A 135,076-nucleotide genomic window follows, 5' to 3' on the forward strand; every position below is an offset into this window, starting at 1 on the left:
AGTTGTCACAGGCAAAGACACACGCACCCATGCAGTATGTGCTGCTCTGTTAATTTTCCATGGACGGTATCAAGTATATATGACATCCCCCGTCTCCTCCCTCCTATTTAATTGAGTCACAAGCTGCCAATTGTGTGTCTTCTCTCTGTAAAGCCGGCCATTAAACATTCATGCTCTCCTCTGTTGCTGCATCAAACTTGCTGCATGAGTTCTCACTGCCCCCTGGTTGTTGTCGTTCTGTGAGGCCCGATGGGAATTAACCATGCTCCATCATGCACTTCCTCTCTGACTCTCTCTCTCTCTCTCTCTCCGGCTCGAGCCCATCAAAGGACTGTGAGCGACAACAAGGGGGAAAGCATGCAGCCTCCAGGCACCTCACAGGCAGGAGATTTTCTCACCCTATCTACAGATCTAGATCTGCTTCCATATTTTAAGCCGCATGCTGCTGCAAACAACAAGGACGCCTGTGTAATTACCGCAGTCGAGTGTGTGTGCACAGGGCAAACACCGCCTATAGTTTCACCACATACATGTCATATACTGTATGTCACGCATGCCAGAGTCACACACATTAAGTTAGTGTGTGAGTGCATTTAATATGCACTTTCTGACATTGTTAATGAGCTGTATGGGCAACTTGATAACTGCAGGTGCTCAGGGAGGTCTAGCGTGGGATAGATGGTGAAGATCATTAACATTCAAACACATCAAGTTAATAGAAATGAAGTTAGAAGGTGAACATATACTGCAGCGCCCTTACAGGATGGCCTGGTTCTGTAGGCGTCTGTATGTATTTATGCTTCCAGCGACCGAAGGCTACATCCTGCTCAGCTTAATGGGGTTCGACAGAAGCACTGGGTCGGAGGTCAGAGAGGTCAGCCTCCTTTTAATCAATCCAGAGGACAAACGAGATTGTTTGGATATAAGCTCAGGTCACAGCAGCTCATCTGATCAAATCTGTGCTTCACTTCCTGTCCTTTCAGAGACTGATGTTTGATTGTCACATGCTCTAGCGAGAAGGAACTGATGTGCCTGATGACTTCTCATGGGCCTTAGACGGACGATCTTCAGTCTGGCGCACGCTTCACCCGGGAGCAGACCCACTGCATGAGGTCAAAATGACGTGATCGCCTGAAATGACATCAATTTCATCAGGCAAACGGCTGAGTAAAGATGAACTGAAACCACTGGCCAATTCCTCTTTCGTTGTAATGTGGCTCATTTTCACCACAGTCAACACCACTGATTGCGCGTACGCCATCACATTAAACACAAAGTAAGCATTAAACAGCATTACCTCCCCTGCTCCTGTCAGAATGTTGCTCGCATTAACTTCTCGCACTGCTGGCATACGACAGGTTTTCAGTGCGTGAGAGATAAGGATATGCGACATCTGACATCCATCAAACTCTCATGAATTTTAAATGGGTTTACAAGTCTGACAAAACCAAAATACATATTTTAATTAACACCCAGTAATAGTGCCAATATTGGAAGCCTTAAACTAAATGTCACCCAAAAGAAACTTACAAAATGATTCAAAAACTTTAATGAGAGGGCGTCAATCAGAATCAGAATCAGAATCAGAATCAGAAATACTTTATTGATCCCCGGGGGGAAATTGTACAGTACCGGTGCTCCCATTCCAGAGTAGAAAAATAGCATAATTTAGAACTAAAGGTATGTACAAAATATAAAAATAAGAAATAGAAATAAAAAATATACACATTTACAGTATTTAAGTGAAGTGAGGTAAAAAAAAATAAAAATAAAATATATATATACAGTAACAATGTATATATATGTATGGATGTGTTGCACTGTAGTGTATAACTATATATGTACTGCACTATACATGTATTGCACTTAAACATTCACAATAAATAGTGAGGTAGTGTATGACAGGTGAAGTAGATACAGATACAGATTTCCAGTCTCTTCCTGAGTGTCTGACACTCAGAGGGAGGAGTTAAACAGTCTGATGGCCACAGGCAGGAATGATTTCCTGTGGCGCTCTGTTGTACATTTGGGAGCAATGAGTCTCCCACTGAAGGTGCTCTTGTGTCTGACCAGTACGTCATGGAGAGGATGTGAGACATTGTCCAAGATGCCCCGCAGCTTAGACAGCGTCCTCCTCTCTGACACCACCGTCAAAAGTGTCTAAAGTGAAACCAAAACCCTACCCAAAAGCTGAGGATAAAAAACTTGTTGTTGACCCTTTAGCCCCTTTTTTTAGTTTCAGTGTCAATGCTGATTTGTTAAAACAAGTGTATCTAGACTGAGAAGCGCACATATCCTCACTATTTTATTTTTTTTTTTTTTTACAAATTTTGGTGCCTAAATGACAAATAGTTACCAAACGTTTTGTTATTGGTCCAATATATTGCCTCGGCGAACAGGCTGCAATGGCTGCAAGGATCTTGCTCATTAACAAAATGGTCTCTATCTGGGGGGATCCTTTCCACAATCTGAGCGTCACTGGCAAGAACAAACACTTGTTGTTGACATACTTTTGACAGGCGCAGTTGCCCCCAGGATTATGCAGCCATTGCAGCCCGTATGTGGTTTAGAAATACTGGAATTTCCCAGTAACTTTATGGACGTGCAATACTACATTTGCTGGAGCACCCTTTAATGTGTGTCCCACTGAGCTCTCAGTTTTCTCCATTGAAACAAAAATGTCAAATATGTTACCTGATTAAATAAAGCGTGCATTAGAAAAGTACAATGGCAACCCAGCAACTCTGTCCATCAGGTATCACCATGCCATTTTAAATTGTTAGAGCAGGAAACAGACATCTAGCATCTCCTCCTCTAAAACGGTTGCAGAATCCAAGGTTTTTGTCTTTTGCATTTGACTGCAAACCAATACTTTTCGCTTCCATCCTCTGACTCGTCCTACTCAAGTCCCTGCATGGCGACTCCGGCTGCGTAATTATGGCCGCGCTCTGTGTGCTGGGTGTCTGTGTTCATGTGTTACAGCTGACACTTTGTCTCATCTCCACGCTGATAGCTCCGGTTGGGGCTGCACACACACCAGTTCCCTTCCCCCACACTGATTAAACCGCGCCGCATGACAAAAGGCGCTGCTGGCATCTAAACAGCAATTAAAGTGAAAATGGCCATGTCAAATCCAGCGACCATATTTCCGTTTGTCAAGATAATTATAACCGTCCCGGTGGCCTGGCAATGTTCAGCTGAGGCAGAGGAGACACACAAGTGGGTGGAGGAGGATGATAGAGGAGGAAAATACAGGGGGAGGGGGAGGAAGGACCGTCGTAACATTAGATCACCGACAGCAACAAAAGAAATATCTGTCAGATTAGCCTGTGTAACTGGCCCCTGGGGCCCCTGAGCGTTCACCAGCGGTAAACATTCTGTAACCTTTTTACCCTTGATTCCTTAAATGCAGCTAAATGGGTTTGAAGCACATTGCTACAGAGTGGTTCTGGGGCCCGGTGCTGTGCTTTTAATCGGGCGCTCGACAGCAGTAATCACTGAAAAAGGCAGGTCCTTTGCTGCAGGGTTTAACAGAGCCACAATGACCTCATCACTTCCCCAACAGCTGCGTCTCTTTTAAACTTCAGGTTGGAGTGAGGTAGCTGTTTGCAACACATGGGACCGAGTGGCCTTTTCTTCCTCCAACATGATGGGTACTAATGACTCATTATGCTTTTTACTTTGCACTGAATAAATACACCCATACATCCCATTGAGGGGAGAGTGACACTCTTTGACTTTACCTGTCAATGGACCCTGGGATTCCCACAAGCCAAGCCAACTTCTAGTTACAAACATGCTGATACAGTTTGTTTGATTTTAATTTGATGTTGATTATTATAGAGACAGAGTACATAGCATGGAGCAATGCCACATGCCAAGGCACGTATTGACGAAGACCTGCAGGCAGTAGTGACATGCATTTTTTATTAGACCACTATCATTTGGGAAAGTCCAAAAACTCACTTCATAATAATGTGTTTGCTAGATTGATATAAATATAGATGCAGGAAATAGCATTCACAGTTTTTTTTTTGGGGGGGGGGGGGGGGGGGGGTGAAGAAACTCTTCATTTGGGATTTTTCACAACCTGGCAACCCCAAAGCTGTTCTTATTAATGGCTTATAACTGATTTATAAAGCATTACTAAATGGTTTATAATGTTTTTTATCGGATGAGCTTACACACACACAACAGATACAACTCAACAAGAAAACTCAAAGAAAATTCAAAATATCAGACATAAGCTGCAGCATCAGTATCATTATTGTCCGTCAATCCAAACTTCTAGTAACTTTAAGGCAGTTGGGGCGTTTTCTGCCTCTGATCTTAGATCTCGACTTTCCAGATGGATTGTGTGCAATGAATGACTGTAAATGAATCAAATGAGTGGTTTCTTTTACATTTTACAAAACAAAATGTGTGATTTGAAATTCAGGATTCAGTTCAGTGAAGTTATATTTAAAGTCAGTTTTCAAAGTAAGTACTTGTTTGGTTTCTGGGGATTTTTGTGGACGTTTGAAGGGATCTGCTTCTTAGTTTCACTTCAAAAAACCCTTAATTGCAACAAAAGGAAAACATCTGAATCGTTTGAGATTCACTCTCTTGAGCGCAGACAATGGTCTTGTCGACGGATTCGTTTGCAGACTGTTGTGAATGAGTTGCTAGTCATCACACTCATTGAAAGTCCTACTGTCCTACTGTACGTCTTTTTGTGGGGCTGGGTATAGTAGAAAATGAGTCATAGTGTAATTTCTCCTTTGAGTGAATCAAAGCATTATTTCTCCTTTTCCCCAGCAAGCATCAAACGCAGTGACTCATAAGCCCCCTTGCGTCTATCTGTTTAGCTTTGCCCATGACAAATTGTGGAATTAACAGAAAAAACAATGACCATTGGAATCTGAACAAAGCACAATGTAAAGCACCAGCATGCCGAATGGATAGAAAATAGCTCTGGCTGCTGGATGCAAACATAGGAAGTGCCATTCTTTCCTCGCATTGGAGCCCCTTTGTTTATTGTTTCACCCAGAAGGCAACGCATGCTTACATCATACTCTCATTTTGTTTGCAGTGATCTATCATTGCCTTGCTGCAACAATTGTATTTCTCTTGAGTCAACATAAATGTAATTCCAGTCAGGGCTTTGATAGAGTACCTATGTGCGTGTGCACACTAGGAAGGAGATGGAGGTATACACCTTGACCACTAGATGGGGTGATGACCTAAAGAAACAGATATGAGTTGCATGACCGTGTACAGTACATTGTGTCTCCATTAACAATATGACCCAGCTTACTTCTCTGTTGAAAGCCCCTCATATCTATACATGTAGCCGCTGGTATGTATCCTCACATGTTCATGCAGCACCCAATGTGTGACCAAGCAATACTCAGTGGAGCCAGAGACTGATCTACCACAAATAGAGATTGTATTTGCAACGCATTCAAATGAAAGAGACTTTTCTCCTTTGATTAAATAGCAGCAAGAAGGCTCAATAGAAGGCTTAAAAGGCAGGCCAAAGACAGGGGGATGCATTAAGCAATTACAACAAATAAATAATATAATATATATTATATCTCAGGTGGGACCAGGTGAGCTTGCCTGGGTCCTCGTGCTAGACTTTCTGTTACTTTCCCCTCCACCCCTACGTGCTATGATCATGTGTGCTGGCCACGACACGTTCACATACCATGAAGCTTTCGGCCTTTTGTTGAGTGAATAAAAACCCTTAAAACACTTAATGGACATTCATAGTCATTTCATTCATGGCTGCCAATAGGCCTTTTTCACAGCAGACATTTTGACAATGTGATAAGCTCAGGCGTAATTAATAACCTTAATGAAGGCTGCATTCCATTTAGCCGCTTCAGTTTCAGGGTCCTGGTATTGCAACTGTTCAAAGATCAATTAAATAGTGTCAAAAAAAAAAAGAAAAAGAATTTTATACAAGCTTGGAAAAACTATGTGACCTTCAGCTACTGTAGAAATACTCATGAAAGACAGGATGTGGTTTATATATGTAAGTCATTATATGCACCATATAGCAACTGTATAGGATTGATTTCTGGCAAGCCATGGCTTTTATTATAGATGTATTTCTACATATATTAAGTAATAAAAGCAAGTTGCCGATATTTGGCTGAAATTCGACCCAGACGTTTTCACCTGCTGTGTGATATTTAACTTTAAAAAGGGGCAAGCTCAGTCACTGCAGCGCTAACAATGGGGAGAACACATATTACAATATGTTCCAAATAATTAAATGATTTTCAGAATGATATTAGTAAACCAGTGATACTGTTTTAACACCAGATGGCGCTCTCTGCTTTGCGTCCAAACTGGAGCTGCAGCAGACTTCTCCCTGTTCCCTGAATCCAAATGCCAAATAGTCTCAGTGGGTCGAATCTCACCTTACAGGCCTCACTTACTATGTCGTCATGATGTAAATGATGGTTGGGGAAAATCGTCTTCCAATGATGATATATTTTATTTGGATGTGCATATAAACTGTGTTGTAAGAATATGGGTTTGAAAACGGTGCTGGGAAGATACCAAAAAGGGACTCTGATTCTGATGATAAACACAGCAGGTTGCAGTGATCCAGTCTGTGACCTCTCACCCCGGTCACTCCAGGCGCTAGCTGGATCCTGATCCTGCCATCATAACACAGATCTCTGACACGGAGAACAAACATTACAACGCGGTAATGCAAGTGCACAGAACAAAGGACGCAGGTGTCCCGTTTTGCATGTATAATGGAGAAAGCTGGTTAGAACTGGTTTTCATGGCTCCACGTGGATGCCAGCTGTAATCTCATCCGTCTCATCTCAGTGCCTTACCCGCTCCAGGTAGTAGACAAGCCCCAGTGAGCCAGCAGCCACACAAAGAAGGTCACGCTGATCTCTCTCATTCACTTGCGAACAGCCTCTTTTCTCCTGCCTTTCTCCTTGGCGCTGGCTAACTTACAGTAAATAGATTTGGATAATTACTACTCCAGCCAAACTGATGGTGTGTGAAAGCTCCGGATGGCTTGGTCTTGGCTCAGAGGGGAGAAAGACTCCTGGTACAAAGACTTGCCAAAAACTGTGAATTTGAAAGTAAATGTTAATCCTTGAAAGCAGAATTTGGGCTAAGTAATGCTAAAATCAACTTAATGTCACACTGCAACCTAAGAAGCTTCCCAACGAGCTTTGAAATGCCTCCTGAAAGACGCTGACCTCCAGCGCTGTGACATAACCGGGGCAAATAAATGACTCATAATTGTGGGCAATAATGAGCTTTGTGTTCCTAACTTCTTGCAGCGCCTGTGTGTTCTCAGCGCCCTAAATCTGATTGAAAGTGCGTAACTCCTTCATCATCTGCAGGTTTGGAGCCACTGGTTATTGATCCAAAAAAGCTGAGCGGGATTTGGCTGACGATGATCTCTGGCTGTCCCTCACAAATCTCTTGAGTATTACCACATACGCCAAGAGGGATATGTCCGTCCTTATAAGAGCTTCTGGCTGAACACTGAATAAAGGAACAATGCTCAGAAAATGAAGCTTCCCTAGGCGAGAATCACAGAATTGTGTCACTAAAACCCAAAACTCAGCCTTCTCCGTAGAGGTTACTGTTTTGTGTATGGTGTGGTACGTCTGTCTCTGGCCGGCTGACAGCTGATCTGCTTATAGGCTTTGCTGTGGGTGCCAGGCTGCCTGGATAAAGCAGTGGAGTGGTGTGGTCTGCTATGCTCTCTGCAGCTCCCCCTTGACTTGACCCACAGGGTTAATCTGAACAGGTTTGAAACCGGTTCTGCGGCGGCCAGCCTGGTCCAAGCACATGCAGGCAGATACTCTGTAGGTTTTACTCACTGTTGTTGTTGAGTATGCTGATCCAGCATAAAGCTCCCACTGTGCAGCCTAAAAGCCTCCTGTGTCCTGAACTCACTTTCTTACTACTGGTCGCAGCTTTTATTTTATTATGTTATAATGCATGAAGTCAGCTGATGTGAGTTTGCTGAACTTATTTAAAATGCAGATGATTTCATCTGATTAAATACTGCCAATTTCCGGCAAAAATATTGATAAACTTTTTCCCTTGAGGAGAAAAGTTGAGGTCAAATATAATGGAGCCAACAATACCAACTATTAACCAGTTCATCACCAGATCAAATAGTGATTTTTAACTATATAACTTTCAATAAAAAAACAAAAATATCAACCTCATGGATCTGCAAAGTCAGTAGGATTCATCCTCTGGGAACCCTGGATGTCTGTAGAAAGGTTTGGGCAAAGCCATCCAGTACATGCTGAGATACTTCACTGAATAAACATTTTGACCTGCCAGGGGTGCTAAACGAAACGTCAGAGGATCCCAAGTCGTTACAGTTTACTATATAGATGAAAATAGTTACTATCAGTTAAGAACCATTTCTAAAGTCGAGCCAATTCTGTCTTTACATGACATGGAAAAAAGTAATTCACGCTTTTATTACATCACGACTGGACCATTGGCAGGTGGTCCAAAATGCAGCTGCAAGGAGGCTGACTGGTACTACAAAACGGGAACACATCACCCCGGTCCAAGCCTTTGGCTCCCGGTTCATTTTAGTTTAAGACCTTACTGATTGCTTTCAAGGCTCTTAATGGTTTGGCCCCATCTTATATCACTGACCTTATCTCCATGGGCACTCAGCTCTCTTGCGTTCTCTTGCGTGTCCCACAGTCAAGACTAAAGCTAAGAGGAGACTGAGCCTTTGCAGTCGCTGCTCCACACTTGAGGAGACCAGTTGCCACTGGATATTTGAAGTAGCACTTCCATCTCTGTTTTTAAATCTAAAATATAGACCTATTTGTATTCACTGGCCTTTTTGGCCCACAAATCTTTTCATTTGCCGTCTTGTCTACAGTTTTTTGTTGCTTATTGTTGCCGTTGGGGTGTTTCTCTATGTGTGTATTTTATTGTCCTTCTGTATAGAAGTTTGGTCAGCTTAAGCTGTGTTTAAATGGGCCCTATAAATAAACTTTAATTACTTACTTACTATCTTCTTGGGACCTTGAATATCTGCAGCTAATCTCATGGCAAATCCATCCAATAGTTGTCAAGGTATTTCACTCTGGTCCACAAATGTCAACTTCATGGCAGTGCTAGAGCAAAAAGTCAGAGGATTGCTAAATCCTCTGGGGATGAATGCATGGTGTCTGTACAAAATGTCATAACAATACATAACCAATAGTTGTTGAGATATTTCGGTCTGGACCAAAGTGGTGCACAGTCCGACACACTGGCATTGCCCTCCCGAGATCCACTAGCATGGCTAGAATTATGTATTTTGTTTATCTGGACAGCATACATTAAGATAACCAGTATTTGGAAACTCTTTTGCAGCTGTATCGTTCAAGTTATATAACTTATGTGCAAAATGTGCGTCATGTTTACTATGACGCAGGTCTGCAGAGGTCATATAGTTAAGATTAAGGGACCAGATGCACTTTTAAGAGTGTCGCTATTTCAATCATGTACCATAAATGATTTTGAAATAAACAAATATTTCATTTTAGGAAGACAGATTTCTGTGCCTTTGTTTCTCCAAAGTTTTCATCTTTATTAGAACATAAATGTTTGACGGTTTGTGATTGCAGCAACCCTCCCTAACACCCCCGAGTTAGGGAGTCGGTTTTTCCACTGTTTAAGTTTGGTTGACTTTATTCCAAACTCTTTGAAGGTGTTTTTTTATATCTCATCCTGCATGCACAGCCGCTATCGACACCGACACTGTATGAAAAACGGTCTATACTGTTATATGAACACTTAAATGTAAGTAAAGAGGAATATTATAGAGGCCAATGTCATCTTACTACATGACCATGACTACCTACAATACTGATCCCATAAAGGAGCCTCTCATAACAATTTCCTCTCTGTACCAGTCATACTCTCATCATGTGGGCCCCGCTGGTTTGCCAAAAGCCTTCATCTTCACTGCTGCACACTGAGCCGACATCAGTGGCCAGATTAAGAGCTCTCATGGCCCCCCCCATCACAGCCTAACAACTACCGACTGCCTCCCTCTCACTCCGATGGTCAAAGTGATGTTGATTATAGACCAAGATAAATACAGCCTCTCACATCTTGGCAGCAGCTGCAGAACAGGACAGAGGAGGGAGGACAAAATATATCTTTTAGCAGGGCTCTCAGATCTTATGTTGGTTGAGCAAGGCAGCACAGACCTAATGGTTTTGCCATTTTTCAACGCTCAGCTCCATAAGACAACGAGAAATGTTTTTAATTCCTTCTGCCGCCATGTACAAGCAAGTTATACTGTGAGAGACAGAATGTGCATAACTGGCATTTTGAGTCAAAATTAGATAATATTGGTGCAACTTCACAGAGAGTGTATATTGGTCCAGCCTTGGTCCACGGTCAAATATCTCAACTGTTGCTATATGGATTTTTTATAGACATCATGGTCCCAAGAGGACGAATCCTGATGGCTTTAGAGATCTCTTGACTTTTCACATGGCACCACTAGGTAGGCTACCGCTAAAACTAAAGATGATAACATGCTAACTTTCACATATTAAAATACAACATTTGAGTTTAAAGTAACTATAGTTCATATTTTTATATTAATAATAAATAACATGACTATGTGTATGCTAAAGGTGTCACCTGTTGTGATGAACCCAGAGAGAATTAACGCCCAACTCTGCAGTTTGACCTGCAGTTTGCTCTGTGGAGCGTTTTAGCATCTTTCAGCTCATTGTTTTGGTTTGGTTTTGGTTTTTGGCCCGCAACTTTAATGTTTTGGTTGATTCTCACCGCTCTCATAGCATCCTTTTTGACTGCAAAGAGACAGATATGTCTTGCAGGAGTTAGCGGAGATCAAAACAGAGCAAAAAGGGAGTGAATATAGGACTTACATCCATCAGCTTACCAAAAACACATCTCCAAATGAATGATAATGTACTGTATCTGCTGTGTTCCGGCCATGAGTGGCACAAAAAAATCAGTTTCTGCACAGAATGAAATAGAGTATGATGAATTGCAGTTCAGACAGATGAAGGTTAGGCTGAGTTTGGCAACACTGGTCTGAACGTTGAACCTTGCAAACTGAAAATGACCTGCTTTTCTACTGGCACAATTAAGCAATGAATCAAAACATAAGAGAGGAGGGAGATTTCTATCTACAGATACGTCTCCTGCAATCAAGCGTTGACAGTTTTAATGAGTGTAATAACATCTGGACAAACGTCATTCTGAAACTCAGAAGGTTCAGGCTCAGGCCACTGAGCGAGCCATTGTGTCCGTTAAAGTATCGGTGAGATGTGAGTAATAAAGTGGGAGATTGCAGAGTAGATTTCATTGCAACATACCTGGAGAAAGTGAGTGATGCTCAACATATCACAAGTGAACAAAGCACATTGTCCCTTTGAAAATCACCGGCAAGTCTATTATGTTGAATGTCCTAATGAACTGATCACAACAGCTGTTTAAGACGTTAGCATTAATGTAGAGACGTAAACCAAGCGTGACTGTAGCAGGCGGGCTACATATCCGCTCCCCCAGTGGCGTAATGCCTGACGTTTGCACACTCAGATATGGATCAGCTACAGAGCAATTCAGCCTTTCCTTTTTCTTTATCAAGTTCCTGTCTCAGCTGATGGATGTTGGGCAGGTCTGTGTGTTTGGAGGCAGCTATTGTTATGCGCATTTCACTCTGGAACTGTGAAAATGAACATATGTCAGAGAGGCCCTGGATGTTAACAGACTGTCATTGTTAAGGCGTCGATATGCTTCAAAGTAAGTGCTTGACAGATCATCAAACAGCATCGGAAACCCCCTTCGCCCCAATCTGGGGGTCTGTGCTGGACCACTTCTGTAACTTTCCGAAACTGACAATCCTACGAGCATGCTCGCCTTGTGTATAGGTGATAAAGTCAGCAGGATTTGAACTTTTTTCCCATTTCACACAACTATGTCACTTTTCATGTGAACAACCAAGTGCAACACCACGAACGCCCTCAAGGAGAAACTTGGAGAAACCCCCCCTCCGTATGACAGCATAGAGCCTTCTTACGTTCATTTGGAGCATAATGAACCCTTTAGCCAGGCTGTGTGCTTGTTGAGAGGTTGGTTCATTTCCCCAGTGTTAAACTGCACACTCCTCTCTGCATTGTTTGCCATGTAAAATGTTGCTGTGTTTGTTTTAAGGCGCAAAATCATCAGAGTGGCAAATTCTTTTGCCGGGTTTTTCATGTCAGTCATCACAGAATGTTCTACCATCCACAGTACAGTGTTTTTGCTTTGGTACGTTTGGTTTTTGCTTTTTGCTTTGGTACATTTTAGAGTGCTCCGGTTTCGTAAGACAGGGTTGTGGAGTGCACAGTGCCTGTTTCCTCAATAGCTGTCATGTTGTTTTCCTCCTCTGCTGCATAGTTTCGATAAGCTCACATTTCATTCCGATACTGTACATTTCACTCACATTTTCCCTTGAGGGATTCATCTTTTGCACTATGTGATGTCTTTATCTCATCGTCTTTATCTCTTATCATGCTCCCTCACAATATTTCAAGTGGGTGCACAAAGGACACCCAGATTCATTGTTTTTCAAATTGCACTGCATAGCAGTCTTCTGGCTGCCAAACTCTATAACGACAACAAAAGGTCCTCACCATCTTGTACTGGAAAAATGTTGGTAAGTGTCCGAGGGGTCACTAGCAATGTTTCCATGAATGTGAAGTATTGCATTAGAAAAGCTGTATGGAAACTGCAAAATCCCATAAAACTCCCTCAATTGCACAAAGAGGTTTCTGCGCTTGCTTGAGGTGGTTTTTGCCCGGGATGTCTGGAATGGGATGTGGAAACGCCTTTGCCGAATAAGTGCTGACGTAGCGAACGTTTAACTCACATGATTGATCAGCTGTTTCCGCTGAACCGTTCCACAATGATTTGTCTTCGTCTCCGGGCAGCATGAAACATGGCCAACTCTAGCTGACATGAAAGAACAATTCAAACTTGCCCAATAGAATCTAATTCCTGAGGACCTCTCTCCATTTTTCTCCTGTAGATTTAGGTTTGATGGCGACGTGTTTTGTTTCTGGTCCATAATCTCTACGTCTTCTACTGTTTACTGGCAGATCACAGCCATGTGTAAAACGTAGCCTATACTGCCGACTTCTGACAAAACTACGATTTGCCATGAGCCTAGTTTATTCACATATCTTTTTTGTGACATTTCAGAAGTTTGCTTAAAATTCGCTTTACATTTCAATGGACAGACGGCTACCGACTGGCTGGTGTGTGTACTGTTGTTAGTTGAGGTGTGGATGCACAGCAATAATCTCACTTTCCACTATGAGTGACTCACAGTCCAGAGTCCATTCAGTCTGCCAAAGTCTTCAAAATTCAAAATGGCCGTACTTCACCCAGGGCATGCACTCACTGCCCTGTTACATATTATCTGTCTGCCACATTTTACCAGCCGAGCACTTTGATCTGTATTATAACGCTCGTGATTCACCTGCAGTGTCTCTTCCGCACTCTCTGGGCGCTCATGAGGATGTTATCATCGAGAGATTGCGCTTGACCAGCAGAGATAGTGTCGACCCTTTGTACTGCACCAACGTCCATTCATTACATCATACATTTATCACGCTTACTGTGTCGATGCCTAGTTATGGTGTTTCCCTGCCCTTCATCCAACATGTGCTCCGACAGGCTGCAGCTATTCATTTAATTCTCCCCATCTATGATAAAATGAAGCTACTGAAATATACAATAAGCCCAGAGATAATGATGATTTCCACAGCACATACTAATATGTCAAACGATTAGTCAATTATATAAGTATCATATAAAATTAACTTTACACCCAGGTCGAAGGGGGAATCCCATAACCTAGTTGGCCATCAACAGGCTGAACATGTTTGTATGCTGACACAGGGGGTTTTACAATCCAGTGCGGTTACAAAAGTGCACAAACTGATGTCAAACCCCCAAAATAAGCAGTCAAACATAGATAAAACAAGCAATTGATATATAAATAGGAGCTGAAGTCTGCTATTGTTTCTAGGCCTGCACTTCCTTCTTCTCTGGGCCGTGGATCTGCTGCACCTGCAGGGCAAGAGACAGGAGGAGAGGGTGGAGGTGTGTGTGTGTGTGTGGGGGGGGGGGGGGGGGTAGACTGGACAGGACAAAGGGAGTGAGGGGCAGAACAATGGTAAGGCCTTGTGGTGGAACTGGAGCGAGACAGCATGTCTGCAGGGCCGCCGGCCGCCCAGCCCCAGAAGGAACCTCCAGCGCCACACAGGAAAGGGCTTTCTCCAGACCTAAAACACACACACACACACACACACACACACAAAGACTTACACAACATACAAACACACACTGATACAGACAAATGCGAACAATAGAGGCCCCCATCCTGACCAAGCCCTGGACATTGGCTCTGCTGTAACTCCAGGGACTCATCTCACACAAACTCAAAGAACAGACCGTTCTGTCAGAGAGACAGTTACAAAGGGAGAGGTTACTAAAGGTCACAACATTTCGTAGAGGATTCAGCCCTTGGGCTTACTCACTGTCTGCTTACGCAGCACTAACGCACCAAGGAGGTCAGGATTACCAGATAAGGCCGGTTTCTGTCATTTATCTGAAGTTCAAGTAAAAGAACATCTGAAATATGAAGCTGCACAGCCAAGTACGCCCTGGTGATGATCACAAGACATCACTGTCAGCTGTCAACAGACTGTTTTGTTACAAATCATGCCACTTGATGCTTTGTATCACATCAAATGGATGACAGACGAACAAGATTTAAAGCTGGGGAGCAAATGACCGGGCGCTCTGTACTCAAGGCTTTCTGTCAGTGTAGTCAAAACAAAAATTCATTTGCTGTGTTAATGTTCTGGTTTGCAAACAAAGATGGGTGGTGTGGTCAACAATGTCAGGTCATTGGTTTAGCCTTTTTAGCCAAGGTCCACTACTTTGGTCCAGACGGAAATATCTCAACAGCAACACATTTTGTACATTCGTGGTCCCCAGAGGACGGACCCTAATGGCGTTGGTGATCCAACAGCTCAGGATCAATTGTAATAATTTAAGTAATCTCTTTTAATAATAATAATAACTAATTTTTTCAGCAGTGACCAAGGACATTCCTGTCTGACTCAGCTGCACCTCATGTTTAGTGCTAATTAGCAAAAGTTGTAGGAGGATGGAGCATTTAGCGGCTGAAGAGCCAGATATTTCCCTCAGGAGTTGGTGACGAAAAACAGAGCTAAAATAATATTAAGTGAATATTCATCAGGCGGCCAGAAACACAACTCCAAATGAATGCTAATGTTGCTCCATGACTGCTGGATGTGCAAATAAGCAACTGTTTGCTAAGCTCCGTCTGGCCATTAAACAAGCAGACTCATAGCAGAGTGTTTGACAGCACTTTGAGGAATATGCCAGACGCAGTTTAGTTAAGAGTACATGTATACTGCCAGACCTATAAGCTTTGATTTGTCACTTTGAGATGAAAGCTAATACGATGGGTCTGTTTACATAGAGTCGAATGTAGCTTTAAAGTTGGTTTACAATCAAAGAATGGGAGTACGTAATCAGTTTTCAGGAGGAAAGAATTTAATCTTGCAAACACACTACATGGAAACTCTTCCTTTTCCTTGGAACAACAACACTTCTACCATATATGGTCATATTTTTCCCATGTTTGTCAAATCAACAAGCAGCCGCAGTGACAGGAAGGATCGCTGTCGCAAACCGCAGTGTGATCCTGAGCTGCCATGATGTTTTTCTGCATTTTGCTTGGGATGTGGATGGAGCGTCATTGTATTTGCGTGGTCCCTCTGTGGGTGCCGTCCAGGTGGCAGGGGTCACCTCCGACGCAGGCCACTGACGCAACATGTGCAGCAGTGTTAACGTGAGGCCTGAGCGAACAGCGTACCAGAGTGACTCATCCAAAAACAACAAAGAGGGCCAGGCAGACTGTGCAGCGCTGCTCCCCATCCCAGCTAACCCATCTGCACAAAGACAATCAAAGACCGCAAATGTGCCAAATTCCAGGAATCCCTCTTTGAGGCTGAGGAATGTGTTTCATTTTCAGTCGGTCCCTTTTGTATTCCCATCATGAGCTAATCCGGATGATGCCACTACACACATGGGGCCGCGGTGGGGAAAGCAGTGAGTCAGACAGGACGGCGCTTCAAGGAAAACTCTCGGACAGTCGGTGCCCATTCTTTCTTCTTCTTCTCAGCCATTTGACCCTCTTCCTGTGTGGATCTTACATCACCATAACCCCTTGACCCTTGGCCCGTCCTGATCGGCCAGTCAACCAGCTGCTTTTGACACGTGGTGGAGAAAATAGTGCGATGCTTTGGACTGAACTATCAAACGCACTCTACACTGGAGGAGGCACCTTTGTCAGTCAGAGATAAGGAGACGGGTGCTTGAGGATTGTAAAGGACCTGAATGTGACACGCTAAACAGTCATTCACGGCAGGTTCTGTTGTCAAGCCTAACTGATGATTAAGCAGAATTATCTAAATGAGACAAGTGTTAAGTTGACTGAGTTCTGACCAGAGAACGAAATGACAACTCCTTTTTTGTGTTGGCTTTTATCAGGCGGGGAATCAACAGGCCCCTACATGGCTTTGTACTCTGACAGAAGACAGCGGAGAAGAATCCAAGAAATGAGACCTCATGCCGAATTGTGACTTCAAACAGAGATGATTTTTTTATGATCATCAATTTATGAAGATGCACATAGATTTTTGCTCCTTGTACTGCTGTTACGGCTGCATCCGAGACTGGACTTCCCTGCTGATTTTGATGAATAGTATATTCTGTATGCCTTCAGACTTGACATGCATCAAATAGACTCATCTCATATTGTCTGCGTGTATCATTCAGTCTAGTTTGCCTAATTTTCCAAGCTTTAGAACTAAAACTAGCCCATACTTTGCCACCCAGTCCAACTTCTCCTTTTCATCAAACCAAAATAATTCCGGATGAACATGCACTCGTAGCGCGAGCTGAGACGGTCACGGAGCTTGCCGAAGCATGCACTGCTACATCCTGCAAACCCCCACCCGGGTGAAATGGAAAGATTTAGGGAGCCCCGTAGACCCTCAGTCTTATTTAACTCTAACCCTACCCTTATTCTAACATTAAGCCAACCTACATGAACGCCAAGGCCGCATTCAGGCCGGCATTAGCCCGGGAATAAAAACACGCAGACCCTCATTAAATCAGTGACTCTGTTAACGTAGAGGACTCGGAAATTAAAAAAAAAAACTCAAAAGAAAACGCAGGGTTGTCTGGCACATGAAATAGCAAGTCAAGTATCACCATGATGCTAAATCAATGCGTGAGCCTATTTCTAAAGAAATTTGAGCAGCTAGTGGTGGGTGGCTCAATTTAAAAGCTGGATAAAATGAGTTGTGAGTCTCTGCCATGTCTGATAAATGGGAATATAATCATTTTAGTCACTGGCTCTCCAAGTTTGACGCCTTTTTCAGGAAAGATCCAGCAGCTTGGCTTGATTTCTGATAAAAAAAAACAAAAAAGCAAGCTAAAAATAGAATCAAGAGGAGCCTTTTGTTAGTGTGAGACCGGCCAAGTGTCACAGCCCACACTTTCATCAAACGAGACGCTGGCTTATGTCGAGGGCTGTTGATTTTATGGCAGGATCTTCCAGCGAACGCTGACTAATCCTGAGCCTGTGTACAGCTCAGGCTTGGATCCTCATCACAGACCTTGGTTTGAACCGGTCTGCACTGGAATCGAGTTGACTGCCACTCCCTGCGCTGTAATCACTAACCTAGCGCTTCTCTGTTTTCACCTCCTTCTTTCTCTTTCTTTATCCAACCCCCACTGGCTGCATGTATGAGAAAAAGACTAACGTTTAACCTTTCAAGGAGCAGGCCAGATCTTGCTTTTGCCCAAACAGAGAGAAACCACGCTGTAACCGTTTCTCTTTGTTCAGGCAAAAAGGATGACGCAGATCCTTTTGTAGCCATGTGGCCCCATATTCTGTTATTAATATGCATGTTAATTCTTCGGGGCTCTGAAGAATTATGAATATCCTGGTCCTTTCATCTAAGTCTTAAGCACTCTTCATTATAACTCCTCTAACCTTTTCTGAATATCGCAATATCCCAACAAAGGGACAAAAATAAATATGCATTTCATTTGTATGCATTTTATATGTTCGTATTTTTCAAGCTGACTTATTGATTGACTTATTTATTTTCATGTCAAACAAATTCATGTTTTTTGTGCACCATTGTGATTCCGTGTTACACAGCGTTTCTTCTATTCTCATTCGTGTCATTTTATTGCACCCCTGCCCCACATGCGCACACCTCCACCCAGTATCTTCCCCTCTCTGTGGTTACTGTCCTCCAGGCTCGAGGGCTGTCTGCCACAGTGTCTGTTGACATCAAAGCATTCACCGTTTCTAGGGCTGATGAAAGGCAGGAAGAGGGTGGGACAGGCCCAGGTCCAACGCTGCACACTGCTGCCAACACAGCAAAGGCAGCCAAGACAATTGCCTTGAATATTTCGCCCCCCCCCCCCTTAACAATTGGATAGCCTTAAAAGGAGAAGGGGGCCAATAAAAATAAAAAAAACTACCTGGTGCGAGATACACGAGCCAAACAAAAGGGACAGCTGAGAGATAAAAGGGCCAAAATAGACAGCGTGATTAACAAACTGTGATACAGTGGTGAATTAAAAGGTGACCTCTGTAACCTCGGCTGAAGATTTTTATTTAAAAAAAATTTTTAAATCATGCACATTCTCAAAAAGTGTTTTCCTTTTTAAAAAAAAACTAAACTAAAACTGGTAATGGGGGAAACAGCTCGCCTGGCTCTGTCCTAAAGTAACTAAATCTGCTTGCCAGCACCTCTCTAATTAACTAAGTTGTGGTTTGGCATGCCTAGCAACCTTACGCTGACAACAAGACTCCTAAACTAAGCCACCATCAACTTTACTGATTTAAACAGCCGTGTACATGAAGAAAAACACACCTTACTTCAAATTGATCTCCGTTTTGTGTTGTTACTTTGATTATTCTATACTTCTTCCCTTTTTCTTGCATTCTTAGTTATCCTGTACAGCGAAGCCCTCTCTACGCCACCTTTACAAGTTGTCTCGGAGAAACAGTTCAAAGATTTAAGTTAGATTTGAGTGCGAGTGTCTGGCGTGAGCACTCCTTTTACCAGTCACAGGTGATTATTCACCTGGAAGTTTTGCACCTCAGGGTGACTAATACTCGAGCTTCCCATATCTCTCAGCACATGCGAGGAGCGCCTACAGTCAGATGTCGTCATGCACAACAACAACCCAGGGAACCGGTTTGAGCCGGCAGAGGGACTATCACAGCAAGCAGATTAGCAGGCATCCACTCGAGTGATCTGTGGGTCTGCAGCTGAGCCTATACGCACATGCCCAGCCACCGATGAAACACTGTCAAATATACCAGAAAGGCTTTGAAATGGGGTGTAAATACAATAGATGGCTGCAGTGATGGACGGGTCATTTATGCTTCCCTTAAATGTGAAAAATCAAAAGGTGGGGAAGCAAAGCCGCCATCCGTCTAAACCCCGTAATGCTACTTAGACAGGCTCTTATCTAGAGAGCAGGGATGATAGACTCCAGCACAAACATGCTGCGCGGAGAAAGCCGTCCACCACCCCCACCCTCCCCGCCCAAACTGAGCCAAACTGGTTCACGCTGGTCTGGTGAGGCATACAGCCCTGTGAGGGGAAACCCAATGAAGGTTAACCACATCCTCTCATGAGTAACTCTACTCCCTTCAAATGCCCTCTGCTGCGTCACAATGAAGAACAATATAGGCACAAATGTACTCATTTGTTTCACTGTGAAATAAGCATGAACCTAATCCTAGATTACATGACTCAACACTCCACACATGAGCTGTTACATTCCTGTGTCGTGTCTCCATCCACACCTAATATCACAGGCATGAGGTCAAGACTAACACATCACTTTCCTGTTTCTATGGTGATTCGTATTGTTCAACCTGAGGGGTTCCCCTGTTTATGACCATCACAGAGGTCGCAGCTGTTGGATGGCAGATGGCTGATGTGTTTTGTGTCAAAATGCTAAAAAGAAAAACAAGTGATTTAATCTTGTATCCAGAGTGTAGAGAGATTATTCCATTTTTCTTATGCTAACACTGCTGTCCTTTCTTTTCTTAAAATGCCTGAAGATGGGATTCTCTGTGGGGGATTTTTTTTTTTTTGCAGTCCATCCTCTTGGTTTGACTCCTCACTAATCCTTGATAAAGGTCGACACCACTGTAATGCTTTTTTTAATATCCCCATGTACTTTAATTCAACATAGTAGAACCAGATCTAAGCCCCAGCTAATAGAAATTAATCTGCCTCCTCTAAACAGGATGATATGGCCTGGTGTGATGACCAATAATGGCATTAAAGCCACACAAATAAACAGCATGGGAATGACGTGTGTAATAAGGACAAACAAGGGTTCAACTTTTGTATACAATGAAATAATTTATTTAAAAAATGACGAACAAAGGAACACAGAGATGCAAATCATTGTGCTATAACATTTTCAGACAACAACACATTAGTGGCCACTAATGACGCTGAGAGACAAGGCATGTGTCGGGGACAGGCAGGCAGGTTCTTCGGCACTAGAAAGTCTCGTATTGCAGCTGTGCACCACCATCAACGCAGTGATGGGCACCAGCACAAGGAGCTGCTTCACAGTCAGGCATCCACAGGACCGCAACCATGAATTCAAGTCTCAGGGAAGACGTGTGTTTTTGCCCTTCATATTCCCAGTCAGTTCATCTCGCTCCATCCGCTCCAGGCAGGACTCTCCGCCGTCACCTCCGTCCATGAGGCGACAGCTGCTGCATGCTCTCCTCCGCACCTGGCGCTCCTTTTCCGGGCGGCAGGCGAACCGCACCTGCGGCGGCGGCGGCGACCCAGTCGCATCGGGAGTGTTTTCACGTGTGGCTCACTGGCGAGCCGACAAAGAGACACGGGCAGGCAAAAGGCTGCCTCAAACGCACTCAGCGCATTTTGAGCAGCTGCCGCACCATGCCCGCGATCTGGAGGAACTTGTCCTTCTTTCGCTGCTTGAGAGCCATCAGGGCCCGGGCCGTCTCCTCCGGGTCCTGGGTGTAGGAGAAGATGCTCCTCACCCTCTCCTCCGCCTTCATGTCGCCCGTTTTCTGGAAGAGCCTCATCAGCGAGTCCTGGTTGACGTTCTCGAAGATGTTGGCCACGGCCTTCTTGCGGTGCGCCGTGGCGAACTTGTTGCCGTGGACGGAGGGGCTGACCCGGCGGCACTCGGAGGACGCGTAGGTCGACATCTTGGTCTCTTTGTCTCTCCGCTGGACGTCTTGCGTTCCGCTGCTCCAAGTGTGGCCCTCCAACTCGGTGAGGTGCGCACTGCTTCGCCGGAGCGGCTCCTGGCTGGAGAGACTGAGTGAGCGAGTGAGTGAGTGCAGGACGGGAGCCGAGGCTGCGGGTATTTATAGAGCCGCGGAGGGAGGTTCGCTCTGCCAGAACTCTCCCCAGCGGTGACATCAGCAGTCGTGAAGCAGGCAGAGACGCCGCCTCTCGGAGCGAGAGAGTCAGCTGCACCTCTCCAAACACGCAGGGCAGTCTGATGAAACCCAGCATCACCAACAAACAGCCCACTGAGAGACACTGAGAGTGCTGTGACAATGAAATCCATGCCCTGGCTTATAATTACCAACACTCAATTAATTTCACTGGAAAATACATAGGATGTTTTTTATTATTATTATTTTTAATGAACATATGTCACGTGTCATCCAGCTGGTACAAACAACGCTGAACAGGAAACCAACAGGAAATGTCCACAAACCATCTTTATGTTTGGTGGTCTGTGACATGATGTGTTTAAAAAAAAAACATCATGTCACAGACTTCTACTGTGGAAGAAGAACCCAGATCTTCTACTGAAGTAAAAGCAGAACTGTCACAGTCCCGCATTAAACAATGTCCCCAAACATCATCAAAGCACAGAAGTACCATCGACAAAATGTGCACTTTCAGTAATATGCAATACCAGTACTCCTTTTATTATATACAATGTCACTGGATTATTATTACTGATGCATTCGTGTGTAGGCAGCTTTTTACTGCTGCTGTAAATTCAAGTACTTTATTCACTGTTGGGTGGTCCAATCTAAGCATCTTCACAATAAACTCATCATGCATTTTGTTTGTAAAATCTTCATCTGCAAAGCTGCTAGTAACTGCAGCTGAATGTGTAGTATCAGTAGAGTAAACAGGGCAATACTTGCGCCTGAAACTACAACGTAACACAAAATGGAAACACTCAAGTGAAGTGCCTCGAAAGTGTGCTGAAGTGCAGTACTTAGAAATCAACATGAAGAAAACATGCCACATTAATGCATAATGTATGATGATGTGTGGTATGCCTGTATAATGCATGATATGTTGCTGTTTCCCGGGATGCGACATGTGTAGGACCCGAGGCGTGGCGACTGAGACACGACGCCTCGGCTCATCTGAGTCATTTGTGTCTTTTGATTTGTTGTTCTAGTCGGTTAACGAGGCACGCCATCGGTTTATAAGCCAAGGATAAGATAAATAAAGACTGTTAGTCTGTGCTCTGACAGAGAGATGTGTTTAGTGAATGGCTGTTCTTCTCCTGTTGGGACGTCCATTCACACTGGCTGGAAGCTCTGATGTAAATTTAGTCTTTAGTCCAACTATATTAATGTTATAATATTGTTTTTTTTATACACCTACAGTTCTGTGTTGAGACTATAAACAAACTCTTTATGTGAGTGTTATTTTGTTCATCGACTTGGGTTTTTAGTCATGCGGGAGACTGAAAGTGTGCTCCCAAAATTGCTGCAGAAGATTATATCTCCGTTTTTTCCAGTTAGCAAGTGCTAAAAATATGTGGCTTAGTGAGTTGTGTTTACAACTGGAGTTGCAGCCTGTCTGATCTGTGTTGATAAGGCTGCGAGGCGGTCCCCCTTGAGAGGCAGCTCTCCTCATAAACAACTGCAAGTGTTAATCTCATGCTGGTGTAACTCTCATGCTCCCCCTCTACAACAGTCACCCCAGGCTAGTCCCTTATATGGAAAAAGACAGTCAGGAGCAGTGGCCATAAGTGGCAAAGGAAGTGTATTTTCCTCCAGAGGTCTACAGAATGGAGTTCATGCACAGTATGCCCGGCATGTGGCACTGACAAAGCAGAACTATAAACCAAAGGACCTCGCTGAGTATGAGGTGAAACAATACCCAGATCCTTGCTGACAGCTTTGTTTTCCAGGTCTGTGCGAACAATGCGTCGCCACAGGATACCTGTATGTCTCGAGCTGGCATGGCAGTTACGACTGGAGACAGAGAATGTCACTGCACTTCCACCCCCCCACCCCCACAAACGAGTCGTGGCAGCGTCGGCTAGTGGAAGCGACATATTTATGACCCCAGAGTTGTCCCAGAGGCACGAGAGACGAGCAGTGCACAATGAGGTTTCAGCGGGTAGACGGAAACTGGGGCCTTGAGCTGCCGACTCCATTCTCCGGTCCACACCAAGCAGTCACGCTTTATCATAACAAAAGGGAACACTAAATTTAACCAGGGGGTCAAAGTTCTCTCATATATTTCCCCATTGGGAGGGATTCTCAGGAGACAGTCGGTTTACTCCCTCGTGCATCCCTTAAAGATAAGATTATTCCGTCCACAGATGTTTAACATTTACATAACAACAGTCCCAAAGGTCCCTAAAATAGAGTCCAGGTCACAGATAAGAGGGCTCATGGAAAAGGATGCAGCATGTTGAAACTTGCACCAAGTTTGATTAAGTAACACGGTCAGCGCTCGCCGCTATCTATCTGGACCAGTTTTCGCTGTGCCTGCCCTCCTCCTTGTCTTTGTTTATGGGTGTTCTGTACTTCAAGCCATAAAATGTGATAGCACACGAGAAACCACCTCTGAGCTGCAAGAAGGCGTTAGTCTTCCTCAGTTACACAGGCTTGCAGCCTCAGATCGAGACTGGATTTTGAGATGCTCGCCAACTGATTTCATGTGTTGTGACCCCGCAGCTCAGGACACCACAGGGAGGTTACGTAACGCAGCAGGTAGCCAGACATAAATAGTTTTACTGCCTGCACCGTTTGATATGAAGCCCGACATCAATCATTGAGCCAATATTCTCTATTTAAAATGGAAGTCCTGTGAGACTGGTTGATAAGTAGACGCGTTAATGCGTGACCGTTTATTTCTTTAACCAACTCGGTAGCAGTTAGTTTGCCCTGCACATTTAATGTTTTGGATTTAAACAAGACAGGTAAATGCCCAGATTCTAAAAACCATAGCCCTGTGTCTCATGCATCTCTGTACTTAAAGGAATAGTTTGACATTTCCTACATTGTGTATGGGAGTGCACAATAGTGAGACAAAGTCATGGAGGTCCTGGGTTTCATTTCTTACACTATGTCTTGTAATAGTGTCTCTGAAGGTATTCTTGCTGCCACTCATCAAACGTTTTCTTAAAAAATGAAATCAAAGAAAATATCATGCAACAGTCAGGAGACAGTTAGCCGTGAAATAGTCCAGCACACAGCCCCCTTGTTTTTAACACTACTAACACAAATTACACAAACAAGATATAGTTAGGCTGAGCCAGGCTAGCTTCCCCCCCCTGTTTCTAGTCTGTATGCTAAGCTAAGCTAATCAGGTTTCAATTTGAATCAAGTGCGTCTCCCAAAAGTTTAACTTTTCCTTTAAAGGCGGCAGAATCATCTACATCTTTCTTCCGCCTTTGACCATTTCCACCTTGTTCTTGTACATAAAGTCATGACAACTGCAGATTGTATAGATTTTGGCATTACAACGTGTATTTACTACAATTACAATGTAATCCAAATCTTTGTGCAAAGGTTTCCCTATCAGCTCATTGTGCAATTCTCACACAAACAGTGGTGCTTGTTGATGCAGTGGGTGACGTAAGAAGACAAAATGACAACAAGCGTTCGCTCTAAATCCTCTGTGATTCAGAGATACTGAGAGACAGATCTCAGTTTTTTTTTTGGGGGGGGGGGTTGCAGTGTTTTGGAAATGCCTCAGTTGCTGTTTGCTGTTCTTCTTGTGTAATCTGTCCCAGATATCCGAGGCGACTTCAATGTTCGACACATGAGGTGAGCGGGGGCAGCTTTATCAGAAGGTGGTTCACAGTTTTGGTGAGACTTTGACCTTTGAGTTCACAGTCATATGATTCTGTGTTTAAAGCCCAACAGAAACTCCATGAAGATATAAATACTGATCCAGTTCATGAGAGGGAAATCTATTGGTCCAAGACGCGTAAATATTTCAGTTAAGTACAACAATGAAAAAAAAAAACATCTGTTCCGGAGGTATAACATGAAAACAAACAAACAGCTGTTGGCGGTAAACTGAATTAAATGGCTCATGGCGTCGTAGAGGATGCAGCAGGATAACATGCTAATAATGATGAGTAATAAATCCCTACAGGCTTTGTGGTTACAGTAAGAGACTGCATGTCTTCATTCAGGCCCGTGTTTATATCGAACTGCAGGACCTTACTGGAATCTGTCGCAGGCAGCAAACACCCAGCGCGTCTGTTTAGCAGACGGCCACTTATGTAACATCAGGACAGGAAGGGTAGGACATTTGGGGAGAGAGAGTCTCTAGGGGACTTGTGTTTGTGTGTGTGTGTGTGTGTGTGTGTGTGTGTGTGTGTGTTGGGGGCGTGTTTAAGAACATAAACATTACTCAAATTTAACTGGCACTGTGGGTGTCATGTCTGATTGCCTGATGGTAACACAGGTAAACTCTGACTCACTTAAAAACAGCAATATTACTGGAGAATTTGGGCATAGTGCAGGCAGGGGGTCCAGTTGAGGCAATAAAAACCGGGCCAATTATGGTAAATAAGAGATGGAAATAATTGTTGCAAAATGCTAATCTGTGTCAGATTTCCCAGAAAGGAGCAAAATGGGTCAAATTCTACTTGAAGTACATCGTGACACATTGCGAGCAGACTATAAACGCAGCATGGCTTAGACTTTCTTACAATGCAATCATCAGACAAACTGAAAAAAATACACTTAACTGAAATGAATGCATGACTTACACAGCTGCCTCGTAAAGTATTCAACCCTATTCTTTTGTTTTGCTCATTTCTTACATAGAGTGCACTTAAAGTAAGCACCATCTCGAGCTAATTGTTTTGAAACCTGCACAAAGGCTTCAGAGGAATCACCAGGTTTTCTTTTTAATGAGGCGGGGTGGAGTGGTACATGTTTCACAACCTGCTGGGGTGTGCAGCAGCAGAGGCACAATAGGGCTGAGCGGTAACACTTGCACGCAAAGCGGAGTTCAGGTTTCCTCTTTCCTCTGCTCCTCCCTCTCTCACTTGATCCCCCCCCCCTCCAGGGACCAGCCTGTGCATGCAGATTAAGTGACTGAGCGCTGAGCCCACCAAGGCAAGGCACCATTACACTGAACTGGCTCAATCCGGCTACCGCAGCTCGCTTCACGGCTGGCTGCGCCGCAGGGGCCCAAGGGCAAATCTACTGTACATCTGTCCACACGATGCTCCCCAGTCAGGATCCTGAACTGTGCCTGCACGTCCAGGCTCCACTGGATCAGGTGGATCATATTAAGGTCACTGGTCTACAGGGTGGTTGTTGAAGGATGGGGGGTGGGGGGGGGGGGGGGGCAAGGGGACATTCCATGGGTACGGACCATTGTGGCCTCCTCACAGCTCCAGGTGTTGATAGATAGTTAAAGCTCTGATGCGTCACTTAATGCACCCAGATAAACAAGGTCCCAAGAGGATCAATTCTAATGACTTTATGACAACATCATTGCTAATTGCTATGTTTTTAAGTACTCCTGGCCAACATGTGGAACAGAACAACGTGCAGTGTGTGCTTTAATTCAGAGATATAGATACACATAAAACACTTGATAACAGTCTTTGTTATGCAGGCTCGATCATTAAGGATCAAGTACTATCTACACAACAGGGATACCCTCATCTCAACACAGTTCAAAGCTCAGATCAGCGTGGACACCAAAACAGTTACAAGCACACACACATGCTCGCGTACACTCTTACAGTTTGTGTTTATCGTTAGCTGAGCCCGCACAGTAAAGCGCTCTTCACCCCTGGGTGCGCTGCCGCTGACAGCTTAGCCGGAGCTCAGATACCTTACTGTCTCCATGGCGATACAGTGGAGGGCAACAAGAGAGTCAGTGGGTGGAGGTGGAGAAACAGGGAGGGAGGACACCGCTAGGCTTTGACTGGGTCACCATAACACTGCACCAGCAAACAAGCAAGTGACTCAGTGTGTTTGAGGAACTGCAACGTCCTGTTATACTGGAGGCAGAAACAATCTCTATGGAGCCGGGGTGAGTCTCACGCTCCGCTCTGTGAACTGGAAAAGGTGGCAGTAGAGTTATTCACTTGATTCTTTTACACTTTGGTTTGTAAAATACATTAGAACAGCCTAAACTGTCAGTTTGTGCCCCCCCCCATTAGAACATCAGGAACCCTTCACTTCTACTTTTATGCATCATTTCTTCAGCCAATGTGTTTCAGCCTGCTGATTCACACAGACACTGGGAGCCCCCACCACAACCACTGTCTTGTACAAGTCCATCACTACACAAATGGACGGATGTGAGACGGTCAAATGTGCTGACCCCACATTAAGTTAACAGTACAACAGAGAACCATATGAATTGATGGGGTTTGGTCCGGCACCAGGTAAAAGGAAAGTGCTGGAGCCGCTCGACAGCAGGCCCATTGTTCATCGTGGCGGGAGGGCAAGGTCATATCGGAGGGACCGGAGGGAGGAACACGCAAGTCTGAATTAATGAACAAGTCATCTGTGGCAGGAGTCTTGATAAATCTGAGAGAATACACCCTTTGATAGGAAGTGTCACGCTGAGTGTACTCGCGTGTCTTGTTTGGGGTTTGTGTTGCTTTTTAGTTTGACGCTTGAATGAAGGCGATGTTAACAGAAATTAAGGGGTTGAAAGTGCACAAAATATCCAGTTCAAGCAGACAGCGGGACACAATGATACCAGATGGCACCATTCTTTATTTATTTTGCCGTCAGTTGAAAACTAGTTTTGAATACTTATCTTAAACGTAAAGACCTGTTTGCTTCTCATGGCTTTCTGTTGGCTTATGAGTAATTCTGCAGCCCAACATAACATTTACCTCTCGACGGTTTCACAAGGTAAAAAGTTTGCGAAATAATCATCCTGACGCAGTTCCTGGAGAAGTTCAGCCAGCCGCGTTTGCCTCGGGAGGATGTTAAGAACCCAGACCTGAAGACGTTTCCGACATATTTGGGACTTCCACAACAGACAAAAGGCAGTAAGAATTGTTATTATGTTCATTGCTGATGGCGGAAACAAACGTTGCTATGGTATATGGTACCTATGGAGGCTGTATTATTATTTATTCCAAAAAAACACTCCACCAGCCGTCTGAACACACACATTTTACACACATTGGTGTCAAAATATACAAAAAAAAACTGCCTTTTTGATCCTCGGGCCTTCTGCCATTTCTGTTATTTTAAAAAGTGGTGAAGATGTTAAAAGGGTGTGACTTCAAGTAACTGCCCAAGTTATATGAAACTAGTTGTACTTATTTGCACTTGCCACCACATCTCTCAACCCAAACCAGACACAAGGGAACCATGAAAATGACTCATCGATTTTAAAGAGGCGTGGCAGACAGACTGGGATATGTTCAGTGACACAGTTAGACTGCTGCTGAGACAGAGAGGAAAACACCACTTATGGAAAATAAAGCACTTCTTATTTACCGCCATCAGACATGTATTAGACAGCGATACTGACTGAAAGGTTAGGAGTAGCTTCAAGAGACTCTTCCTGCCGGATGATCCCAGTTTCTGGGAAACAAAGCAAAACCAACAGCTCAAGGGCAGGAGTTGTCGTTGATGTGAATCGTTTTAATAAGACATGTCTGTGAATGAAATGAAGCAATAGAACATGCAATGAAAAAAAGAACCCTGTGTAACATGCATTCGTGTTGAATAATAGTCATGAAACTCGACAGATTAAGAGGAAGTGTATCAGCTGGCCTTTTGGGAAATTCTATGAGCTCAGGGAGGTTTAATGGTGCTTACTGTGGTAGCTTGGATGTGGAACTGAGAGCTCGGCTAGTTTCAGCTTCAGGCTGGTTCAAACTGGTCCGTTGGTAAGACAAATCAGTCTCGTGGATGAGTTCGCTCACCACTAGGGTCTTGCGTATTCAGCTGGCAGAGGAAGCAAATATCAGTGGGTAAAGCTCTTATCTGAGCTTCTCCTCTTGGTCGCACGTGAAACGCATTATAGAATATGTGACAACAACAAAGAGGAGGAGAAAGGCAGAGGGGAGTTAAAGTGGGGGTGAGAGATAAAGAGGGAAAATGCAGAAATTAGGTCAACAGTCATTCCATATCTGCAGCAGTAGAGAAGCGGCATGCACACTGCAATACTGATGGAGCCATAAGGCTCAGAATTTAGCATTAAACTAAAGGGCCGCTGATTGTAAGTCCATGTTTTGCAGTAGAAAGGACAGCAGGGCAGGCATCATCCCCCGTGCTCCACTTTGGGCAGCAGCACGTGGAGTAAATAAATAACAGCCGTGTGTGTGTGTGTGTGTGTGTGTAAGCTAATGCAGCTCGAGCCTTCATCTTCAAGCTGTCAACAACATTTCTCTGGCCAAGATCGAGTACGAAACACGAAGAGAACGTCGCTTCATCTGACACACGTATCATTATGCAGCTATTACACAAAAGACGAGGGACGGATACAAAAACAACCCAAGAATGGCTCAGGGACGTGTCATGAATACACACATTCTTTAAACATTTCGAGAGGCTAATCCCAAAGGGAGAGATCCGTCGCAGAGACGGGGCGGTCTGTGCACCGAGCAAGACTGAACAAAGAGAAAAACTAAAAAAGATGGATCTGTCCGCATGCGGTGGTGCTACATATTTACACCATGATTACAATATCCCCAAGCAACAGAAAATGCTGTTATATACAGGAGAGTTTCGTTTGTGGTACTGTGGAGTGTGTTTTGACTCGCAAAATAGCCTTTCCCCTTCCATTAGTTTTTCTCTTGTTTACATATTTTCTGTTTATGTTTGTGGCTCTGTGTTGCCGTGTGCAAATTGGATGTTGGATGACAAACACTACTCCAGCATTACTCTACTAAAAACCCCCCAGGCTGCGAGACAAAGTCCCTGCTTTTTATGTTATTTGCCGCTTAACCGCCCAGAGCAGCTTTCATCAGCGGAGCGATGACTGATGACATTGCATTATCATCAGCATCAGCATAGAGATTCCTCTATTGATTTGTTTTTATATTACATATAACATAACTACATATAACAGTCCCACACTCCCTGACTCCTACACACACCTTCTCACCTGTTCCTCGCTCCCCAGTTACCTGTATTTATACCCCTTTTTAAGACTGTCAATGTCGTTATGTCGCTCACAGCCTTTGCTTTCCAGCCCTAACCCTAACCCTAACCCCTGTCACCCTGTTCCTGTTTCCACATGGACTCTCAGCTACTTCTGTTTGGACTTTCTACCCCTGCCAGTAATCGTATGTATCTTCACCTTTTCAATAAATCACTCGACTCTTCCTGGATTTCATACATGTGGGTCCGTACCCTGTTGCCTCGTAATCACCCGCCTGACATAACTCAAAACTTGCAATAAGATAATAAATATCATGTTTTGGGTCTGTAATTCAACACTCTGCGTGATTAATACTTGATACGTTGAGAATATTTTGCTGCTAATATTTCTCTACTCTTACTCAAGAAGAATTTTTAATGCAGGAGTATTTTTACATTGTTGTATTGCTACTTTTACATTAAGTTTCTGAGTACTTCTTTCACCACTTCTCCTCGACCAGCTACTGCACAACATTAAAATACTGCTCTCGTGTCAATGCATCAATAAAAACAATCCAATTATACCTTGCAAATAATAATATATAATTCTACCAGCATTCTGCATAATGTGTACTATATCCTCCTATACTACTATATCAATATACTATATATGTGGCTGTACTTTTGAATGCAGGACTTTTGCTCGCAGCAGAGTATTTCTACATTGTCGTTTTGCTACCACAGAAAAGTGCATCGTTTCATTTAATCTCATGTTCAGGCCAAAGTACATCCAGAAACACAGCAGTATTGTCTGTCAACATGTTGTCACATCAGGTCACACCCTATAGACTCCCATGTACATGTGTAACACAATGATGTATGATGCATTTACACTGTATGATATTCACCTATTCCCTTAGACATGACAAGTATGGAAACAGATGGCAGCTGGCAAGCTTCATGTAGAGGCATCTCCAAAACATTTGTATCTCATGTAAGGCCTGATGAGTGGATTCATTCACTACAGTTTGGGTCATTTTCCCCCCAGGTTGAGATGCCAGCAGCTGGGATCTGGTCTGCGTTGTATATGCATGGTGTTGGTACCAATTCACCTTTAAAACTCTCCTGTGAAAGATTTGCGCTTTACTCGTTTTAAATGAACATGCACGTGCTAAAAGATAACGTGGATTCCTCTAGAGTGGGATCTGTGAAGTTAGAAAATGGATTTGAACCTGTTCCACAGCTGTGATGTGATATGGATCTTTGCCTGCAGGGAAATTGGAAAATCCTGCAGCCTGACTCATCACTGATCATCAAGGTCGGGCCGGCAGCGTGGAACAGACTGACTCCATCGGCCTCATCATTTATGTTGTTGTGCTTTCTGTGTCAATAAAGTCACATTTTTCCACAGAGGTCCGCTCATGCAAGCCTCCCACAGCCCAGCTGTCCAACAGCACCATCAACCCCGAGGGTGGGCAGATACAGTACACAAAATCCATCTCTGATAGTCATGTAATGCTCTGTTGAGTTTTTATAAAATGTGATGAATGTGACTTGTTTGGAGAGCAAATAAATCTGTGATAGTGGAGTGATATTAACGCATCAAGAAAATGGCCAAAAGTGTTGTTGTCTCCAGTTTGAAAGCATTTTTTAACATGACTTTAAGGCTCCGTATGGGACCGTATGACTTATTGTGGTGAACCTGATGTTGTGTGAGAGCCCACCACAGGCCGCTCAGGTTCACTGCAGCTGGGCGGTTGTGAAATGAAGAGGTCGCTCTCTGGTGGTGATGTTGTAAAGTGCACGCCAGTGATCGAGAGGAGATTTAACTCCTGGACACATAATTATCAGCGTTTATTAAATGTACTCCCTAAATTCACTTCCTTATTCACAGCCTACACCACCCACTAATAAACAGCAGCCTAATTTCCACACTGACAGTAGCATCCGACCGCGTATGTGTTTGACGGCTGACATTAATAATGATGCGTGTGGAATCCAGTTTCTTTTTTTTTTTTTTATCGACTTTGGAAAATTAAAGCTACAGTGGGCAATATTATTGAATTATAATTTTGGTTGAAGTAATGCATTTTGACCACTGGATGTCACTAACAATATCTAATTGAAGGGCTCTTTGCAATCTATATATGTTAAGTTGTCGGCAATAGCCGGAACCGGAAATGTACGTCGGTACGTTGAGCTCTGTGATTTTTTTTTTCTGGCGTTTGCACCTGTAAATCTTAACATGGCTCCGCCGTCTGAGCGCCCCCGGCTCTGTGACCTCGTGGCTGTGCTTTGTGGGGAGACTTGTTGTGGAGCACAGTCTTGTTGTAAAATTGATTTAGAGTTACTGTATCTTCCTTTAGAATCCATTTCTTCCTGCTTCATGCTTCCTGGTTGCAAGAAAACACCCAAATTGTCAAAAACTTGACAATATAAGCAGCCGCATTTCAAGCTTGGTGGGTGGATTTTCCTTGCAGAATCATGTCAGTATGAAAACAATGGGTCACCACCAAATTAGAGATATAAAGTTGCAACATTTTGCTTTTGTTTTAGTGACAAAGTGAAGTTAAATTTGCCCTGCTGGAAGAAGAAACCCAGTAACACAGTCACAGTAAGAGGCAATCAAGAAGAAAGTGCACCATCAAGACACTTTAGCAGGTCCATACAGACATTTCCATATAAAGATATTAAGTTGATGTTAGCACTGCGTTTTCAACATGGGCTATAAGCCATTTTTTCTTATTTGTGGTTCGCCTGGTCTCCCTGTGTGTTTGTATAACCTTAACCCTGTAATGCACAATCAAGTTACGGACATATTTATATATCAGAATATGAATGCTGCAGCGACGTCACATGAATGTATACGTAGTTATATGACCATAAAGACAAAAGAAAGAAACACAATGGGATCTCACAGAAATGTATTCAAATCACTCGGAGAACAATAATAACCCAGCTTTTCATGTTCTCCCAAGTCTTGGGAATCAGGGGAAAAAGCTAAAAAGTTAGCTCGGCCAGCAGTGAGGCACACAGCATATCACACAGCTCCTCCAGGGAGGCCCCGTGGGCCAGGGGGTCGCTCCCTGTGAAGGAGGAGGCTGTTTGTGGCTGCAATGTCCTTCCTGTTGATGTAAAACAACAAAAAAATATTAGATCATACACTATAAATATTTCAGACATTTTGTTTATGATGTTTTACATGTAGTTTATCTCACTTGTGTACATTGTTACATATTTTGCTCATTATTGTTTTATTGTATGTACAGCCCCTTGAGACATACTTTGTGATATTGGGATATAATAAACTTGACTTGACATACTGTATACAGAGCAGAAGTGTTTTTGTACTTCCCTTCTCACACCATGAACTATGGCTTGAGATTGCTTGTACATAATTTCATTTTTATTGCACACATACTGGGAACTGTTGGGTCTCTGTAATAACATTATAAAGAGTCGGTCTAGACCTGCTCTATTTTGTAAAGTGTCATGAGATGACTTTGTTGTGATTTGGCGCTATATAAATAAAATTGAATTGAATTGAATTGAATTGAACATACTGAAAATAGATATAGGCTACTTCTTCAGCTGGATCAAGCCAGTCTTGGTATAGCTTCAACGTGATGCCTGAGAAGCAGAAATAGCCCTGAGAATTTCTCAGTGCTTCTCCGGTGATCAGTGATCTGGGATTGGAGCTCCCAACACAGCCTCTGATTGGTCGACAGACTCAACCGAAGGCATCATGGCTGGCTTGTACAACAGTTACTGTTTTCAACGCGGAAAAATGGAAAAAATAATCAACAGAAGACATTCAGTGTTGAATTTATCATCACAGATTTATTGTGCAAAGTCTCCAAAAAGCATTGCGAAGCTTCTGAAAGGGATCCGACCGCATCGGAGACCTCGTTAGACAGGCACAGTCTCTGGCATGTGTATCCGATGTAGCTTGATGTTGTATACGTCATCATGAGCCTTAGAGAGTTCATCGACAGTATCTCAGTAGTTGGGAGGCCTCGGACTCAGACACCTGTGAGACAATCCTGAAAAAACCCTGCATGTTATGATGATGAAGAATGTTTGAAATATGCTTTGATTGATAAAAGTGAGTCAGTTGAGAAATGTAACAAGTCTCCCTCAGGAGATGCATCACGTGCAGTGCCTGCCACCTTTTGTAAAACGCCCCACAAATACTGAGTAACAACTTGTGACTGCTGCTTTCAGGTCTTGATGCCTGAATGGTGCTTAAGTCTTGGCTTGTCTAAACAATATCTCTACATATACTGCCACAGCTCCAGTGTCGGAGAGACAAGTGCCGTTCAAAGCCTCTGAGTCCATTGGAGAGATGCGTTTATTTTCACCAAGAGTGCAGTGTGGTGAGCACGCTCACAGAGAGGCAATTGTTCAGTCGGGTCATGTCCTCCACCACAAAACGAATGGAACGGCATCAACAGAAGTTCATGACCAGGATTTGCATGAGAGCCGGACGTGTAACTCATCCAACCGTCCCGTGTTTTACTCTGCGTGTGATACAACAGACTCTCAGCGGGCGGAGAAGCAGTTTTCATGTAACTAGAGATCATTTGTTATTCCAGGGAGGGTTCAGAGATTCTCTCTTTTTTTCCCTCTGTGTGTGCTGCTCTTTTCTTTGTCTGTCCACCCATGGGGGGGGGGGGGGGGGGGTGGGAGGTGGGGGGATCAGTGGGAACTATATTATTCTGATCATTCCCACCAAACTGCAAACGTATAGCGTTTGCAGTTCCTGTGTGCCTCTTCCTTTTACACAGCGAAACCACGAAGACACTGAAAATACAAGAGCTGCATGAACTGATTGTAAGCTGAATCACTATTGTGTTATGCCAACGATAAGGAAGCAAGCCTGACACGTTCTTTATATGAAACTGTCACACTGTGTTACTTTAACTGCACTGTGCTCCACCTACTGAGACACACACTGATCTGTGTCCTGAATTGTCCCGGTCTGCCGCCGAGGGAGCATGCACATTGGCCTTATTGTCCTCTGACACTTTGTCTCCGCTGTGGCTCCAAGCATGTGCTCAGTGGGTGAGGGACAGAGAGGCAGGGGAAGGAGCATCCAAACCGCCGCGGATGGAGCTCAACGTCAGTGTCTTTTTTTTTTTGGCAGAAGTTGTGAAACTTTATGATGAGGTGACGGCAGCGTGACAAGCGACGCGTGTGGAAATTTACCATGTGGCTTAAGTGCTGTGAGTCAGCCCGTCAGCCGCAACAGGGGATGATGTTAAACTGCTGATTTATGGCTTTCATGCAAAGACAAGAAGACGAAGAGGTAGGAATTTCATCCAGCCAAAAGGTAGGAAACGTGTGGGATGTATTTGTCTAAATTACTGCTGATGAATCCCAGGGGGCTGTAAGACATGAGAGTCTGTCCTGAAGCTCAATGTGGGAGACTTCAAGTTCAGCTTTGACCACAGCCCGGTGTCATTCCTGCATTCCATGAGAGAGGCAGGGGCGTGTTCAGACCGGTTGCTGTACATTTGTTGTCAAGGAGGAAGTAGCTGTGACAGGCCCAGGAGGGCGAAGGCGTGGCCTCTCAAGAGCAGCAGCACAGCATGCAGGTAGACAGCATAAAGCCTGATCAGAGCACTGATCTGCTCTGTTACAGTTACTGTAGGTGCTTGGACAATGACGCCAACACTCCTATTGTGGGTCCTCATCCTAAATGCCTCGCTCAAGCCCTCAGGTAAGTCACCGGATACTGTTACCTCCACTCAGCACAGTGGCTAATTAATAACTAAAGCCTCGGTCTATCCTGTCCTATTCATTCACAGCACTTTAACTTGTGGGTTTCTGCTCCTGAGCATAAAGTAAAAAGGGCTCTGAAACACCTGACCAAACCCGATATGTGCTGTATCATAAACTAAATGGATGTGGGTGTTCTTTAAAGACTTAAAGGCAGTATTATCACTGACGCTACGTCAGTGAAAATGGAACTTTTTGCGACAAAATGTACACTAATGATATTTGCTTGTGCAACATATGATAGCAGAGTGACTGTGTGCCTAATTGCTGTCGCTAACACTGCAAGCGCACGCATTGCCATCTAATGAGGCTTCATAAGCCAAGCGAAATGAGTGGGAATTACTTTTCAACGCCTCGCCGATGTTGTGACACGCTGTCGGAGCTGGACTTTGGATCACAACAAAGCCTCCACCCTGTCAGGTGCCACTGCGTACCTCGCCAGCAGGTAACCATGACTCAGAGTGGCTTAGTCATTTCCTTCCTTCCAAAAAGAAGGTTTCTTTACGTTGGTGAGACGACATCCGGTAGCGATGAGGTGTAGAAGATCTCAACAAACGAATTCAGAAAGACACATTTTCTTTTCTATTTCGAAATCAGGAAGTGATGAAACCTACAGAGAACACACAAAAAAAATGAAGTACTTGTTTTGGTTTACGGTTTTATAAACATGGCAAGCAAGGGACAGTTGGCCTCCACCACAAATAGATGTGAAACTGTGAAGTTGCAACTAAGAGACCTCATCTGACAATTCCAGTGAAATAACACTCCACCCCATTATAGCAAACACAATGTAAACTACTATAAAGACTGAGAGGTGAATCCAGGTCCTGGTCATCATACAACCAAAATACAGGGTTTAACTTGACTAGTCTGATGTGAAGACTTTCCTGCTCACAAAGCCTTCTGTGTTCCCGCTGATAAGGTTATCAAAAGTATACTCTGTACACTTTGTATTAATGTGTCACGGGTTGGTAAACAGAGCCAACAGAAAAATCCCATAATTACTGTACAGGTTGGTTGCCCAAGTGTTTGAGCTGCAGCTAGAAACACCAGAGGGCATGCAGGCAGCTCAGCAACAATTTGCACTAACCTGGCATGTTTTTATCTCTAATCTGCTGTGAAGGCTGATATAAATAATAATAATACGTTTCATCCAAATGATCCAGTTTGTAAAGCTGCAATCGAATCTTTGGGAATGCAGCGGGCGTCCTTGTTTTTCAGTCTTTTCTGCATAGGCCTGGGGGTAAAGCAGAGTTTCTCAACCTTAGGGCCCATGCGGGGTCCTTCAGTATGCAGATGGGGCCACCGGAGGTGTGTAAGACTTTGAAAGAAACCCTCTGGTTCTGAGTAAACGCCACACATTTGCTCACCTGATCTTTTTTCAAATGTCAAAGGAATAGTTTGACGTTGAAGGAAATATGCTTATTCGATGATGGGAAGATTGTTACAAATCTCATGTCTGAACATGTCGTTTTCACGCTTTGGTTATTGTATGAATTAGATATACGTGTATAAGATATAACGTGCTGGTAGGTGGATTTTGTTGCCTTTGGCCAGAGACAGGCTTGCTGTTTCGTCCTGTTTCCAGTCTTTATGCCAAGCAGACATTGGAGTGGTATCAAGCTTCACATCTAAATCTGGAATTCTGCTTGTCCAGGCTGCATGTAAGCACGTTTGTTTTATACTCTGGGGCATGGGCGTAATTTATGGTAGGGACGGTGGGGATATGTCCCCTGCCACTTTTCTGATTACCTAAAATTGTCTCCACCACTAATTTGATATTAATTGCATATGCATTTAAATCAAAGTTAGCCCCGTCACGTTCCCTCTGGATGAGAAATAGAGTTTCTGTTGGTGCTTGTTGGCTTTGCCCCCGTCTCCTTCACATGCAGCGATGTGACGGCTGGAGTGCACTTTGAATCAGAAAGAGCTCAGTCAGAGGAGCGAGCTGGAGACGGTCCAGGCTGCGATCATGAGGTCATGGTGCTGATATCAAATGAGACGCGTTGGTTGTTCAGTGATAGGAAACACACAGCTGTCCTGGGCCAGGCCAACTCACTGCAGACCAGGAACTGTAATAGTCCTGCTAAGGTTAGCACTGTACAAACAGTTAGGCATATTAACGTTATACTAGAAGCTAGTACGCTTGGCTAACATTAACTGTCCTTGTCTCATGTCAGCATTATACTAAACAAGAGGAGCATCAGTCATTCTTCCAGGACTGAAATCCCATCTGTGTGGCTACAGGGTTACTGTAGTTTACATTACATTTCCTCTTAATTCAGCAGTCTGGATTAGTGTGATGGACGTCAAGAAAAAGAGACATAAGGTCTTATTTCTTGGTAAATGTAAGTAGCTATGCATGCCTTTTTTCTTTTTAAGTTGAGGTGTATCACTTAGTGGTTGTCAGTACAGTTATCAGAGAGGGACGGCCGTGTGTGCCCTACGTTATCTCAGGGTTAGGGTTTAAAAAACAATTTATCCCATGTGAAAGACCAAAGCTGGACAAATATAGTCATAATATATTGTGTAGGATTCCAGGGAATGCAACAAAAAAATCCCAATTTCTTTTTTGCCAAATATGTCCCCAACACTTTCTAAATCAAGCCTACACCCTTGGGGGTGTATTGTACCTGTCCTCTAAAAAGCAAACAACAATGTCAAGAAAAAGTAGTAGAAATCATGACGCTCAGCAACCTCAGCAACAGTGTAAACAAACAGGGCCAAACTCTGTACTGGACACAAAGTGAAGAAAACGGTGTCTTTCTTTGACTCTGGGTAAAACAGAAAGCGCATTGTCCATTTAGTTACAGATAGACATTTATATCTTTGTTCGCTGGAATTATGCGACTATGGAGATCAGGGCACAGAATGTGTCAGGTCTGACTTAACCGAGCAGTCTTTTTAATCCATTAAAGACTGGAAGATTTGCAAAGCATGGGACAAGTTTAGCTTAAAGATCCCCTCCCCACATGTATTAAAAATATATATACAAATAGTCTGCTTTGAACAATAATGTGTGTCTGATATGTTTTTTCCACAAAACAAGTAGAATTTCCACATTAAAATCTTTAAAAAGGCATCTACTCCTTCTAGCTCATTACATGTGTCAGAATCTATGGAACCTGTAATAGTTACAAGCATGATGTAACAAATCATTATTATAGGCCCCGCCCCTTAAAATCAGATTTTCAATGAGCACAAGGAAACTTTCCGCTTTCAGCAGATGAATGTGAAAACAGCCTTCTAGTGCCAAACTGTGCACACGCATCATTCTGCAGTGAAGCTCAAACATCCGCCTGTAGGAACAGGAAGTGAAACATGTTTTTGAGTGTAGGGGGACTTTAACTTCGTTAGCACAAAGACTGGAAGCAGGGGCTTCACTGCTAGGCTAGTTAAGGTGATTGTTAAAAAAATACACCTTTAAACAAGTAATAAATAACTCCTTTCTATATACCATAAAACACCAAATGAGCATATTATCACTAAGTAGTATGATGAATGTTGTGTCTCCACAGAAAGCCATGGCCATGAGTTCGGAGAGGCGAAGGACTACGAGGTGGTTCGCCCTGTCAGACTTCACACAGTTAGAAAAAGGCATACAGAGGTACGTTTTCTGTTTTAAGTGTCAGTTTCAGAGATACATTTGTGCTGTTCTCGCATACACAATCAAGCTCTGGATGCGATGTTAGTCATGGGAAACGTGAAATAAGAAATAATCACTGAAAGCACAGTTTCACATCTTTCTTTTCCGCAGCATCTCAGGCCAGAGACCATTAAGTATGCAATGATGGTGGGAGGAAGAGACATTGAAATGCAACTAGAAAAAAATAAGTAAGTTCTTACTTCCCTTAAGGCATCTTTGAAGTATCAGGCACAAAAAGACAAATGCTTACTGGTAATGTAACCAACTTTCAAGGTAATCCAGTGTTAAAGATTTTCACAGCCTCAGAATCTGATTTCCAATATTACTCGTGTAAATAAATGTTGACTTCTCAAAAAGTCTCAAAAATAAGTGAGAGAAATCATAGACCATAAGAAATGTATTAGAATGCCAGCATTATGTAACTTAATATGGCATGATGGCCATTTATTTTTATATCTTTTCATCATCAGTGAATTACTCACCAAAGACTACACTGAGACTTACTACCAAGATGATGGGACTCAAGTCACCACAGCTCCAGACGACATCGTAAGTGTTTGCATTTGCAGGCAAGTTTCAGTTTCCCATACCTAAGATGTGACTCACTCATAGACTGTATAAAACAGGTGGACGTAGCCACTGTGACATCACCCATTGGTTTGTGTACTATCGTTTTGAACCGTTGAGTTTGGTGTTTTGGCCGTTGCCGTGGTGGTTTTTTGGAATTAGACGTGACCATATTTGGACGAGAGGTTGGAGATGAACAGCCGAATGCCGCTATCCTGATTGACAGGTCGCAGTGGAAGTGACTTGTCAATCACCAAGTAGCCACCCCCCTTTATCGTCTATTTTACTCTAAATGGGACCATAATTTACAAAATGAACATCATGTTGTATTGATGAAGACTTGAAACTAGAACTCATGAGGAAAATGTTTACTGAGGTAATAAATCAAGTGAGAAGTAGGGGCATTTTCTCATAGACTTTTACACAATCTGACTTCTTTTTGCAACCAGTGGAGTCGCCCCCTGCTGGCCATTAGAAAGAATGCAGGTTTAAGGCACTTCCGCAATGGCTTCACTTTTCAGACCCGCAGGGTTGGTGCTTGGAATCACCACGAATTACATGCAGCTGTGCTTTCAAAACTACATGTTTCAATTCTTCTAAGAACAGATTCCATTTCATTCTTTGACCGTTCAACAATTGCCTGAGAATAAATGCTAGAAAAAAAACGATTCAAAGGACAGTTTGGATTTTCTTATTTGATAACCCAGGCATCATCCTCATGTCTTTACCAGGATCACTGCTACTATCATGGGAGAATTGTGAATGACAGCGAATCATCTGTCAGCATCAGCACTTGTGACGGACTCAGGTAAGCCCTCAAACCATTCTTTCCTTTTGACCCAGTTTCTCAGTTTGTATTGAGGATTAACCTCATTTATTTAAGCTAAATTGTTAAACATTACTGTTACAAGGTTCAATAAGCTTGCTAACAAACCTGCCTCAGACCAAGGACAAGTGTACTTCGAAAAGAAGAACCCTTTGTATTCCTATGTTAAGCCATGTATTGTATGTACTGAGGTGTGACTCAACCAATGGATTTACTTCTGCCTCGAAGCAATGTCTGTTGAACTAAAAGACTAACTGGCATGATCTTGGAATTAGGGGTTACTTCAGAACGTCTGCCCAGAAGTACCTGATTGAGCCCCTGTCTGGTGGCGATGAGGGCGATCATGCAGTGATGACTTTTAACGACAAGAACTCCACGCCTGCAGTGTGTGGCGTCACCAACACTAGCTGGAGTACGGACTTTGAACCACCAACAAGCCGCAGCCGCTCCAGATCAGCGGTAACACCATTGCTGTCAAAACACCCAGCACCTTTTAGTCTTATCAGGCTATCTGAGGTTAAATGTGGCACAAAATGAACAAAAAAAAAAAAAACATCATTCAGTCTAGTAGCATGGTCTATAAAGACATATTTGGCAATTTTACAGCTTAAAGAAGACATTAACAAAAAATTCTTCTTCTGTCCTCCAGGGTTTATCTTTTGTCTATCAACAGAAATACATTGAGCTCTTCCTTGTTGCTGATAACCGTGTGGTAAGATATACACATGGAACATTGACACACATGAAAATCATTCTCTGGCTAATTTGGTATACTTTGTGGGGCGACATGACCAGACTTGTCCCGCTGGTGTTGGTAAGTCTTACCTGTGTGATTCAGCAAGCAGACAATCTTTGGGACAATTTGACCTGGTTTTGATGAGGACCACATACACTATATTGCCAAAAGTATTCACTCACCCATCCAAATAATTGAAATCAGGTGTTCCAATCACTTCCATGGCCACAGGTGTATAACATCATGCACCAAGGCATGCAGACTGTTTCTACAAACATTTGAGAAAGAATGGGTCGCTCTCAGGAGCTCAGTGAATTCCAGCGTGGTACTGTGACAGGATGCCACCTGTGCAACAAGTCCAGTCGTGAAATTTCCTCACTCCTAAATATTCCACAGTCAACTGTCAGTGGTATTATAAGAAAGTGGAAGCAATTGGGAACGACAGCAACTCAGCCACGAAGTGGTAGGCAACGTAAAATGACGGAGCGGGGTCAGTGGATGCTGGGGCGCATAGTGCGCAGAGGTCGCCAACTTTCTGCAGAGTCAATCGCTACAGACCTCCAAACTTCATGTGGCCTTCAGATTAGCTCAAGAACAGTGCGTAGAGAGCTTCATGGAATGGGTTTCCATGGCCGAGCAGCTGCATCCAAGCCATACATCACCAAGTGCGATGCAAAGCGTCGTATGCAGTGGTGTAAAGCACGCCGCCACTGGACTCTAGAGCAGTGGAGACGCGTTCTCTGTAGTGACGAATCGCACTTCACCATCTGGCGATCTGATGGACGAGTCTGGGTTTGGCGGTTGCCAGGAGAGTGTAAAGTTTGGTGGAGGGGGGATTATGGTGTGGGGTTGTTTTTCAGGAGCTGGGCTTGGCCCCTTAGTTCCAGTGAAAGGAACTCTGAATGCTTCAGCATACCAAGAGATTTTGGACAATTCCACGCTCCCAACTTTGTGGGAACAGTTTGGGGATGGCCCCTTCCTGTTCCAACATGACTGTGCACCAGTGCACAAAGCAAGGTCCATAAAGACATGGATGAGAGAGTTTGGTGTGGATTAACTTGACTGGCCTGCACAGTCCTGACCTCAACCCGATAGAACACCTTTGGGATGAATTAGAGCGGAAACTGAGAGCCAGGCCTCCTCGTCCAACATCAGTGTGTGACCTCACAAATGCGCTTCTGGAAGAATGATCAAAAATTCCCATAAACACACTCCTAAACCTTGTGGAAAGCCTTCCCAGAAGAGTTGAAGCTGTTATAGCTGCAAAGGGTGGACCGACATCATATTAAACCCTATGGATTAAGAATGGGATGTCACTTAAGTTCATATGCGAGTCAAGGCAGGTGAGCCAATACTTTTGGCAATATAGTGGTCAAAGTCAGCGCATCATCATAAGTCATGTGGGTAGTTTATAATGAATCAATGGCTGAGAAATAGGATGTGACCTTCCTCTAACGTGGCATTCGCTTTCAGTACGTGAAGATGAAGCGGGATCAGACACAGCTGAGAAAGAGGATATTTGAAATTGTCAACTTTGTCAACATGGTGAGTCAGTGCTTTTGCTATTTCTGGGCAAATTCCAAGGCACAAATGACACATAAAAACTGTCCACTGGTCAGCAATTTGTGAGTGCTGTGATGATATCTAGTCTCTTAGTTCCCTTTCTTGCAGCTGCCCTAAACGTTTCCAGATCATTCAGTCTCCTTTCCTGTACAAAATGAACAATGTAGACGTTGCCTTTCTCATGCTTTGTTTCTGGTGACCTCCTGCTGGTACTGCTTGCAGGCATATAAGCCCCTGAGGACCTTCATCGCTCTGGTGGGGCTTGAGATCTGGTCCAATGGTGACTTGATCTCTGTGACCCCCCCGGCCGGGGCCAATCTGGACGCTTTCATGAAGTGGAGAAACTCTGAGCTGGTTAAGAGGAAAAAGCATGACAACGCACAACTCATCAGGTCTGAACAGTCTCTATGAGTAGAAACAGAGTACAATTTCCCCCCGGGGATCAATAAAGTTTTTCTGATTCTGATTCTGATTCTGAACCAAATGGTCTCAAATTATGGAAAGCCAGTCAAATAATTTATCAAAATGTCTTTTAAAATGTTTGGGGTTTGTTTGGCTTTTGTTGCTTACATACGGACTCCCACTTACCGTTGTTGCTCTGGGGATAGTTGGCATGGGGTCAGGCTTCACAATTAACCTGTCGACGAAGGTCATTCTCTATCTTTCTTGTTAAATAGAAGGACGTTGCGAGCTCTGGTTTGTGTCTTAAAACGGCCACATTTTGTTTCTTTCACATGAACTGTACATGCACCGAAGTTGCTTGTGTAACTTGCGTGTATTGCATATTGTACCGCGATTGACGTAAATTTCGTTGCACAACCTTGTGTTGTAACATCATTAAACTAAGCCTGGAATTGGCTTCAATACTAGATTTGATGTCACAAATAATGTTTTTAGGTGTATGCGTCAAATTCAAATCGACACATTGACAATCACACAAGGGAAGAGATCAGCCAGACTTGTCAGACTTTGCCTTTCAAATCGCCTTTAAATGTCAGTTCCAGGTAGCATTAAACACTGGCCTGTATCACTCCTATCATGAGGTGGAGGTGTGTCAGCTATGTTCGAAAACTTTTGATGCCACAGGAAACTCCTCCACAAAACAAACAGCCGAACAAAACATTTTGGAACAGAAGCTTTAAAATGTGGTATAGATGGTTTATTTGTCACACTAAACAAAACCTCTGATGCCAGTTTAGTTCATGTTGACCTTGGCCAGTCATTTGACAACCAAAGCATGCCTCTGTGAAACTGGTCGAGGTGCCACAGAACTGCTGAAGCCAGCCATCCAGCCATGTTTCCTGTGAATAGAGAAATGCTTTTTATTCAGAAAGTGTATATCTATATTTAGAGTATGAACAGATGGATGCGGTTGGATTGATGAACAGCAGATATGGTTTCGTCACAATGTGTGGATAACAGCTTTTCATATTGCCATTCCTTGTCTTTCAGTGGTATTGACTTTGAAGGAGCCACTGTGGGACTGGCTTACATTGGGACTCTTTGCTCCGGTCACTCTGTTGGAGTAGTACAGGTAAGGTGTTCCTGCGAGACAGGAGGACTGCTTCCATCTGTTATTTGGTTGCTATATATTGTACACCATACTCCTGGATGGGTGTAATTTTAGCCACCAAGGAATTTATATGTAGCCGTGTAAATGTGGCAATGCCAGTCTCTCAGTGGGTCCTCCACTTTGGTACAGAGTGAAATGTCTCAACAACAATATATCCATCCAAATATCCATGGTCCCCAGAGGATGAATCCTACTGACTCTGATGATCCCCCGACTTCTCCTCTAGTGCCACCATGAGGTCGACATTTTTGGTTTTAAATGGAATATCTCAACTATTGGATGAATTGCCATGATATTATTCATAGACATTCATGGTCTCGAGAGGATGTATCCTACTGACTTTGGTGACCCCCTCAGTTTTTCTCTAGCGGCACCATGACGTTGACTTTTATGGCTTGGATGGATTGCCACTTAATAACGTACATGTCCCCCTCAGGATGAACTGTGATAACTTTGGTGATCCCTTAACTTTTCCTCTAGCAGCATCATCATGTCAAATCTTCAATTTGTCCAGTACTATTGGACATCCAAACCAGCTGTGCTTTGTGTTTATTGCTAAATGTACTGCTGCTCAAAGCAACACTGTGCCTAAGTACAGCCTCACAGAGCTGCTAGCATTGCTGCACTCTTGTTATTCTATGAGCAATGGCAAGAGGCAGCCAACATCTCAATAAGTGCAAAAGATGAAGCAGATGCGTGTCTCTGTAGTCAGTGTATGTTCCTCTCGCTGCCCTGCTATCATCAATAAGAAACAAACATTCGGAACCTTTTTTTATCTAATATTTTAAAGAGGAAGTGTAACTTTTTTTACCACATGACGATTTTGAAACCCGTCCACTGTAGTGCAGCACACGTCTAGACTCTGCCATGGGAATAGAGGAACTATCTCAGTAAAGAATGAGCATTGCAGCGGTTAGAAAATTAAGAAACATGCAGCAGATTGAGGAAACAGATATTTTTATCATGAGTTAGCAGGCGAACCTTGCCGTGCATGCTTGCTTTAAATGAATGTAAAATGCAGATAAAAGTGACTACATGTTAATTGAGTTCCACTCATATAATATATATATATATATATATATATATATATATATATATATATATATGTATATATGTGCTTGTTATCTCTCAGGATCACAATGACCAGGCCATTGCAATAGGAGCGACGCTGGCTCATGAGATGGGCCATAACCTTGGCATGGACCATGATGACTCGAGTGGCTGTGCTTGTTCTGGGGATAGCTGCATCATGGCTGCAGCACTCAGGTAAGAAAAGCTGTCAATCAAAAGGTGTATTGATAAAAGTAGGTCAGATTGTGTCAGTAGAAGATTCTTAATCTCTCGGCGTTGGTTGGGGCTGAAGACTACGAGTTTGAAAATTTAGAAGCGTTAGAAAGAAGTGAGCTTACCAGACGTATGTAGCCCAAGGCCACATTAGCCGCTACTACCATGACCCACCCAAATTGCAGACCGAACTGCCGGCAGGGTGCATCGTGTGCATTGCATTGTGGGTGATGTAGGCACCAGGGTTTGACTAGGAAGTAAAATGTGTAGAATAAAATAGATGATATTTGTGGCTCTGCTGCATCGATTTTGATCCTTTTTTTTTTTTTTTTTAACTGTCCAGTGTGAGTCTGACAATGTAATACGACTGCAGTGCTAACAGAGGACATTCTGACATGTCGCAGTAGGAAAAGCACAGGTGTAAATAATAACATAATAAAAGCATTTCGCTGCTTTGGTGAGCAGTGCCTGCTGTGAACAAAAAGCTGGATTTCCTGGGAGGACTTGAAGAATGGCACTTTAGAGTTAACAAGGAAAATGTGCTGTCGTTCTTTTTCCTCAGCTGGAATGTTCCTCGGACTTTCAGCAGCTGCAGCAGCAGCAACTACGAGAGGTACCAGACGAGCCGCAGCCCCAGCTGCCTGCTGGACAAACCGGACTACAGCAGCCTGGTGGCTCCCTCGTTTTGCGGGAACGGTTTTGTGGAGAAAGGAGAGCAGTGTGACTGCGGCGCCGTGGAGGTAGGCGAACCAAAACGAGCCCTTGTCCGAGACTGATTTGACTTTGCAACATTCCACTGATTCCTCTGGAGGAAATGTCTTCCCTAACTTCACCGTCCTCTTTGAGGTCAAAGTGCAGAGGAGCACCTCAGGGCCCAGATTCACTGACATGCGTAGTGAAAGGTCATATTGAATAAGGAGCGTAAGAAAAATAGGTGGAAGTGGTGTTGCAAAGCCTCATTGAATTTAGTCAGCCTGTATGGACTTGCCTACAAATCAGCTCTTCACTCTCTAGCAACAATAACATCTTATTTTTGGTGAGACGGAGCTTTTCTACTCACAAACCTTTATTCTCCCTTACGCTTCTCAGTTACCAGCAAGCCTTGCTGCTGCCCCACAGTATTATTACGGTAGAAAATACGGAGGCTCTGCAAATTATACAGAAGATCTAACATTGCGGCATTCCCTGTACTGGTTTGTGTCCGTGTGTGCTCGCGTCTGACGGAGGATCTGCCTCAAGGCCATTGTTTTCTTCTGTCTGATCTTGACTCTTTTAGCTTGTTTCTTTGCCCAGAGGTATTATGACAATGAGGCTGTTCAACACGCAGCGACACATTTATTTCTCGAACCATTTGAGCCCATCTTACCTAACTATGTGAACTCTTTAAGATTTTAGAAGTTATTTTTCCTCTTGGAAGTGTTGTTGCACTATTACTATGTCAGGACAGAACAGAACAGAACAGTGGGCACTTTTAATTATCCTGCTAGTTGCAAGTTGCGCCATCTTGAAATGACAAGACTGTGTTTCGTGGTACTCAGGTACAATGAATTGACAGACCCTCACAGACTGTGTAGATTGCTGGTGCCTTTTGTACCTTAACGTCAATGTAGCGCGTCAGTAAAACAACTTGTAATTTGCACTGAGAAGTTCATTACACTGAGAGTCATGCAGAGCTGCAACTATGCTCAGACCTGTTTGTGCCTCTGCTGGTATTCAGCAGGGACACAAAAAAAAGCCTGCTGTTACGTCGAGAGCAAAAGAAAAAAAAACAGATTTTTCTAAAAACACAGGGACATTCCTGAGTGGAACATGAGATGAGGACGTTGAACGCAACATAACTAAGAGAAGCACTAACAACAGCCTAATGACTTCTGTGTTGTCCTTATAGGAGTGCACCAACCCATGCTGCAATGCCACCACCTGCACCCTGAGGGAGGGTGCGCAGTGTGCCGATGGCGAGTGCTGTGAGAGCTGCAAGGTGGGCAGATGTGATTCTATAAATGCTGCGGTATCTGCTTTTTTTTTTTTTTTTAGCTTTGTGCAAAATGTTGAGTACATCCCATGAAATCTTCCTTCACCCGCTCCAATTGTTTGATCTGCTGCAGCCCTCTAGTGGGCACGTAAGGTATTACAAGCGTTTAAACCTGCTCCAGAAAAAATTATGGAGATCAATTTGAAGTCAGGTGTGTGTAATTTTCTTCATATTTTCTTCACGGCTGTTTAAATCAGTGCATGTGATGGTTTAATTACGAATGAGGTGTACTTTGAAGCTGACTTTACGACGCTGAGTGAAATTCACTCGTAAAATGTGTTACTGACAGGGCTTAAGGCGGCACTAAACTGCCCTTAAAGCAGCTGTTATCTATATTTTTATAATAACAATAACAACAAACGACAAGGGGTATAGTTTTCGGCTTTTAGTTTAGCTGTCCGGCCCACAACTTTACTGTTTTGGTTCACTCTCACAGCTCTCACAGCAACGTTTTCGGCCCGCAGCAGGCAGCTGTTGTCAGCAGAAAAGCTCTAAAAAACCCACTGTACGCTACCTGCTCAGCAGCAAACGACAGACTGTTAGAGACTTTAGCAGCTAAAGAGTCAGATATTATCCCTCAGGAGGTGGTGAGGCCAAAGCTAAGCGAGAGCTAAGAGACTTACATTCACCTGGTGAAAATAAAATGGTGGCTAAAAGAGTGCAGGTGCATTTACCCTCCACCACCACAACCTAGGCAAAGCAAGCAAGGCGTGGTTATTTATATGGCACAGTTCAAACACTGATATGTGATCTGACGCAACGTGCCGTGACTCCCACCTCCACACAGATCTCGCCTCGGTCCAGGGAGTGCCGCAGGAAGCAGGATGATTGTGATCTGGCGGAGCACTGCGATGGGAAGAGCGACAAATGCCCCGAGGATGTCTTCGCCGTGAACGGCCTCCCGTGTGACGGAGACCTGGGATACTGCTACAACGGCCAGTGTCCACAGAGGCCGAACCAGTGTGTCAAGCTGTATGGATCAAGTGAGTGTCCGTGTGTTTCATCGCTCTGTGTTACACCACGTTGTGAAGGAGAAGAGATAACATTTAAATAGGATCCTGCTGTCCCAGCAGACCCTAAATACACCTGAAAGTCTATATTCTCATGTCATCAGGTGCTGTAGACGCCCCCTCGTCCTGCTATGATCAGAACACCAGAGGAATCTACTACGCCTTCTGCAAACGCCCCTCAAAGGACCGGTACATCCCCTGCCAGCGAGAGTGAGTCTCAGCACCACATACAGTTACCCTGTCCTCTCTCTCTCTCTCTCTCCCCTTAACAGTATTCTTTGTAGTTTCAAGTCGAGATGAAACGGCATTTTGAGATCTAATGTGTTGCCATGTGAAACAGGACGGGCGGGCGGGACGTGGCGTTGGGAGGAATTTGATTTGAACGTTGAAAAGTGGGCGTGTCATAACCAACGTATCACACTGTCGCTAGCTAGCTAACTACCGAATGTTAGCTGAAGATTGATTGATGGGTGGATGTCACGATATTGTTGGTTGAAATTGGTTGGTTCAAGCTTATGTAAGCGCACAACATATTTTGTTTTGCAGGAAGAAATATATATATATTGGAATAACAATATAAAGGAAGAGATTTTTTTTTTATGTTTTTGGCATAGATTATACCAGACAGAAGCACAATGTGGAAGTGATCGAAAAGGGTTTAAAGGGAATTTTTTCATTTCATCTCGACTTTAATATGCAGACTCATCAAAGTAAAGTGTCCGTGTGAGAATAAATGCTGACTTGAAGTTAATAAGTGTAGTGAATGTTATTAACCTGGGCCCCTCTTCCACTGCAGAGACGTGTTTTGTGGCAAGCTCTTCTGCAACAACGGCAACGCTAACCCAAACTACGGCCGCATGGTCAGGTTCGGCAACTGCAAGGCAGCTTTCTTTGAAGACTACACCAAGGACTACGGCCAGGTGGACGCTGGGACCAAATGTGGGGACAGTAAGGTAAGGCTTTTGTTTTTTTTTGTAAATCTACATGTGTAAGCAATGTGTTTGTCACTTACTTGTTTTTTGTTTGTTTTTTTTCTCCGAAGGTGTGCAGCGAGAATGAGTGTGTGGATCTTGAGACAGCTTACAGAGACACAAACTGCTCAGCGAAATGCCCCGGCCATGCCGTAAGAACACGCCGACACTGCTCAGAGTTCACTTTAGTTTATGTCATCTATTAAAGTCATTCATTCATGGATTAAAAGTACTGAAAAAGGGACCACAAATATGTGATTTTATCAATAAAGGAAAAAAAACACTAGAATTATGAAACACGTGAGCATAACAAACAGAAGACAATAGAAAAAAAGATACAAATAAGAAATATGTCTGGCGTTATATGTGAGGATTATTGAATTACTGCCCCTTCAGATAAAAAACTATATGTTGAATATATACAGTGTATATATATATTGGAATTATATATATATATGACTACTAAATGTCTGGCAAGTGCTTTCTTCACAGAAGGGATCTTAATAAGGCTGGTGGGGGAAAATGGCTGCTCAAACAATGTCGCAATATGTAAAACTATGTGCAAACTAAACTGTAGTGAAGAATGAATAAACAACAACAAAAACAATTCCCTTTGGGCGCATCAGGTGTGCAACCACAGGAGTGAGTGTCAGTGTGAGCCTGGTTGGATGCCTCCTTACTGCGATTCGGAGGATAGAAGCCATCTTTCTACTGGTAAGCCCCACCTGCACTTTCTGCACAACTAATATCGAATTTGAATCACTGATGTTGCACCACTGCATCCAAACCAAGCTGATCTCCACTCCGTTCCTGCAGGAGCAACCGTTGCCATCGTGATGACAGTTATACTAGTGGTTTTAGGTGTCATTGCTGGCGCGGTAGGGTTCATCTGGAAAAAACGGCAGAGTCCCATGTTGCCAACGTAAGTGATCATCACCCGATTGCAGGTCTTGGTCTGGCTATGTTACTGTAAACTCACCTCAGCCAGCAGATTAAGTCTCCCTTTTCTTTTTTTTTATAACAGCGCACACACCCAGAGGAAGAAGCCAGCAGTGGACAGCTCCGCTCACAAACGGCCCGTTCCTAGTCAACCCATGCCCGTGTCACAGGTGATGTGCTGGCTATATACAGTGCTACAGGTGTTGAGCCGAGATATATCACATCATGTCAACTAGTCAATGCATTTCCTGACAACTCTTAAAATTTTAGGCAGGACGGCGAAAGCCCAAAGGACCTCCACCTCCACCACCTCCAGCAGGGAACAGACCTAAACCCCCGAGCCAGAACTATATGGTTGCACGCCAGGTAATGAAGCCTCCCTCAAAGCCACACAGCAGAAGACACAAATAGATCATAACTTTTATTATGTTTTTTCTCCTGTCGCCAAAATCTCAAGACGGTGTCCATAATTAGGTGTCCTAAATTAATCAATCATAAACATCAAAAATTCACTTTTGCACTTATTTTTGCGGGGGGGAAAAAAGGTAATTTGTACTTGTGACTGTACACAAACTGGGTGTAAAACATGTGAGCTGCAGCTTTCAGGACACCTGACAAGCTGAAAAGGTTAAAGCAATTGTTAGACATTTTGGGAAACATAATGTGTGATAGATATGAAGCTACAGGTAGCAGCTGGTTAGCTTAGCTTAGCTTAGCATCAAGACTGGGCACAGGGGGGGAAACCACCACACATTTTGCGCAGACTAAACAAACAAGATATACTGTGTTAATTCGTGAGCTTCAGACAGAGCCAGGCTGGCTGTTTCCCCCTACTTCCAATCTTTATGCTAAGCTAAGCCAACCGGCTGCTAGCTGTAGCACATGACAGAGGTGTCAATCTTCTCGTCTAACTCTCGGCAAGAAAGCAAGTGAGTGCGTGTCAGAAAATGCCGAACTATTCCTCAAAATGTTCGTCAACGAATGCATCTTTTCGGTTTGTCCTCCAGGCTCTGAGGCCAGTACCCCCACCGAAGGTCTGATGTCCGCCACAGCGCCGCACAGAGTCTCACCTTCGTCCACTGTCCCCCAACGAGAGGCTGCTGGCAATCCAAGAGAAGCAGAGAGGTTTTTTTTTTAAATTTATTATTAAAGCCACAACTGTTCAACTGGCGTTTGTACCGGTGACGTGCCGCGAGCAGGAGGGACAAACTGGACTTTACATTGTTACTTGCATGCCACGCACTGAGGACTTGTTATTACAGGGATGAACCTTTTGTTTTTTAAGGCACTTTTTATTTTTATTCTATAGGGTTAGGGTTACTGCAGCTACAAGCAGCTCCAGCCCTGGACGTGAGCCATATCATTTTATACAGATTTGTTGTCACAATAGTGGTACAGAATATTTGTTTGTTTTTGTTTACTCCTGAACTGCTTTAATTAACTTTGATGCGACGGCCTAAAATGTCCAACAGTCCGGCACTGTAGTACACGCTACATGTCAGCAGTTTTTTTTCCCTCAATCTAAAGCAAACGTTGAAGAGTGGAATAGATGAATGCTGCCGATGTTCAGTTACGTGTTTGTAAGATACAGTCGGGCTGTCGGATCCCGTTTGAAAGCATGAACGGCGGCACTTTGAGATACTTTCAGAGGAGTGTCATAAATGAACGCTTTATTAGCAGCAAGTGCAGTGGAGAGGCCGGCCAAGTTACGTTTCTACACAGCTTGTTACACACATGTAGACAGAATCCAGTGTCGAGACAAATACACACGTGGTCTGCTGCAGGTCCGAGATCATTCCCAATCAAACAGAACACACTGCACGCTGCCTGAGATTGAACCAAAACCTTTGACAGCGCGTACCTTTATTATGACTGCTGATTTGGTTTGTTGTAAATAGACGACTGCAAAGCACACTTGTCCTATAGCTGCTTGAGTTCCCTGCGTGAACGTCATGTATAAAACATATTGTGAGCTCAACACCCAGGTTTCACATTCAGTACTGACAAGAAGGTGTTTGTTTTTGTTTTTGTTTTTTTTAAATGCTGCATGGCTTTAAACAGCAGCCTAAATGTTGCAACATTACTGACCAAAACCTCGTAACCAGCGAACAGCGAGGTTAGCGTTCGTGAGTTCAGTGGCCGCAGCGATCACCGCCTGCATGTTACAGTTTAGCCGCCATCTGAACAGACTCAACAACATGTTCCTGTCCTGTGTTAAAGGAGGCCCGCGGGCCAGATGGTAATGATCTTGATGTTAGGAAGCCTTCGACTGAATTTTACCCCTCTTTGCTTCAACATGTTGCCCTTGAGCAAGGCATTAACCCCAGACTCTCCTCGTGAAGAGGGGAGGGGGGGTTGCACTAGGCAGCTCTAAGCGAGAATGTCTCTGATGTATCATTGAAAAAAATGTTGAAAACAAATCGGCTTAATATAAATGAATGATGGGAAATAAACTTGTTTTTTTGTACAAATGCATTGTGTGCAAACTAAATGTTAAAGCTGAACTAACTCAAAGCTTGGGGGGCAGCGGAACAAGCTGTAAGCTCAACACTGACATACAGTATTATCAGCTTCTAAAGAAGCCGTCGAAACTCAGAGACCTTTATTTGGAGGTGTTCAAGTTCTTTAAGGGAAATAACAACATCCAAGACGAGTCAAATAAAACACTGTATTTGAATTTTATTCTTTTCAAGTGATACATCTACGTAAAAGATTTCATGGCCTCGCATGACAAGTACAGGTACAGGTTGTTGTTTTTTTTCTCCACCCCTTTTTACAGCTATTATAAGATTCTTGAGGAACAATAAATTTTTTTTCTTACATTCTGCTAGATATGTATAGGACCTAACAGGAGGTCAGCATACAGTATGGCTCACCCAATAAAGCCTTACCTTTTAAAACAAATTTTAAACATCACAGTTATGAATGTAAACCGAAAATACTGAATCTGTAGGAAGCTTCCCCAGAAGTCTACTGAGCGGAACGGCAAACTACGATATTTTGGAAATCTGTCTGAAGGATATCAAGATTAATATTACTGACATTGAATCTTTTAATCGCGTGCGAATGAAAGTCTCCTGGCTTGACTCGCCATCCCCACACACGCGCACACACGCACGCACACACATACATACATACAGATCTTGGCATGGCACATGAGCACAAACGCCTAATTTAAAAAGAAAAAAAAAAGGGTAAATTCACAAGAGAATAGCAAATCTTAAAGCTTATTTCTCCCTCCTTTCTTGAGTGACAAAAAGACAACAGGATTACAGTCGGGTGTGTCGAAGCACCAGTTGAGTTGGTCGTGTGACATAGTAAAAGCGGTTAAAGGGCTGGGAGTGCCTGCAAGGAGGAGTGGACGTGTTGAGAGCATAAAAACACACACGCGCACAACGGCAATCAGGGCAAGTGTTAATGGTCTCCATCGTGGTACGACCACCAAGTTGTAAAAAATAACATACTGTGTATGAGTCAGCCATGGTTGAGATGGTTACAGTACTGTTAGGCCTTGATGGACAGCTAGTGTGGCGTCGGTACCTTTTATAGTATCACCCAGCCGAGGGGGGATGACTCAGTCCATTGTGTCTGGGCACAGCATCGTCAGAGCGCTGTCATTTCACTGAATGCCGAATGTTTCCCTCATTTGATACGCACGGTTATCACAATTCAACAAAAACAAAAAAAACATCTGCGTCGTGTATAATCAGCAGTAGATGGAGACACTAATACAGAAAGCCCCAAAAGCACAGCCCCATATTTTTTTGTTTTTTTTTTGTTTGACAATAAAAACATCAAATCAAACCTGCCTGGATTCTGTTAAATACACTGACATTTCCTAAGCAATGATGAACATCAGTCTGTCTCTATGTCAAAGCAGTTCCTCTGCTCTCTGAGCAAACATGTCCTTATTTGTCCAAAACGACAACTGAAGAGAAAAACATATCCATTTTTTTTTGGGTGTGTGGTTTCTCCCCGTGCCGTCATCTTCAACCCCAGAGAGGCCGGCTTAACTTCAGTGCTTGAGGAGTAGAAAAGAAGAAGAAGAAGAAGTGTGGTTGTTGTGACGGACCAAGTCACGCTGCGCTGTATGTCCCTTTTTTTTTTGTTTTGTCTGTTTTTTGGTTTAGCAGAGCGAGGACATCCTAGTTGCCATCAAGTGAACACAAGTCATAACCAGCACACAACAACCAGCGACAGCAGCTATCATTGCACACAGAGCGTTAATCCTTCACGTCAACGGTTTCATTCACAAATAATAATAATACAGGAAGAAATTGTCGTTGCTGTGGAAGTGAGCAAAAAATACTGAACAGCTCTGGGGATTCATCAAAGTTTAGTGGAAAATTTATGAATGAGACTACAAGTCTTCATTAACGTATAAAATAGTCATTTGTAATAATTGTTCTGACGTAACTGACTTCCCTTTATCTTTTTTTCACCCTTCAATACATAAATAATTTACCGTTCAACACATATAAGCAAACACTGCGCTGTACGTAGGGCCTCAAGTGCCTAAAATGTCTCGATCCAAACGGGGCTGTTGAGGCTACAGTATCTGTACTTTGAATTTCCCCGTACCAAACACATGGAGAACAACAATACAAAAAAAAAATACTTAAAAGTGACTAAAACTCCTGGATAACAAGGGCTTCACCTATCTGTATCAACTCAAATTTAGAAAATGTATAAGTCAGGACTTCAGTGTACAGTATACATTTCAACAACTGCAAAATGTCTTCATTCAATGATTTGTTGCTATTACACAATATATCTAATATTTCAGCTTTAATAAATAAGATTCCGTTTTTTCCCCCCAGAAAACACATCACGTGTTTGTCGCAGCGCTGTGGCCATCTTTTGTTTTTATATACTGATGTGTCTGCTTCTTTTCCCTGCCTCGACTGTGGGCGGGCAGAAGATGAGACAGGCAGTTTCAGTAGGGGGGAGAGAGAGAGAGAGAGCGAGCAAGAGAGAGCGAGCGAGAGAGAGAGAGAGGCTGGGGGCTATGAGTGGGTTGTGTGAAGATGGGAGGGTGGTGTTTCTGTTGCCTATCCATCGGTGCCGTTCTTGTTGGGGGCGTTGGTGTTGATGGTGGTGCCGTCTGGCTGCTGGCCGTCTTTGCGAGGCGGCATCCTCTCGTTTATCCGGTCCAGGCCGCGTGCCTCCTCAAAGTTACGGATCTTCCTCGTGGGAGAGAAACCTTGGATGGCTGAAGGGCACAAGAGACACCGAAGAGGAAATGATCAGGAGTTGTTCCCCTACTCCTGTCGCTGCAAATGTTTGCTATAAAGCGTATTCTTTAGCTTTTCCTTGTGGAATTTCAATAAAGACAGTATCGGCCTAGCACAGCACAGACGATCAGTGAATACAACACACACAAGCTACAACAATACAACACCTCACACTTTGTAGACTTACGGTAGCGTCCCGAACACAGCCAAGGGAACCAGGCGGAAAACGTGTGCAAATGAAAAGCAAACTTGTAAGGGACTGTTCAGACACACTCGTCAGTCATTTATCAAGTCAAACAGAGAAAGGGACACTCTGAGGTGAAGGTTTTATACGTGGATTCACAGCCGTAGGAACTAGGTCCTCAGGGTTAACTCCTGCAAAACCAGATATCTGCGACAATGGAGCACTTTAAATCAGTGGTTCCCAACCAGGGGCAACTCCGTTTTTAAAAGACAGAAATATTATTAGTTGTGTTTAGGAGAAAAATAGTGTGATGCTGACCTTTAGTAAATTTACTGTCACAATAACCAGTAAGCTACCAGCTATGCTGTCTGCACAGTACATACATCCCAGTGTCAGTTGTAATCCCTTAAAGCCATGTGTTGCCATTGAGAAACTATGACATATGGTTTCAATAGCTAGATAGAAGGATTAAAGCATAAGTGGCTGAAATAGTTACAAGTAAAGAATTAAAAGTAGCGAAAAGTAATGGATTAACACTTGAAATAATTACCTGAAGTTAAACAGTTGAAGTGGTTCAACTATTTACATAAAAGTATTAGCTAAAATAAATGAAATAATTGAGATAGATGCTGCAGCTATGTAATGGATAAATGGTTGAAAGGTCTAGTTTCTAGTGGCAGAAGTATGAATGCAAACTTGATAAAAACCAACCTAATCAAAATACTGTAACAATACCACTTTTAAATCAATTGAAATGCACACAATTGGAGCATGACAGGTGGGGTCTATGAAGGGGCATCTGAGCTCAGCTGACAGTTATGTGGGGGTACATCAGAAGGTTGAGAACCACTGCTTTAAGTTACACTAGGCCCTTTGCTCTGGCTGTGAGCTTATACTCTCCTATCAGTCGATGTGTTCGGCATCGAAGCCACCAGGACTCAATCTTTTACATTCTATGCGTTTGATCAAATAGGATAATTCTCATGGCTGACGCCTGTTGGACCACTAACTGCCACTATCAACCAGAAGGCGCAGACAGCGTAGCAGCAGCCAAATGGTGTAACGGGATTAGCTTCTGAAAATATCCCAGGCAGGGATGTCACCAGTCTTATCTTAGCCAGGTCTTAGGAGGCTTTTCTCCGTGTGGGGAGCCACGCTTGGCAAGGAAAGTCAATGTGACTACAGTTGGGAAAGTCTAGTCAACAAGGGACAAGCCAGGTCCTAAACCTGGGACATATAACTGGCCCCTTTTGTAGCATGGGCTTTACTTTTAATTGTTTGTTGTACTGGTTTTACTCTCATGTCACGTTCATCTTCTCATCTTATCTGTGATTCTTTTCTTCCTCGACTGCCGCCCTGTGATTTGCTACATGCACTACTTTTACACGGCTGGAGCCAGTGTGATCCAACAGACTCTGCTAAAGCAAGAGCAACCAGTAATACAGTGACACACAGCAATACAATAATCAGTGGGATCAAAACAGTGGGGACACTAACTGAACACGTGGGGCTGTGTTTAAAGGGTGAACAACACACACACACACACACACACACACACACACACACACACACACACACACACACAACAAAGAGGTGAGAGTTGAGGCACACAGCCATGCGTACCTTTTGCTTTAGCTGCCTCAACCGTAGCTATGTTAAAGGGAGTAAGGGGGGGGAAAAAAGGGAGTCAGCAAGAGACAGCAAATACAACAGTAATATCAAACTGTAAACCCTGGTGTGGTAACCCGGGAAACCAGATGGCAGAATATGGGCCAGCACCCATGGCACGGTCATTATGGATGCAAAATTCACAGCGGCTGTATCAAAACACATTAGTTGGATGGTGGGTGGGAGGGTGGGTTAGAGAGAAGAAGCCTGTTGCAGATTTAAAGGTTAAAGGTTCATGAGGACTTAGGTTTGGAGAGCTGAGGAAAGGGGGGGGGGCTGAGCACTAACAGTCTAAGACTGAGGAGATGACCAGGCACGACGACGCGTTTTTACCATAGAAGTGGACGTAGCCACCGTTTGGAAGCCTTGGCATTTTGGCCGTTGCCATCTTGTTTTTTTGGACCCAGAAGTGAGGGCAATATGCACGCTTACCTATACCGGCAACCTGACAGCACCTGACTCCTGGCTACACCATGCGAGGTAACTACCAACAATGTTAGCTTGTTGTGATGTACTTACCGGAAAAAAGGAACAGCCGAGTGTCTTTTAGTGCAACCCAACGCCTCTATTCTGATTGACAGGTCGCCTTGGTAGCGTCTTGTCAATCACAAGGTAGCCACGCCCTGAATACCCTGCTTTATCGTCTATTTGACTCTAAATGGGACCATAATTTACCAAATGAACATCATGTTGTACTGAAGAAGAATTAAAACTAGCGATTGAGACCATAAACTCATGAGGAAAATGTTACTGCGGTAATAAATCAAGTGAGAAGTCGGGTCATTTTCAGACCCAGAGGTTGGTGCTTGGTTTGTGGCCATACACAAGGGCAATGATGTTTTTACAGACGCACACACTCATTCATAAAAAGTCAGTCAGTCACATGTACAAACAGCTTCAATCCAAAATGAGAAAAAAGATATTCATAATGGAGTAGGATTTAGAACTCTACATGATTAATGTTTCTCCTTTAAAATGGATGTTTGGCTTTTTGGAATGCTTCATATTTGATTCCACAAACAGCTTCTTACTGGATGAGCAGGTGTACAGAATATTTGGAGCATCTAATTTAATCTCTAGATGGAGACAACCATCTGAGTGCATGAAATACATTTCTCAGAGAACTGGTTTTGCATTCAAGACGAATGAGAGCTGTGTTGAGTAGCACTGGGAGCGGGTGTTTCCTCTCAGTTTGGAGAGTCTCTCAGATGAAACCAGCATTCCAAGATCAGTGAGCAGTGATTTCCCCCCCACCCACCCCTCCCACAAAATGTCAGCAGTAGTATAGTAGCTTCAAAAACTACAGGCGGGGCTGGGGAAAACAAAGTGAGGAGCCAAGAGGGACGGACAAAAATACACAATCACTTTGCCCTCCCTTTGTTCAAACCGGCCCATCTGATCTGAAAGCTGCGGCTCGGAGAGCGGACATGGACAATGACATTCTCCAAAAGGTCACCAACATGCGGTTTCTCCTTCGATTGCGCCGCAACTTCTGTAAGCCTCCAGCGCGGCAAAGCGTGACTCCTCAGGGGCCGACCTTTAGATCAGAGGGTCAGCAGCCACTTCCAGGTGACAGGCTGACCTCCCGGACCAGCCGGCCCACGGCTGAGGCCCAAAACTTTCTGCTGCATAGAGGGGGGGTGGGGTGCTCAAAGTCTAGCCAGTGCTTCCTGTGGTGGGCATGCCGTCATTGATCTGGAACCCTTCAAAGGGACTAGCTGGACAGGGAAGCTAAAGAGCAGCACAAGGACAGATCCACAAATACAGAAGCTGGGGCTGTGTTGCATCGGGAACTATAACAAACAGGAATTACGGTCTTACTTCTAAACACTGTGAAGGAGCCCCTTGCTGATTGATCATTTCACTGACACTCATTTCTCAAAGATATGAACACTTTCTGCTATCAAACTCTACCTTAGCTGGAAATAATAAATATAACAATAAATAGTTTTTAATCTACTTTTCGGCAAGAAACTTAATTTCTATATTTGGTTTCATATATATTATATATATATATATATATATATATATATATATGCTCATTTGCTTTATTACAGGGAATTAGATGAGAGAATCGACACCACTGACTGTTCAACAGGCAACCTGTTGTTTTTACACGTTTGTAAGGATTTTATAAGCGAGATATAATTAGTGAGCTTTAGAGGTGCTGGTAGGCGGATTTTGGACAGAGTCAGGCTCGCTGTTTCCCCATGTTGCCAGTCTTTAAGCTAAGCTAAGCTAACCAGGTGCAGACATGAGAGCGGCATTAATCTCATCTAACCCACCCCCATACACCATGCCATGAAGAAAAAAGGTTGGTGAGGACATTTCCCGAGGAGTGTGGGTCGTGCTAAATGGCAGCTAGCAAGAAAAGGGTTATCGAGTATAAAACACACACACTTACCAGTCTGTAAGGTCTGCTTTCCCCCTGACAACACTCCCAGAGGAAGAGTTCCAGTTGGAGTCAGGCCTTTGAGCGTCAACACATTCTCGCTTTCCTCCCTAGTCCACAAACAAAACAGGACACACAGGATACACACATAGATTACATTTCAGCAAGCGGGGCGGCAGCACGCACACCCGGCGGTTTACAAGTCTTGTAACCAAGAGGTCAGAAGTTCCCATGCCCACCCACTGTCTTGATAGTCATAGACTGTCAGCTCTAAACGCCTCCAGCCAAACTGCCAACATGTGTCCTGGTTCTGCAAGTGGGTCAGTGACAACCTGCGTCAATTTTAACAGCTACAGCAGTATTTTCTAAGCATTGCTTACAAGTGTTAAGATTTGTATTATCCATCTTTTTCTCCTCTACTGAGTCAAAAGACACTGGGGTTAACAACTGCAATGAGACTTTGGCAGAGTTTTTAAAATGTATCTTAAAATGACATTATATTCATCCAGCAAAGCAATGTGTTCGTCGTGAAAATTCAACAAATAAGAAATTATGAAAACGCACGTCTGGCCAGGTGATCAGGATTTTTCGTTCTTCTTTAATTTTATTTCAATATCCCCTTAAAGCCACTGACCCATATGCACTGCACTCAACGACAGGCTGCTCTGCATCTTGCCCACTTGCAGCAGCAGCAGCAGCAGCATTAATATGGAATAATGTCTAATGTCATTATACAGTCTAGGTGCATTGTGACTCATCTCGTGCCAGCTCATTAATCCCAGCGGGGCAACGTTGTGTTTTCAAACACAACTTCATTGTGCACACCACTGACTCCCATACACTCCCGCGTCTTCCTGGCCCCATGGTGACCTGGGGTTATATTTGGTCATTTTGACCCCCCACACCCACACCCACCTGACTGATCTCATTGTGATCCATATATACATGTACAGAAGCCTTTTGCAGTTTGAGTGTTATCATGAGAAAGGAGGAGGTACATCAAAGGAAGAGTATTAATGACAGGGTCAGACCTGAGGACTGAGAAGACTCGGGCCATTTTCCCCACAGCGCGGATCTTGTTCCGGATGACCTCCTTACGCATCGCTGAGGTTCCACCTGGAACAAGTCCAGAATGCCAGGTTAAGACGCAGCGTAGCACCTGGAATTTTGCTACTTATTCTCGTAGGCCTTACTTGAAATGAACAACATGTTGTCTAAAAGCCTTGTGGGAGGAGGACAAAGGATGAACAGATGATACATTTGAGAGATGAACTGAGGGTTTAATGGTGTGTTTCAAAGCATAGCGGCTGTACTCCAGGGAGCAGAACTCCCTCATCAACATGAGACATAGGCTGAATTATGATGAAGTGCTGCGTATAAAATCACCTTGCGTGAAAAGCACAGCTCCCAGCATTCTATGTCGATTAAGTGTGTGCCAAGACTCATTTCCAATTCATTCAAATTAAAAAGCAAACACATGCAATTCACATATTTTTAGACTGAAGCAACAAGTTACCGACATCTTTACATTTCAAAATGATCACACAAACAAAGTGTGAAATACCCTGCCCCCCCCCCCAGATGTTTATTTTCTTGCCAAGATGGTAATATCCAAGAAGCAGTATGTTTACTGAGAAGCTAGAACTCATCAAAGGAATCTCAATGACAGAAGAGGAACAGAGCTGGTCAGCAAGCCAAATGTATCAAGCAGTCTGCGTCATGATCACAGCAACAATTTGTGTTTGCAATCTTACCTTCGTATAAGTCATCTCCCTCTGACATGAGCTCATCGTCAGAGCAGATGTTCAGTACATTCACCAGCATCTCCGTCACTGTTGGGGAGGAGGTGGGGGGTTAGAACTTGAGACTGGTACCAACGCTGTGTACATTCAAATGTTTGTGATTAGGTGGAAACTGACTTTTCAGTACAGAAAAGGATACTTTTATGTAATGTACAGTCTGTCTGAATGTCCTCCTCAAGTTCAACAGGCAGATATAGAACCAAGGCCTTTATACAATAAAGTGCCTTTAGCTGGACAGTCCCCAAAATGCTATAGGGGCAAAACCATGCAAATGTTCTGCTTGATAATGTAAATGTCTAGCTTTTGGTTTACAAAGGCTCCCATTTAGCTGACACATTTTCAGTTTCAGATGTAAAAAAAAAACAAACAAAAAAAACAAGAGCTACAAAACAAATTTAGTAAATGGGCTAACACGTGCAAAAACAGAGACACAATCTATGATTTGTTTCCAAACTGAACTTGTGAGTGATTTCTAAATGAAAAGCTACATTTTATGATTTAATATTTCATTGTTCACCCCTCTTAGTCTGTTAAAATTCTACCAGCTGTGTTCTGAATGTGCTATAGCTGCACAATGTATTGTAAACTGGCCCATTTTAAAATTCACTCCTATTCCATGACTTCATGGAGAGAACAAATCTCAGAGTTTCTGGGTCAGTCTGGGTCTGTATATTCCACAAAGTCAATGAACCATAGACAACTCAATAAAGGGTTTATTTTGGGCTTTCCATCCACATTTTCCCAGTTAAACAACAAAACGCACCTTTCTCTCCAACAAAAGGCAAAGACCACGTGAAGACGTCCATAAAGTTGGGCAACCAGTAAGGGTGGGGGGAGCAGTTGAACTGTCGGATGTTCATCACGTTGTTCTCATATTTCAATACAGCAGCTAGGATTGACAGAGGGAAAGACATGGGAGGAGAGATTCAAGGACTGAAGAAAAAAAAAAATACGAGTGATGAGAGTGAGAAAAAGACAGAAACCTTTGTTGTTGTAGACATCTAGGTAATTTGGAGCTGAAAAGATTGTGATTAATGAAGGGAAGCCTGTGGTCTGGCTCTTTCTGTACATCCGATACCTGTTAGGCCGCAAACAAAGACACTCAAACATATTCTAGATTTCAATATGCTGGAAATGAATCAATAACTTGTAACCCTACTTACCCTGCATCCTGGGCTTCATGGGCTCTTATTACTGACAGCAAGTTATTATTTACCAAAAAGTCACAGACTGCTGAGTAACTGCAAAGGAAAAGAAAAGCAGAGAGAGAGAGAGACCTGAGTGGAGGTCAACGCTTATTACGAACTTAAACCATTACAGGAACAGCATGCGGCCACTTCTGACTTTACTGACTGTTGTTGGCCTAAGGAAATGCTTTTATATTTATTTTCAGTATGCCATGTCCTCTGGCCTGTAGAGCAACACGGTTTAAAGACGCTGAGCATCCAGGGCCAGGACAGGTATTTATGGGCTCTGCTGGCCTCCTCGGGAGCAGGGGACTACAGCCAGAGCAGACGGAAAAAGGCAAGAGAGCAGGCGGGCTCAGCTGGATTAGGGTACTTGAGGGTTTTTACTGCCTTTCCTTCTTTAACTGTCCCACTAATCCATTAGCAATGGTCAGGAAAAATGAGTGGGCGATCAGCATTTCATAGATCAACATCAGGCCAAGATGAATGGTCTCTGACATTTACCACTTCAGTTGATTTCAGGCCAGGTCAGAGTTTGGTTGAACCAGCTATTTGTAAATCCATTACAAAGTGTGTGTTTCAAGTCCTTAGATTTGAAGGGTTGAAGGAATGTCTTGATGCGTAAATCAGGTGCGAGGAAACCTCTGTAGCACTGCCCAATGAAAAGTCAACCACCTATCAATGGGAAGTCACTGTGGCATCACAAGCTGTAACCAGGAGGCCAAACAATATATGAAACTTTATGAATGTCGGTCGGACTTTGTTTTAGTTATATTTGCATGCGCCAAGTGATTTGGTCGTTCAACCAACATAACACAACGTTTTGTCATTTGAGGTATCTTGTGTAATTTTTTTGAAATGTATATTAAAAACTTCCAAATTTACATTGTTGTTAAACAGCATTTTCATTCAGTGTCTATCATTTTACTCTTTGTTCTAAATGGGGAGCTAATATATTAGCAAGCTGACGTTAGCTTTGTTAGTTAGTTCAGTCAGCTATGCAACAGTTAAACTAGCAAGCTTCTGCATACAACAAAAGTAAGAGTCTACAGCACACTAGCAGCACTGCTTGGGCACAGTGGTGCTTTGGGCTAAATGCTAACATCAGCATGCTAACATGCTTCCAGGGACAACGCTAATGTACTGATGTTTAGTAAGTATAATGTTTACTATTTGCCATTTTAGTTAAGTGTGTTAACAGGCTTTCTAATTAGCTACACTGAGGCTGATGGGAATATCATCAGTTTTGCAGATGTTTGGTCAGAAAGTAGCTGACCAACAAAGCTGATGATCGCCGAAGTTATGATAATTTATTCTGAGGGGAACATGAACATCTCATTTCATGGCAATCCATCCAATAACTGTTGAGATATTTCAGTCTGGCAAACATGGTGCACCGACCAACATTACCACATACTCTACAGCCAAGATGCTAGCATGGCTAAAAATAATGAACAGCTAATCTCTACATAACAACTAGTGTGTGTGTGTGGTGCAACCTGTTTTAATTTGGTGATGGGTAAATCTCCACTATGTAAAACTCATGTTATAACTAGGATTCAGGACTGGTGCTAGTCCAGCTCCAAAGCACTCAAATCAAGAAAATGAAGCTGTTCTCTTAACAATGCCTGAATCACACGCAACTTTGACACCACACAGTGTTTAATTTTCATAAAGAAAGGAGTAAATTATTATCATTATTATTATTATTATTATTATTATTACTACTACACGTAACTACCCGACTGTTCTTTCCCATTTGGAATAAGCTGTTTGTAGCTGTCAACCTGCAGAGTTCCAAATAAGCCATTTTATGTGCCATTAAGATGTGTGCCTGTTGGCCATATCCGATCCTACTTCCATTTAAAATATTCTGAACAAGCTGTTAACTGCTGTTGACCTGTTTTGAGAGGGCCATTTTTCAAATAAGCTGTTTGACCTACATCCTCTGACCTGTGTGAAGCAGCCTATTTTCTAGTTGATTATTTGTTTGAGATTGGTCTACAAAAAGCAGTCCATTTGATTTGAATTTGATAAAATCAACTGTTTATATTGTAATAATAATTGTAAGAGCTGTATTTGTATCTATTCTGAGGGTTTGGTGTTAGTGCGCCTGTAGAGTTAAGTGAAGCCGCAGCAGGAGTGATGAAGGCAGCAGTTTTCGCCAATACCTGAAAAAGTAAGAGCAGCCTCTGACAGAGTTATGGTTGAAGTGTTCAGACGTCTTTTCACTGCCATAGTCCTCACCGGGGTCAGCCCAAATCAGGTCACACATTGGCCCAAATGCTGGAGGCTCTTTAAACCTGTCTAACTGTTGAGCACAAAACACAGAAACACAGTAGTAGAGATCATGTATGGTTTAGCCTGACTTCTTACATACAGGAAATAAAGGTCATAAAGGGGAAATGGACCTGCAACCGCCATTTCAAACCAAAAGTACTTGAGGTCCATTCAATTTCAGTATCCAAAAAAAGCGTTTTAAATAAATAAAATCATGCAATGGGGAATTTATAGATCTTCACTTTTGGCAGAAATATGCCATTTTCATGTGTCAGTGGTTGATTACTCACTTTCCTTATGTCGTCGAGGCAGTTGATTTCTGGTGAGAGTCCGCCATGTACACAAAGGAACTGTTGGTTGAGCAGGGCAGCGAGGGGCAGGCAGTCAAAGGCCTCCATACAGGCGTCATAGACCCGTTCAGAGTATTTAATTTTACCTGCAACACACAATATGGTTCATTTTTGCAGCTCATCCCACATAAAAATAATCTGTGATTCTTTCACAAAATATAGCCACAAATGGCAGAAACTCTATTGTAGCTGCTCGTTCAGGCAGTATCAAGGTTTGATGATATCCAGTCCTGCTAGAGGGATCCTTCCTCTGTAGCTCTTCCTGAGGTTTCTTCCCTGTTTTCCCTGTTACAGGGTTTTTTGGGGGGAGTTTTCCTTATCCGAATCAAGTGTGCTGTATACTGTACAGACTGTAAAGCCCCTTGAGGCAAATTTGTGATATTGGTCTGTATAAATAAGAATTGACTTGACTTGACTTTACTTGATTTGACTTGTCAGAGGTGTTGTGAAGAAGCAGCACAGCTCCTCTGCCAACAGGAGGACTGATGATTGTTTCCAGGCAGTTTCTGCAGTGTCACTTGCACAACTCTGCAGGTCAGATTAGGGCAGGAGGAAGTCGGCTCCTTATAGGGTAGGAGCAGCCAGAACACAGCCAGGAGAGTAAATGTGGGTGGTAAAGGCTGAACAAGTCAATACTCGAGTACCAAGTGAGTGCTGCATTAAGGTCATACAGAAAAGTCTGTAGATTCAAGCTTGCGTTTGTACTTGAAATGAGCACCCTTTTATCATTTAGCCTGCGGAAAGTTTGAGTTTAGAGAATTGAACTTTCTCAATCCACATGCATGTATAGAGGGATGCCGAAAAGAAATTAAATAAAAACACAATCATCATACTTGAAACAATTCATCTTAAAATGAGTTTTGCCAAATCCTTCTCAGGCACAAAGACAAAACCCACCTATACTCACTGGACCGAGATCTAATGCAGCGTTGGCAGTTAGAGAAAGTTCGATTCACTCTTAGGGAGTGTGCTGTTTTATAAGCCCTGGCAGCCATTCATCATCACCCATGTCGGGAGCGGCAAGTTGGATAACACACTTCGAGTGTGAGATTGTCTGGATGTGAATGTAGCTGGAGACGTGCAGCAAAACTGACTACAAGCCGTCTGTTGCAAGCAGTCGCCATGGTTAAGGTGTGATGTGTCGTGACAACACAGAACCACTGTTTTATTTTTCACTTTTTAAACATTTTCTTTGACCATTATTATCAGGTTACTTTTTTCTTAGATTGCTTTTATTTATTTATTTATTTACCTAATTAGTCATTTAGTCTTAATACATTTAGTCAGCCCAAGTATGAAAGTATGATGGAAAACGAGTAGGAACAATATGGCCTACAATTCTCTATTAGTATATTGCATTTTTTTCAGTGCTTCCCAGCAGTATATAAACAATAGTTCCTAAATAAATCATTAAATAAGTTTATATATAAACAGTTATTACATTTCTCTTTGTGTTTAAACAATATCAAGGAACAGCGGTTGGTTCATCACATTCAGTCTAGACGCACGTTAGATTCTTCTAGAATTCTTCACTACCTGTGATGTTGCAGACAGAGGCAACCTGTCCAGCAGGCACTGATGGGGAAGCCCTACAAACTCAACTGTATCTGCTCATGTAGTTTACACACATACCCCTGACTGCTTTCATTAAGACCAAAATAGATGTCATCCTGAAAGTATGGCACCCCACCCCCAACGACCACCACCTAAACCACTGAAAGGTGGTACAGTATGTAATGATACAGTTTGTGCGTGTGTGCAGCAGATGAGGTGGTATGTGGGTGGAAAGGGGGGGGGTTGCAGTGAGTGAATTCTATTTGCAGCTGGCAACGTTGTCTTTGCTGTCTGCCAAAGTGTCTTTGTTTCTGAGTTTGCATACTAATGTCTCCACACCTGCATCACACACACAGATTCACACACTCAACTGTCACAGATTGAAATCAGTGTGTGTGTGTGTGTGTGTGTGTGTGTGTGTGTGTGTGTGTGTGCGCGCGCACGCAACAGTCTGAAAAGCATCAGCAGCATGCCTGGCTGCTCTCCATGCTCCAGCAGTTCATCGTGTGCAACATGAAAAGGAAAAGACTTCATCTCCTCTGCAGAGTCTGTAACGCTGATGAACTGCCACATCTTGTGAAGGGACTTTCTGATCCCACGCTTTCTGACAAACACATCCTACTTAAGGGAAGCAGGTCTTTTTATTACGGGGAGTCACAGACACCACACGCTTCGTCGCGTGGAAATAGCAATATTTCTCAGAGTTATGTGTTTTTAATTCCTCATTTGTACCTGTTGTGTGTGGAAATAAAAAGATTGATCAATTAACCTGCAATAGTGACTGTAAGAGCAATCCTGCACTCACACTGCGAGTACCATGCCATACCCTTTTACCCAGGCTTTGTCTGAAATCTGAAACCTGATTGATACAGGCCACTCTGAAATGGTACAGAGAGTGTAGGTGCACAGTAGACTGGCCTTCAAACAGCTGAGAGGAGCACTGCACTTACATTCCTGTTTGAAGGTGAAGTACTCTGTGAGGTGCCGGCACTCGTGGTTCCCACGCAGGAGGAAGAGTGTGGTGGGGTGGTTGATCTTGAGCGACCAGAGGTAGAGAACACACTGAGAGGACAGACAGTGAGAGAGCAAATGTGGGATGAGGGGAGGAGAAGGAAAAGTCAAAGATGTGCACCGGCAATTATGCGCAGCCCTTGAAGGTCTACGCTCTGAAAGAGCTTGTATGATTGGTTTTCAGGATGAAATCAGCTGTTGACAAGGTTCCAACACTCTCTACCACATCTCGGCATCTACCAGAATCAATCTTTAAATGTCTGGTTTTGTCCGACCAACAGTCCAAAACCCAAAGATATTCAGTTTACAAAGCAGCAAACACTCACATTAGAGATGTTGGAACCAGAGTTTTTGCTCGGAAAATAACTGAAATTATTAATTTATTACTAACAACAACGATTTCTGTCAATCAACTAATCTATTGATCAACACACGCTAACCTCAAGTTTGTCTAATGGTCACCTGTCACCACACAACTCGTCACATCGACTCATGAGTCGTGCCACCTGCAGCAGAACTACAGAAGAGGCTTATTTGAAGGTGTTGCTGGACTCAGGTAGACTGGCCCACCAAGAAACTCTGCTACCCATGCAAGTAGTTCTAGGGCTGCGCTGGTCATATTATAGCAAAGGACTGTTGGTGATTTAAAATGACTGCAGTTACATGATCTTGTCCTGTCACACACTCAACAGACATTGATCAAGGCACGTTAGCTGAGCTGCCAGTTATGCTCTGTGTTGCAGTTTTCCTTCACAAATTCATCTCATCTGAGAAGCAGTAGGGTGTTTTCTTCTGATCATATTAGAGCTCTAATTAAAAAAAAATTAAAAACACTGAGAAAAGCAGAACGGCATTTACAATCCAAATGATCTTGCTTTCTCAATAGCTGCCACTTGCCACTCTCCGCCCACTCTTTTAACATGCACCAACCATGGCCTGCTATGAAGTCGCTGGAACAAGATGCCAAGGTAACCAGAGTCAGCAGGTGCGTATGGAGTACGTGGGGAAGCCAGGACCGCCTGGTCTGGAATAGTGAGGTGTAGGTAAATGTGTAGAGGGGGCTGTCGGTGCGACTCGATCTCTCGTATGCCGAGGCGGAGAGAGGGACATGGCTTGGAGTGGCTGGAAGCTGACATGGGTTTTAATGAGAGCCCTCTGCTCTCTTTTAGCCAGCCGCTCTGTGTTCGAGCCTGGAGTGGGGGAGGCAGCCAGTGTTCATGTCTGCCACACAAAGCTGTGTGCCATTTCCTTTGACTACCTTCACCTCAAACCCTAGGCACACACACACACACACACACACACACACACACACACACACACAAACACACACACACACAAACACACACACACACACACACACACACACACACACACACACACACACACACACACACGCACACACACACACTTCCGCCTGTGCCTGGTGTGTGTACAGAGTCTAGGCTGGGGCTAGGAGAGTTAGCCCAGAGACTCTTGGATCAAAGAGAATTTACCAAGTAGATAAAGAAGAGCTTAGAGAATGAAATGGATTGCTCACATGCACTGAATTTAGACTTGGCATGCAAGGGTAATACACCATTTCAAGAGGCTACAGTGACTCTTTTATGTTACCAAGGTAACCACATCCTGATATCCATTTTCCTATATCTGTCTTATGTGTTACTGAAGAGAGCTCTGCGGCCTTCCTTTAAAATATAGAGACTTTTCAGCCCTGCTAGCGAGAGATTGTTTTGTCTTGTGGTGACTTTGCCTCAGATATGCAGAAAGAATTACCCACTCATTTCTGTTGGATATTGTAGCTGATTGACTAGAATCATTACTTATGCCTGAGCACTATTTGGATCAATCAAGGGCTGCAACTAATGATTATTTTCATTATCAATTAATCTGCAGATTATTTTCTCCATTTCTCCATTTTTGCTTAAAAAGAAAGTAACAATGCGATTAATCAAAATAGTTGCTGATTTACTTTCTGTCAACAGACTATGTTAAATTTTAAGCTACAGTACAGTAGGTAAGCAACAAAAGGGTCATCCAGTGACCAGATAGTCTCTTCACAGGCTTTGCTCCAGGACGCCATGTTTTTATTAGAATAAATCCTTGACTGCATATCATGTAAACATACAGAATGTGCTCCATTACCTTTAATTAGCTGCCTCATGTTAGTTCTGACACAGTGTTGACAGCAGGATGTACTCTCTGATCACACCCATGCTTCAACCCAGGTGGGTGGAGGAGCTCTAGGGTGACACTGATAAGCGCTGTGGCTGTTTTTTGGTCATACACCTCTTTTGGTTTGGGAGTACTTCAAGTGTCACTTTTCTATACAAACACATGGGGGAAATAATCCCAGTGCCACCAGCCTATCATTCCCTATGCTGTTTCAGTCCACTCCTTTCATCTGTGACATTTCACCTACCTCAATGTACTACCCAGTGCGCATCAAAAGCCCCCACAGGGGGGTCAAAACGTTAGCATACAGCCTAGTTGACTCTTACAGCCCACTCTGCACCATCCTTGTGAAATATCCTTTGTTATCTGCTCCTCCTTTAAAAAAGAGGTGCAAAATCAGTGGAGTTCCCCTTTAAAACACTAATCCTGTACTGCACCATAGTGTACACTACAAGGACTTATGCTAAAATCAGATCAAGTCCTTCGAAGTATTCACAGGAACAATCTGAGTTCCATGTATGTTGAGTCTTGAGGTTCACACTACTCCCACAAGATCCCCTATCATTTTTATTAATCTAGATCTAAGATGATTTCATACGATCTGGCACCATTTCTGACAGTTGTCCACCTTCAACAACTTACAGAACATTTGCATTTTATTTTTATATATATGTATTTCATTTTGACGAGCTGACTTCAAAGATCTGTCTCTCCCGCTGATTGAAGTGGCTTACCTAACGTACACAAACCAATATGTGAGTATGATTGTTAGGAATATACCAATACAGGTGCACAGCAGAGTTGAGGATTACACAGCAGCAGTGTTTGCTGTGGACGTGTTTATTTTTTGGGAACACCAGTGTAACTGTCATGAATCTGAGCTTACCACAGCCGTCACCCTCCTGCTCTCAGATCTCGGTAAGGGTACTGCAGTCTCACTTTGTGCAGCCAGACTGCAGCTCCGTCTTATTTTTAACCGCTCTAATAAGCGCGTATGAACTGTGCCCTTTGAAATTGTCATTGAAATAGAACTTCAGACAGCAAAAAAAAACATTTGGTCACGAAGTGCTGACGGAAGATCTTCAAAGCAGCACAGCAGTAAACCTTACATTCTGAGCATAGGTCACCATCTGAACCATCCTGACAATCACACCACCATCCAGTTCAGTCTACCTTGATCTTATTTCATTAACTCTTTTTAATCTGAATTGCAAGCACTGGCCCTAATTCACATGCACTACACTGGGATACAAGCAGCCAGCAGCACACCCAGAGGTCACGTTCTGACCCGACTTTATGACAGAAGGACAGTTTAAACCTGGAGCTGAGGTCAAGAGCAAGAGCTTAAGATAAATACATCTTATTAACCCATCACACACCAATACTGAAGGGCTGTAACAATACACTGACACGTCTGTGAACCAAAGTTACACACCTAGTTGGTAATTTTGTGTCTTTGCTGCTGTCTTGACAATACAACCCAAATAGGTTTTATTTAACTGTGAAATAAATCATTACAAATAAATAAACTGTGAAGATGGAACAACTTACCTCAATACTGAAGTATCCTCGATCTACGTAGTCACCGAGGAAGAGATACCGCGTGTTGCAGGGTGATCCCCCCACTTCAAACAACTTCATAAGGTCAAAGAATTGGCCATGGACATCACCACATACTGCCAGAAGACAAACACACTGCGGTTAACTGCTCGTGCAACAAGTACAAGGCACACAGATACTTAAAAGAATTGTTTTCTTAGCCTGGATATACAATATGTTGCTCTTTCTTTATTCTAAAACCAGCCCTGCTTGCAACAAAACAAAAGGAAACATTTATTAAACTCGCCGCTTCAAAGCATTCTGTACATGACCAGGTTTTCCATTCCACTCTAGGCCACGATCAGGATTTGATTCAGTAATGATTCCCCAAAACTATACATATCCATTATATCCATCTCCTACAAGGTGAAATATAGACAACACAGTTATGTTACAAACATCATTCTAAAATGTATGCTGCTTTTTATGACCATTTTAACGTCTTTGGGTACCCGGAAAGGTACTAGTATTATTATCATTCAAATAAGAGACACAAAATAGTGCGTCTATTACTTCAATAAATATTGTGATATGATACCAAACACTGCAGAAGCGTCTCTATTAAACAGTTTTGTCCAACTGGAGGACAGTTTTTTAACAAAGACATATTCTATTGAATATCCTCGTCATAGTGTTTAATGACGTGCGACATTAGCAATAATATAATAGCAATGATATTAAACATACTGACAGTGGCAGCAGGAGTAATAGTGTCAGTACCCGTTTAATCATGACAGAGGAGGGACTGAAGTGTTTCATATTGATTATTGCTGAAGCTAGAGCAATTTCATTTGACTGTTTCAAACGGATAGTAGTATTCACAGAGAAACTGCAGAGCAACACCAGCACACAACATTGGTGTCAGATACTGTATTTGCAGATGGGAGCATTTAAGAGAAGGATGTGTGACTGCGTAGAATGTGCAAACAATATTGCATTGTTGCTAGGAAAGTTCATTCAAAATAGTTAGCATCCTCAAGTTATCTCTGCTAACGAGCAACTGTCAGCTGGAAAGATTGTACAGGCTACTGTAATCAACCATATAACCATGTAAAGACACACTACCACACTGGCTCTAGTCTGGGTTTAGCACTACAAAAAAAACACAAAATAATGGCTGCACTTCAAGTGCCAGAGAGAGATGGTGGTGGCATGTTCTCACACTACAGAATACATGTGTTGAGGGAAAGTGAACAGTAACAAAACTGGGGGAGCGGAGTAAATCAAATGCAAGGAAAAACCCAGAAATGAAAGATCATATTATCTGAAGAGCTGGTTGGATCTGAGCGTTGCACTGAGGCCATGCAAAGGTCAGTGAACAGGGAGCAGATATTTTTGATTATTTCGAGAACTGGCTGATGACTGAGTTGACTCCGACAGGCTGCGAGGCCCTCGGATCTGGCACAGAGCTGGGTATACACCAGCTGCCGGCATACAGGAACAGTGTTGCAATGGAATAATGCCTAGGTTGGTGCCGTGTTTACTCTTTGTTCACAACACTATCTGTGCGGTCTTGGAATGACTAATGTATTCTGCATCCAATGGTTCCTCTTCCAAACTACTAAACAGGGTAGCACTGCAAGAATCTCTACTGAACCATCCTGGACTGGGGGATCTCATGCAGTACGTGTACATGCTTTTTAAGACATGTATGTTTCCAAGGCGGTTGGAGGTCAGGGTCCGCTACAAAACAGCACTGACAGGGTTTCCGTAGCACAGTTAGATGGCCAATATTAGAGGGGACTTTGAACCCTGGACTTCCAGTTGAAGGATGGTCTCCCTCGTTGTCATCCTGAAAACCCAGACCTGAAACGTCTTAAACACCACAGGGTCCCATTCTCTCTGAGCTCTTTGTGAGTGTCAGCCCACCTACCTGTTATAGGCGCATCAACTTCCAGCATGCACTTCTCTTGGCGCAGGATGTTGGCCCCATCATTGATGATCTTTAGAGCCGCGTCCTCCTCCACCCTGCCCTCTTTGACGAGGTGGTTGCGGAGCAGCTCAGCATTGGGCTTGCTGTCTTCATAAAGCTCTTTTACAGTCAGCTTATGTTGTGGAGGGTATGGCACAGCTGTTGAAGGGGGGGGGGGGGCAACATCATCTATTAGGATAAATATGTTTCTGAAATTGTGACAGATTTGTTTTTTGTTAGCATTTACAGAGGTTCAGCTTGTAAATAGCTTGTTCAAACTGAAAAAGTATTCAAGAGACAATTAGATGAAGTGCATCTAGGCAAGAAAAGATAATGTATAGGAGGTTATGACCCCTGAAAGAAATGTGGAGCAGAAGAAATGCTCTGCATGCCGGACTGCATTTGCTTGAGTTGTAATCATGAGAGATGACATTTGCATTGACTGAGCCGAGATGAAGTTGCTGGCACAGGAGGAGGAACTCATACACCTTCATAATAATTTCATGCAAGAGAAGCGTAAGACGGACAGCAAGAAGCCCCGCACCTCACCTAACCCACCCCCCCTCAGTAATCCGCTCCATGCCACCTACACAATCCTTTTACTGTCATCACAAAAGGTCAATGCTTTCGAGGCTGAGGCTCGAGAGCTCCATGATCATCTTACACAGCAGAATGTATCACTGTCAAATAGAGGATCAAGCAATAGACATTAAACATAGACGGCTAAAAAGGAAAACAGTGCCTTTTAATACAAACCAATATGTCATTAAGAAAGCATCATTAAATCCAGTTCTCTGAAATAAATGCAGTGAATCATATCAAGCGTTAATGTAAAAGGTGTGTAACTAGCGCCAACTATTAAAAATCTCAAATTCAACTGCGTACCAAGCTCTGCAGATTAGTGCTGCAACACTGGCAGCAGCTTCATCAGTTCATAAAACTCCAGGAGCAGATAGCTGCCGACTAAGCCGCACTTGTTCAAAACAATAGTAGAGTGCGATCCAAGCCCTCTCACTTCCAGGGCTCGCGAGGTAAAAGGGATTACAGCCGGTATGCCGAATAACAGGCCGGGCACACACCAAATACATCATGGCGCCAATGAAGTATGGTGGGAAGCTGTGAAGCTAGTCAGGTCGTTTTTTCAACGCTGCAGAGACAATACATAGAAATGTACAAAAATAATATGAGTGTTATGAGCGACTGCCTTTGTACAGCAAAAAAAAACAACAAAAAAAAACACATAGAAACCTTGCCACACTACACACTCGTACTGATGATTTCATCCTGGACTCCTGATATCATCAAATCCATCCACAGGTCAGTGCACAGGACCCCCCACCCCCCTCCCTCCCTCCCTCCCTGTGCCATCCATTGTGACATAAATACCAACATCAGCTTGTGGAAATTAGCACTACTTGTGCGATAAGCTGTGCCAGGGGCAATGAACGAGGAGAGGCGTTCTGAGAATGTTGTCACACCCACACAGAGCAAATCAAACAGCAATATGTAGAAAGCGTTAATGGGTTTTTTAGTGTGGGTGCATTGCTAATCAGTGATGCAGAGCCTGAGTGCAGAGGTAGACTTAATGTATTTCTCGCTCAGGATTGTGTCTCAGTCTGGACTTGAGGGCCACGTTTAGTTTAGAAGCTGATCCACTTTATAGCTTGGTAAGGAAAACATTTGACACACACTGTTTATTACTGGTGCAATAGAGCAAAGGCTGCGTATATGAGACTGCATGTGGTGTTTGACTCAGGAGATACAGGTAGCTGATAATTAGTTAGGCCACAGACTATAGCCTGGCCTGCAATGGAAAAGTTAGAGCATATATTTCCACCTTGGCTAGCCTGCTGCCGGGGACAAGCTGTCATGCGTTGACCAGTGTGGTATAAATAAACAGTAAGTGCTCCCAGGCCTGCGAGGCACGGCCGCGAAGAGAGCTGTAAGCTGAGGTACGAGCCTTAAGAACAGATTAGGTAAAGCCTCTATTAGCAAGGGCTTCCAGATTCAGGGGCTGTTTACTTAAAAGCCTCGTCACACTTGGAGGAAGGCTCCTGCATGAACAAAGCGGGACTCGGCGAAAACACGATGACACAGAATAGGATACATAATGGGCATGAGATAACCACATCGGGAAACGTTTCAGGCAACGGCCACGCTGACCAAATTTACGAGCATGTGCCTGGAGGCTGGCGGTAATTACCCACACTGGACAATAATAGCTGGTCTCAGTGCCAAAGAGCTGAACACTCCTTCCAACTCAGCAGGAATGATCCCCCTGCCCCAAATGATAATAGTAACAATAATAATAAATTTTGGGTCTGGTTGGCCTGTGCAACCAAGGCTGGAACCCGTCTGTTCAAACACAGATACAAATGAGTCTGTGGCTGCCAGTAAAGAGCTTCACTCAATCCAAACAGTCTGCACTGTGAGGTGAGAGAAACCAGCGGTGGAGACGGGGTGAAGTGAGCCACTCGTTTCTCCGATGAAGAAAAATGTTTTGTTAAAACAATAAGCCGACACCGGCTTCTTATTAGAAACTGCCTGGCCTAATTAGCATTAATGTTTGATGAACTCTTCAAAACCACACACACACACACACACACACAACACACAACACACATTTGGGCCACTGTTGCACTGCATCAACACCCACACTGTCTGGCATGACAACAAACGACTCAAGAAACAAAAGACACTACTATCTACCGTCCTGCCCGCCGAGGATAATGTTTTGGACAGTGATATGAGCCAGCATCTAGAACATGTTCGCTATTGTTTCAAAATCAACACAATAGAGGAGGATTGAATTACAAAGATGCGGCTGGGTAGAGATGAATGGGGCAGACTGTGGCTGGATGAATCATGAAGTCCACTTCAGATTGCCCTAATTATCAGTGAATGCATTACCCTTGCAAACTAAATAGCCAGGCCTTGGGTTTACTCTCTATATATGTGTCTTATATCTCTTTGATTTCATTTCGGGCACAGAGGAACAACCACCCAGTTCAAATTGTGTCAAAGTTGACATGAATCTTTGTCACACCATTTTTTGCTTGGCTACAAAAAATGTAGCCAAGCAAAGTCTTGTCTTGAATAAGTACAGGCGGCACCTCACACCTATGAGTCTACAGTATATATATTCACGCCCAGCCTGGGGAGAGAGCGTCAGATCAAATGACCAAGTAATTGAGCTACCAGGTCGACTGCAATGCTCAGCGGTGAATGAGCTTATCTGTTGACTTACACAACCAGGGCAGCATTAGTCTTAGGTAGTCTACCAGTTAAGCCCTCTTACAGCCACCAGTTACACTGGAAACACCACTGCGACTACCTGCCAGCAAGTACCAGGATCAACTAATGCGGATTTTGAAGAGTCCACATTTTTCAACCTGAACATATAGTGATATTTTACGTTGCAAATATGTACTAAAAAAAAAAACGGAGCAATGCATGACGTAGATAACAACAACTAATGTCTGACTTGTTAATACAGGGCCGATATTGGTTTGGGGTCTGACATCTTTACATTGCATTTAGAGTCTATATTTCTTCTTTCTTCCCTGTGCTGTTCCTATTCTGTCTTTCCGCCCATGTGGCTGGCCGTGTTGGTGGCATCACTGGGGAGATTCTTTCCACAATTAACTCACCACCCTTTCCCTACTGGCTCACACATCAGCATTCCAGTCCCTCTGGCAGGACACTCTCCCAGTGCCCTTGTAGACAGACGGGGATGTGGGCTGCGTTGGCATTAAGTAGTAGTGGCGGCAGAAGCAGCAGGGGTGGGTCAGAGCCAGACTTGGCTCTGCCTGTCCGGTCTTGGGCAGACACAACAAATGGTGTCCTGTCTGTGAAATGAGCCGAGACAACCTCAGTGTGAAGGAATCCATCTCGTCAAGCTCTGCCGGTAACCCGAGCAGACCTTGGGTATTCCCGTGAGTGAGCAACGGCCTCATGAATTAAGATTTCATCTGTCGTAAATGTCAAGGAGATTGGGCACCAATATAGGACGGCTCCTCGCCTTTGATTTCTACTATGCGATGGTGTATTACATATACCAGTTGACAACTCTGGAGATGATTTATGAAGTACCATCCTAAGCAATCATGGGGAAAAAAGATGCCCTGATTCACGCTCATCCACAGATATCTGAGCATCTCCTGGTAAAAGGATCCCCTGTGGATGTGACTATGATGGAACATACAAAAGAATGAATAATCACTCTATATACAACTTTTGTCTCATATCACTATATGCCCACGGGCCTCTGGCTGCTATGATAACATTATACACTTCGCCACACGCCTTATTGACAGGAAGGGGTTTAGACAAAGTTATTCCAAAAGCTACAGGTGGTTTTCCATTCATGCGTTAGCAACCAACAAAAGGATTTATGATGAGTACAGCACGCATGTAACACTGAAGACAACACTCACCTTTTATCAGCCGCTCCGTTGTGGACTGCTTCTCCTGTTTGTCTTTGTCTTTATCCTTTCCTGACATCTTTGATTCGTCTGAAGGCTAATTTTCGGGGATACAATCTTGTGCAGGTCTCTCGCCAGCTAGCCCGAGGACAAGCTAGCACACCAGCCTGGCTGTCAGCTCCGTCTTGACTTTCGCTTGTGGTCAGAGGCACTAATTTTTACGTTTGCCCCTTCCAACAAACGCTAAAGATTAGCTAGCGAAGCAGCTCTTATTGTGGTTTGATTGGCTAATAACCTAGCTAGCTTGCAGCGACATGAACGCTAGCGAATAATTACAGCGCAAAGTAGTAATATTGACACAAATGTAGAACTGTAATAAACATCAAAAAACAGAAGCAACCATTTGCTGTGTAATAGTTGTCAAGTACAGCAAATAATACCAGGATATTACCTAGAGGGAGGCTGCCGTTAGCAGCTAATCCGATTTAACGTTAGTTACTCTTTTTCAGCTAGTTAGCCAGCTAACATCTTAACGTATTGGCAAGTCGGCGGGCAGGCAAATACAGCAACGGAAGACTGGCGTTTCATCTTCTAAATCCAGGCCGTTTATTGTAGAAAAAAGGACAGTAACGCGAAGTCTTGTTTCGTTAGAATGCATAAACACCGAGAGTCCTTCCAAGATGCTGACATCGTCTTGACGGTGTATCTTCCTCCTCGGATTAAACTCTAATCTGACAGTGAGTGAAGAGGAGTGGTGGATTTCCTACAACATGGTGGAGCCGATGTGACGTGACTATGGAAACGTAACACGTGGTTTGGGGGTGCGTTAAAAACACAAACATTTCTATTGAAGTGACCAGCTTTCTCTGCCGCTGCCCGCACACGAGTTAACATAAAAGGTAAATGCTGCCGCACTGGTGTAAAAGCTTCTAAAGCAGATGTTGTGTTAAATATGTCAACAATCCCAGCAAATCTCTATAATGTTTCTAGTTTGAGCTATTGTAGTTCTTTGCAGGGTCTTTTTCCTTAATGTGTTTGAACGCTTCATGAGTTTTCTCCATTTAAACCAAGTCAGTTCACCTGAAAGTTTTAATAAATAAGCACACAAAGTAATTATATTGAACTCTATTAGATTCTATTTGACCAATTCAATTTTTAAAAAATGATAGCTGAAAAACAAAGAAACAAGTGACTCTCTACCTGAAGCTTGTTTACTCCCCACAAAACAGCCACTGCAAGGCACGCCCATTCTAAAACAAGGCCCTAGCTGAGGTGGGCGTGCCTCTGAAGTGTCTTTCAGGTCTCTGCCCTGCAAATGATGATGACTGTGACTTGGGAATGACTTTAGATGATGCACATTGATGTATATATTTTGACTTAATATATAATTCAGTGGATTTACCGGTGACACCAGCTTTCAGAAGGGTTACTGGTAGGTTTTTTCAATAACAAAATCCCAATATTCTGTTGTTGTATGTTAATGCAATATTACAGGAGCAGGGGTGCATTCAAAACCATAAACCGTTTCACACATTGTTAATGCACTGTTAATGATGTAGTGTATTCAAATAAGTCACATTCCAGTATTCCAGACAACCAGTCTGCAACACAGTGGGTGACAGAACACATAGATTACAAATGATATCTAAAATATCATTTGGAGACTGTGAGATATAATTGATAGAGATATAAATAGAGTAGAGAAATATTCAAATAAATATAGATTTTTTTATGAAGCATTGTAAGAGATGGCCGGCAACATTTATTAACATGGCACCATGAAACTGGATTTTCAAGTTGTGTTATGGAAAATTTTCAGTCATTATCAACCCAGGAACACTAGGTGGCTGTCTTGTTTCATTTTCAAAAATATGTTGCTCAGTGTAGAACTGCAGCCTATACTTATGAGACGTCGCTGCATACGCCAACCGGAAGACTTGTGAGACAGTGAGAGGTCCGATGTGTTCAGTGTGTAATAATAAAGCAACTGAATAAAAACATGTACAAAAATTTGAGGTTTATTGAACTTGAAAATAGCATTAAATTCCACTTAAACATTCATTATAAGTCAATACCTACAACATTACACTGAAAATATCACCAACCACATATAAAACAATGGATACAGAGGATCAGTTCAAACGTAAAAAGCAGCTCAATAGCTAAAAAAAAAAAAAAAGGATTAAAGAGGAATCTTCAGACTGAACACAGAGCAAAGGCCATGCACAAAAGAATAATCCATTGTTAGTTGTTAGAAATGCTGGTTCATCAAGACACTGACACTTTAGCTTCTGTTATTTCTGTAGTTCTGCCTGCTGACAAGTATGCTTTGTCCATTCTGTGGTCCACTTCTTTGCCTTGAGGTGAAGTATTATCACCAAGATATGACACAAAACATTTCAAGAGCCCTGTTATTTCACCAATTTATAAAAAAAACAAAAAAAAAACAGCAATAACAACACATGCTAAAATCTCTCAAATTTATCCCAGGCAAACCACAATGCAATGGAAGAGAAGAACAAGCACAAGCACCACTAGGCACACAGCCTGAGGGCGTCTCTTGTCTCTCTGGCACACGTTCAGTGTCGCTCTATTCTGGCGTGCTTCCAGTGGGAAAGCAAAGCCTGACGGAGACAGGCAGACACTGCCTTTTTCTACCTTCTGGTGGAATATGAAATCAGTAGCAGGAGGAGAAGTCCAAATGCTTGGCCAGGTTTTTCTTTGAAGGGTTTGGGAGAAGGGGGGGGGTTCTAACCTCTACAGCTGGGCATAGAGAAATATGGAGTTGTCAGCAGGACGTGTTCAAACGTCACTTCAAGTGTAGGCACTCGTGGCTCTTCAACAGTGCACAGCGACAGCAGTCGGGAGGAAAAAAGTGATTTTCTAAATCGCACCAGAAAAAAGTTTCCTCCCAAAGCCAGGTTGACCTTGCAAGTTCCTCTGAAATCTGGCTTGCATGTTTTACAAAAAGAGTGTTTCAGCTCAACGTCACAAACAGATATGTTGGGAACAATGGTGGATTACCTCACTAAATGTTTCACTTACATAAAAAAATTTTAAAAAATCTTAGCAAAAACGTTTGAACAGAGTGATGTGGGAAGTCTTTGGTGCTCAGTGTGACGGAAAACTGAACAGGACCATGTAGATCCAAAGAACTGTTGGCATCATCTCCAAATCCCAAGTGAGGGTGTTAAAGACAATGGACATCATAAAGGAGTGTTGCATTACAACAGGAACCCACAGAAAACAACACATGTCCGAAGTGTACTGTATGGCTATACATGAATCCTTCATTTCAGGCAAGGCTCTACAGGCCTAGTCATTTGTTACAATAGCTCAGCCACCTAATCCTCTCCTTCCAACTCCCTTTTGACCTCTGCCCTGAGATGGACCAAGCACAAACGTCAGCCATCTTGGACCAGGCAGGTCTCTGGACTCTCTCGAGAGACACACCCACACATTGAAGAAGAGATACACCAACCAAAGCCCTCCTTTACACATGTTAATCTGTCTATCCTGGCTATTATTAACATAACTCCATTAGTACTATATCATGAAAAGATGTTGAAATTCAAATATTTTTATGTACCTTGTGAATTTTTATATATATATATATATTTAAAAAAAAATCACAGCATAGATGCAGTTTCGCCTGAATATATTCTGGGATATGATATTTTCATCAAAACTGCACAGTAATTAGGGTCTCTTTGCTTGCATATACATTACCAGTAAATTAGTATGCTGCAGATGGAGATGACTAATCAAACCCTTTTTTGAATGACTAAAGTGTCCCGCAGGAGCTTGAGGAACGTGTTTGAAGGGAGGCAAGAGACTCAAAACTAATGGGCAATCAGAGCTGAGGGCACTGCCAGGAGACAGAAAGTGCTGATAAAGTATCCAGGTCAGTGACCCATAGACGTTTCAATACAGCCTGCATTGGGTCCTTCCACGGGACTCAGGCTAGCGAGGGTCAAGGCCGACCTCGTCGCGTCTTTTTTTTTTTTTGTTGGTGTTGGGAGTGTTGATGGGAGTGAGAGGTGAGCGCGAAACCACAGAGATTATTGAAGATCGGCTTCAGCTGAACGTGACCAGACCAGCCAGCGCGGGTCGGCCTTCTTTTGGGATGTGATTGGTCGTATTCCAAGAAGGCCGACGACCTAGAAAAAGTAGTTCTCAGACGAGTTCCAGTAGTGAAAAGTCCACGACACACACTGTGTCCTGTGAGTGGCATCTGCTTCTATTTACTGCATGATGAAGCCAGGCTGCGGGGCCATACGAGGTGAGGGCCTCTGAGGCAAAGCTGGGGGGTACTGAGATAGGAAGTGGTTGGGGTAGCCAGAGGGGACGTTGGGGAAGGGTTGGCCTGTTCTGGGAGGGATTGGCGGGTACGGCGAGGCTGAGTAGAAGACAGGAGGCTGGGGGGCAGCGGTTGGAGCTGGAGCTGGATTTAGAATTGGGGCCGGCTGGGATGGAGGAGGTGGGGGTTTCCTCCTCGGCTGGGCGACAGGGGAAGCATTGATGTTGGCCTCGTTGAGGAGGGAGGAGGATGAGGGTCTGGCTGCTGCCGACACATCCTGAGATCGGGAGGTGGGGACCGACGCCTGGGGGAGTCGCTGGCCATTTAGCACCATTTCTTGCAGCTTCTCGATCTTCACCCTTCTCAAGTGGGCCAGCTTCCTGTTGCTCTGGTAGGCATCAATGAAGGAATCCAGGGTCATGTCGCCATCCAGGAACGAATCGGCCATATTCTGTTGACAGAAGTAAGGACATTTGGGACCGTTTTAGAGAGAGAATAGAGAAGTCCCTTCTGAGTCTTATTCAACACCAAGTTGAGAGCCAACGTGAGTCATGAAGATGGAAATAGCATCCGAGGAAAATCACAAAGAACCAAAGCCAGACACTCATGAACTGCTGTGGGATTTAACATTTTAAAAAGATCATCTAATGATCCTTTTTTTGAACGATTTATTCAGTAAAAATGAAAAAATAATCACAAACGCCTGTCAGAAGAGACTTTTAAAATGATCAGAAATCGAATCATTTCTGCATTACACAAGAGTGATGTTTATGTTGTTAGATTTGAACTTTTATGCTGCATTCACACCATACGTCAATAGCTGTCAACAGCGACCACATAGCCCTTTGGCTAAAATGTTGTCAGGGCCAATTTGACACCTCAACAAGTGGCGGAGGATCCGAGGATAAATAAATGAAGATATAGTATGGGAAGAGGTAAAAAAATGATTTGCCGCTGGCTGTTTGTGTTACAAACCAACTGCAAGACAAACACAGACACAAGCAGAACTACACATAATACAGCCTCTATGCTTGACTAAAACTGTTAACTCAGTTCACAGAGCGGTTTCTGTCCGGTGTCAATGTTCTGGTAATGTGTTTTGTTAGCGAGACAAGTAATTGCCAGGGCAACCTTAGACAAGTCGCTGATTCAAATCAGCGGAGTCTTGTGGTTGGTTCGCTCGCTCCATGTGAAAGCGTCGTGAGATGACATGACCCTTTACGTGCTTGTCCCTGCAATGTTACTGCTTTCATTCACAACGCAGCCGTACCGGCACTTTCCCTGATGTGTTACCAGGTCTTGAGGTGGGAAACTGGCTGCACAGATTTCCCTGAATATCGATCCCTGCTCCCATTCACACATGACTCCGAGCAGGAAATGTTCTTGAACATTTCAGGAATAGACCGTGTGTGTGTGTGTGTGTGTGAAAGGGGCTTTTGACTTGAACAATGAAGCCTCTGTAGGGGAGGACATCAACAACTGGTACGGCAGGTATTTGAATTACTGTCTGGTGTCACTGAGGGATACATGAAGTCATCCATGGAGTGAGCAGTATAATGCTTACCTCTGTCTCCTCTTCTATTTTGGCTCCCTCCGCCTGCAGTAGGGCCAGCAAAGTGTCCAGGGAGGTGTTTCCTGACGTGTGGTCTGTTAAATAACAAGACAGAGAAACAGCACAAACGTTATTATTCTGCTGGACCTGAACTGAGCGAAGGCATGTCCAGTCTTTATAGTGGTGAGACTTAACATTGTGTAAAGAGATTGTTAGCGGATCAGGGAGAACTGTTTATTCGGTATTTCAAAGTATAGTATAGTCAAAGCAAAGCCAGCCCATACCACCCACCATACATGTCAATGAAGCCTCAGCACGCAACATCACACACTAAACACATATTGGACTGATTGCACTGAACACTACACTTAAATGTGAAGATCTGTTAATACCGCAGGCACGCTAAGGTGTAATAAAGACGTTGCATGGCCTAATTTTTTGTTATAAAGGACTTAATTGTAATAATGCGTATACACACTAAACCTTGTGTTATTTTACTCCATTTTGTATGTGAACCAGAGCGACGACAACATTTGTAGTAACAGAATACTACAGTTCACCACCTCCTTGACACAATCTTTTCAACACACTTGGTGTACCGTTTACACAGCACACAGTGCTTGCACGAAGCAACACAGATGCATTGTGGATTAAGAGTGATCCATGCCTAAATTAACCAAGGAGCTCATTCGAGAAAAAACAAACAAACAAAAAAAGCTATTCCCTCTGCTGAAATGGACGTGTTGGTAATAACAGATTTTAATGAGCCTGTCACACAAAGCTGAGGCAGAATATGTGAAATCTGCCAGTATTGGTCCTGTGAATGGCACATCCAAACAGCCATAACGCCTCTGTGTTTGCTTCGAGCTCGCAGTGCCCCACTGAGTCAACTGAAACTGACTTGGGTGTCTCTAAGGAGGGAGCCTGTTCTGTTTGTGTTCCTAAGCAGGACTGAAAGTCAACACCAACTGGAGCTGGGATTGCATACACGCATGGCGGCACTCTGGCAATAAGAACAATGACACATCAGTAGTTACTGATCTCCGCTATAGCACCGTCAACTCCCCGTCATTGCCCAACCCTAGACACAATATCGTGGATCTCTAATTACAGGAGCGACTCCAGTCTAACCTGATATGCTATTCTACTGTAGGCCTCCCTCTATGCATGGCCACCAAGGGAACAAAGATCGAGGCCGATTCATTTATGCACTGGACATTGACTGCAGTATACATCAGCCCAGGTATTAACAATATTTCTGCACTCAAATCTCCATAACTGATGTTGAATATCTTTTTTTCCATGAGGCTGTACCAGCAGCATGCCAACATGCTCTCACAATAACAATACTGACATGTTGTTGATATTTAGCTGTTACGTCTTCCATGTTCACTACACTAGTTTGCCAATTGCCGCAAACTGTTTTTGACCTGACGATGACGAAAAGTTTAAAGGATCTGGGGAGAACTGAGGGGGGGACCAGGATGTCTGTACCAAATGTCAAATAATTATTATTTCAATCACCAAACTCATTACGTCCAACCTCTGGGAAACATTCATGTCTGTACAGAGCTTTGGCCAAGCCATCTAGTGGATGTTTCTGCATATTGCAGTCAGGACCAAAGCGGTGGACTGACCAACAGACAGACAGACAGACCCACAGCTTCATCCCTAAAGCCAAGGCTAAAACCCACGATGCAACATCATGACTCTCCACTGAAAGCCATACTGATTAGCAGCTTTCCCGGTTTAAGTCACCTCACAGCAAAGACTTGTATGGCTTAATACTTAACACTAACAACACAAATACAATCACTAGTCCTGATCAAAAGGAGAACCTCCAGCTAGCAATATTCAGTTTGAAATCATGTAACCTCTATTGTCATGGGTATGCCCTTAAGCCAGGCCCTTAACTTCCCTCCACACTGTCACTAGTGAATTTCAAACATGCTCCACGGGTTAATTAAGGGATAAAACGGGTGAATGAGAGATGGTGATTAAGTGTGTGAAAGGCAAAAGAAAATAAGAACGCAGTGTGTAAGTCTGCTTTCTGCTATTGAGCACACAAATAATGCCCTTCCATGAGGTAGGAACACAGTTAAAATGTCACACAACCTCATCACATTGGTATATCACTTCTCAATTTGGCAATAAAAACAGCTTGGCAATAAACAACGCTATCTGCCTGGGAGATGTGGCGAGTGACACATCTTGTGGATAGCCTTGACAACAGGAGTGGAAGGGCCAGGTCCATTTCCTGTTCTAACATTTACTGCATTTGACAGTGAGTATTAGCTCTCTCTGATAAAAAGACCAGACAGTAAAAACATGACTAAAGTTCAAGCTGCTTCACTCAGTTGTGCCAGCATCATAATCAACAACCTTACAGTTAGATCACTAGGTGCGTGCCTGACTGTTGTGACCACTGTGCATCATACAGAATAGCAGCGTTAATGATCAACATTACATAAAGAGCAGCCGAGCCACTTTTCTTGTTAAATATGTCAGCAAGCTGACCTGTGGGGGACAAACATAAAAAAAAACAAAAAAAAAACATGTGCAACTTGTTGTGTAATTTCTGCTCTGGCTGGCTTTGACAAATAATAAGCAAAGAAAAATGGTTTTGAGGGATTCCAGAAACAACAACAACTGGTTATCAAACATTTTTATCTCTGAATTGTTGGCACTAGATCCCAAAACCTCATGTTGGCTTTGCCAAATTTTACTGGCAGAGTTTAAAATGAATAGAGAACGCGTTCAAAAGACACAGGCTTCATTCTTGACACAGCCTTTTTTCCAGGGTGAACTCCCATTCCTTTCTGTCTCCCACAACAAGGCGGACTCTTAGGCATATCAGCAGCACTCCTCCGCACAAAGCTGCGATTCTCTGGCTGAGCGGAGAGCCTGCCGAGTGCCCAACGCAGTCTGGGCCTGCAGATCATGAGACAGCCATTTAGTAAATGAATCCACATCAACCTCTGCTGTGAATCTGAGAAAAGGGGGGGGGAATTTGGACTGCCTCACTGCCTCTCTCTCTCACCCCGCCTGCCGGTCCCATCATCCACCACTCCCTCCCACCCACTCTGGCTGTTTTACACCAGCTTGCCTGGCAGCACAATGGCCCACTGTGGGCTGCCGTGGATGATGGTGGTGGTGGTGATGGGGCTGCCCTGCCATTTTGGCCTCCAGAGCCTAATGGAGAGCGAAGGGCGATGCAGAGGCCGCACATTTCCTGGAGAACAGGTTGGGGAGGGCGGTGCCGTGAGCAAACGCCGACACGGCGAGCCACTGCACGCTGGATATTTCATCTGGGTCAAACGGCTGCGTTTCTCTCAGCTCTGAGCATCGCTGTCCTTCCCCAGCTGCTCTACAGCAAATCCACAACTAGGCCGGCCAGTGCATGCAAGACGGAGGGTGGGGGGCCGAGTAACCTACATTTGACAAAAGCCATCGCATGCTGCCAACAGACAAAGCCACAGACCTGCAGCGCTGCATCAGCGTACTGACTCCTGTATGAGAAATGCCGCCCATCAAGACAGAGGCCTGGAATGTTCTGCTGCTTCATGTTGTAAAGCAAAAGGTTGTCATTGAAACCTTAAATGAAACAGTCAACAAGCAAAACAACTAATATATTTAGTAGAGCCCCTTTTTTTCTGTAAACAGAGCAGTAACCCTGTTTAGATAAGACTCAACTTCAATTCTGTCCTTAAAGCAATAAAAACTACAACGTTTGGAAGCTCATGAAGACTGTGACAACCTTTGTGTGTGTTATATAACATGATAGCACCAGGCTTTCAGTCTGCATGCCTCGCAGGAAAGAAGGCAAAGACAAACTTTTATCAGTGTAGCAGAGCAGTGAATGGCTAGCATGCTATTTTGAGAGGGCTGCTTGGCAACCGCTGCGTCAACAAGGTCACAAGTATCGTCACTCCGTCTTCTTCACACACTGGGAAGTACTGTGAAGGTGTGTCAGTAAGGTATATATTATGGCCCCTCTATAAGCCTCCGCACTGTAAAGATCCCACAGTGGAGATGGAACTTGCTCAACCCCGACGGAGTTCAGTGACGTGACAACAGGGCTTGTAGTAAAAAGGGAGCTTCTACAGCGTCTGACGGGAAACATGTGAACTGGTGAAACAGGTCTCTTCAGCTCATGTTCATGCAGAATAAGAACAAACACAAGTGGGGAAAAAAAAACATTACATAACACCTCAGCTTCCTCTGATGATGACTTAAACTGAAAGCGGAAAGTGGCAACCACTCTTACACTGGGTTTGTTTTAACATGTTTTAACGTAGAGCTGAAGTGAGAAATAAACCTGTTACGAGTGCAGACACACTGCGCTGTGGAAAAGGTATTGCATGCCCTGATGTCTTTTCTGTGGGAAGAAGACGTGTGTGGACTTTATGTTAATAACATACACAAACTAAAACTAGTGCTATTTTACTCAGTTTGGTATCAAAAGAGATCGACAGGAAATGTGTTGCTTTTCCAATTAATCGATTCGTAGTAAAAACGGCGTTCCCAATTTCCCATCTGTCTCCATCTTAGCTTTCTTCTGTCTGTCTAACAGCCTCAAACCTTAAGATATTCAGTGTACTGTCATACATGAGAACCTGACGCCAGATCATGTTTGGCATGTTTTCTCGAAAAATTTATAATATTAAAAAAACTGCAGACGCCATATGCTCTGTTTGAAGCTTGTCCCGCGTGTTTAAATCTTCTAAGGGCCGGGTAACATTAAACATCCGAGACACTGGGACTAACTCATCAATAAAAGGCGCTTTTCTTCCTTGCGATAGCCGTGCTGCTGCTGTACCTAGGGTGGATTTGCGCAGGTGATAGGACTCAAAGTTCTCCTGAAGGCAGCTGTAACGCTTGGTGAGCTGCTCCTTCTTGTGCTCCAGTCGGGGCTGCAGGGCGAGGTTCTGCTCTGCCAGGGTCCGGTTGTTGACCAGCGTCATCTCCTTGCTCTGCTGGACTTCCTGCATCTACAAAAAGAAAAAAAAAACACGTGAGAACTGTCTTTATGGCATTACCTTTGCACTTCCCTCAATGCAGAATCTTAAGTCTTACGTGACCAGACTCAAGGTTAACCTCGTGAAGGAAGTCATTCTCTACAATTCACAAAGAAGCACCTAAGAAACAAAAAAGAAAGAAAACGTGATTGTAGGGAATATTAACGATGACTTATCACACCTGCAAGTTTTCACACAACTCCCACAAGCCTCTTCACATGTTTAGAAAAAGACAAAGAAAAGAAGAAAACTTTATCTACTTTCAGCAGTGTGATGTCTCATTTCAAAAATTCAAAACACATAAAACTGAAATATGTTTGAAAAACTATAGAGGCTGCAAAACACCTGCAAGGCCATTACTGAAGGTAGCTATTTGTTATTTTGTTGTACCTGTCTGGCTATACTAGATGATAAGTTGTAATGGCTACCGTGTCACTAAACCACAGGACAAAATGCTCTGACGTGTCATTGCAGGAAAGCCACAGGTGTACCTGATAACATGAATCATGGCTGCATTTCATTCAGGTGTGCCAGTACCTGGACCCTGCTGTGGTGTACTGCTGTGTCCAGAATCCCTCCCTCCTTCACCCGTTCACTCTTCCCTATGTGACGCTCAGCAGTAGACTCTATAGTGAGCAGTGCATGTAGTATTATCACTTTGCGTAACTCTGACAGGCGTAGTGTAGTTTTGGGAACACTCTGTCTATATAGTGCCCTATGTAGTGAATAGGGATTTCCTGGGACGCCTAAATGGAGATGGCCATCATCAGTGTTTTTAGTTAGGTCGCATTCACGTGTAATTACGATGCGATTAATCCGCTAATAATTATTTCGATGAATCACTTGTTTAAACTGACCAAAAAGTCCAAGACCCAAAAAAGGTCTTCACTTCAGTATTACATATGACAGAGAGAAGCAGCAAACCCTGCCATTTGAGAAGCAGCAACCTCAGAATGGGTAGCATTTTTTTTCACTACTTTTTGCTCGTAAAACAACGATTAAACCATTACCATTAATGGATGCATTTTATCCTCCTGTCGATCAACTAAGCGATTAATCGTTCCAGCTCTAAATGATCGGTACAGCTGAAAAGGAGGTACACACAGTACGTTTGTATCTGGTTTCACTACTTTTGGCTATTTTAACGATGTGACTACAAGGCTAGCAGTGGAAGTAGCCATCTTGGAAGAATAGCTGCAGGAACACTGCGTCCTACATGTCCCATAATGCAACTCCATAGCATCTTTCTTTTCGACTTCCCCTGCCTCCTGAATGACCAGGCCTTTCAAACCAAACACCTCCCATTTGTAATGCAAGCCCCTTTACTGCAGGTTCGAACTGAAACGATGATGACAGGTGGGACGAACAACATGCTACAGAGTGAACAGTGGAGGATTAAATAAAAATTACAAAAAAAAAAGGTCTCCTACTGCTTCTCAAATGACTAATTTCACACATCCAACCAACACGTTGTATGTGCAGATAGAACCAGGATTGGGTGGGAACATGTAGGAAAACTCTAAATATACACCGTAGCGTAGGTCATGATTATGGAATAGTTGACTGAGGTGACTGAGGAAGGCTTTGTTTGGCAGTTGGAGCGAATGGGGAAAAACACTATTACACACAGGAAAAGCAGCTAAATATGTCTATCATCACCGCTGCACTTTGCACCATCCCATCCTGAGGTGACCAACTTCCCTTTAGCAAAAGCCAATTTTTATCATTCATAGTGGCCCACTGAAGAAGCAGACCTTTAAATAGCATCCATAACTGCAGGCTCGTTCTGTCAAACCAAACACATAATTGTTTGCTGGGGTGGGGGGGTACTCCACTCTCTCCCAAAAGGCTTGAAATGATCACAGGAAATGTAGGTTAGGAGCTTGTCTGGATGGACCACAGACCTGAATGCTGGAGAGCTAGTGTAATAACCCACAATTAGATGCAGGTCGCTGTAATACACCACTGACAAATAAGTAATTCCTCCAAAATTGGAAGCTCAGCATGCTCAAATGGCAGATGCATTTCCTTCTTCCTTTGTTCGGTGTAACCACAATAAGGCCACATAAAAAATGTCTCACAGGAACTGTGTGTCGCTACAAAAGAGGTAGACGTGCCGAGTTTTGAAACCCAACTTTGGCTAGAGAACTCTGAACCAGAGAAGTGAACAGGTGGTGTTCCCCCGAGCCCCCTGACTCTCCCACCCAAAACCAAAATGTCTATTAGAGAAGTATAGAAGTAATATAAGCAAGTGTAGAAGTGATACAAGCAGACAGTGCCAGGCTGGATCTTGGTCATAAACAATCTAAGGGATCCATATGAAGATTGATTGTTCATACTTTATACAGTACAGCTGATATACGGTTATGAGAAATGAAATTTCTAAATATCGATATTAGTATCGGACTCAAAAATCCAGTATCAGTAGGGCTATAATTAGTATAATTAGAAAAAGCATGTAAATGCCTGAATCTATCCAAATTCAAAAACAGCCCTTGAGCAAGGCACTTGTGCACCGAGACGTTAAAATATCTTTTCCGTGGTAAATTGATAGAACTGGACTTGAACTTCTGCATGCATGCGCTGTCAAACCCGTTCGAGGATTAGTGAGGGCCTCGAAAAGATAAGAAGCCCGGGGCGGGAGAGATGGTACTGAGCTTAATCTCGACTCACTTCAAAATGTTAAGTATAATAAGAAAGCTTAAATGTGCCTCGACATTATGTGGGGACATTAGGAAAAAAAAAAGAAAAGAAAAAGAAAAGTGGGTCACCTTCAAATTGAGGTCAGGCTGGCTTTAGCTCAGTGGACGCTCAAAATGTTGCTGAAAAGATGCTACAATGTATGTATGCATGTTGTGACCTGAGCTTGCCACAAACAGCCTACTATTACACACATACATACAAGTTGCATTTAGAGTAGCACAATATTAGTGACACACAGTATTCACAGGTAGATTTGTGCATTCACGTGAAAGCACAGGATGCACTGAATCTAAACAACACATGTGCTGCCTTCAGTGTGCGTTTTGCGAAGTGAGAAGCCTGCAGCAAAGCATGTGTCTACATCTCAGGCAATGGGGCAAGGGTTTGTGTCTACATACTACAGCTGTATGCTTCTCAGCACTCTCGGGTTTCAGTCAACGCCTCATGACACCCACTGCCTTTGTTCCCGTCCCGTGAATTATAAAGAAAGAATTTCCCCGACAGTTCCACCTTTGGCTCAGGCATGTCTTTACTTGGCTGCTTCTCTTCCATCTCTCCCGTGATCTTACGACTGATTTAAGTCAACAACTGCAGTGACATTGCAGTAAACAAGTCCCTCCCTCTGTGTAACCAACGGGAAAAGGACAATGAAACCATGGAGACAATCAGACAGGGTGTGTATCAAAACCAGAACTGACAACACAGAAGGCCGGCTCACAGCACAACATTCATCCTGATAGCTAATAACACCATACTGTGCTGTGCTTGCTTTTGCAAGATGAAATGGCTTCAGCTGACAAATAGTAGCTTATATAGTTTCTCATGTCTGAGAAGCGGGGGCTTTGATCACAGTTTAGGCAATGGGTCCTCACTCTTACGCAAAATGAGCTTAAATGAGACTGCCAGAGTGAAAGCCACAGCACCATGACAACAAGAAAACCCCCTGCGTCCTGGAAATGTTTAACATTTGTAATTACTGACCAGGTCCAAGTTGTAGGGTAAGAAACAGAGGAAGAGTACAGTGGGAAAATTCTTCCGACACCAGGGATGTGGCGGGGCTGATTCAGCAGGAGGACATGAGGGTGGATTAAAGCCCACACTGGAAGTGACTATTTTGGAAGGAGCAGCAGCATGGGAAATAATCAGAAGCACAAATCCTAAAAAATCTGTCTAATCTCTTCGCACTCCCTCTTGATATGGCAAATTTCTGTCAGCGGTAAAACCTTTCTAGGGACTATGGCCTGTAATCGCTGCAAATATGGAAAAACTGAGGCTTATCAGCTGCTTATCATGACAAGGGCAGACTTATGATAGAGTGCAAAGCAGGTACACATTAATTGGAAATTGCTGAGTCCTTGTGCTACTGGAGCAGGGCCACTGAGTCCAGATGTATGTAGAAGCAATGGAGAAGCAACTCTGAAAGTGTCAACCAATGTTTTAGTTAGTGTTAGACCAATTCTGACTGTATAAAATAGTCTCATGTAAATAGTCTGAATCTACAGCAACTGATGCGAATTACATCCATGTTGTTATAATGCTGTAAGTATTATGTATGGTACTGGGTGTCCATAGAGCTGGTTAATCATTCAGATTCTAGATAAGGGGATTAAGTTTTGTTTCCCTCGGTAATTATTGGTCTACCTGTGACTGCAGAAAAGTCAGCCATAAATTGCCAGATCTGTGAACGGAGTTTGGCATGACGACCTGTCTGAAAAGAGTGACGGAAGCTAGGCCATTGCTTATATTTGAATGTTTTCTGAAAATGACTCAGCATTAGTATGGCCATTAAAACGTATTATTGTTCCTACGTACAACGGAATATAGGCGTGCTTCTGCTGTCTAGAGAAGTACAATTTTTTTTTTTAGCAACAACGTCGCAAACTGGGAATCCTCGTGTGTTTAAACTTGAGACAATGCTCGCCCCTGCTCCGTCCCAAGGTTAACGATATGTAACCCTATTTTAGGTTTCGGGACATTGAAGTTCGGTTGACAACACATATTTATGGTCAAATCCTAAATGTGATTCGAAGCAACCATTTCCGTAACTGTACCGAGCGTATGTTGGGAAAGCACAACAAAGGGTAGAGGGGAGGGGGGGGGGAACACAGTGACCGAGAAAAGGGAGTCAGTAGCTAACGTTGGACTACAAAAGCGAGGAGCTCAACATACCTCATCCATCTCCTGCACCATTTTCGTGAGTTTTTCGTCGTCCTCCAGAATTTCGTTCAGTTGAGTCATCGTGTAGCCGCTAAACTTGTTGGAAAAACTAGACATTTTAGCTCTTGTTGTGCGTTTCTCCTCGCCTGTGGTCCCTCTACTCGCCTTTCAGATTGTGACAGCTGACTGAGCTTCCCTTACAGGAAGTAGTCAGAGAGGATACAGGCCCAGTGATGCCTTTACGTGCTGTCAGAAATATTGCAATTACCGGCAAGCCCCACACTGGGCGTCAATTGAGCAATAATGAAGATGTGGCGCTGGCTGAATCTTTTACTAAATTCGACTCAGTCAGCCACTTCTTAACACTATAATATCAGACAGAATTTTACTTTGGCGGCAAAATATCTTATCTATAAATGAAAGTCCTCACCACACACCTAGCTTCTGGCAGGAGTGAGACAGACAACATTGGGACTGGCACTAGCTTTGTTCCTGACAGGGGTTCAAGAGTGGTTGCTGCCGAATAATATTTAAACAACGCGATAAAATATGAATAGGGTGGTCATAATATTCTATGATACTTGAGAAAACACCCTTCAAAATACCACCAATGTTTCACAATCCACGTTTACATCCAATAAAACCTGAAAATGTAGGAGGGGTTTACGAGGACACATTAAATGCAGCATTTGGCTTTAATCCAACATGTTTGTTTCCATCAACGCCGACATGCAGTGTATTTTTTAGTGTTAATTTCATGTTTTTTTTATTGTAGTGATTTACATTATGTATGTAGTGTCATAAATACATTTATCCTCGCCACAGACAGACAACCATAGATCTCTATAGTGCATTCAGTTCAACAGACAAAGGCACCCGTCTTTTCTTTGCAGTCATTACAGAACTTACTTGTGGAATTACAAATGATAATAATAAATAATAATATATAATAATAATAATAATAATAATAACAATAAATGATAATAACAATTGACAAGCCTTGAGAAGACAACACTAAAATATTTCCACACCTGCCACAGTAAAATCAATATAAAAAGGAAAAACAAATCCTGAGGAAGTAATTTGTCATTTATTTGTCTGCAGTGTGACAATGAGGTATTTAAAAACACACACACACACTTTATACAGTACATCAGCAGCCTATTCTTAAGGCTATTGTCAGTGAGTGATAATATAGGCGTTTCATTCAAGTTTTATTTTCCATACATTCAACTCTTTATTTTTAACTTATTGATGCTACTCAGTTAGTCTACAAGTGGATCTTAACCCAAACTGATTTGAAATTCCACATTAAAATACATCACGGAGTGTTTTGTTGTCTAAATTCTGCTTGAGGACATTTTCTGCTCTTTTCATGAAAATGGTTGGACTTTAAGCTACTGAATATTTACACACAATATCTTCTACAATACATATGGTTTGAATCCCAAAATATCCTCCAAAAAACACCCAGCAGTCCAATCCCATTTCCACACACTGCAGTTCACTCTCAGTAGCGCACATTGCACTCAGACTCACTGGCACTGCTGCTGCTGCTGCTTCGTCTCCTCCGCTGCCTTCCACCGTCATGCTTCCAGCTCAGTCTTTCAGATGGGTTCAGGACCTCCGCCCCGGTCTCGATGCCCAGGACCTGCCTCTGCACCAGCTTGTAGTAGAGCCCCCCGCTGGCCATCAGATGATTGTGGGACCCCTGTTCGGCCACGCGGCCCCTGTCGATCACGATGATGTTGTTGGCCTTCTCCACTGTGCTGAGCCGATGGGCGATCACCAACACAGTGTGCTCCTGCATGACGTTGTTCAGGGCCTGCTGCACCTGCGGGAGACACCGCAGAGATTAAAAAGTTCACAGATGTAGTATTTATCACAGGGCTATGCGACTGGATTATTGGGTTAGTAAATGGAGCTCTTCACTCACGATGTGTTCACTCTCTGCATCCAGGGCGCTCGTCGCCTCGTCCAGGATAAGAACACGAGGGTGGCGGATGAGAGCTCTTGCAATGGCCACCCTCTGTTTCTGCCCCCCTGACAACTGGGTGCCTTTCTCTCCAACACCTGGGGAACAATCAGGAGCGATAATTCAGCTGCATGACTTCATCTTTATGAAGCACAGATGACAGTTAGCTTCATTTCCTTTTTATATTTACGGGGCCATGTTTGACTGGAAATAAGCATAGAGAGAGGGCAGATCTCATGCCATAGAGGTCCCTGGCCAAACTGGAATTGCACTCCAATACAATTCAGTGTCAACAATAAATACTGTATCTATTCCAACATAATTTACATAGTACGTACTTTTAAAAACAAAGTAATAAATAAGATGTAACTTGGGACAAGATCCCATCAACCAAAAAACAGCTAGCAGGAGAGCAGCGCAGGGAAGCTATTTTGAGGGTAATACATTACAATCTAACAATAACACTGACAATTGTCTCAACTGACTTATAAATGAACACATATAATAATTACTTGTCTCATAGCCTTTAGGGAGGGTGGTGATGAAATCGTGAGCATTAGCCTTGCTGGCAGCCTGCTTCACGGCCTCCGTGGAGATGTCGGTCAGGCCATAGGTGATGTTCTCCTCGACCGTCCGGGCAAACAAGACAGGCTCTTGGCCCACAAGGGCTACCTGCAGAAACAAAATAACAAGTGGGTGGCTTTATATGTGAAAGCCGTTAACCAACAATGAATTGATCGTAACAAGAAGTATTGTGTGTAGCAAGTCTGATGTATCTCATTCCTTAGAGCTCCACTGTCGTCCAAAAACTATTAAACACATCGGTGAGCTACACTGTCACATGTTCCTTCATTACAAGTAACATGGGCACTGTTTATTTTGAGTCCACCTCTAATACACTAGAGCAGCCACAGTGTGTTCATCCACAGCTGAAAATAGTCCCCAATAAATGAGCAACGTTTCAGGGCCGCAAACAGAGTAGGAAAGTTTGGAAAGTACTGAGAGACAACATATTGTTTTGGTCTTTACATGAGACTGGTTGACAATAAGACAAATAAAGAATAACCCCTGTCTTTTAAAAAGGACATGTTCTAGCCTGTCCTAAATGCTGAACTCAATCAGTTACACTGACGTAGACCGACCTTGGAGTGGAGGTAGTCGTGCTGGAAGGTGTGAACTGGCTTCCCATCCAACAGCACTTGGCCTTGCTGAGGAGGGTAGAAGTTTTCCAGTAGACTCACACAGGAGCTCTTTCCACTGCCTGAAGGTCCCACGAGGGCGGTCACCTCCCCAGGCCGCAGAGTGAACGACACTCCCTGAAAAAACACAACAATTCAGGGGGGGATTTCTTTTTTTCAAACATCCAGAACTAGAGAAAATTGTAATGCTGCTTGATCCCCCCAGAACTGTATTCCTGAAAGGGCACAAAACCTTGTAAAGTAACCTTTAGACAAAGACCCAGATTTTAAAGAAAAGGCTTTTACTGGCCTCATATTTTAGCAAACATACACAATATATCAGTCTAACCCTGGTATCAATGGTATCTGAGTGAATGAGACGTGACCCCCTGACTAAAGCCAAACTGATCAGTCTTGAATAGTGTGAACCGTTCATCAACACACTGTGGCAGTAAGATCCCTCAGAACAAACCTTTAGAATATCTATCTCAGGGCGTGTCGGGTAGGAAAACGTGATGTCTTTAAATTCAACCAGACCGGTGCATGTGTCTGGAGCCTCTGTGCCGTCAGCTGGGTGTTTGGGTTTCCGGTCCAGGTACTCGAAAACCTTCTCAGCGGCTCCAACACCCTGCATGAGGCCTGTGTACACCGATGCTATACTCTGTAAGATAAACCACACATAACATCAGTTAAGGGGCATTAGTGTCTTGGAAGTGTTTTTGCAAACATGTAACGGAAGAAATGAACAGAACATGTACCTCAAGACACTCTCCCAGCTCGAGCATGTATATGAAGAACGATATCAAGGCGCCACTGCTCATCTGACCAGTTACTACAAGGTGGCCGCCATAGTAGAGGATAGCAATCTCTAAAGCAAGCTCTGAGATCTGAAAAAATACACACAAAATCTATTGATGGCCACACCGTAACATACAGGTGTCAATTAATAAATCATATTGGGGCAACTGGTGATACCTACACAACTGGACCACATGTAGCAAGCATAGGCCAGGGCTTGTTTTTTGTTGAGCTGGAACATGGACAAAAGCTTGGCGTAGTAGGAGTCGGCCTCCCCGCCCTCGTTGGCAAAGCTCCGTACTGTCCTCATGGCTGAAATGGTTTCTTCCGCGACTTTATTGGCCTCTGCGAGGATGGTTTGCACCTCTTTGGTCAATTTCTGGAAAGAAAAACACAAAGACGATGATTTAATACTATCTGCAAGTTAAGTGACCACCACAGACGCAGAACCACTTCACCTTGTAGTATTCGCCGTAAAGGTTAGAGACGAGGGCGATAAAGGGGAACCCCATGATGGTCACCAGCGTGAGCTTCCAGGACATCCCAAACATGAAGATAAAGAAGCCAATGCCCTTGATGGTGCTCCGCAGGAAGACGTTGACATTCTGGGAGATGAGGTCACTCACCTGGGTGGTGTCAGCTGACAGACGCGAAATGATGTCACCTACAGGGGGATATCGGCATAAATACATTAGAGGGACTGCTCTTTTGCTGAAGAAGACCCACATACAGAGGGACGTGCCGTGGTCCTACATCACCTGTGTGGTTTTCATCAAAAAAGGCAATTTCCTGCCTCATCAGAGTTCTGAAGAGATGGTTCCTGAGCCGAAGGTTTAATCTTGCAAATGTCAGGGTGAAGACTCCTCCACGTACTCCCATTGCAAGTGAACTGAAGAGAGGGTGAAGGTGTCAGGAGGCATTTCAGTCTCTTTAAGTTTGGCACATGCAACACATGTGAAGTCCTGACTTCACAACCAGTCTAGCAGCTTTGTCATGCGTCATTACATCATCACACTCTCTTTCCTGATCCCTCCCATCTCTGTGTACTGTCCAATAATGGATTCATGTCAACAAAATCATAATTACTGTCACAGTAAATAAATAAATTAAATGTCTGTGTCACCTTATACTGATCTGTAATTACAGTGTCTCTCTGAAGGCCAGGTATTTTATTTGGAAAATGCACACAGTGACACACATCTCTACCACCACCATCAGAAGACAACCTGTAGATACTCACCTGGCAAAGGCCAGTGCTGACAGTGTGATCACAGGCTTAGCGAAGTACTCCATGCTCTGGTGAACCACAATGCTGTCTATTGCTTTTCCATAGTAGTAAGGAATGAAGGCCTCGCCTGGAGGTTCAAGAAAGACACCAGAATATAATGTAAGGGCTATCCATATACTTTTGGGTCATTGTGAAACTGATTAGATTTCCTAGATGTCGTCAATAACCAAGATGCTTAGTGAAAAGACATTTGTTTCCAAAATAGCTTTTGAAATGAGTTAAGAGTAGAGCCGAAACAATAAGTCAATCAATCAATTAGTTGTCAGCTGTTTCGATCAATTAATCATTTAAGTAATTGTGAGATTCTCTGGTTCTAGCTCCTCAGTTGTGTTATATAATCTAGAATGAGTAAAACAGTCATAACCTACAGACTCTGTACATAAACACAATAACCATAGAAAGACTCTGTTGAGCTATTGCACATGAGTGTTGCAATCCTTTGTAACAGACCAGTGTAAACACTGTGATTGGACTGGTTTATATTACTATGTCATGGACACTCACACACAGCAGAGATGAGGAGGAAGAGGACGGCTACAGATAGTAGCCCACCATCCTTTCTGCAGTAGTTCAGCAGACGTCCCAGGGTAGCGCCAGAGCTGGTCTTCTCCTTCTCCTGGCTTCCCTCCTCCTCCTTCTTCTTCCTCTCACACCCCACCTCCTGCTCCTCTTGACCAGCTGTCTCCACCAGCTTTTCAGTGTCCTCAGAGCCCCTTCCTCCTCCGTCGCTGCTGCTGCTGTTGCTGTTGCTGCTGCTGCTGCTGCTGCTCGCCGAGTTGGACTCGTTCCCCAGCAGCCTCCAGAGAAGCATGACACCCAGAGAGGAGGCACAATTCCAACATATCAGGCTAAGCAACCAGGGCTGCTGGGCCAGAGACTCCAGCTCAGTCAGCATCAGCATCTTCGCCAGGGTGTAGGTGATGACAATCAGGCAGATGAGGAGAATGAGTGTGGTGAGTTTAGTGACCCTCAGTGGGCCGTCTTCTCGATTCCACGTCACCCCTATGGAGGCTCCCAGCAGCAGGGAGGCTCTGAGCAGTGCAGTCCCCCAGAGGTCCAACGCTGACTGGAGGATGTTAAAGTCCAGGGCATCCTTTTTGAATGTGGTCAAGGGTGATCCGTGTGTGTATAGGACAGTGGTGACAACCACATCCAGTAGGACGCACAACACAGTGCAGCTCACAGCTACTTTGATGCCCATGCTGACTATCAGGATAGAGTTGTACAGAGAGTTACAAGTATTACCACTGTTAAACTAACCCAGGTAATAACAAAAAATGGCTACAGCTAGATTAAAATGTAGGTACTCTTCTGGGATATCTTAAGATCACTTTAATGGCAACATGTTTTCTGTTATATTTTTATACACTTACTTTTATTTTGAAGGAATTTACTTCCGGTCTTCCGCAGCTCGTGGATATGGGGGGGGGGGGGGGGGGGGTACGAGGTGGTCCTGTAATAACAAATGAAATGTATGCTACGTCACTACGCTGTAAATTATTGTCCCGTAAGGTTGCAACAGTCTTGCGCCATACAGTATTAGCTAGCTACGTAAGTTAGCTATTAGCTGTGTTCGTGTTGCGTCAGGTTTCAAACGCTTCCATGTTTTTAAATCCTTTAATGTCCAGCCATGGACACCTGGCTGGACATTAAATAATTCACTATAGTCTCTCTCTAGTCACATTAAAACACACAGGAGCGTATAAATGGTACTTACTAAGCGCCCACGTCTGAAACTGAGTTAAGTTAGGTTTAAGAGAAGCATGACAGAATTCAATGGACACCGGTATCAAAGATCGTCTATGTTGGAGCGGATTCAGACTTTGCAGGTATCTGACAACTACAGACAAAAACAGGTAACGTTACCGGACTAATAATTAATCTGATGTTTCAGTGATGAAATGGTCAGTCTAGCTGCCTGGAAATGACTCACCTTTCTTACTCTTTACTGGGACAGTTTAGGAGTCACTGAAAAATATGTCAGACAGTAGCTGTATGTAAATACAAAGTTGTACAATGCATTCCATGAAATTAAAAAGAGAAGCCACCTCACCTCACAATTTTCACATAATCAAACCAGCAATCCGAGCGTCCTGATATTTTCAAACTTAGACTTTACATTGTCCAATTATTCTTGAAATGTGTAATTCCATGTGTCCACTCGGTGGGTTCGTAACTGTAGTAAGTGGTCGTATTAAAAGTCAGCGAGCTCTTGTCACTCTCTGAGGCCCCGAACTCGCTCAACCCGCCAAACATGCCGACCTCCCATAAATTTAAGAGACGTACTCCGAAGTGATTTAAATGCGCGGAATAGGAGGCAGAATGACACCTCTTGCTTTTTACATCTCTGACCCTCAGCTGTTGCGGAAGTGAACGATGCGTGGCTCCTCCCACCAGGTTCTCTGGCGAGTGTTGAGGAGCTGCGGCTCAAAAACAGTAATCTTCCCCAATCTAATTAGAGGATTATTGTTTTCGGTGAAAGTGATGTTTTGATGAACCCCAGTAAAATAGAAGAACTGTGACCTTTTTATAATATTGGGTCAAACTGAGTCGTATGAGTTTACTTACGTCCTGCGTGTTCGCGTGGGCGAATTATGGGAGACGGATGCTGGTTTGGAGAGTGTACGAGGTTCGGATGGGGAGATATGAGCCAAAGTGTGTTTTGACATTCATTGTGAATGGGCGAGTGTTTTTGTTGAATAACTTTTGAAGGGAAGGTGCTAGAGACTTGGAAGCATGATTCGTCTAGCATATATCGAGTACGGGCTTTCCAACGGTACCAGGCACGTACGAGTTTGCCTTGCGGAGATACGAGTTGCACAAATTCCCCATCCTCAATGAATGGGGTGATTTTCCTTCGAAAATTCACTAAGTGTGGAGTGAGGTGAAAAAGGGTTAGGGTTAGGGAAGGGCAACTGAGCCCGTCCACGAAGTGGGACGGGAGGTGCTCGGTCCATCCCCCGACTTCCCCCGTACCCCCGGTCCCAATCAGCCTGGCCAAAGTGCTGGCGCCTCCGGCCATAACGCACTTGGCTCCAGGCTCCGCCAAAATTGTCCATATCCGTTTTTGTGTCTGTCTTTTGTTGTTAATGTGGTATATGATTTCGCCTTTGTTATATATGCGATAAATAAAAATGTTTTATGTAATGAAAATGAAATGTATCTATGTAATAACTAAAAATAATCAAATCAAATGTCTGTTTTTAGAAAATAAACAAAAAACAATTTGTTTTGCAAAATTAAAACAAAAACAATGTGTGCCACCGACAACGTTTCGACCCCGTGGGTCTTCCTCAGGTCAGGCACACTAAAAATGAAATAAAAATGTCAAAAAGGAACTTGGGTCTTGCAGTGTCTCTGTTCGATGTTCACTCTTCAAAGATCAGAGCAAGAATGAGCTCTCTAGCTGCGCCTCGTTTTATACCCGCCCCTTTTTTCCAATTTAGGTTTCACTCTGTCTTTTTTGTTTCCCACATTAGTTTTTCTGTTTTAACCCCTTAATACCCCTATGAAATGAATTGACAACCCCATGAAGTGAATTTTTTAACCCTTTAACCCCCATGTATCTATTTATAACCTCGTGATTAATAAATTTATTTATTTATTTTAAAGGGGAATGTTTAGGGTTTACAAAAAAGAGAACCCCGGCGCCGCAAAGCGGCGTCGGAGTTCGAGGCACTGGCCCTCGACAGATTCCAGTCGGGAACGGCCTACTTCCTGTTCAGGCCTTTGGGAAAGATGGTGTCCAGTTTCTGAATCCAGATTCTGTCAGCCTGGACCCGCTGGCGGGTCGTCCATGTTGGATTGTGTTGGATGACCGTCGCCCGGAGCGAAAATGGCGGACCAGAGGGGTTTGTGTTTCCCTCTGCCGCAGAATGTTGTATCTGTGTTGGGTGAAACGCAGGAGAAGTGTGTTTTTCGTTTCCCCAACATACTGTGCTCCACATTTTGTGCACGTGATCAGATAAACACAATTTTTGATGCGGGGGTCCCCCCGAGGTTCCCCCTTAAAAACATAGTTATTAGTTTTGCTGCGAAGCCAAACTTGGTGTGCATAAAATTTGCCCTGACCCCTGGGTTTTCGGGTTATCAGAGGCCTGAGCTTGGCCTGAACTAGAAGATCTTGCAGGTTCTTATTTTTTCTAAGTGCTGCAATGACCTTGTGGTTCTGGAAGGAGGATAGATGCCCAAGGAACCGATGAAAGTTATGGCGAAGAGTTTTGATCAATTTCATCTATGGAAGAGAGAGAGTGGTGACAAGGGGGACAATTTCAGACAACATGATGGGTTTGGGTTGGAGAAAATTTTGGAGGGCAGACCATCTGAAAGAGCGGCTGTAGCCTCTACTTGCTAGGGCCCTGAATAATGTTTTTGTGGCCAACATGAAATCCTGTTTGTGTGTACATATTCTGTGGAACCTGATTAACTGTGATTTTAAAAGGCCGACGTATGTGTGTTTAGGGTGGAAGCTGGTTTTATGTAATAGTGCGTGTGTGTCTGTGTCTTTGAAGTAGACTTTTATGTCCAATGTGTTCTGTGTTCTAAAGAGATCCCCTTTGTAGGTCGTGGTGTCAAGAAAGTCCACGGAAGAGAAGCTGGAAGAAGATTTAAGGTGGATAGAAGGGTTGAAATGGTTCAACGTGTTCAAGAACTCCTCAAAGTCCTCCCTCGAGTGATGCCAGACACCCCAGATATCGTCAAGATATCTGAAGTAATGGAGGGGCTGTTTCCTGCAGGTGGCTAAGGCAGAGGTCTCCCATTGAGCCATAAAAATATTGGCGAACGAGGGTGCGAACCTCTTGCCCATGGCCGTTCCTTTGGTTTGCAGATAAAACTCCCCATCAAACTCAAAGTCATTTCTCCTCAAATTGATCTCCAGAAGTTGCAGGAGCTCTTTTTCTGGCCTCCTTTTATCTGGGTACTTTGAGAAGATGTTTTTAACGGCTTGAATGTCCTCATCAATGTTTATATTAGTGTATAGACTATCGATGTCCATAGTGAACAACATGGCGTCTGACGGAATTTTAATGTTTTTAATTTTTTCAATGAAATGGTAAGTATCTTGAATGTACGAGGGGTGTCTGATCGAAAGAGGATTTAAAAAGTGTTCCAAATATTTCGCTGTGTAGTACGTTTCACTATCACAATCCGAGACAATGGGGCGGCCCGGGGGGATGACGTGGGGTTTGCTCCATTTCTCGGGGTCCTTGTGTATCTTGGGCAAAAGATAAAACAGTCTGGCCCTGGGTTCAGGGTTGCCAATCAAATATTTGCGTTGTTTTTTGTTAATAAATTTCTTTTCAAGTAATTTGTCTACAATTTGCGTCACTAATTTTGCCGTTTCTGGGAATAGAGGTGTGTCCAATTTCGTGTAATAATTTGTATCTTGCAACTGTCTGTTTCCTTCCCATAGATATTGTTCCCGATCCATCATGACGACGGCGCTGCCCTTATCAGCTGGTTTGATGACCACCTCCCGGTTTCTCCTAAGCTCTTGCAGGGCGCGGGCCTTGTTTTTAGTGAGGTTGGGCCTCACCCTGCAGGGCTGGAAATGATCATCAAAATGTTAGAGGTCAGCTCTGATAAGGTCAGGCACTTCCTGTGGGAGTCCATCGAGGGATGGGGTCCAGCTTGACTTGGGAGTAAAAGGTGGGGGGTCAGTTGTTTTGTCTTTTTTGTGAAAATGTGCAATTAAAAGAATTCTCTGGTGGTATTGTTGTAGATCCCAGTGGCACTGTTCCACCAGATTTTTATTGCTGCCCTTTGTCGGGATAAAGGTTAGTCCCCTGTTCAAAAGGGTCAGTTGTGGTCGAGTCAATTTAAATGTCTTTGCCAAGACTAGGACATTACTTGGCCCCTCCTGAACAGGCAGGCTTATGGGGCCCTGCAGTTTATATGGTCATGCCAATGCTGCAGCATGTTTTTAGCCGTAGCTCTTGTCCAGTGGACGTGATCAGAGAGCGTGGAAAATAGGCATGAGGACAGGACAGGAATGGATAGACAGTGTTTTTTAATCTGACTGTTAAAATAGTTCAGATTTTGTTGTTCCTTGGTTGGCAGGAGTTTAGAAAAGTTGAGGAGAGGAACCCAGACCGCAGCCTGTGGGAACATCTCGTCTGCCGCCTCCACCGCCGCTAGGAGTTGTTGGAGAGAGGTTTTCCTCTCCTTTTGAGAGCAATTATTGAGGCCAAAAGCTAACACCACTTGCTCAACATCAGTGGCTATGGCAGCCTTCCTGATGATGTGTTCGGCGTGCTTGAAGCTGGCCCCGGGGTAACTCTCCACCTGGAGATGGTCGTGGGAGAATGGTGGGATCTTGGCCAGGTTGGAATCCCCCAGCAGCAGCCACTTGTGGCTCACACTGAGACCCCAATCGTCCAATTTGTTTGTTGTGTGGACGTGTTTTCTGACCCTACGTATGGGCGGTTCCGGTGAGGGGGTGGGTTTCTGTGGGGGCAGTCGTGGTCGCAAGGTTAAGTGGCTCTGCACTGCCGTCCTCAGCTTTTGTTTTTTCATCGGAGTGGAAAAGGTGATTTTTTCCTGTGATGTTTCTATTCCACCAGGTGGCGTGGGTGAGATTACCTGAGGCCCCAAATCAATGAGGTCCTCCATCGACATATCTATGATTGAGTCACTCCCCGTCGCACAACATGGGTTGGGCGGGGGGAGTATGGTGGCAGGAGTAGTTTGAGAGGAGCGTTGGGGCCTTTGTGGGAGAGGAGATAAAAAAGGAGGGGGGGCTTTAACTGGGGGGAGGAGGAGGGAGGCAGAGGAGAGTTGGGAGGCTGCATCACACAGGTCCTCTTGTCTGTAGGGTGACCAGCCTGCTGTTATCTCAGTCATGGTGCATGCTGACACCAAGTGGGCAGTTTTAGGTACTGCAGCAGGTGTATGGGTTTCAGCTGATATGGGGTCCGGGGGACTCTGATGTTGTGGGGAGTCCCTCCTTTCCGTTCCCACCATTCTGTTTTGTGGTTGTGCGTGTATTTGGGCTGTGTGTGTGCGTGTGTGTAGTGCTTGTGTAGTTGTGTTTGATGGCGGGGGAGGTGGAGGGGGGATTGTTGGGGGGCTGCCCCCTCTGACTCCCTCACATCCATGTCTCCCTGTTTCGCGATGATGACAGCCTGAGCCTGTTCCAGTGTCTCATCCTTGAGGCGTCTAGCCAGGTTTCTCCTCCACCCGAAACGGCTCCTCCCAATCATGTGGAGACAGTTGAGACAACGCCTCAAGCTCCTCCTCCATCACGTCCATGTAGTGATCACGGAGGATGATCATCGTGGTGCACTCCCAATTCTTTGCATTTCCCTCTATCGTCATTTGTGGCTTTTTTTTTGGGAATTGCAGGTTTGATAGTTGTGGCCAAATTGGCTGAAAGTTTTTTATTGTGGGGGGAGTTTGAGATGATGTGGCGTTTTTCAAGTGGTGTGCTATTTTAATTATTTTATGCATCTGGTGTACCTTTTTCCCAAAATCCGGGTCCCCAGATTGTGGTCTCTCCTCTCTCCGTGTGTGTGGTGCCGTGTGTTGTGCGCGGTGTCCCGCGGTATGTGGCGTGTCTGTGAATGAAATGAATGGTAAATGATCTCACTTATATAGCGCTTTTCAACCTTCACGGTTCCCAAAGCGCTTTACAGCTAAGTCTCATTCACCCATTCACTCACACACCAATGGCGACCGAGCTGCCATGCAAGGTGCTGGTCTCCATCGGGAGCAACTTAGGGTTCAGTGTCTTGCTCAAGGACACTTCGACATGACGGGGGCAGCCGGGGATCGAACCCCCAACCCGCTCTAACCAGCTTTACCTCCCGTGCGACAGTGCTAACCAGTGCGCCACCATGCCGCCCTGTGTATTGTCTTAAGTTTCGTTTTTGATTTTGCGGAGGCGCTGGGCGCCTCCTCCGATCAAAAAAATGCGGCTGAAAGGCTGTGATGTGTATTATTTGATACTAATCATAAAAGTAGTCTTTTCATAATATGGTATGTAGTACAAAGTTGTCACGTATGCAATGTTCCAGGTAAATAACTAGCAGATGTTGGGGCCCCATACTGATAAGATTCATTATTGTTTGGGTGTCTCCCTTGGAATGTGGGAGTTATGCGATAGAGGTCTCTTTTCCTTGACCCCTAGACTGTTGTCCAAATAACTTGTATATCATCGGTTTTGGGGTACTGAGGGACCCTAGGGAAATATAAGTTTATAGATTCATGAGTTATAGTAGGACCCTATGTATGTCTAAATGTATAAAGGACGAGGTTGAACAGTGTTCGAGGCAGCAGTACTGATTCGGCTACGGGTGCTGTACAGGTCAAGATGCGCATGCCTGTTGATCCTGATCTTTGATGCAAATAAAGAATATTATGTGAAAAGTCAGTATCAGCGGAGTTTCCTTCCATCATCGAATCATCGCCTACATCTAGGGAATGAAGAAGAAATTAACAACACCTGGCTGTCGATAGCGGCGTTGGGGATAATAATCCCAGTCTTGTCTCCCACCCGTCCTGGTAGGGACGTTCGCAGCTGTCACGGAAGCGATAGCGGGGGGAGCAGTCCGGCGGCTCGGCTCGCTCGCGGCGGCTATTGCGGCCACGGCGTCACGTCACCACCGTCCACTCGCCCTCGTCTTGGCGTCGCTCCATGTCGTAGCGTTGCTTGTGAAAGTGTGTGAACAAGCTCAAAGAAACAACGTTTCGGTTCGGTTCGAACCTTCTTCAGGTAAAAGCTTGTTCGTTAGCGAGAGTTGAAAGAAAGTTGTGTCGCGGAGGTGCTCTTGCTTCGATGTGTGAAGGGCAGAGTGAGAGCTGCAGAGTGAGAGCTGCAGAGTGGCTCTGGGCTTTTATATGTGAGGGGCGTGGCTAACTCTGCAGGCAGAGTTGTACAAGGAAAATTGGGTTTAAAATAGCAGTTGTCAGGAATTAGGTGTTTAACCATGTATTTAACCCCAAATATATTTATATTAATTTAATAAATGAGTATTTTGTAGATTTAATCCAATCAATTGAAATTTGACGAGTTCTTTTGGTTTTTTAATTTTAATTTTTCCTTTTTTCCTTTTTTGGTATATGATGTCATGTAATTATACCCATATGACAAGATCCTTCCATGACATATTACCAATTATTATTGTGGATCATTTGTACACCCATGTGTTATGTAAATAAATGAAATTGGAATTTGTATATGTGTGTTTGTGGTGTCATTTATTTATAAATATATTTAAATTAATAAATTCACTAATTTATTATTTATCTGTGAATTTATTTATTTATTTATTCGTCCCAAATCTTCCAGGATGGGGGTCAATGAATTTCCAATATGTGAGGAAAAGGGGTAAAAAGGAATAGGGGTAAAAAGAAAAAGAGGGAATAGGGGTAAAAACCACGATAGGGTTAGGATGGGGGAACTGAGCCCGTCCCATGAATGGGGCGGGAGGTGCACGGTCCATCCCCCAGTCAGCAGCATAATCCCAGCCCCAGGTTGGCTGACGGAAGCGCTGGCGTCTCCTGCTGTAGGGTTAGGGTTAGGGTTAGGGGGTTAGGGTTAGGACGTGGGTTAGGACCCCACCCCCTATTGGGGGCAGGTGGTGCTCGGGCCCTCCCCCAGTTGGCTCCCCAGTGTTGTGGCACCGTAGGTTGGCCACGGCGATTGCCGTAGCGAACCTCGGTCCACTCATTCCCCCATCCACCCATGATGGCAGTGGTGAAGGGGTTAATGAAATGTTTTTTGTATTTGTTTTTATAAACCTTAAATGAAATAAAATGAAATAAAACTTGTTGTTGAATGTAAATAACTTATTTAGTTTTGAAAAAACAAAAAAATCAAAAAATCAAAATCAAAAAATCAAAAAATCAAAAAAAATCAAACAAATAAATGTATCAAATGTATAAAATCAAATTAGTGTGCCCGTCTGGCGACGTTTCGACCTAATGTAGGTCTTCTTCAGGCCAAAGCACACTAAAACTCAAGAAAATATGAACCAGCGGCTGTAATGCAGTCTAGGTGTTGCTTGTTCTGTGTTCGAAGCGAGAGTGAGAGACTTTCCCCTGCTCCTCTATTTATAACCTCTGTTTCAAGTTCCCCTTTTGCCTTTGATACCAAACTAAGTTTCGTTTTCCCCTTCAGTTAACCCCTTGTATTCCAGTTGTTTTTTAATTCCCTATCTATTTAATACTGTTTTTAATTTGTACATCCCTCCTAATACTAAATTATGTTCCCAATTTGTGTCCGAAGTTTGTATGTAATTATGAAATAAATTATGAATTTTTGTTAACCCTTTGTATGCCGATTATTACCTAATTTCCTATATTTTAGTACTATATTTAGTGTCGCATCCTACCCAACAATAAATTATGTTCCCAATTTGTGTCTGAAGTTTGTATTTAATTATGAAATAAATTATGAATTTTTATTAACCCTTTGTATGCCGATTGTTTTATAATTCCCTATCTTTTTAGTACTATACTTAGTTTTGCATCCCACCCAACAATAAATTATGTTCCCATTGTGTGTCCTACATTATATTAAATTATCCAAATATTTTTAACCCTTTGTCTACTGATTGTTTTACAATTCCCTATCTGTCAATATTGTTTTTAGCTTTCAACCCCTATTGGTGCTACCTATAAAAGATGTTTTTATGAATTACCCCATGTATTAACCCCTTAATTAAGTTCTAATCAATTCCTTTAACCCTTTGTTTCCCGCTACTAATTAATTAAATAATTAAAGCCCTATGTATACAATATCATTTCTAATCTTTCACCTCTTCCGTTAGTGTGGGATTTAGGTTGGGATAAGGTTAGGTTTAGGGCTTGGGCTGGGTTAAGGCTAGGTTTAGGGCTTGGGTTGGGATTGGGTTAGGTTTAGGGCTTGGGTTGGGATTGGATTAGGTTTAGGGCTTGGTTTGGGATTGGTTAGGTTTAGGGCTTGGGTTGGGTTAGGGGTTAGGATTAGGGGGTTTTACCCAAAGTGGGTTAGGATTAGGGGGTTTTACCCAAAGTGAGCCTGGGCTCACTTACTTTTTGGTGAATAACTTTTGAACGGAAGGTCGTAGAGACTTGAAACCAAGGTCCTTGAATTGAAATAGTGGGCCGGCCTTTCCAACGGTAGCACCCCCGAGTCTGTACGAGCTTCCGTTGCGGAGATACGTCACTTCCTTTGGTCATGATTTTGTGTATCTCAGCTTGGGAAGGTCGTAGAGAGCTGGGGACACTTCCTACGTGTTCAGCGTGGTGTAATTAGTGTATACGGAAGGTGGTTTGGAGAGTGTACGAGGTTCGGTTCGGGAGATATTGGCCAAAGTGTGTTTTGTGATTGATTGTGATTGGCCGAGTGGTTTTTGTTGAATAACTTTTGAAGGGAAGGTGCTAGAGACTTGCAACCCTCATTCGTCTAGCATATATGGACTATTGCCGTTCCAACGGTAGCAGCCACGAGTCTGTAGGACGTTCCTGTCCGGAGATACAAGTGTGTGATATTTCCCATCCGGAATGAATGGGGTGATTTTGAAGCGAAAAATGCATAAGTGTGGAGGGAGGTGAAAAATGCCTAACTAAATGGTGTTCCCAGAAAGTGGTTAGGAGGGTTAGGGGGGGTTAGGGTTAGGGTTAGGGTTAGGGTTAGGGTTAGGGTTAGGGTTAGGATTAGGGGGTTTTACCCAAAGTGAGCCTGGGCTCACTTACTTTTTGGTGAATAACTTTTGAACGGAAGGTCGTAGAGACTTGAAACCAAGGTCCTTGAATTGAAATAGTGGGCCGGCCTTTCCAACGGTAGCACCCCCGAGTCTGTACGAGCTTCCGTTGCGGAGATACGTGGGTTAGGGGTTAGGGTTAGGGTTAGGGTTAGGAATAGGGCTAAAAACCACGATGACATATTTGAGGATGACATATTCTTGAATAACTTGTGATAGGAAGGTCGTAGACACTTGAAACCAAGATACGTCCCCCCTATATCGACTACGGCCGTTCCAACGGTAGCACCCCCGAGTCTGTACGAGCTTCCGGTGCGGAGCTACGTCATTTTTTGGCCGGAAATTGTGTGTATCACGGGAACGGTAGGTCGTAGAGAGCTGGGGACACTTCCTACGTGTTCAGCGTGGTGGAATTATGGCAGACGAATGCTGGTTCTGAGACTGTACGAGGTTCGGTTCGGGAGATATTGGCCAAAGTGTGTTTTGTCATTGATTGTGATTGGCCGAGTGGTTTTTGTTGAATAACTTTTGAAGGGAAGGTGCTAGAGACTTGCAACCCTCATTCGTCTAGCATATATGGACTATTGCCGTTCCAACGGTAGCAGCCACGAGTCTGTAGGACGTTCCTGTCCGGAGATACAAGTGTGTGCTATTCTCCATAGAGAATGAATGGAGTGAATTTTTATCGAAAAATGCCTAAGTGTGGAGGGAGGTGAAAAATGCCTAACTAAATGGTGTTCCCAGAAAGTGGTTAGGAGCACGTTTCAGGCAATTTGGAGTGGATTTGATTTGACTGTACTTTTGAGCATTTTGGTGGATTGGTAGGTGACGACGCACTAGCCTGGCCCCTTTCCCTGACCTTAACCAGTGTGAGATGTGTTGCCTAAGCCCAACCTTGAGCTTGCCTCCCCCTGTGTTGGTTAGGGTAAGGATAGAGGAGAGGTGAGGGTTAGTGTTTGGGTTGGTGTTTGGGTTGGTGGTTGGTTGTTAGGGTTAGGGTTAGGGTTAGGGGTTAGGGTTAGGGTTAGGGTTAGGGTTAGGGTTAGGGGGTTAGGGTTAGGGTTAGGGTTAGGGTTAGGGTTAGGGTTAGGGTTAGGGGTTAGGGTTAGGGTTAGGGTTAGGGTTAGGGTTAGGGTTAGGGGTTAGGGTTAGGGTTAGGGTTAGGGTTAGGGTTAGGGTTAGGAATAGGGGTAAAAACCACGATCAGCTATTTGAGGATCAGCTATTCTTGAATAACTTGTGATAGGAAGGTCGTAGACACTTGAAACCAAGATACGTCCCCCCTATATCGACTACGGCCGTTCCAACGGTAGCACCCCCGAGTCTGTACGAGCTTCCGGTGCGGAGCTACGTCATTTTTTGGCCGGAAATTGTGTGTATCTCGGGAACGGTAGGTCGTAGAGAGCTGGGGACACTTCCTACGTGTTCAGCGTGGTGTAATTAGTGTATACGGAAGGTGGTTTGGAGACTGTACGAGGTTCGGTTCGGGAGATATTCGCCAAAGTGTGTTTTGTCATTGATTGTGATTGGCCGAGTGGTTTTTGTGTTCATAACTTTTGAAGGGAAGGTGCTAGAGACTTGCAACCCTCATTCGTCTAGCATATATGGACTATTGCCGTTCCAACGGTAGCAGCCACGAGTCTGTAGGACGTTCCTGTCCGTAGATACAAGTGTGTGCTATTCTCCATAGAGAATGAATGGAGTGAAAGTCAAGCGAAAATTGTCTAAGTGTGGAGGGAGGTGAAAAATGCCTAACTAAATGGTGTTCCCAGAAAGTGGTTAGGAGCACGTTTCAGGCAATTTGGAGTGGATTTGATTTGACTGTACTTTTGAGCATTTTGGTGGATTGGTAGGTGACGACGCACTAGCCTGGCCCCTTTCCCTGACCTTAACCAGTGTGAGATGTGTTGCCTAAGCCCAACCTTGAGCTTGCCTCCCCCTGTGTTGGTTAGGGTAAGGATAGAGGAGAGGTGAGGGTTAGTGTTTGGGTTGGTGGGTTAGGGTTAGGGTTAGGATTAGGGGGTTAGGGTTAGGGTTAGGGTTAGGATTAGGGGGTTTTACCCAAAGTGAGGGTTAGGGTTAGGGTTAGGGTTAGGATTAGGGGTTAGGGTTAGGGTTAGGGTTAGGGTTAGGGTTAGGGGGTTAGGGTTAGGGTTAGGGTTAGGGGTTAGGGTTAGGGTTAGGGTTAGGGTTAGGGTTAGGGTTAGGGTTAGGGTTAGGGTTAGGATTAGGGGGTTTTACCCAAAGTGAGCCTGGGCTCACTTACTTTTTGGTGAATAACTTTTGAACGGAAGGTCGTAGAGACTTGAAACCAAGGTCCTTGAATTGAAATAGTGGGCCGGCCTTTCCAACGGTAGCACCCCCGAGTCTGTACGAGCTTCCGTTGCGGAGATACGTCACTTCCTTTGGTCATGGGTTAGGGGTTAGGGTTAGGATTAGGGGGTTTTACCCAAAGTGAGCCTGGGCTCACTTACTTTTTGGTGAATAACTTTTGAACGGAAGGTCGTAGAGACTTGAAACCAAGGTCCTTGAATTGAAATAGTGGGCCGGCCTTTCCAACGGTAGCACCCCCGAGTCTGTACGAGCTTCCGTTGCGGAGATACGTCACTTCCTTTGGTCATGATTTTGTGTATCTCAGCTTGGGAAGGTCGTAGAGAGCTGGGGACACTTCCTACGTGTTCAGCGTGGTGTAATTAGTGTATACGGAAGGTGGTTTGGAGAGTGTACGAGGTTCGGTTCGGGAGATATTCGCCAAAGTGTGTTTTGTGATTGATTGTGATTGGCCGAGTGGTTTTTGTTTGCTAACTTTTGAAGGGAAGGTGCTAGAGACTTGCAACCCTCATTCGTCTAGCATATATGGACTATTGCCGTTCCAACGGTAGCAGCCACGAGTCTGTAGGACGTTCCTGTCCGGAGATACAAGTGTGTGCTATTCTCCATAGAGAATGAATGGAGGTAATTTTTATGGAAAAATGCCTAAGTGTGGAGGGAGGTGAAAAATGCCTAACTAAATGGTGTTCCCAGAAAGTGGTTAGGAGCACGTTTCAGGCAATTTGGAGTGGATTTGATTTGACTGTACTTTTGAGCATTTTGGTGGATTGGTAGGTGACGACGCACTAGCCTGGCCCCTTTCCCTGACCTTAACCAGTCTGAGATGTGTTGCCTAAGCCCAACCTTGAGCTTGCCTCCCCCTGTGTTGGTTAGGGTAAGGATAGAGGAGAGGTGAGGGTTAGTGTTTGGGTTGGTGTTTGGGTTGGTGGTTGGTTGTTGGTTGGGTTAGGGTTAGGGTTAGGGTTAGGGTTAGGGTTAGGGGGTTAGGGTTAGGGTTAGGGTTAGGGTTAGGGTTAGGGGGTTAGGGTTAGGGTTAGGATTAGGGGGTTTTACCCAAAGTGAGCCTGGGCTCACTTACTTTTTGGTGAATAACTTTTGAACGGAAGGTCGTAGAGACTTGAAACCAAGGTCCTTGAATTGAAATAGTGGGCCGGCCTTTCCAACGGTAGCACCCCCGAGTCTGTACGAGCTTCCGTTGCGGAGATACGTCACTTCCTTTGGTCATGGGTTAGGGGTTAGGGTTAGGATTAGGGGGTTTTACCCAAAGTGAGCCTGGGCTCACTTACTTTTTGGTGAATAACTTTTGAACGGAAGGTCGTAGAGACTTGAAACCAAGGTCTTTGAATTGAAATAGTGGGCCGGCCTTTCCAACGGTAGCACCCCCGAGTCTGTACGAGCTTCCGTTGCGGAGATACGTCACTTCCTTTGGTCATGATTTTGTGTATCTCAGCTTGGGAAGGTCGTAGAGAGCTGGGGACACTTGCTACGTGTTCAGCGTGGTGTAATTAGTGTATACGGAAGGTGGTTTGGAGACTGTACGAGGTTCGGTTCGGGAGATATTGGCCAAAGTGTGTTTTGTGATTGATTGTGATTGGCCGAGTGGTTTTTGTTGAATAACTTTTGAAGGGAAGGTGCTAGAGACTTGCAACCCTCATTCGTCTAGCATATATGGACTATTGCCGTTCCAACGGTAGCAGCCACGAGTCTGTAGGACGTTCCTGTCCGGAGATACAAGTGTGTGCTATTCTCCATAGAGAATGAATGGAGTGAAAGTCAAGCGAAAATTCTAAGTGTGGAGGGAGGTGAAAAATGCCTAACTAAATGGTGTTCCCAGAAAGTGGTTAGGAGCACGTTTCAGGCAATTTGGAGTGGATTTGATTTGACTGTACTTTTGAGCATTTTGGTGGATTGGTAGGTGACGACGCACTAGCCTGGCCCCTTTCCCTGACCTTAACCAGTGTGAGATGTGTTGCCTAAGCCCAACCTTGAGCTTGCCTCCCCCTGTGTTGGTTAGGGTAAGGATAGAGGAGAGGTGAGGGTTAGTGTTTGGGTTGGTGTTTGGGTTGGTGGTTGGTTGGGTTAGGGTTAGGGGTTAGGGTTAGGGTTAGGGTTAGGATTAGGGGTTAGGAATAGGGGTAAAAACCACGATGATATATTTGAGGATGATATATTCTTGAATAACTTGTGATAGGAAGGTCGTAGACACTTGAAACCAAGATACGTCCCCCCTATATCGACTACGGCCGTTCCAACGGTAGCACCCCCGAGTCTGTACGAGCTTCCGTTGCGGAGATACGTCACTTTTTGACCGGAAATTGTCTGTATCTCGGGAACGGTATGTCGTAGAGAGCTGGGGACACTTCCTACGTGTTCAGCGTGGTGTAATTAGTGTATACGGAAGGTGGTTTGGAGACTGTACGAGGTTCGATTCGGGAGATATTAGCCAAAGTGTGAATTCGTATTGACATGAATGGACAAGTGTTTTTGTTGAATAACTTTTGAAGGGAAGGTGCTAGAGACTTGCAACCCTCATTCGTCTAGCATATATGGACTATTGCCGTTCCAACGGTAGCAGCCACGAGTCTGTAGGACGTTCCTGTCCGGAGATACAAGTGTGTGCTATTCTCCATAGAGAATGAATGGAGGTAATTTTTATGGAAAAATGCCTAAGTGTGGAGGGAGGTGAAAAATGCCTAACTAAATGGTGTTCCCAGAAAGTGGTTAGGAGCACGTTTCAGGCAATTTGGAGTGGATTTGATTTGACTGTACTTTTGAGCATTTTGGTGGATTGGTAGGTGACGACGCACTAGCCTGGCCCCTTTCCCTGACCTTAACCAGTGTGAGATGTGTTGCCTAAGCCCAACCTTGAGCTTGCCTCCCCCTGTGTTGGTTAGGGTAAGGATAGAGGAGAGGTGAGGGTTAGTGTTTGGGTTGGTGTTTGGGTTGGTGGTTGGTTGTTGGTTGGGTTAGGGTTAGGGTTAGGGTTAGGGTTAGGGGGTTAGGGTTAGGGTTAGGGTTAGGGTTAGGGTTAGGGTTAGGATTAGGGGGTTTTACCCAAAGTGAGCCTGGGCTCACTTACTTTTTGGTGAATAACTTTTGAACGGAAGGTCGTAGAGACTTGAAACCAAGGTCCTTGAATTGAAATAGTGGGCCGGCCTTTCCAACGGTAGCACCCCCGAGTCTGTACGAGCTTCCGTTGCGGAGATACGTCACTTCCTTTGGTCATGGGTTAGGGGTTAGGGTTAGGATTAGGGGGTTTTACCCAAAGTGAGCCTGGGCTCACTTACTTTTTGGTGAATAACTTTTGAACGGAAGGTCGTAGAGACTTGAAACCAAGGTCTTTGAATTGAAATAGTGGGCCGGCCTTTCCAACGGTAGCACCCCCGAGTCTGTACGAGCTTCCGTTGCGGAGATACGTCACTTCCTTTGGTCATGATTTTGTGTATCTCAGCTTGGGAAGGTCGTAGAGAGCTGGGGACACTTGCTACGTGTTCAGCGTGGTGTAATTAGTGTATACGGAAGGTGGTTTGGAGACTGTACGAGGTTCGGTTCGGGAGATATTGGCCAAAGTGTGTTTTGTGATTGATTGTGATTGGCCGAGTGGTTTTTGTTGAATAACTTTTGAAGGGAAGGTGCTAGAGACTTGCAACCCTCATTCGTCTAGCATATATGGACTATTGCCGTTCCAACGGTAGCAGCCACGAGTCTGTAGGACGTTCCTGTCCGGAGATACAAGTGTGTGCTATTCTCCATAGAGAATGAATGGAGTGAAAGTCAAGCGAAAATTCTAAGTGTGGAGGGAGGTGAAAAATGCCTAACTAAATGGTGTTCCCAGAAAGTGGTTAGGAGCACGTTTCAGGCAATTTGGAGTGGATTTGATTTGACTGTACTTTTGAGCATTTTGGTGGATTGGTAGGTGACGACGCACTAGCCTGGCCCCTTTCCCTGACCTTAACCAGTGTGAGATGTGTTGCCTAAGCCCAACCTTGAGCTTGCCTCCCCCTGTGTTGGTTAGGGTAAGGATAGAGGAGAGGTGAGGGTTAGTGTTTGGGTTGGTGTTTGGGTTGGTGGTTGGTTGGGTTAGGGTTAGGGGTTAGGGTTAGGGTTAGGGTTAGGATTAGGGGTTAGGGTTAGGGGTTAGGGTTAGGGGTTAGGAATAGGGGTAAAAACCACGATGATATATTTGAGGATGATATATTCTTGAATAACTTGTGATAGGAAGGTCGTAGACACTTGAAACCAAGATACGTCCCCCCTATATCGACTACGGCCGTTCCAACGGTAGCACCCCCGAGTCTGTACGAGCTTCCGTTGCGGAGATACGTCACTTTTTGACCGGAAATTGTCTGTATCTCGGGAACGGTATGTCGTAGAGAGCTGGGGACACTTCCTACGTGTTCAGCGTGGTGTAATTAGTGTATACGGAAGGTGGTTTGGAGACTGTACGAGGTTCGATTCGGGAGATATTAGCCAAAGTGTGAATTCGTATTGACATGAATGGACAAGTGTTTTTGTTGAATAACTTTTGAAGGGAAGGTGCTAGAGACTTGCAACCCTCATTCGTCTAGCATATATGGACTATTGCCGTTCCAACGGTAGCAGCCACGAGTCTGTAGGACGTTCCTGTCCGGAGATACAAGTGTGTGCTATTCTCCATAGAGAATGAATGGAGTGAAATGTCAGCGAAAATTCTCTAAGTGTGGAGGGAGGTGAAAAATGCCTAACTAAATGGTGTTCCCAGAAAGTGGTTAGGAGCACGTTTCAGGCAATTTGGAGTGGATTTGAATGAAAACTTGACATTCAGGCCGCTTTCACTGAAAACTTGTCCTTTCCTCCTGTTTTGAATGAAAGCTTCACTTTGGGCCCTCGTTCAGTCTCAAACTGCATATTTGACCTGTTTTGAGTCAAACCGTGAGTTTGGAGCGGATTTGAATGAAAAGTTCACGTTCAGGCCTATTTCAGTCAAAACTTGACCTTTTCAACTGTTTTGAGTGAAAACTTGACATTCAGGCCGCTTTCACTGAAAACTTGTCCTTTCCTCCTGTTTTGAATGAAAGCTTCACTTTGGGCCCTCGTTCAGTCTCAAACTGCATATTTGACCTGTTTTGAGTCAAACCGTGAGTTTGGAGCTGTTTTGAGTGAAAACTTGACATTCAGGCCGCTTTCACTGAAAACTTGTCCTTTCCTCCTGTTTTGAATGAAAGCTTCACTTTGGGCCCTCGTTCAGTCTCAAACTGCATATTTGACCTGTTTTGAGTCAAACCGTGAGTTTGGAGCTGTTTTGAGTGAAAACTTGACATTCAGGCCGCTTTCACTGAAAACTTGTCCTTTCCTCCTGTTTTGAATGAAAGCTTCACTTTGGGCCCTCGTTCAGTCTCAAACTGCATATTTGACCTGTTTTGAGTCAAACCGTGAGTTTGGAGCGGATTTGAATGAAAACTTGACATTCAGGCCGCTTTCACTGAAAACTTGTCCTTTCCTCCTGTTTTGAATGAAAGCTTCACTTTGGGCCCTCGTTCAGTCTCAAACTGCATATTTGACCTGTTTTGAGTCAAACCGTGAGTTTGGAGCGGATTTGAATGAAAAGTTCACGTTCAGGCCTATTTCAGTCAAAACTTGACCTTTTCAACTGTTTTGAGTGAAAACTTGACATTCAGGCCGCTTTCACTGAAAACTTGTCCTTTCCTCCTGTTTTGAATGAAAGCTTCACTTTGGGCCCTCGTTCAGTCTCAAACTGCATATTTGACCTGTTTTGAGTCAAACTGTGAGTTTGGAGCTGTTTTGAGTGAAAACTTGACATTCAGGCCGCTTTCACTGAAAACTTGTCCTTTCCTCCTGTTTTGAATGAAAGCTTCACTTTCGGCCCTCGTTCAGTCTCAAACTGCATATTTGACCTGTTTTGAGTCAAACCGTGAGTTTGGAGCGGATTTGAATGAAAAGTTCACGTTCAGGCCTATTTCAGTAAAAACTTGACCTTTTCAACTGTTTTGAGTGATGACTTGACATTCAGGACGCTTTCACTGAAAACTTGTCCTTTCCTCCTGTTTTGAATGAAAGCTTCACTTTGGGCCCTCGTTCAGTCTCAAACTGCATATTTGACCTGTTTTGAGTCAAACCGTGAGTTTGGAGCGGATTTGAATGAAAAGTTCACGTTCAGGCCTATTTCAGTCAAAACTTGACCTTTTCAACTGTTTTGAGTGAAAACTTGACATTCAGGCCGCTTTCACTGAAAACTTGTCCTTTCCTCCTGTTTTGAATGAAAGCTTCACTTTGGGCCCTCGTTCAGTCTCAAACTGCATATTTGACCTGTTTTGAGTCAAACCGTGAGTTTGGAGCTGTTTTGAGTGAAAACTTGACATTCAGGCCGCTTTCACTGAAAACTTGTCCTTTCCTCCTGTTTTGAATGAAAGCTTCACTTTCGGCCCTCGTTCAGTCTCAAACTGCATATTTGACCTGTTTTGAGTCAAACCGTGAGTTTGGAGCTGTTTTGAGTGAAAACTTGACATTCAGGCCGCTTTCACTGAAAACTTGTCCTTTCCTCCTGTTTTGAATGAAAGCTTCACTTTGGGCCCTCGTTCAGTCTCAAACTGCATATTTGACCTGTTTTGAGTCAAACTGTGAGTTTGGAGCTGTTTTGAGTGAAAACTTGACATTCAGGCCGCTTTCACTGAAAACTTGTCCTTTCCTCCTGTTTTGAATGAAAGCTTCACTTTCGGCCCTCGTTCAGTCTCAAACTGCATATTTGACCTGTTTTGAGTCAAACCGTGAGTTTGGAGCGGATTTGAATGAAAAGTTCACGTTCAGGCCTATTTCAGTCAAAACTTGACCTTTTCAACTGTTTTGAGTGAAAACTTGACATTCAGGCCGCTTTCACTGAAAACTTGTCCTTTCCTCCTGTTTTGAATGAAAGCTTCACTTTGGGCCCTCGTTCAGTCTCAAACTGCATATTTGACCTGTTTTGAGTCAAACCGTGAGTTTGGAGCGGATTTGAATGAAAAGTTCACGTTCAGGCCTATTTCAGTCAAAACTTGACCTTTTCAACTGTTTTGAGTGAAAACTTGACATTCAGGCCGCTTTCACTGAAAACTTGTCCTTTCCTCCTGTTTTGAATGAAAGCTTCACTTTGGGCCCTCGTTCAGTCTCAAACTGCATATTTGACCTGTTTTGAGTCAAACCGTGAGTTTGGAGCTGTTTTGAGTGAAAACTTGACATTCAGGCCGCTTTCACTGAAAACTTGTCCTTTCCTCCTGTTTTGAATGAAAGCTTCACTTTCGGCCCTCGTTCAGTCTCAAACTGCATATTTGACCTGTTTTGAGTCAAACCGTGAGTTTGGAGCTGTTTTGAGTGAAAACTTGACATTCAGGCCGCTTTCACTGAAAACTTGTCCTTTCCTCCTGTTTTGAATGAAAGCTTCACTTTCGGCCCTCGTTCAGTCTCAAACTGCATATTTGACCTGTTTTGAGTCAAACCGTGAGTTTGGAGCGGATTTGAATGAAAAGTTCACGTTCAGGCCTATTTCAGTCAAAACTTGACCTTTTCAACTGTTTTGAGTGAAAACTTGACATTCAGGCCGCTTTCACTGAAAACTTGTCCTTTCCTCCTGTTTTGAATGAAAGCTTCACTTTCGGCCCTCGTTCAGTCTCAAACTGCATATTTGACCTGTTTTGAGTCAAACCGTGAGTTTGGAGCGGATTTGAATGAAAAGTTCACGTTCAGGCCTATTTCAGTCAAAACTTGACCTTTTCAACTGTTTTGAGTGAAAACTTGACATTCAGGCCGCTTTCACTGAAAACTTGTCCTTTCCTCCTGTTTTGAATGAAAGCTTCACTTTCGGCCCTCGTTCAGTCTCAAACTGCATATTTGACCTGTTTTGAGTCAAACCGTGAGTTTGGAGCTGTTTTGAGTGAAAACTTGACATTCAGGCCGCTTTCACTGAAAACTTGTCCTTTCCTCCTGTTTTGAATGAAAGCTTCACTTTCGGCCCTCGTTCAGTCTCAAACTGCATATTTGACCTGTTTTGAGTCAAACCGTGAGTTTGGAGCGGATTTGAATGAAAAGTTCACGTTCAGGCCTATTTCAGTCAAAACTTGACCTTTTCAACTGTTTTGAGTGAAAACTTGACATTCAGGCCGCTTTCACTGAAAACTTGTCCTTTCCTCCTGTTTTGAATGAAAGCTTCACTTTGGGCCCTCGTTCAGTCTCAAACTGCATATTTGACCTGTTTTGAGTCAAACCGTGAGTTTGGAGCGGATTTGAATGAAAAGTTCACGTTCAGGCCTATTTCAGTCAAAACTTGACCTTTTCAACTGTTTTGAGTGAAAACTTGACATTCAGGCCGCTTTCACTGAAAACTTGTCCTTTCCTCCTGTTTTGAATGAAAGCTTCACTTTCGGCCCTCGTTCAGTCTCAAACTGCATATTTGACCTGTTTTGAGTCAAACCGTGAGTTTGGAGCTGTTTTGAGTGAAAACTTGACATTCAGGCCGCTTTCACTGAAAACTTGTCCTTTCCTCCTGTTTTGAATGAAAGCTTCACTTTGGGCCCTCGTTCAGTCTCAAACTGCATATTTGACCTGTTTTGAGTCAAACCGTGAGTTTGGAGCGGATTTGAATGAAAAGTTCACGTTCAGGCCTATTTCAGTCAAAACTTGACCTTTTCAACTGTTTTGAGTGAAAACTTGACATTCAGGCCGCTTTCACTGAAAACTTGTCCTTTCCTCCTGTTTTGAATGAAAGCTTCACTTTCGGCCCTCGTTCAGTCTCAAACTGCATATTTGACCTGTTTTGAGTCAAACCGTGAGTTTGGAGCTGTTTTGAGTGAAAACTTGACATTCAGGCCGCTTTCACTGAAAACTTGTCCTTTCCTCCTGTTTTGAATGAAAGCTTCACTTTCGGCCCTCGTTCAGTCTCAAACTGCATATTTGACCTGTTTTGAGTCAAACCGTGAGTTTGGAGCTGTTTTGAGTGAAAACTTGACATTCAGGCCGCTTTCACTGAAAACTTGTCCTTTCCTCCTGTTTTGAATGAAAGCTTCACTTTCGGCCCTCGTTCAGTCTCAAACTGCATATTTGACCTGTTTTGAGTCAAACCGTGAGTTTGGAGCGGATTTGAATGAAAAGTTCACGTTCAGGCCTATTTCAGTCAAAACTTGACCTTTTCAACTGTTTTGAGTGAAAACTTGACATTCAGGCCGCTTTCACTGAAAACTTGTCCTTTCCTCCTGTTTTGAATGAAAGCTTCACTTTCGGCCCTCGTTCAGTCTCAAACTGCATATTTAACCTGTTTTGAGTCAAACCGTGAGTTTGGAGCTGTTTTGAGTGAAAACTTGACATTCAGGCCGCTTTCACTGAAAACTTGTCCTTTCCTCCTGTTTTGAATGAAAGCTTCACTTTCGGCCCTCGTTCAGTCTCAAACTGCATATTTGACCTGTTTTGAGTCAAACCGTGAGTTTGGAGCTGTTTTGAGTGAAAACTTGACATTCAGGCCGCTTTCACTGAAAACTTGTCCTTTCCTCCTGTTTTGAATGAAAGCTTCACTTTGGGCCCTCGTTCAGTCTCAAACTGCATATTTGACCTGTTTTGAGTCAAACCGTGAGTTTGGAGCGGATTTGAATGAAAAGTTCACGTTCAGGCCTATTTCAGTCAAAACTTGACCTTTTCAACTGTTTTGAGTGAAAACTTGACATTCAGGCCGCTTTCACTGAAAACTTGTCCTTTCCTCCTGTTTTGAATGAAAGCTTCACTTTGGGCCCTCGTTCAGTCTCAAACTGCATATTTGACCTGTTTTGAGTCAAACCGTGAGTTTGGAGCGGATTTGAATGAAAAGTTCACGTTCAGGCCTATTTCAGTCAAAACTTGACCTTTTCAACTGTTTTGAGTGAAAACTTGACATTCAGGCCGCTTTCACTGAAAACTTGTCCTTTCCTCCTGTTTTGAATGAAAGCTTCACTTTGGGCCCTCGTTCAGTCTCAAACTGCATATTTGACCTGTTTTGAGTCAAACCGTGAGTTTGGAGCGGATTTGAATGAAAAGTTCACATTCAGGCCTATTTCAGTCAAAACTTGACCTTTTCAACTGTTTTGAGTGAAAACTTGACATTCAGGCCGCTTTCACTGAAAACTTGTCCTTTCCTCCTGTTTTGAATGAAAGCTTCACTTTCGGCCCTCGTTCAGTCTCAAACTGCATATTTAACCTGTTTTGAGTCAAACCGTGAGTTTGGAGCTGTTTTGAGTGAAAACTTGACATTCAGGCCGCTTTCACTGAAAACTTGTCCTTTCCTCCTGTTTTGAATGAAAGCTTCACTTTCGGCCCTCGTTCAGTCTCAAACTGCATAATTGACCTGTTTTGAGTCAAACCGTGAGTTTGGAGCTGTTTTGAGTGAAAACTTGACATTCAGGCCGCTTTCACTGAAAACTTGTCCTTTCCTCCTGTTTTGAATGAAAGCTTCACTTTCGGCCCTCGTTCAGTCTCAAACTGCATATTTGACCTGTTTTGAGTCAAACCGTGAGTTTGGAGCGGATTTGAATGAAAAGTTCACGTTCAGGCCTATTTCAGTCAAAACTTGACCTTTTCAACTGTTTTGAGTGAAAACTTGACATTCAGGCCGCTTTCACTGAAAACTTGTCCTTTCCTCCTGTTTTGAATGAAAGCTTCACTTTCGGCCCTCGTTCAGTCTCAAACTGCATATTTGACCTGTTTTGAGTCAAACCGTGAGTTTGGAGCGGATTTGAATGAAAAGTTCACGTTCAGGCCTATTTCAGTCAAAACTTGACCTTTTCAACTGTTTTGAGTGAAAACTTGACATTCAGGCCGCTTTCACTGAAAACTTGTCCTTTCCTCCTGTTTTGAATGAAAGCTTCACTTTGGGCCCTCGTTCAGTCTCAAACTGCATATTTGACCTGTTTTGAGTCAAACCGTGAGTTTGGAGCGGATTTGAATGAAAAGTTCACGTTCAGGCCTATTTCAGTCAAAACTTGACCTTTTCAACTGTTTTGAGTGAAAACTTGACATTCAGGCCGCTTTCACTGAAAACTTGTCCTTTCCTCCTGTTTTGAATGAAAGCTTCACTTTCGGCCCTCGTTCAGTCTCAAACTGCATATTTGACCTGTTTTGAGTCAAACCGTGAGTTTGGAGCTGTTTTGAGTGAAAACTTGACATTCAGGCCGCTTTCACTGAAAACTTGTCCTTTCCTCCTGTTTTGAATGAAAGCTTCACTTTGGGCCCTCGTTCAGTCTCAAACTGCATATTTGACCTGTTTTGAGTCAAACCGTGAGTTTGGAGCGGATTTGAATGAAAAGTTCACGTTCAGGCCTATTTCAGTCAAAACTTGACCTTTTCAACTGTTTTGAGTGAAAACTTGACATTCAGGCCGCTTTCACTGAAAACTTGTCCTTTCCTCCTGTTTTGAATGAAAGCTTCACTTTCGGCCCTCGTTCAGTCTCAAACTGCATATTTGACCTGTTTTGAGTCAAACCGTGAGTTTGGAGCTGTTTTGAGTGAAAACTTGACATTCAGGCCGCTTTCACTGAAAACTTGTCCTTTCCTCCTGTTTTGAATGAAAGCTTCACTTTCGGCCCTCGTTCAGTCTCAAACTGCATATTTGACCTGTTTTGAGTCAAACCGTGAGTTTGGAGCGGATTTGAATGAAAAGTTCACGTTCAGGCCTATTTCAGTCAAAACTTGACCTTTTCAACTGTTTTGAGTGAAAACTTGACATTCAGGCCGCTTTCACTGAAAACTTGTCCTTTCCTCCTGTTTTGAATGAAAGCTTCACTTTCGGCCCTCGTTCAGTCTCAAACTGCATATTTAACCTGTTTTGAGTCAAACCGTGAGTTTGGAGCTGTTTTGAGTGAAAACTTGACATTCAGGCCGCTTTCACTGAAAACTTGTCCTTTCCTCCTGTTTTGAATGAAAGCTTCACTTTCGGCCCTCGTTCAGTCTCAAACTGCATATTTGACCTGTTTTGAGTCAAACCGTGAGTTTGGAGCTGTTTTGAGTGAAAACTTGACATTCAGGCCGCTTTCACTGAAAACTTGTCCTTTCCTCCTGTTTTGAATGAAAGCTTCACTTTGGGCCCTCGTTCAGTCTCAAACTGCATATTTGACCTGTTTTGAGTCAAACCGTGAGTTTGGAGCGGATTTGAATGAAAAGTTCACGTTCAGGCCTATTTCAGTCAAAACTTGACCTTTTCAACTGTTTTGAGTGAAAACTTGACATTCAGGCCGCTTTCACTGAAAACTTGTCCTTTCCTCCTGTTTTGAATGAAAGCTTCACTTTGGGCCCTCGTTCAGTCTCAAACTGCATATTTGACCTGTTTTGAGTCAAACCGTGAGTTTGGAGCGGATTTGAATGAAAAGTTCACGTTCAGGCCTATTTCAGTCAAAACTTGACCTTTTCAACTGTTTTGAGTGAAAACTTGACATTCAGGCCGCTTTCACTGAAAACTTGTCCTTTCCTCCTGTTTTGAATGAAAGCTTCACTTTGGGCCCTCGTTCAGTCTCAAACTGCATATTTGACCTGTTTTGAGTCAAACCGTGAGTTTGGAGCGGATTTGAATGAAAAGTTCACATTCAGGCCTATTTCAGTCAAAACTTGACCTTTTCAACTGTTTTGAGTGAAAACTTGACATTCAGGCCGCTTTCACTGAAAACTTGTCCTTTCCTCCTGTTTTGAATGAAAGCTTCACTTTCGGCCCTCGTTCAGTCTCAAACTGCATATTTAACCTGTTTTGAGTCAAACCGTGAGTTTGGAGCTGTTTTGAGTGAAAACTTGACATTCAGGCCGCTTTCACTGAAAACTTGTCCTTTCCTCCTGTTTTGAATGAAAGCTTCACTTTCGGCCCTCGTTCAGTCTCAAACTGCATAATTGACCTGTTTTGAGTCAAACCGTGAGTTTGGAGCTGTTTTGAGTGAAAACTTGACATTCAGGCCGCTTTCACTGAAAACTTGTCCTTTCCTCCTGTTTTGAATGAAAGCTTCACTTTCGGCCCTCGTTCAGTCTCAAACTGCATATTTGACCTGTTTTGAGTCAAACCGTGAGTTTGGAGCGGATTTGAATGAAAAGTTCACGTTCAGGCCTATTTCAGTCAAAACTTGACCTTTTCAACTGTTTTGAGTGAAAACTTGACATTCAGGCCGCTTTCACTGAAAACTTGTCCTTTCCTCCTGTTTTGAATGAAAGCTTCACTTTCGGCCCTCGTTCAGTCTCAAACTGCATATTTGACCTGTTTTGAGTCAAACCGTGAGTTTGGAGCGGATTTGAATGAAAAGTTCACGTTCAGGCCTATTTCAGTCAAAACTTGACCTTTTCAACTGTTTTGAGTGAAAACTTGACATTCAGGCCGCTTTCACTGAAAACTTGTCCTTTCCTCCTGTTTTGAATGAAAGCTTCACTTTCGGCCCTCGTTCAGTCTCAAACTGCATATTTAACCTGTTTTGAGTCAAACCGTGAGTTTGGAGCTGTTTTGAGTGAAAACTTGACATTCAGGCCGCTTTCACTGAAAACTTGTCCTTTCCTCCTGTTTTGAATGAAAGCTTCACTTTCGGCCCTCGTTCAGTCTCAAACTGCATATTTGACCTGTTTTGAGTCAAACCGTGAGTTTGGAGCTGTTTTGAGTGAAAACTTGACATTCAGGCCGCTTTCACTGAAAACTTGTCCTTTCCTCCTGTTTTGAATGAAAGCTTCACTTTGGGCCCTCGTTCAGTCTCAAACTGCATATTTGACCTGTTTTGAGTCAAACCGTGAGTTTGGAGCGGATTTGAATGAAAAGTTCACGTTCAGGCCTATTTCAGTCAAAACTTGACCTTTTCAACTGTTTTGAGTGAAAACTTGACATTCAGGCCGCTTTCACTGAAAACTTGTCCTTTCCTCCTGTTTTGAATGAAAGCTTCACTTTGGGCCCTCGTTCAGTCTCAAACTGCATATTTGACCTGTTTTGAGTCAAACCGTGAGTTTGGAGCGGATTTGAATGAAAAGTTCACGTTCAGGCCTATTTCAGTCAAAACTTGACCTTTTCAACTGTTTTGAGTGAAAACTTGACATTCAGGCCGCTTTCACTGAAAACTTGTCCTTTCCTCCTGTTTTGAATGAAAGCTTCACTTTGGGCCCTCGTTCAGTCTCAAACTGCATATTTGACCTGTTTTGAGTCAAACCGTGAGTTTGGAGCGGATTTGAATGAAAAGTTCACATTCAGGCCTATTTCAGTCAAAACTTGACCTTTTCAACTGTTTTGAGTGAAAACTTGACATTCAGGCCGCTTTCACTGAAAACTTGTCCTTTCCTCCTGTTTTGAATGAAAGCTTCACTTTCGGCCCTCGTTCAGTCTCAAACTGCATATTTAACCTGTTTTGAGTCAAACCGTGAGTTTGGAGCTGTTTTGAGTGAAAACTTGACATTCAGGCCGCTTTCACTGAAAACTTGTCCTTTCCTCCTGTTTTGAATGAAAGCTTCACTTTCGGCCCTCGTTCAGTCTCAAACTGCATAATTGACCTGTTTTGAGTCAAACCGTGAGTTTGGAGCTGTTTTGAGTGAAAACTTGACATTCAGGCCGCTTTCACTGAAAACTTGTCCTTTCCTCCTGTTTTGAATGAAAGCTTCACTTTCGGCCCTCGTTCAGTCTCAAACTGCATATTTGACCTGTTTTGAGTCAAACCGTGAGTTTGGAGCGGATTTGAATGAAAAGTTCACGTTCAGGCCTATTTCAGTCAAAACTTGACCTTTTCAACTGTTTTGAGTGAAAACTTGACATTCAGGCCGCTTTCACTGAAAACTTGTCCTTTCCTCCTGTTTTGAATGAAAGCTTCACTTTCGGCCCTCGTTCAGTCTCAAACTGCATATTTGACCTGTTTTGAGTCAAACCGTGAGTTTGGAGCGGATTTGAATGAAAAGTTCACGTTCAGGCCTATTTCAGTCAAAACTTGACCTTTTCAACTGTTTTGAGTGAAAACTTGACATTCAGGCCGCTTTCACTGAAAACTTGTCCTTTCCTCCTGTTTTGAATGAAAGCTTCACTTTGGGCCCTCGTTCAGTCTCAAACTGCATATTTGACCTGTTTTGAGTCAAACCGTGAGTTTGGAGCGGATTTGAATGAAAAGTTCACGTTCAGGCCTATTTCAGTCAAAACTTGACCTTTTCAACTGTTTTGAGTGAAAACTTGACATTCAGGCCGCTTTCACTGAAAACTTGTCCTTTCCTCCTGTTTTGAATGAAAGCTTCACTTTCGGCCCTCGTTCAGTCTCAAACTGCATATTTGACCTGTTTTGAGTCAAACCGTGAGTTTGGAGCTGTTTTGAGTGAAAACTTGACATTCAGGCCGCTTTCACTGAAAACTTGTCCTTTCCTCCTGTTTTGAATGAAAGCTTCACTTTGGGCCCTCGTTCAGTCTCAAACTGCATATTTGACCTGTTTTGAGTCAAACCGTGAGTTTGGAGCGGATTTGAATGAAAAGTTCACGTTCAGGCCTATTTCAGTCAAAACTTGACCTTTTCAACTGTTTTGAGTGAAAACTTGACATTCAGGCCGCTTTCACTGAAAACTTGTCCTTTCCTCCTGTTTTGAATGAAAGCTTCACTTTGGGCCCTCGTTCAGTCTCAAACTGCATATTTGACCTGTTTTGAGTCAAACCGTGAGTTTGGAGCGGATTTGAATGAAAAGTTCACATTCAGGCCTATTTCAGTCAAAACTTGACCTTTTCAACTGTTTTGAGTGAAAACTTGACATTCAGGCCGCTTTCACTGAAAACTTGTCCTTTCCTCCTGTTTTGAATGAAAGCTTCACTTTCGGCCCTCGTTCAGTCTCAAACTGCATATTTACCTGTTTTGAGTCAAACCGTGAGTTTGGAGCTGTTTTGAGTGAAAACTTGACATTCAGGCCGCTTTCACTGAAAACTTGTCCTTTCCTCCTGTTTTGAATGAAAGCTTCACTTTCGGCCCTCGTTCAGTCTCAAACTGCATAATTGACCTGTTTTGAGTCAAACCGTGAGTTTGGAGCTGTTTTGAGTGAAAACTTGACATTCAGGCCGCTTTCACTGAAAACTTGTCCTTTCCTCCTGTTTTGAATGAAAGCTTCACTTTCGGCCCTCGTTCAGTCTCAAACTGCATATTTGACCTGTTTTGAGTCAAACCGTGAGTTTGGAGCGGATTTGAATGAAAAGTTCACGTTCAGGCCTATTTCAGTCAAAACTTGACCTTTTCAACTGTTTTGAGTGAAAACTTGACATTCAGGCCGCTTTCACTGAAAACTTGTCCTTTCCTCCTGTTTTGAATGAAAGCTTCACTTTCGGCCCTCGTTCAGTCTCAAACTGCATATTTGACCTGTTTTGAGTCAAACCGTGAGTTTGGAGCGGATTTGAATGAAAAGTTCACGTTCAGGCCTATTTCAGTCAAAACTTGACCTTTTCAACTGTTTTGAGTGAAAACTTGACATTCAGGCCGCTTTCACTGAAAACTTGTCCTTTCCTCCTGTTTTGAATGAAAGCTTCACTTTGGGCCCTCGTTCAGTCTCAAACTGCATATTTGACCTGTTTTGAGTCAAACCGTGAGTTTGGAGCGGATTTGAATGAAAAGTTCACGTTCAGGCCTATTTCAGTCAAAACTTGACCTTTTCAACTGTTTTGAGTGAAAACTTGACATTCAGGCCGCTTTCACTGAAAACTTGTCCTTTCCTCCTGTTTTGAATGAAAGCTTCACTTTCGGCCCTCGTTCAGTCTCAAACTGCATATTTGACCTGTTTTGAGTCAAACCGTGAGTTTGGAGCTGTTTGAGTGAAAACTTGACATTCAGGCCGCTTTCACTGAAAACTTGTCCTTTCCTCCTGTTTTGAATGAAAGCTTCACTTTGGGCCCTCGTTCAGTCTCAAACTGCATATTTGACCTGTTTTGAGTCAAACCGTGAGTTTGGAGCGGATTTGAATGAAAAGTTCACGTTCAGGCCTATTTCAGTCAAAACTTGACCTTTTCAACTGTTTTGAGTGAAAACTTGACATTCAGGCCGCTTTCACTGAAAACTTGTCCTTTCCTCCTGTTTTGAATGAAAGCTTCACTTTCGGCCCTCGTTCAGTCTCAAACTGCATATTTGACCTGTTTTGAGTCAAACCGTGAGTTTGGAGCTGTTTTGAGTGAAAACTTGACATTCAGGCCGCTTTCACTGAAAACTTGTCCTTTCCTCCTGTTTTGAATGAAAGCTTCACTTTCGGCCCTCGTTCAGTCTCAAACTGCATATTTGACCTGTTTTGAGTCAAACCGTGAGTTTGGAGCGGATTTGAATGAAAAGTTCACGTTCAGGCCTATTTCAGTCAAAACTTGACCTTTTCAACTGTTTTGAGTGAAAACTTGACATTCAGGCCGCTTTCACTGAAAACTTGTCCTTTCCTCCTGTTTTGAATGAAAGCTTCACTTTCGGCCCTCGTTCAGTCTCAAACTGCATATTTAACCTGTTTTGAGTCAAACCGTGAGTTTGGAGCTGTTTTGAGTGAAAACTTGACATTCAGGCCGCTTTCACTGAAAACTTGTCCTTTCCTCCTGTTTTGAATGAAAGCTTCACTTTCGGCCCTCGTTCAGTCTCAAACTGCATATTTGACCTGTTTTGAGTCAAACCGTGAGTTTGGAGCTGTTTTGAGTGAAAACTTGACATTCAGGCCGCTTTCACTGAAAACTTGTCCTTTCCTCCTGTTTTGAATGAAAGCTTCACTTTGGGCCCTCGTTCAGTCTCAAACTGCATATTTGACCTGTTTTGAGTCAAACCGTGAGTTTGGAGCGGATTTGAATGAAAAGTTCACGTTCAGGCCTATTTCAGTCAAAACTTGACCTTTTCAACTGTTTTGAGTGAAAACTTGACATTCAGGCCGCTTTCACTGAAAACTTGTCCTTTCCTCCTGTTTTGAATGAAAGCTTCACTTTGGGCCCTCGTTCAGTCTCAAACTGCATATTTGACCTGTTTTGAGTCAAACCGTGAGTTTGGAGCGGATTTGAATGAAAAGTTCACGTTCAGGCCTATTTCAGTCAAAACTTGACCTTTTCAACTGTTTTGAGTGAAAACTTGACATTCAGGCCGCTTTCACTGAAAAACTTGTCCTTTCCTCCTGTTTTGAATGAAAGCTTCACTTTGGGCCCTCGTTCAGTCTCAAACTGCATATTTGACCTGTTTTGAGTCAAACCGTGAGTTTGGAGCGGATTTGAATGAAAAGTTCACATTCAGGCCTATTTCAGTCAAAACTTGACCTTTTCAACTGTTTTGAGTGAAAACTTGACATTCAGGCCGCTTTCACTGAAAACTTGTCCTTTCCTCCTGTTTTGAATGAAAGCTTCACTTTCGGCGCCTCGTTCAGTCTCAAACTGCATATTTAACCTGTTTTGAGTCAAACCGTGAGTTTGGAGCTGTTTTGAGTGAAAACTTGACATTCAGGCCGCTTTCACTGAAAACTTGTCCTTTCCTCCTGTTTTGAATGAAAGCTTCACTTTCGGCCCTCGTTCAGTCTCAAACTGCATAATTGACCTGTTTTGAGTCAAACCGTGAGTTTGGAGCTGTTTTGAGTGAAAACTTGACATTCAGGCCGCTTTCACTGAAAACTTGTCCTTTCCTCCTGTTTTGAATGAAAGCTTCACTTTCGGCCCTCGTTCAGTCTCAAACTGCATATTTGACCTGTTTTGAGTCAAACCGTGAGTTTGGAGCGGATTTGAATGAAAAGTTCACGTTCAGGCCTATTTCAGTCAAAACTTGACCTTTTCAACTGTTTTGAGTGAAAACTTGACATTCAGGCCGCTTTCACTGAAAACTTGTCCTTTCCTCCTGTTTTGAATGAAAGCTTCACTTTCGGCCCTCGTTCAGTCTCAAACTGCATATTTGACCTGTTTTGAGTCAAACCGTGAGTTTGGAGCGGATTTGAATGAAAAGTTCACGTTCAGGCCTATTTCAGTCAAAACTTGACCTTTTCAACTGTTTTGAGTGAAAACTTGACATTCAGGCCGCTTTCACTGAAAACTTGTCCTTTCCTCCTGTTTTGAATGAAAGCTTCACTTTCGGCCCTCGTTCAGTCTCAAACTGCATATTTGACCTGTTTTGAGTCAAACCGTGAGTTTGGAGCTGTTTTGAGTGAAAACTTGACATTCAGGCCGCTTTCACTGAAAACTTGTCCTTTCCTCCTGTTTTGAATGAAAGCTTCACTTTCGGCCCTCGTTCAGTCTCAAACTGCATATTTGACCTGTTTTGAGTCAAACCGTGAGTTTGGAGCTGTTTTGAGTGAAAACTTGACATTCAGGGCCGCTTTCACTGAAAACTTGTCCTTTCCTCCTGTTTTGAATGAAAGCTTCACTTTCGGCCCTCGTTCAGTCTCAAACTGCATATTTGACCTGTTTTGAGTCAAACCGTGAGTTTGGAGCGGATTTGAATGAAAAGTTCACGTTCAGGCCTATTTCAGTCAAAACTTGACCTTTTCAACTGTTTTGAGTGAAAACTTGACATTCAGGCCGCTTTCACTGAAAACTTGTCCTTTCCTCCTGTTTTGAATGAAAGCTTCACTTTCGGCCCTCGTTCAGTCTCAAACTGCATATTTGACCTGTTTTGAGTCAAACCGTGAGTTTGGAGCTGTTTTGAGTGAAAACTTGACATTCAGGCCGCTTTCACTGAAAACTTGTCCTTTCCTCCTGTTTTGAATGAAAGCTTCACTTTCGGCCCTCGTTCAGTCTCAAACTGCATATTTGACCTGTTTTGAGTCAAACCGTGAGTTTGGAGCTGTTTTGAGTGAAAACTTGACATTCAGGCCGCTTTCACTGAAAACTTGTCCTTTCCTCCTGTTTTGAATGAAAGCTTCACTTTCGGCCCTCGTTCAGTCTCAAACTGCATATTTGACCTGTTTTGAGTCAAACCGTGAGTTTGGAGCGGATTTGAATGAAAAGTTCACGTTCAGTGCCTATTTCAGTCAAAACTTGACCTTTTCAACTGTTTTGAGTGAAAACTTGACATTCAGGCCGCTTTCACTGAAAACTTGTCCTTTCCTCCTGTTTTGAATGAAAGCTTCACTTTCGGCCCTCGTTCAGTCTCAAACTGCATATTTAACCTGTTTTGAGTCAAAACCGTGAGTTTGGAGCTGTTTTGAGTGAAAACTTGACATTGAGGCCGCTTTCACTGAAAACTTGTCCTTTCCTCCTGTTTTGAATGAAAGCTTCACTTTCGGCCCTCGTTCAGTCTCAAACTGCATATTTGACCTGTTTTGAGTCAAACCGTGAGTTTGGAGCTGTTTTGAGTGAAAACTTGACATTCAGGCCGCTTTCACTGAAAACTTGTCCTTTCCTCCTGTTTTGAATGAAAGCTTCACTTTCGGCCCTCGTTCAGTCTCAAACTGCATATTTGACCTGTTTTGAGTCAAACCGTGAGTTTGGAGCTGTTTTGAGTGAAAACTTGACATTCAGGCCGCTTTCACTGAAAACTTGTCCTTTCCTCCTGTTTTGAATGAAAGCTTCACTTTCGGCCCTCGTTCAGTCTCAAACTGCATATTTGACCTGTTTTGAGTCAAACCGTGAGTTTGGAGCTGTTTTGAGTGAAAACTTGACATTCAGGCCGCTTTCACTGAAAACTTGTCCTTTCCTCCTGTTTTGAATGAAAGCTTCACTTTCGGCCCTCGTTCAGTCTCAAACTGCATATTTGACCTGTTTTGAGTCAAACCGTGAGTTTGGAGCGGATTTGAATGAAAAGTTCACGGTTCAGGCCTATTTCAGTCAAAACTTGACCTTTTCACTGTTTTGAGTGAAAACTTGACATTCAGGCCGCTTTCACTGAAAACTTGTCCTTTCCTCCTGTTTTGAATGAAAGCTTCACTTTCGGCCCTCGTTCAGGTCTCAACTGCATATTTGACCTGTTTTGAGTCAAACCGTGAGTTTGGAGCTGTTTTGAGTGAAAACTTGACATTCAGGCCGCTTTCAACTGAAAACTTGTCCTTTCCTCCT

General features: G+C 43.6%; 5 protein-coding genes across 7 annotated transcripts; 1 reads left to right on the top strand and 4 right to left on the bottom strand.

Annotated features, from left to right (window-relative positions):
* Positions 1-20,516: 20,516 nt before the first annotated feature.
* tcima (transcriptional and immune response regulator a) lies at positions 20,517-21,480 on the bottom strand. The gene has a single exon (XM_070904527.1). The coding sequence runs from the start codon at positions 21,359-21,361 to the stop codon at positions 21,059-21,061; it is 303 nt and encodes a 100-aa protein (XP_070760628.1). The 5' UTR covers positions 21,362-21,480; the 3' UTR covers positions 20,517-21,058.
* A 14,603-nt stretch (positions 21,481-36,083) lies between these two features.
* On the top strand, positions 36,084-55,192 carry LOC139284030 (zinc metalloproteinase-disintegrin-like MTP4). The gene is made up of 22 exons (XM_070904181.1): positions 36,084-36,182; positions 39,760-39,848; positions 39,999-40,075; positions 40,358-40,436; positions 41,186-41,262; positions 41,556-41,739; positions 41,930-41,992; positions 43,490-43,561; positions 43,802-43,971; positions 45,032-45,113; positions 46,285-46,418; positions 46,999-47,176; positions 48,325-48,414; positions 49,256-49,451; positions 49,583-49,688; positions 50,275-50,431; positions 50,521-50,601; positions 51,076-51,163; positions 51,266-51,371; positions 51,474-51,558; positions 51,659-51,754; positions 52,396-55,192. The coding sequence occupies exons 1-22, from the start codon at positions 36,125-36,127 to the stop codon at positions 52,426-52,428; spliced, it is 2,301 nt and encodes a 766-aa protein (XP_070760282.1). The 5' UTR covers positions 36,084-36,124; the 3' UTR covers positions 52,429-55,192.
* Positions 55,193-56,184: 992 nt separating this feature from the next.
* ppp3cca (protein phosphatase 3, catalytic subunit, gamma isozyme, a) lies at positions 56,185-79,236 on the bottom strand. 3 transcript variants are annotated; one of them, XM_070903753.1, is made up of 14 exons: positions 79,170-79,236; positions 74,695-74,892; positions 72,774-72,898; positions 68,990-69,101; positions 66,426-66,571; positions 66,027-66,166; positions 63,832-63,909; positions 63,652-63,746; positions 63,432-63,557; positions 62,621-62,698; positions 61,898-61,970; positions 60,879-60,976; positions 58,430-58,456; positions 56,185-56,600 (listed from the first exon to the last, which is right to left on the bottom strand). In XM_070903753.1, exons 1-14 carry the CDS (start codon positions 79,234-79,236, stop codon positions 56,440-56,442), a joined length of 1,524 nt encoding a protein of 507 aa, XP_070759854.1. In that variant the 3' UTR covers positions 56,185-56,439. The 3 variants fall into 3 exon arrangements, with proteins under 3 accessions (XP_070759854.1, XP_070759853.1, XP_070759855.1); XM_070903752.1 differs by having other exon boundaries at positions 61,898-61,982; XM_070903754.1 differs by lacking the exons at positions 58,430-58,456; positions 79,170-79,236 and having other exon boundaries at positions 61,898-61,982; positions 74,695-74,841.
* A 1,949-nt stretch (positions 79,237-81,185) lies between these two features.
* On the bottom strand, positions 81,186-95,042 carry vps37ba (VPS37B subunit of ESCRT-I a). The gene is made up of 4 exons (XM_070904388.1): positions 94,900-95,042; positions 89,829-90,000; positions 85,022-85,104; positions 81,186-83,908 (listed from the first exon to the last, which is right to left on the bottom strand). Exons 1-4 carry the CDS (start codon positions 95,002-95,004, stop codon positions 83,402-83,404), a joined length of 867 nt encoding a protein of 288 aa, XP_070760489.1. The 5' UTR covers positions 95,005-95,042; the 3' UTR covers positions 81,186-83,401.
* Positions 95,043-95,981: 939 nt separating this feature from the next.
* On the bottom strand, positions 95,982-101,327 carry abcb9 (ATP-binding cassette, sub-family B (MDR/TAP), member 9). The gene is made up of 11 exons (XM_070904023.1): positions 100,631-101,327; positions 100,079-100,193; positions 99,597-99,727; positions 99,297-99,502; positions 99,020-99,217; positions 98,799-98,927; positions 98,513-98,701; positions 98,005-98,178; positions 97,375-97,534; positions 96,824-96,960; positions 95,982-96,721 (listed from the first exon to the last, which is right to left on the bottom strand). Exons 1-11 carry the CDS (start codon positions 101,325-101,327, stop codon positions 96,398-96,400), a joined length of 2,460 nt encoding a protein of 819 aa, XP_070760124.1. The 3' UTR covers positions 95,982-96,397.
* Positions 101,328-135,076: the final 33,749 nt, after the last annotated feature.

This window comes from Enoplosus armatus, chromosome 4, assembly GCF_043641665.1.
Source record: "Enoplosus armatus isolate fEnoArm2 chromosome 4, fEnoArm2.hap1, whole genome shotgun sequence".
Lineage (NCBI taxonomy): Eukaryota > Metazoa > Chordata > Actinopteri > Centrarchiformes > Enoplosidae > Enoplosus > Enoplosus armatus.

Excerpts from the sequence above, each read along its gene's own strand:
- tcima (XM_070904527.1), bottom strand. The coding sequence starts at position 21,361 with ATGTCGACCTACGCGTCCTCCGAGTGCCGCCGGGTCAGCCCCTCCGTC.
- LOC139284030 (XM_070904181.1), top strand. The coding sequence starts at position 36,125 with ATGACGCCAACACTCCTATTGTGGGTCCTCATCCTAAATGCCTCGCTC. Across the intron at positions 49,689-50,274 it reads TACATCCCCTGCCAGCGAGA|AGACGTGTTTTGTGGCAAGC; the intron begins GTGAGTCTCAGC and ends CTTCCACTGCAG. Across the intron at positions 51,372-51,473 it reads CAGAGTCCCATGTTGCCAAC|CGCACACACCCAGAGGAAGA; the intron begins GTAAGTGATCAT and ends TTTTTATAACAG.
- ppp3cca (XM_070903752.1), bottom strand. The coding sequence starts at position 79,236 with ATGTCAGGAAAGGATAAAGACAAAGACAAACAGGAGAAGCAGTCCACA. Across the intron at positions 60,977-61,897 it reads CGAGTCTTCTCAGTCCTCAG|GGAGGAAAGCGAGAATGTGT; the intron begins GTCTGACCCTGT and ends TTTGTGGACTAG. Across the intron at positions 56,601-58,429 it reads TGAGGCAGCTAAAGCAAAAG|CCATCCAAGGTTTCTCTCCC; the intron begins GTACGCATGGCT and ends TGTGCCCTTCAG.
- vps37ba (XM_070904388.1), bottom strand. The coding sequence starts at position 95,004 with ATGTCTAGTTTTTCCAACAAGTTTAGCGGCTACACGATGACTCAACTG. Across the intron at positions 90,001-94,899 it reads TGGTGCAGGAGATGGATGAG|ATGCAGGAAGTCCAGCAGAG; the intron begins GTATGTTGAGCT and ends TTCTTTTTGTAG. Across the intron at positions 85,105-89,828 it reads CCTGCGCAAATCCACCCTAG|ACCACACGTCAGGAAACACC; the intron begins GTACAGCAGCAG and ends GTTATTTAACAG.
- abcb9 (XM_070904023.1), bottom strand. The coding sequence starts at position 101,327 with ATGGGCATCAAAGTAGCTGTGAGCTGCACTGTGTTGTGCGTCCTACTG. Across the intron at positions 99,728-100,078 it reads TCAGCACTGGCCTTTGCCAG|TTCACTTGCAATGGGAGTAC; the intron begins GTGAGTATCTAC and ends CCCTCTCTTCAG. Across the intron at positions 96,722-96,823 it reads ATGCAGAGAGTGAACACATC|GTGCAGCAGGCCCTGAACAA; the intron begins GTGAGTGAAGAG and ends TGTCTCCCGCAG.